This window comes from Misgurnus anguillicaudatus, chromosome 2, assembly GCF_027580225.2.
Source record: "Misgurnus anguillicaudatus chromosome 2, ASM2758022v2, whole genome shotgun sequence".
NCBI lineage: Eukaryota > Metazoa > Chordata > Actinopteri > Cypriniformes > Cobitidae > Misgurnus > Misgurnus anguillicaudatus.
In genome coordinates this window covers 52,315,442-52,459,620 of record NC_073338.2, presented here as the reverse complement: position 1 = coordinate 52,459,620, position 144,179 = coordinate 52,315,442, and the positions used below count along the sequence as shown (strand labels likewise).

General features: G+C 37.4%; 7 protein-coding genes across 13 annotated transcripts in view; 5 read left to right on the top strand and 2 right to left on the bottom strand.

Moving 5' to 3' along the window:
• Window positions 1–3,281: 3,281 nt before the first annotated feature.
• On the top strand, window positions 3,282–44,482 carry tcf3a (transcription factor 3a). Of its 3 annotated transcripts, none has more exons than XM_073857945.1 (20): window positions 3,282–3,840; window positions 7,076–7,198; window positions 9,627–9,690; window positions 21,815–21,885; window positions 25,887–25,962; window positions 27,139–27,173; window positions 27,279–27,357; window positions 28,570–28,628; window positions 29,965–30,067; window positions 33,829–33,920; window positions 34,717–34,861; window positions 34,983–35,041; window positions 35,224–35,305; window positions 35,433–35,500; window positions 35,694–35,873; window positions 35,978–36,071; window positions 37,132–37,273; window positions 41,232–41,458; window positions 41,852–41,971; window positions 42,443–44,482. In XM_073857945.1, exons 2-19 carry the CDS (start codon window positions 7,142–7,144, stop codon window positions 41,962–41,964), a joined length of 1,746 nt encoding a protein of 581 aa, XP_073714046.1. In that variant the 5' UTR covers window positions 3,282–3,840; window positions 7,076–7,141; the 3' UTR covers window positions 41,965–41,971; window positions 42,443–44,482. The 3 variants fall into 3 exon arrangements, with proteins under 3 accessions (XP_073714046.1, XP_073714045.1, XP_073714044.1); XM_073857944.1 differs by having other exon boundaries at window positions 3,283–3,840; window positions 41,229–41,458; XM_073857943.1 differs by lacking the exon at window positions 41,232–41,458 and adding an exon at window positions 37,695–37,936 and having other exon boundaries at window positions 3,286–3,840.
• Window positions 44,483–46,286: 1,804 nt separating this feature from the next.
• On the top strand, window positions 46,287–48,105 carry uqcr11 (ubiquinol-cytochrome c reductase, complex III subunit XI). 2 transcript variants are annotated; one of them, XM_073857942.1, is made up of 3 exons: window positions 46,287–46,468; window positions 47,144–47,283; window positions 47,815–48,105. In XM_073857942.1, exons 1-2 carry the CDS (start codon window positions 46,419–46,421, stop codon window positions 47,262–47,264), a joined length of 171 nt encoding a protein of 56 aa, XP_073714043.1. In that variant the 5' UTR covers window positions 46,287–46,418; the 3' UTR covers window positions 47,265–47,283; window positions 47,815–48,105. The 2 variants fall into 2 exon arrangements, with proteins under 2 accessions (XP_073714043.1, XP_055059756.1); XM_055203781.2 differs by having other exon boundaries at window positions 46,404–46,468; window positions 47,144–47,275; window positions 47,798–48,105.
• Window positions 48,106–48,458: 353 nt separating this feature from the next.
• Window positions 48,459–59,349, top strand: mbd3a (methyl-CpG binding domain protein 3a). 3 transcript variants are annotated; one of them, XM_073857922.1, is made up of 7 exons: window positions 48,459–48,602; window positions 49,785–49,948; window positions 50,737–50,867; window positions 53,679–53,769; window positions 53,931–54,108; window positions 58,268–58,432; window positions 58,527–59,349. In XM_073857922.1, the coding sequence occupies exons 1-6, from the start codon at window positions 48,541–48,543 to the stop codon at window positions 58,428–58,430; spliced, it is 789 nt and encodes a 262-aa protein (XP_073714023.1). In that variant the 5' UTR covers window positions 48,459–48,540; the 3' UTR covers window positions 58,431–58,432; window positions 58,527–59,349. The 3 variants fall into 3 exon arrangements, with proteins under 3 accessions (XP_073714023.1, XP_073714031.1, XP_073714016.1); XM_073857930.1 differs by having other exon boundaries at window positions 48,490–48,702; XM_073857915.1 differs by having other exon boundaries at window positions 48,501–48,798.
• Window positions 59,350–70,807: 11,458 nt separating this feature from the next.
• Window positions 70,808–78,810, top strand: LOC129443282 (RNA-binding protein MEX3B). Its single transcript, XM_055203777.2, has 3 exons — window positions 70,808–71,167; window positions 72,292–72,780; window positions 74,644–78,810. The coding sequence occupies exons 2-3, from the start codon at window positions 72,336–72,338 to the stop codon at window positions 75,996–75,998; spliced, it is 1,800 nt and encodes a 599-aa protein (XP_055059752.1). The 5' UTR covers window positions 70,808–71,167; window positions 72,292–72,335; the 3' UTR covers window positions 75,999–78,810.
• A 5,578-nt stretch (window positions 78,811–84,388) lies between these two features.
• On the bottom strand, window positions 84,389–128,540 carry LOC129443281 (protein unc-13 homolog A). Of its 2 annotated transcripts, XM_055203775.2 has the most exons (41): window positions 127,915–128,540; window positions 121,717–121,746; window positions 121,216–121,315; window positions 120,833–120,950; window positions 119,625–119,748; window positions 115,051–115,121; window positions 114,882–114,936; window positions 113,918–113,947; window positions 112,933–113,143; window positions 111,575–112,579; window positions 110,124–110,226; window positions 108,628–108,674; window positions 107,841–107,919; window positions 106,520–106,594; window positions 105,109–105,328; window positions 104,777–105,004; window positions 104,556–104,697; window positions 103,694–103,863; window positions 103,493–103,608; window positions 103,118–103,281; window positions 102,500–102,653; window positions 102,268–102,336; window positions 101,552–101,641; window positions 100,985–101,119; window positions 100,494–100,621; window positions 100,331–100,416; window positions 100,109–100,235; window positions 99,009–99,105; window positions 98,745–98,888; window positions 97,593–97,670; window positions 97,373–97,450; window positions 95,913–96,001; window positions 95,620–95,766; window positions 94,726–94,849; window positions 93,104–93,160; window positions 92,928–93,008; window positions 92,678–92,825; window positions 88,624–88,680; window positions 88,144–88,236; window positions 86,799–86,958; window positions 84,389–86,717 (listed from the first exon to the last, which is right to left on the bottom strand). In XM_055203775.2, exons 1-41 carry the CDS (start codon window positions 127,934–127,936, stop codon window positions 86,426–86,428), a joined length of 5,544 nt encoding a protein of 1,847 aa, XP_055059750.2. In that variant the 5' UTR covers window positions 127,937–128,540; the 3' UTR covers window positions 84,389–86,425. The 2 variants fall into 2 exon arrangements, with proteins under 2 accessions (XP_055059750.2, XP_055059751.2); XM_055203776.2 differs by lacking the exons at window positions 110,124–110,226; window positions 111,575–112,579; window positions 112,933–113,143; ... (6 more) ...; window positions 121,717–121,746; window positions 127,915–128,540 and adding an exon at window positions 109,230–109,286.
• A 1,130-nt stretch (window positions 128,541–129,670) lies between these two features.
• btbd2b (BTB (POZ) domain containing 2b) lies at window positions 129,671–136,745 on the top strand. The gene is made up of 9 exons (XM_055203773.2): window positions 129,671–130,298; window positions 132,112–132,231; window positions 132,304–132,460; window positions 132,544–132,649; window positions 133,289–133,486; window positions 135,036–135,228; window positions 135,308–135,395; window positions 135,648–135,794; window positions 135,917–136,745. Exons 1-9 carry the CDS (start codon window positions 129,712–129,714, stop codon window positions 136,076–136,078), a joined length of 1,758 nt encoding a protein of 585 aa, XP_055059748.1. The 5' UTR covers window positions 129,671–129,711; the 3' UTR covers window positions 136,079–136,745.
• A 2,186-nt stretch (window positions 136,746–138,931) lies between these two features.
• eef2b (eukaryotic translation elongation factor 2b) overlaps window positions 138,932–144,179 on the bottom strand; it is a 6,175-nt gene continuing 927 nt past the window's right edge. Inside the window, exons 2-13 of the mRNA XM_073857883.1 lie at window positions 143,133–143,347; window positions 142,680–142,857; window positions 142,356–142,571; window positions 141,902–142,080; window positions 141,646–141,751; window positions 141,302–141,554; window positions 141,013–141,208; window positions 140,568–140,934; window positions 140,080–140,433; window positions 139,646–139,828; window positions 139,416–139,548; window positions 138,932–139,325 (exon numbers count right to left, since the gene is read on the bottom strand). Of these exons, the coding sequence (XP_073713984.1) occupies window positions 139,132–139,325; window positions 139,416–139,548; window positions 139,646–139,828; window positions 140,080–140,433; window positions 140,568–140,934; window positions 141,013–141,208; window positions 141,302–141,554; window positions 141,646–141,751; window positions 141,902–142,080; window positions 142,356–142,571; window positions 142,680–142,857; window positions 143,133–143,347 (2,574 nt within the window). The 3' untranslated portion in view covers window positions 138,932–139,131. The remainder of the gene's footprint in view (window positions 139,326–139,415; window positions 139,549–139,645; window positions 139,829–140,079; window positions 140,434–140,567; window positions 140,935–141,012; window positions 141,209–141,301; window positions 141,555–141,645; window positions 141,752–141,901; window positions 142,081–142,355; window positions 142,572–142,679; window positions 142,858–143,132; window positions 143,348–144,179) is intronic.

Here is a 144,179-nt window from a genome sequence, read left to right as displayed (position 1 = left end):
TGATCCATATCACCTGTTAGACTCTAAACGTGAGAATTGATAGATAATTTTATTGTCATGACAAAGAAAGAAGCTCATGGATCCCATCTCTCTCTCTCATCAGGACCATTCTGAAGCATTTGATTGATTGAAACCTTTATTGTTGTGTGCTTATAAAGATGAATCATGCACAAACACTCAAACCTGATTTGTGAATGCAATATTATAGATGATAGACGTTCATCTCAAGGCAAGGCAAACCTTTCTCTCTGCCTATTATCTCAGGATTGTTGAATTTCATTTGACTGTAATGGGTTGTATTTTGGCAATTGTCAGCCTATTCCCATCTCAAACAGCTGTCGAGGTCCATCTCTGGTTGTAAGAAGACCGTCTCTTACTGCTCATCACTCTATATCTTGTACGTTTTGACCCTTATCTATTCTAATGTTGAGTGAATCTCTCGTGCGTGTGTGTGTGTGTGTGTATCTTGTGAGAGGTACTGGTTGCCATGGTTTCAGTGGTATTGGCGGATGCTTTCAGTTAGCTAATCCTGCTTGATGCTCTCCAAACCCTGAGATGAATGCACTTCACGCCAGACGCAGCTGCCCTGAATTCACTTCTGCACATTCACAGGCCCGTCGACTCGATATAGCAGCGACTCTTAGCTGTGTGTCTCCTGCCTTTCTCTGCTTTCTATTTATGTACCTGTAAACACAAACATCAGGACTCACCCTAAACACCTGCATATATGAAGCTGTATCAGCGCCAGGTCACGTGAGCTTTAGGATTCTTATTTGTGAAGGCACATTAAGCAGCAGGTGAACGTCTCTGGTTTGACTGTATTTCATCTGATCATCAGTGATGTTTGTTAAGGCAAGTAGCAGTACGATTGTAGGTCACAATGTCAACAAACCTGTTAAGATTTGTATTATATTTTGGTGTATAAATCACGCTGCTGCTGCACTGTCTTGTGTTAAATATTTATGTTGGGTAAGAGGTCACGCAAGTTTGATCAAATAATCGTCGTCTTTACACTCATTATTAATACAATTTTGTATCCATATATTACAAATATTGCTGAAAAAACCCACAAATGTCCATTAACAATTGATTATTCCTGAAAATCTTCATCTGATACAGATCTGTTTACACACACACAGAGCTACCGAAGGAGCTGCTCTAAGAAACAGCCAATCAGAGCAGAGCTCAACATTATTATTCATGACTTTTTCTTTTTTTAAATAAGGTAATAATAGACCATTTCATTATAAAGGCAAATCCTAGGGTTGTAAATGGACATGAAAAACTGACTCTGGATCATTTAATAAAGACACAAACCTTCTGTGTAGATATCAGAGACAATTTAACATCAATGCATTCTTTGGCACCTTTAAATATCAATCTTCTTCATTTCTAAAGCACAATATATAAGTGTATGCATTCATATATTAAACAATGAAGAGTTTTGTAATAGTTTGCATTATCAACATAGAATCCTCAACTTTAAATTAAATATATTCAAATATCATGGACTGTCTTGACATTGGTGAAGACGACATGATAAAGGCTCACATAGGTTTAAAATCTCACACAGACACAGCTCTATTTATACTGGGGTTAAACTGATTGACATGCCTCCTTTCTTCTCATCCGGAGGATTAATGCTTTACTGACACAATGCTGCCGGTCCCACCAGGCTTTCCCAGAATTCCTGCCTTAAACCTCGCTCTCTGTAATCAGAAGATCTTAACTCACTGTTTCTTAAATGTGTTTGACTTTAAAATGGGGACTTCACTTGTTAAAGTGATGCTTGATGCTGCCGTTTAAGGTCATAATCTTTACTGATTTGTAAAAGCAAACCGAATCCGAACACTTCTTCATTTTCTGTGAAGGCACAAATACTACTCGCTTATTTTTAGCTGAAGCATAATCACATCTATCTGAAATATGTAATAAACACACGTGTGAAAGGGGTTTGGAGATGAATGACAATTGTTTAAGTTGGCCGTTTTTGTGGCCCTTCAGTGGATTCTGTGCGCTTGTGTCAACATTCCGATTAGTCCTAACTAGGCCTGACATAATAAATCCTGACCCAGGTGACATCAGAGGAAATGGAAAATTGTTTAAGAGGCGGAGTGAATGATTATAGTTTGATGAAAGATTGAACATGATTGATAAAACAGAAGCGTGTCTTTATGAATCCTCTCTGATAAAGCGTGCATGCACAATAAAGAAAGTAAAGAGGACGTGTTTCAATTTCATATGGATTTTAATGTTGATGTTTATTTACTCTTGCATATTTTACGAGAAATTGCATGTTCACAGTCAACACCTGAGGACAGATATTACACAGATGAATCATCAGGTTTCTGTTTGTTCATGTTGAGCTCTTCCCCTGGTGTGGTATCTGTACCTTTAAAAACCCACAGTGACCTCAAAGAAAAAACACCACAGACAGACAGAGCTTCTGTTTTCCCATCAAACACCAAATGTTGCTGCTTCCTTCGTTTTATTGCCCTCTGAAAGTCTTTTTCACACTTCAGACCAGAAACCATTTGCTTGACTTCACTTCTGATCATGGCTCAGATTATCCAAGGTGTTGACTCTGAATTGAAGATGAAGTGTGAACGCTGGCTTGGCTTTACATCACTGAGCTGTTTTAACAAATTTAAGGTGAATAATCTCTTTGCAAGCAAACGTCTCGTCTTAATATATTAAATATACGACCTCTCTGTTATCATTTTAATCTTGGATATCTATAAGAGTCTAATGTCCCAGATTAACGACAACAACAACATTTCATCTTTTATTAAACACAAAAGAAAATTATTGATAATAAAAGGGGTTTCTTTGCATCTCTTTAATATATATTACTGTGGAAATAGATGGCAATTAAAGTACCAAACTATAATGATTACATTTTCATTATATGATTTTAAAAAGAAAACCATTGAATTGCCACGGTACGCTGTCCCAAAAACATGACACATAACCGTTTATTGTGCCTAAATGTAATAACGTTAAAATATTTTACTTTAATATGAAAACGTTTTGAACCCAAACTTTAACACTGCTGTAAGGAGTAAATTCGCAGTATACGCGGTACGTGAAACACAAAATTCACCGAGATATTCCCATCCATTAGCTTCCTGTTGCCATTCTTCTGGGTAGGGTGCGCAGGAAAGAGAGGTTCGACTTTAGTGCCGAAGAGCCGTTTGATTGGCCCTTGAAACTGTCAATCAAACCCCCCGTGACACCCCATTGGCTAACACTCTGGCTTTATCGCTTCATCTCGCACTGTTTCTCAGTCCATTTCTCTCAGTTAGTGCGTCGTGTCATTCCGCGCGGTGGTGTAGTACTGCACAGTTCTTTTAGAATCTGTCTTAATTTCACGATAAAATTCTCGACGCCGTTGATCTTCGTATCTCACAGGCTATTTGTTTTGCGATTACAGTTCATCTCGGAGCAACGGCGTGAGAAGCGCAGTCCTAGTTTTTTGGGCGTTTGAAATCGGACACCGCTGTAACGTCTCCCCTCTGCGCGGAGGGATACACTGTTGGGGCTGACAATGTGGACGGTGCTAAAATGTCTACTCGGAAGATGAGATGTAACCTTTTTAGCACTCGAAAGAATTAAAAAACAAGTTGATCTGGAGTAACATTTCAACAGAGTTATATTGTAAGAACTCGTTGAACGCGGACTGCTCGAGTTTACCGGGAGATACGGCGCGTTTTGCACCGTGATTTTGCTGGACCCGAGACACGGAGGGGGGAAATTTTTGTCCCCCAACTTTCTGTTTTTCCTCCCGGACTGAAGCGCGTCTCTCTCCCGCTGGATGCCGCGAGTTTGAAGCGAGAAACGGTAAACGTTTATCTGATTATTACCCCGTGTAAATGCAGATTTGTTTTGAATTGGCCATGGGAGCTGTAATGAATAAACTTTTGTTGAGCGGCGAGTGTGTGTAGTGTTTTGTCTATAGGCTTTAGTGATCGCGCGTGTGTGTGTGCGCGGGCGCGCGCGTGGGTTTGAGTCCAGGGGAAACGGCTTCTTTGTTTAATTCTGGCAACAACGTCAAGTTTAAAACTCACTTTGTAGCTGATTGTTGTCTGGTTGTAAACACTATTAGTAGCTGTTTACTACTTCAGATGACGTCAGGTGACTCTGTGGCTCATAGATTTCTCAGTAATTGAAGTGTTTTAAAGTGTTTTAGGTTCAGAAGTGCCGTATGAAAGTTTGTTCTCGGCTTAAATGAAATAATCCTTCAAGTTAATGTGTTGTGATGTATTTTGGTGTGTACTTTGCTAGAGGGGTGAGGGGTTTACAGTTTGTCCTGTGGAATTGTGTGTTTATTATACTTTTCCTTAAAAATAACTTTGTCTTAATGCAATTTTTGGAAATCCAATAACTTGTTACCTTGCTTTTTCTTCTATGTAATCCACGCGGTTGTTTACTCGTGATGTTATTTGCTGTTATTCCACATATATTCAATATTTGTCAATGCGCTTGTGTAGTTTTAAAACTTTGTGTCGTGTGTTTCTTTGTGTTGTAGAGTTCAGGGCCCTGTAAGTGTGCGTGCGCGCGCGTGTGTTGCATTTTTTTGCTCTCTGTAAATCCAGACTTTTCTTCTCAATACACTGCTGTTAAAGTTCTCCACATCTAAACTAACCCTGGTTTATCTGTAACGTTACACATGTATTTGTTTGGGATATTAGATGTAGATAAGAGATTTCCTGTAGAAGGATCGATCAGTGTTTCGTGGTTTGGGGGGCGGGGGGGGGGTGTTGGAGGTCTCTGTTGGTCTCTATTGCGACGAGCGCGTGTTAAAGTTTTCATGTTGTTGAGATGTATTGATTGTGGTCGAATTAGTAGAAGAAAAGCAATGATGACTTTCAAAGAGATGTAAACCATTTAATTCCAAAAAGCTATAGGATGGAGTAATAGACTAAAGATACAATGGTAACGTATGCTTGTCCCATACTATTTATATTCTACTCCGAGTTACTTGATATAGGAATATAATAAAATTACTAAGACACATGCCCACAAGAAACGTGGTTTAAATGGTTAGTTCACCCCAAAATGACTATTTTAACCTGACTCCTGTGTCGTTCTTAACCACCAAGTCCTTTGATTGTCTTCAGGACACATTTTTAGATATTTTTGATGAAAACTGTGAGGCGTGTGGTGTGACTGTCCCGTTGACTTCAGTTTATTTTAAAATTCTTTTCCCAGAAAAGAGTGAAAGGCATCGCCAAAAATATTATGAAGCGATGAAAACACTTTTGTATGCAAAGAAAAGAAAATGAACACTTTTCTTCATCAATTTGTTCTCCTCATTGGTCGTTAAGCAAACTACTGATGGAGGCACACATGGACCTTTTTGGCGATGTCTTTCATTCTTTTCTGGAAAACGAATTGTAAATCAAACTGAAGTCACAAGCCTCACGGGTTTCATCAAAAATATCTAAAAATGTGTTCTGAAAACAATCAAAGGACTTGGTGGGTAAGTGATTTATGACGAAATTGTCATTTTTGGGTGAACTATCCTTTTAAAACTTTGTGGTATGTGCAAAGAGGCTAAAAATGTCAGTATTTCCAGTGTACCATCAAAAACAACATTGGTTAGCCTTAATGAAACGCATGACAATAGTATATTTAAAGCCATGGTATGGCCATAAAGACATCTACAACAGTGTATATTACTATAGCACCTGTCCAATATGAGTACTTGAGTGCTTTCATTATAGTGTGTAGAGTTACAAGATCCAGACCGACAAGTTACCAATTATTGTTTATAGGTTAAACCGATTAAGTTAAATGAAAAGTCTTTGATGTCCTGCTGATAGATGGAGGTGTTGTACACTGATGATGGTAAATGTAAACTCTGAGGAGTTCATTAACTAAAGAAAAGTCTTTTGGGAAACCACATCACCTCCTCGGGTATTAAAGTGTTTGGTTGATTGTTTAATTGACATGTTTATTTGATGTGGTTGTTTCATGTGCAAGAGTAAGTGTATGGTTTTAGGAGTCTGTATTTCTTTTGTACCCTCTAGGACTTCAACTTAAAATCTTTTGATGGGTAATATAAAGCCACATGTCATTACCAACAGATGATGTTAAAGCATGCTATTGTTCAATGCTCAAATCAATGTTTAAACTGAAGACAGGGACTGGAAAACGATTAATTGCAACTAATCGTTTACAGAATAAAGGTTTTAGTTTACATCGTATATGTGTGTGTGTACTGTGTATAAGAATTATTTCTAAATAAAAAATACACACACATATATTTAAGGAAAAAATGTATTTATAAACTATTTATTATTATATAAATATAAAAAGGGAAATACACATGTAACTTTTTCTTGAATATATACATACTTGTGTGTACTGTGTGTAATAGATAAATACACACACACGCATGTAAACAAAAACTTTTATTCTGGGAACGATTAGTCGCGATTAGTCGTTTTCCAGCCCTACTCAAAAAACAATGTTTAACCTGCAGACGGGGATTTAAAGCTAAATTGTTGTATGCAGAAAGTTTTCTTCATTAAAATATAAGTGCACAGATTTAACTATCATCTTTGTTTTGATCAATGAAATGTTGATGTTCAAATATCTAGATTGTTTGTTGCTATAATGGTTTTAACATTCATCAGTGTTAGTTGGTTTATGATATAAAAGTTTGCATGCTAATTCCAGTAGAAGTATGTGTTTGTATAGTCATCTAGTTCCCGTAGTGTCAGTGTTTGTTTATCAGCGGGTGGGTGTTCAGGTGGGTTATTGGGGCTTGAGCCCCTGGACTGGAGGCTCATTGGTGGTCTCCCTCGCTGGTTAACCACCAGCAGATGCTTAGATGTGGTGTGTGCTTGAAAAAACAATATTAAAACAGGTCTGTAATGTTGCGTAGTATAGTAACAATGCAGTGATGTGTATTTGTTTTAGCCAGAGGTCATGTTATATTGTGAATATAGTCATGTCTGATGGGTATTGTTAGATAAAAAGCAAAGTGGCACAGCCTTTTTTTATTGTGTTTTTTGTTTTGTTTTTTAGATCATGTGACAAACTCTTTTATAATACTTCTTCCCTGCAGGAATATAAAGCGATTGACGTGTGTGTGTGAGCTGAAATAAGAGAAAGTGCTAAAGAGACACACAGTATGGCGACGGTGGGGACAGACATGGACCAACTGAATGACCTGCTGGACTTCAGTGTTGTAAGTACAAGTAGTTCTGCTATAGTTTCAGTGGTGTGTAAGATGCAGTCATATATTGTGAAAGTTGTTAAGATATAAAAGATCTCGCTTTGACATATGAGCTCAGGTTGTGCAGTGATAAATGCAATGGATGATGATTTATATCAGCAGTTGTGTTACTGTGCGTAGTTGGACACTTCAACATTTTGATGAACTTCATTTGAAATTTAGATGCGAATGCGCTCAATTTTTGTCAGCTTTAGCTAGCGTGTGTGTAGTAAAGAGCATTTTTTACAACTTACCAGACAATACATTCCGTTACTGTTTTACTTTGAATGTTATGGTTGTTTTTATCCAGTATCGGTCAATTAATTGATTATCGGCAAGTACAGACCAATCTAGTTATCACTATTGGTAAAATTTACTATCGGTCGACCTCTAATGCAGCAACGATGAGTTTGTCCTTCTGCCTCAGCTCGATACATCGTAATCACGTCACTACTAGAGCAAACACCTGATTGGTTAACACAGCATAAATATCTGCCAAAAGTCCAATTTTTCTATTTGCTTAAATCACACATTACGCACATCAAACACCCAAAACGCTCACTTCTTGTCTCAGGATGTCTATCGCATCTTTGTATTAACATGTTAATCACTTGCGCTTAACGCTTCATTCGCGTCTGGTGTGAACACGCTGTTAAGGCTCATCGCTAATAATTTTTTTCTTCTGGTGCAGTCACGCCAGTGGTTCAGATTTTTACTAGCCCTGCCAAAAAGCACAAAAATCTGTAAATATGTCTAAAATTGTATTTATTGTTTTTGACCAATGTAGCGTTTGGTTGTACGCACACACATCTTCGCACGTGCAAATTATAAACTTTTGTGGCGGTTCCGCAGTGGCCCGATCAGACCAGTGACCGTTCTGTCAGCTTGCCCGAGCATTGTTGATACTTGCCCCTCCAGATATTCGTATTGTTTAGCCCTGTTTTTAAAATGTATAAAAAGTATTTTTAAAAGGTTCTTAATTGTTAAACATGACAAAGCAGTTGTGACCCAAAATTTTTGTACTAAAAAAAACTCACACTGCTGGGCAAGTACACTGCGGAAAGGTCATAAAATGATGTAAAACAAAATTGGTGAGCACTTGTGTTAACTACAGTTTCCATTTTCCTCTTTACATGCGTAAAATGTTATCTGTTGATAAAGGGGTCATGGTCATGTTATTTGTAGGGGTGGCACGGTTCACAAAACCCTCGGTTCTGTTCGTATCACGGTTTTATGGTCTCGGTTCTGTACGGTTCTTGTTGTTATTTTTTCTTTTAATTTTTTAACGCTCCAGAAATGTATTATCTTATGTATTAATTATTCATAATTTAGAATACAGTATTAAAAAAGTTATATCATGTAATCATGCACAAACTGTATTTGACTAAGCACATTATTGGGACCATCTCTGAGGAAAGCCAGGTGAGATTTTGATACAGCAAGAGGGCAGACATTGATGATTTCAACATGCTTTTCATTTATTTGGCAACAAAAGAGAATGTGTATTGCCATCTACATGAACTTATGTGCCTTTTAGCAAACAAAGATAACTTGAATTTATCAAACTGCCAACTTCAGTATAGCTCTAAGATTTCTCACTGAGAAACTGCTTAAATACTGCAGAGAGTATATGTGGACGAGAGAGAAACATAACGTTTACACCTGTAATATTTAAATCCGTCTCTTTTGTTCACTTTTGACCACTTCTGTCCTGATTACTTTGAGGGGCATATTATGAAATTAGTAGCAAAATTAAACCATGCGGAAATCAGCCGCTTTAGTTTTATCAATGAAAGCCTAAAAATAGCGCTTTTCACCGTGTGTTTGCGGCAGAAGTCAGAAAAGACGTAAAACGTTGTGTTTAGTAGTACCTCAGATTAGATAAATGGGCGGAGAGAAGGCGGTCACGTGTGGCTGTATGAACACATTCAACTCATAGACTGCAGTTCTATCTATTGTTTGATTTCTGCTGTCATCATGGGTAACGTTAACATGAAATAAAAAATTTACACACACCAAACTTATACGACGCTGGCGCATCCTCCAACTCCGGGCAGACTTTCTTCTCACTTGCCATTTTAACACGTAACATGACCTGCAGCACTCACTCTCCACACCAGTCACCTCTTCTTTCACGCGATTCGCGAAAGGGAAACACGCTATCTGAGGTCACATACAGGGCAGGAGGCTACATACATTGCGCATGCCATGAACCCTCGAACCGTGCGACGCACACACGCTCCGAACCGAGACAAGCGAACCGAACGGTTCTGACTTTTTTCATGAACCGTGCCACCCCTAGTTATTTGTCAGCTGGCCTATAGCATGAGTTATAGAGTGAAAATATGATGTTTTCTACAACCCACAACATATTAAATGATGAAATGATTTTCTCTCATAGATGTTCCCTCATCCAGTCTCGAATGGAAAGACCAGAGGCCCAGCGTTATCTAGCTCTCAGTTTGGTAGGTTATTTTACATCACCACCACACTTTTCATTTATCATTTCTTTCTTTCTCTGATGATAGTAATAACTGCTTAATGGAAACAAATGATTTTCAGTGTAGTAAATGTATGTGAATATGCTTTCCCTCGTTGTAAAGCATGTGAATGTAAGCATGAATCATGAAGTCTGTTTGATCATTTCCTCGGTCATTCTCCTGCTCCGCTGTTTCATCTACTCAGCTGTCGCTTCTCCATCATTGGAGGGGGGGGGGTGATGGGAAACCATAGTTCTTCTCTCACCCCTGCAAACAATGTCAACAAACATCAAAACAAAACAAGCAGCCCCCTCTCGACAGTCTTTCTCTCCATCTCCTCTCTCTTCTCAAGTCTTTTAGGCTTCACAAATAGTGATAGGTCGATGTATTCAGTGGACAATATTATTATTAATTTAATTTATTATTATTTTGTGAATAAATCTTGCTGTTTCTTAAATTTGTTGTTCGTTATGAAATAGCAATTAAAGGTAAAGCTAATCAATCATTCCCTTTTTAAAGTGCTATAATTGGGTCCCCAGTGCTTCTATCAACCTAGAAAATGTGAAAAAGTTCAACCCAGCGTGTGAAAAAATAGGTCATTGAAATTTGGCTCCCCTTGTGATGTCAGAAGGGGATCTTATTATAATAATACAGCCCCTTAATCTGTACTATCCAACCACGGCACTGTCATTTAGTGCAAAGAGAGAAAATATTTGACAGCACAATTGAGTTTTAATTTCAACAAACCACCATTATGGCGATCAGTGTTTGCATTTCATCAGCTAAAGCCAAAGGTATACTAGGGATGTCGGCGTATGCGCGATGTCTGCATGACGTCATTTTCGTCATCAGGAGGGTTTGCGGTCGTTCGTGTGCAGTCCAAAATTTGAAATCGCTTGGACAGTGCGCTTACAGTCCGTGTTCAACAGCTCATGTGTGTTAAAATATTTAGACGGGACACTCCACTACAAACAATTATACAAATACAAAACTGTCATTTTTTTTACTTCTTACAAGAACAGAAAGCTGTGGAGCATGTTCATTACCATAATGTTTGATTTCTGTTCTTTGTTGTCTTGTTTGTTCTAAACTGTGTTTGCAATGATGGATCAGTTACTTTTCTTCACCTATCCTAATGTTTTGATGTACTGTAAATGTCGCCAAATCAGTGCTGCCTGGTAGAGTAATAATTTGAATAAGAAATAATTTATATTGCGTATAGTGTTGAACGCGGCTATCGGCGTGTAGTATACTTGGAAAGCTGCGCAGACGTGTGCGCGCGTGAGCAGGTATACCCCGGCCTTAAAGGGACACACCCCAAAACGACACATGGTTTCTCACACCTACAAAGTGGCAATGTTATCATTTTATATAATTTTAACAAATAATCTGTGGGGTATTTTGAGTAAAAACTTCACATAAGTACTCTGGTGACACCAAAGATTTATTTTACATCAAAAAGTTTTGTGAAGTGTCCTCTCTTCACTCTGGTGTTTAATGGTCTAATTTAGGCTGTAGCTTAAGGTGTCAGGTAAATATTTTGTAAGTACGCAAAAGGATATATTTTAAATATGCATAACAAATGTTTATTTAGTATCACTACTTTTCTGTTAATATAATAACATTTGTGTTATATTGACCACACAGCTTTCTCAATGTCAGTATCTGCAAAGGGAAAACTTCTCTCTAACTCATTGTGTAAATGTTTGTCTTACTGTGCTTACTAAACTTATTAGTAATGTTGTGTAGCAAAAAGACATTTGCCTAGCAGGACATTTAATGACAGATTTTGGTTGAGAAACTCTTTTGTCTTTTATAAATCTGTCTGTAATGCTGCTGGAAGGTTGCTTGCGTGAACATTTATCTTGATTCTCTTACCGGCGGCCACAAAGTTTCACTTACTGACTACCTGAAAGTGAGAATAAGTGGCATATTTATAACAGCAGAACTCGAGCTTAAAATATAGACTAAGACAAAGATTTTGCATGGATTGGAGCGATGAATCTACTGCAGATTACGTGTCCTTGGATATAATGATTTTCAGTTTTTTGACAGTATTTGATTATATTGAATGGCATCAACCATTTTTAAAGTGTAAATAATTATATTGTTATATTCCTACATATTGCCCACATACAATTTTTTTTTTAAGTCTTTGTGGAAAAAGTTTATAGTAATAATCAAATAGATATAAGATAGCAGGTCAGGTTATGAGTCACTTGTAGAGATAACAAGTACTTGTGTTTTTAGTCTTGTGTAGTAACATGATGTTTGTGTGTCTCGTAGCCCATGACTCAAGCGTGACTCTTTCAGTTCCAGCACTTTACTTTTACATAATTACAGCTCTGCTTTCTGTTGTAAATCTATCTGTACTGACTCACTTCATGAGCTTGTCGTCGGTTCACGATGCCCTCGAGGCTGAGAGTCTCTGTCTGTACCGCCTCTGTATTAGGATGTTTTATTAGTGCATCTGTATGGACAGGTAGAGTAAAACTGTACGTTACACCACCGGTGTGCATTATTTTCAAATGATCAATAGTCAATTATTCTGCTTATACCATGATTACTACAAACATTGCTCTAGTGCTTATTTTAAAGGTGCCATAGAATAAAAAACATATTTATGTAGGCATAGAAAAATAGTAAGAGTTCTGTACATGGTAATGTCAAACACGATTGTTTCCTCCTTATGTAAACCTCGTGCATGCAAAAGACCGCTGGAAAACAGACCAATCTCAACATAACACTAGGGCTGTCAAAATTGCTCAAAAATGACGTTTGAATATTCTCCCTAAAAAAACACAACTATTCGAATATCTGGTTTCCCATTTTTTCCAATGACGGGCATTACGTCAATAACAGGACAAATTAATACAAAGAGACATAACTACTTGTATAGGTAGTCTATTTAAGTTTAAACATATTTGGCAATGTATATATTACATCCACGACACTGATCGGTCTCATGTCCTTACCAATGAACGAAATTAATTTCTGTGTTATGACCTTTTGTCATGTTGCAGACAAAGAGCTTGTGGCGGGCGATGCAAAGTAAGTGTCAAGACGTGACTGTTTAGCTGGAGTTACACACATTGTGGTCTCGTCCACACTGCAAACTTTCAGGAGTGACAACCGCATTTAAATGTGATGATTGACACGATGCCGTCTCGCGTGCTTATCACTCACAGCTTTGACCAAAATAAATTAACAGCATTATGTTTTGCAATAAACCTCCGTCGTGTCGTTGTGTATTGTACGCATTTGTGAGGCTGTGCGCGCTCTTGCTGTGTTGCCAGGTCCTCGTCTTTTTTGTACTCCGAAACCATTTTAGTGCTTAACCGTTTATGGCTTTTGGCTCATGAAGTGATCAAGTTTTTGGTGTTGTTAAAATGTGAATGTGCCGGTCCCAAATTTTGATCTTTGAACTTATTATTGAAATTTTCTTGTTGGCTGTTTTTTTAGTGCAAGATCTTGCAACACTGAGCAGCAAATGCTCGTGCCTCTGTTTTTCTGTACTGCACATACAAAAGACTTTTTCCCCTTCTAGGAATTTATTTTTTTCAGAAGAGAGACCTGTCATGTCCATGATGCACGTTTAAACACTTTATGAACTACTAGTTGTTCAGTTCGGTTATGTAGGCTACACACTATGCAAAGTTTCTGTAAACGCAGTTGTCACTACCTGCATTTTGCGGGAGTTAATGCGGTTGTAGAATGTGATTTTCAGTCCCGTAAATTACTGAAGTGTGTGTGTACAGAACAGGATTAAGCATTAAAAGTTGAAGTGACAAACGAATTAATATGCAGTGTGTACAGGATGCTCATTTGGGTGCACATTTTCGAGATGTGACATCATGTTGCTAGTGGTCGAATTGTATGCTAACAACTTTATCTTGCGGCTCAACAATTTTACCTCCTACCTACCAAAATTCAAAGTACTTCCAGACATAGCTTTTTGGGGGTTAAAATCGCTTTCTCTGCTGCGGTCGACTTTCTGCCATCTTCCATGCAAGACGCGTCAACTTTCAACAGTGACGCTTTCAGACAGTGTGACTACTGTGACCTGTCCCTGAACCAGACGCACTAGCGTGCCCACTCACAAAGCAAACAGCCACGCCTCTATTACCGCAGGCGTTTTTTTTTTAATTCGAATATTAATTTTAACATTCAAAATTCTTTTTTAAACTATTCGAATATATATTTGAATTTAGAATATTCGTTGACAGCCCTACATAACACCAATTGTGACGTTACAGTCCAGATGTACACCCACAACATTAAGTGCAATGTTGTTACAATGCTAAAAACAAAATAGTGACTTGAGTTGGCGCTATATACTAGTTAATGTCATAGTGACTATGACACATCTATCAATGTTTTCTGACGTGGTTGGAGACTTTTGGAGAATGATGTGAATGCACGTATCGTCCTTTTATCTTAACAAGCAGCGGGTGCTGCTGCTTTTGGCCCTATCGCAAACACAAAGTCTAATAAGCACTACTTTTTCATCTTTGAGGTGAAAGGCAAAGACGTATTCTCCACGTCTGTGGCATGTACTTCTGCTCTAATGAAGCACCTCACATCGTCGCATGCTGCCACAAAATAGTGGTTTCTCTTCAGTATTTCTTTCATTCATTTAACGGATTTAAAGGTGACATAGAATGGTTGAACAGAGTATTTATCCTTGTTCTGTGATGTGACATGTAGACAAAAAATATTTTGTTTGGGTCGATAATGCCTTAGAAGCTTCCTAAAAACCTCTCTCAGATAGCTCTATTAGTGTGGGGGATTTTAAACAAGTGGTTTTGCAACTATTTGGCTCCCCCTTCTGGCTTAACTTGCAATCTCATTACTGATTGGCTGACTTTGCTGCCACTCAAAAAATGTAGCCAATTATTTTAAAGTGGATGGGCAGTTAGATGCCTGTGATGTCATAAGTATCAGTTTTTCAGATTGGGATGTTTTCTGGCTGACATTTCTAAAAGCGGAATTTCTATGAGACTGAGATGTTTAGCATGTTTAGCACTTTTTGTATGTTTGTGAATGTGTGTAGACTACCATTATTCAACAAAGACAAGGTAAATATGGTTTTTCATTTTCTGTCCCCTTTAATATTGGAAGCATCCAAGTTATTTGAAGTTTCTTTTACTTGAACTTTTTTATGCAAAAGTAACGCAATAGTTACTTTCCCTGGTAATTAGTTACTTTTACAATGATGTAACACCAGTTACTAGGGGTGTAACGGTACGTGTATTCGAACCGGACCGTTTCGGTTCAGGGCTTTCGGCACGGTGCACACGTGCACCGAAAGGCCGAATGCACTTTGTGTGCGCCTGTGCGGAACATAATACGTGCATTTCCACTAGAGATGCGCGGTTGGCGGTTACAGCCGCGGACTCCGCGGATAAACCGCGGATCGGGCGGATGATGTGACGAAAAATAATATTTTAATTAAATACGGGCGGGTGGCGGATCGACAGCTTGTTATTAGCTTTGTCCTTCAAAGCATGCGACCTTAAAGGTGAGCACTATGTCCATCAAGGTGGCAGGCTCAGAAGTTCGCGAAGAGAACTGAAATGAGACGGTCTAGCCTTCTGAGGACCCATATTTGGGTCACCTGTTGCACGCACCCCCAGTAGCGCCCATCGCGCCTGTCAGCAATAAACAGCGGAGACATTTCTGACTTATTAAAATAAATATGTAATCAGAAAAATATGAATTTATTTGAGAAAATATGACACATTGATGTAGATTAAACTATTCAACAGTATATCAAATAATCAACCTAGAAATATACGCAACATAAACCGAATAATATTAACACAAAACATAACTTATAATACTAAAACAGTGACAAGAAAAAGTTTTCTAAATACACTTTTATATAATAAAGGTTTTAATTGTTTGGGATAGCCTCGGCTGTTAAGGATCCATTCGTTCTATCATTAACAGCGCGGAGAAATGAGGACGCATTTTGACACAGCTCTTATCAACGCCGGCGAAGGAGGTACGTGGCAAACTCAAAAAAAAAATGAGATTTAAAAACAAAGGAAATAAAAGGTCAGAAAAGGGTTGCCTGGAATAAGTTTTACAAAGTGGTAAATCAGGATGACACCAGTGCAGACTATGTAATTTGTGCGTTTAATTTAGGCTATTTATTTATTTATTTTTGTCTCATGTCATGGGCGCCGATCGGAGACTGGTCTTTATGATTTAAAAAGAAAGCATTTAAGTGAACAGTAGGCCTACTAAACGAACTTGAAGCAAAAATAAATTTCAGCAAATGCAAACTTCAATCAAACATAGTAAGAGGTGAAGTATAGCTTTAGCCTACAGAAATGCTTATTGCATTAATTTTTAAATGTGTGCGAGGTCCGTGCACGCCCTCCGCTAGCAACAAGTGGCTAAACAAGCATTAAATATTAATGACGTTGAGTTTATTGTTTTATTAATTTATATTCACAAAACTTATCAACAAAACATTGATTAAAATTAAGAGACAAATTATCTGAAACGAAATTCATTTTTAAAGTAGAAAACAAAACTTAAATTAAACTCGAAAATAATGTCTGACCCATTACAATTCTCCCTTCATATTGCCCTATATGGCGTTTAAAATTACAGTCTATCTTTCGTAATAAGCTAACTAAATTTAAACAAAACATAAACACATTACAACAATATTCAAACCCAACAATACTCAAACATAAATATAAAATAGACATTATCTATGATGATCCATGTTAAAACAATCCGATATAGCGTGTATAATAGCTGGTTGGTAGATGTTTACTATTTATACCTCCATTTACCTGAATAAAATTATTTTTACTTTGAAAATGATGCGCTGTCACGTTAACATCAGCTGTTCGTTTACATAAGACTCCATCTACATTTACACACAGCGCAACGTCTGAGTTCTCAAACTAAAACAGGGTCTCCAGCGTTGACGAACGAATCCATTTATGAGGGTCGAAAACGGTGATGTAGTGTAGATGAAAGGCGTAAACGTAGCAAAAGTAACGCTTTTTAAAGGATAAACGCATTAATGTAAACATAGCCTGAGTTCACACACTGCTTATATTCTAGGGCTTTCTAGTCTCGTGGCTGTCATCAGCAGCGGCTGTCATCAGCAGCGCCTTGCATCGCCCAGTCAGCGGATGGCGGGCGGGTGCGGTTTTGAAAACTGGTCAGCAACGTTGGTGCGGATGGATGGCGGACGGATGATGAGTTTTGTGATGCGGTTGCGGATGAAATAATAGCCCATCCGCGCATCTCTAATTTCCACACGAACATATTAAGTGGCGGAAGTCTCCGCGTTCAGCGCAAGTCTTCTGTCAAACATATAACATAATTCGGCCCGCAGAAAGATTTTTATTTACTTAGTTGTATATCCGTTTGATTATTGATGTAAACGTTTACGTGTCGTATCTAAAAGCGCATGTTAAACGCGTGTCAACGCGCTGCTTTGTTCTTTCAAAAGTGCGTGAGAGGATGCACGTCTTTCGTTGCTACGCATTCATGAGACGCGCTTTCTGTGACAGCAAGAATAAGGAATGCGTGATCAGATTTTTCATCTGCATATCATGTCAATCATATCATTGTCACAATGCGATCAGCTGGTCGGGACAGAGAAGAGCTGTAACCCGGGCTTACTCAGCTGTTACTCAGCTGCGGAGGGGTTCGTTAGTAAAGTCACAGCTTACATTGATGACACAAGCAAAGATTAGGAGAAAAGTGCAAAAAATCAAAGATGGCTATGTATGCAGCTCACTAATCTCAAAATGAGTGTATAATAAGTATATCATCATGTTGCTTGCTATGCAGTTACACATAGAGCAGTAATATTATTTTTATACAGAGATGGTACATAGCCAATTCAATTCTGTGAGTTAAACAATCCAAAAATAAATCAAAACAGAAAATTTTTAGTGGCAAAAATGTAGGCTAATAGTTCATAAATGTATTCAGGAATTGAATTTGTTAGTTCAAGGTTTTAGTAGAAAAAGTTTAAGAGAAGGTTAAGAAAAGAGTTACCTTCTGTTATAAAATAATGTAAAAAATAACTTTGCAGTAGTATTTTATTTATTATTTTTTCATTTTATATATATTTTATCTGTTATATTTTAATAAAGTGTTTAAAAAAGTGTAAACAAATTGTAAAAAAAAGTTTAAAGTAATAAACAACCTGCAGTTTAATGTTTGCATTTCTCCCTTACTGTACCGAAAATGAACCGAACCGTGGCTCCAAAACCGGGGTTCGCACCGAACCGTGATTTTTGCGTACCGTTACACCCCTACCAGTTACTAACTCGGTTACTATTTGTAAGAAGTGCGTCTGCATGATTTCTTGTTTATAAGCATTTTTTATCAGACTCTTAATAGATACTGCCTAAAAGTGTATTTCTGAATGGCCTGAGGGTGGGATTAAGCAGATTTGAACATGTTGAGGGCATTAGGTTCATATCATTATCTCATTTTTAACAGAGGTGGTGTTTAGCACCTTTTATATCTGAACTCTTCATGGATATACAGTATATGAAGTGTGTTGTCATTTCTTTGTATAAGAGATCAGAACAGACACTTTAGATTGAGTCCATTGAGCAGGTTTTGTTTATTCAGGTGTGGATGGAAATGTCTCAACTTTAGCTTCTCACTTTTAATGTGAAGAGATGTGTATATATGACAGTCTGCAAAAGAATCTGGCCTTTTTCTGAACACATTTCTCACTTTTCCTAATCAGGTCTGTTAATTAGAGTGAATATTCAGTGTGCTTATGAATATGGATCACATCTATTCTTGAGGTTTTTTCATACTGTGTTGACGTATCACCCTCCTGTTGTTTCTTCATGGTATTTCACAGTTTTAGCCGTCTTTCATTTCTCTCTCTCTTCTACCTCAGATCTCTGTAAAAATACTCATCTCACTTCCCCTATAGCTCAAACGCTCTTAAATCAAAGTGACCTGATCACTGCACATTATTTCAGAAAATTCATTTCATAAAGAAAAGTTTCCACATTGGAATCTATTTTGTATCCTCCATCCATCTGGCTCCATTCTGGTACTTTTAATGCTTCAACTAGTCAAAAATGGATGTTTTCTGCATAGAGCTTTTGGAGGCGGCTGCCTCGACCAATTATCGTGCCTGCCGTCATGTGTCGTCAAAGAAAACACGAACAATCCTTGGACACAGCGTATTATCATCTGTAAGTGCAGTTGCGGCCTTATGCCTCTATGGTGGCGCTGTTTCGTTGTCAGCACAGTGACCAAAACTTTACAACAATATATGGAGTTTCCTTCTGAGCTATATCAGGTGTTATGTTAGCTATAATTCCTGGTTGTCATTACAGATATAAGCTAGGGATGCGCGATAATTTGCATGCGATAGACATTGTGCATCTCGTCAGTGAAGCCGGTTCCTTGATTAGCCGGAGCCGCATTTACTGCACAAAGTCGTAGTTTGCTTGTAATAGGGCCTGCGATAATCTATGCTCAGCTTGTCAGTGAAACTGCATAAATGCCATTATCTGTACTGTATTCCAACTGTTACAATAAAACATCAATTGAGCAATATAACATGCACTTTTATTCAGTGTATATAAGCAGTATTTAGCTTTTTATGATAAAGACACTATTGATACAGTGAGAAATTTACATTCTCAGGAAAATAGCCGCTTATCAGTTAATCGTTATTCGATCGATAAGGTCAAATCAACTAACGATTAATGAATTAATCGATCATTTTCATCCCTAGTATTGGTTCTTCCTAACCCCAAATTATATTTGTAAACATAAAAAATTGCATCTAAAATAATGACTCTTTAAAGTCTTACAATGGAAATGAATACACCAAACCAATGAGTCCTCTGAATTAAACTATACCAACATGAACCAGATATGGATTACATTTATTATATGTTATATTTTTATACATTCTCATTATAAATTTAGCATGTATGAAGATAATTAAATCATTTTTACAAGGCAATTTAAACTTTATATTAAACATAAGAGCATTGGTCTTGTAAACAGATCTGAAATGATCATGTGCTGACTGTCGCGCGTCACATAGACGACAGAGTCAAGTGAGATCTGCTTTTTAACTCGGCGGTAAGTTTGATTTCATCTCGATTATCTAATGATTCATGCTCTCTATCATTAAAAACGGCCAAAGCAAACAGCACGCGCCGGGTTAATAAACTTGCCAATGACGGCTCACAAACATGCGGGATAGGCTATGTATGTGTGCTTCAGAGGTGAAAAGTAATCAAGTATTTTACTTCAATAAAGTACTTTTTTTTTAAGTATCTGCACTTTATCAGGGTGTTTTTTTTTTACCTGAATACATTTTAAAGCATAATATCAAACTTTTTATTCCACTACATTTCACAATAAATATACTAAGTTACATAAAAAATCTAGTACCAACTTATGTATAATTTTATTTAGTAAAATACTCAAGTTGGTACTAGATTTTAATGTATTTAACTTGATAGTCGAGTAAAAAGTATAAAGTTATGCATCAGAACGTAGTGAAGTAAAAGATAAGAAAAACACACTGATAAAGTCCACATACTTGAAAAAACATTTCCTTGAGTAAAGTAAAAATACTTAAGTACTTTACACCTCCGGTGTGCTCGTGGTCAATGACGGTCACAAACACGCTCAATAGTGGGGTGTGTGCTTGTCAATGACAGACATTAAATCCGCAGTGTTTTTTGTGGAAATCTGCGGGTGCGGATTCCGTTTGGCCCTGGCTATCGCAAAAGTTTGTTTTATTTTAACTTTGCTTTTTTAACTAAATGAACTGCTGCTATGCTGATTTTAATTAATTGAATGGTTCATATTTGTTCTTTTTTTAATTATTAAACACTAAAAAAGTTACATGTGTGTATGTGCCACGGTATGTGTGCATCAGGAGAGCACCAACTTCACTTCATTTTGAGCCAGGAAAAACCTTGGTTGGTTTTATAAGCAAGCATCTCTGTTATTTGTGCTTGTTTTTAATTTTCAGAAACCCATAATAATGCTTATAAACTTTGATAGATTAAACTACTTGTGTGGATAATAAAACAGGAAGATTCTTTATCAGATAACTTGATACTTTGTGCTTGAATAACCTGAGATTGGACCGTATTAGGCATCTTCGAAATCAGCGTTGTGTTGTTGACTACTTTGTTGGATGTATTCTAGATCTGCTAGATTGTCAATCGTCTGCAGGAAGTCCTGCTATTGTTGACCGTTTGAAATAATAAACTACTTTGGTAAACTCATTGTGTAGCAGAGCGTCAATAGTGCATGAATAATTCTTTCCTGTTTTTGCAGGTTTTGCGTCGTCAGTGGTGGTGTGTGTGGGTGTGTGCGTGTCTGTCTGTGTGCGTGTGTGTGTGCGCTTTGTTGTCCCATGTCGATTTATTGAATCTGCTGACACGGCCTGTAGCCTGCCCACCCCAAACCCCCCCACCTCAATGTCCCCCCAGGCCCCGCCCGTAGATCGTGGTTGTCACGGCAATGACTCTCGGAGTCATAATTCACTCGTCCGCTCTACTTCTGTTCCACTCTATCACCAGTGCTGTCATCACACCCCATCCCCCTTTTTAATTAGACAACAAAACAAAAAATATGAATATTCATAGAAAGAGTCCTCATTAATATGCACAATTATGCAAATCAGCGTGCAATTAAGCCGCTTCTCTCCAGAGATGTTTGCGAGTGTTAAGGCGCAGAAGGAGGTTTCGGGAAATTTCTGCACCATAAATCTTTAAAATTCTTCAGTTCTGTGTGTCAGTAGATTGAGATTTAGTGCAATGTTGATGCGTTTCGACAACATTTTCTGCGTGTGGAGGGTTTTAAAGCCCCTAAGGTTTGGTTGACGGGTCACCTCATGTCAGCGGGTGATGTACTGAGACACTTTATTGCACAAAAGCCACGTCAGGTGAACTTTACCGTGCCCACAGGAAAACTGTGGTGTGTGTGTGTTTGTGAACCTGTGCTGTCAGATGATACGCATACACTCCTCATATTCTGATCATGTGGAGATCGACTGATGCACTGTTTTTGAAGTGTTGATGTGATATTCAGTTGATATGATATGTTTTTCCCTCTTCAGGATTGGATGATAGAAGTGGTCCGGGCTCTTGGGTCTCAGGAGAAACTAACAGTGCCTCCTACAACATACGGGTGAGAACACACACACACATAACGTCTACATGAAAACATCAGTTCACAACAGTCTGGATGACAGACAGATGAAATATTAAAACTTTTAGATAAGATCTCAATGTTAAGGGTATTCTTGTCATCATCAGCACATCTCCTTATGTGAATATAGATGTCTCTGGAAGGCATAGACTATAATAGATTGATGTTAATCAATATTTATTACACAGCTATCTAAAATGCTTGATTCTGATTGGCTGGTCGCGACATTCCATTGTTATTCTGAGATAACAACCACTCAAAATTAATAACACAGTAACCTGGATGCTGCCAATCATTTTGACAGGTACAGTTTAATATTACACAAATTTAAATATAAATGTCTTTTAATAACACATGACATTATTTTTACAAATGATTAAACCAAATAGTTTGTTTATGACATCTGAATGTCGTATCTTAAAACCGAAAGTAAGCGCGTTTTCCTCGCTGAAGGTCTGCATTTGATAAAAATGAGCTAATAAAATATTTCCAATCAATCGTGATCACACTGTTGGGGCTTAATAGTGTTTATGCGCAACTTACTTCCATGTTCCTTCAAACATAGTAGAGGGCTTTCGGTTCTGTATGATCTACGCTAACATGGTGCTGTTTTCATACATGAAGCCTTCAGAAGCTACCGAAGACAAGAATAACCAATGTCCAGTGGATCTGCTTGTTAACATCTTAAACCTGAGCAAAGGAAAATATACTAACTTCTTTATACTTTATAGCTTTTGACAGGCATTTTCTTCTGACATACATTCAGATATTAGAATAAAAAAGAACATAACACAAATAATAATATTATGAATAATACTACATTGTTTTTCATTGCTCTATTGGTCAAATGTGTTTTAAGTTTCCTAAAGTTTACATATGAAGAGTTGTGATCTTTAAAGGGAATATGATGATCAGACACCATTCAAACCACACACACTCAAAAGTGCAAATACAGAGAGACGCGTTTCAAAAAGCAAGCAAACATAGAGTTCCTGACAGGACACATATAAACGAAATGATCTTGAAATACCACAGTATTATTTATGTAATAAAAACATTTCTAGGTCTTAGGGTGCTTTCTCACCTGCCTTGTTTAGTTTGGTTGAATCCAGGGCTCAAAATTAACTTTTTTATTTGGTAGCACTGGTGCTCCCAACTTTAAAGAGTTAGGAGCACCAGCAAAAATTTAGGCGCATCCATCCAAAAATTAAAAAGCACCACAACTACAATGTAAATGTTAATAGATTTATTTTATTAAAAACTAAAACACCACCACCAGGCTTTACACGTCCTATGGCCAGTATTTAAAAGTTGGTCTTCTATTTTATTTTTTTTTGCTGCATAAATTCCTAAATTAATACCCAAATGTCGTTGAAATAGTATAGCAGCAATAATAATTTAACAATTACAGGTAACATGATTAAGATTTTATAGAAAATCTAGCAAACAAGTAAAACACTGATTAATTGTGACATTACAAAAGTGACCCTAATATATATTGGTATTGATAACTGCATTACCAAGATGCTTTTACTACTAAATAGGCAATGTTTTAAAAAATACAACAAAAACATACAATCAGCATTGTCGTATTCCACAGCAACATGGACCACAAGGATGTTTGTCGAATGTCCATTCACCAGCGCATGCGCGCACACACCATTAAACACACTGACAGACAGGTCGGTGTCTACATCAATAATAAACACATTTGTCATGACACGTCTTGTGTTTTTGGCACTTTCGCCATGTTTACGCAAGGTACGTCTGGCGCTTAAAATGTTTTGATTCCGCCATTAACGCCGTTTTACAGGATTTACAGTAAACACAGTAAGTTACATTTTCATAGCGGAGACACTCGAAATCTTTAAGCCACTCTCTCTGAAAGGTTTAACGTCAACTCGTATTTTCCGGTGGTGGAGTTACGTTTGAATCCGGATCGTCGTCAAAAAATACAGTAATAACCTTGGCTGTAATCGGCTCGCTCTCGTCATGCTCGCGACGCGTTCGTCTTTTCACATTTCCGCGCTTCACGGCAACAAGGAATGACTGACGCTCATATTATCCAATCTGAGGTCTTCATTAAACGCAAGAACTTAATGGTGAGATTTGATTGGTTATGTATCGTTGGAGAGAACACTGAACCTGGGACAGCGCCAGCACGCAGGATCACAATCAACTCGCGTCACAACAAAATGGGCAGTCGCACAAATGCTCCCAAATATATTTTAAGGTCGCACAGATTAAATTTCGGTCGCATATGCGACCAAAATGGTCGCAATTTCGAGCCCTGGAATCGTACCAGAGTTCACTTGGTGTGGTTTGTGAGAATCCAGCAATCGAACTCGGTGATCACCAAAAGCGGTCCAAACGAGCGGATGAGACCTCCTTGAAGGGGTGTTCTCGTGAATATACAAACTAAGTATTCTGACCACGAATACAATCAGAACCTGCAGTTGTCTCTCCATACTTTATACCACGGGTCTGTTGAATGGTGTATTTTGATTGGCTGAGAAATGTTCCGTGGGTATGCATTAATTTCTGATAACCGCACACCTAACTTGTCAAATGTCTTAAAATGGGCACCAGAGCAATATTTGTGGTAACCGTGGTATAAGAGGAATAATTGACTCTTGGCCTTTGAATTATTTGAAAATAATGCACACCCGCGGTGTACACCTTATTTTCTTATAATTCAATGGCCCATCGTCAATTATTCCTTACATATAAACAACGGAGTGATGTCTGCTGTATTTTTCTCTTCTTTTATTTACTTCAGGGGGTTCCTTTGGAATTTTCCACATGTTGGATTCCGACCAATCGAAAAGCAGTTTAGGAAATGCGTTCAAAAACACGTGACCAACGAATGACGTGGATGGGTACACATGACTGCTTTTTGGTTCGTTTCAACTGGTCCAGACCAAAGAAATCAGTGTGGTGTGAAAAGGAGCCAAAACTTCTAAAAAATCTACAATATATCATTTTTGCCTTTGGTCCGGACCAAATGAACCGAAGTACAGATGTGAAAGCACCATTAATGTATAGATTAGAAGCAGAAACCAGGTCTGTGCTTATCTTAAAGAGACAAGTATTTCATAATCACATGGGAAGGTCATGCGTAACGTGTGAAATGCACACTTGTGAACCATTTTAAACAATAAACTGACAATAGAAACATTAATTAGCATCATTCCACATACAACAACATCTGAACGCTCCTCTTTCTCCACACCTGTAAACACTGGAGCGGTACTTTCACATAAGTCATGCGTGACCTTTTGATGTGATTACACATTATGTGAGGTCACGCTAGCGCGCCACATGGCTGGTGCAAGACAAAAAGGTGTGGTTAAAAAGTACTTTTTTGGGGGTTAAAAATAGGGATGCACCGATATGGAAATTTTGGCCGATAACTCTTTAAATTTGGGGGCCGATAACCGATATATATATAGGCCGATAAATATTCGTATTATTTTCACAATGAAAAACTCACAGACCGCAGACATCTTGTCTTTGCGCTAGACTAGCATACTCTTCTTAAGCCCGCAACACGTGTCATCTTCGTGCTATGTCACAGAAAGCACCAATCAAAACTCCACATGGCCAGCAATGAACTCCTAAAACATTTTACAGACTTTCTCAACTCTGTTTTGCTACTGTACATTACAATATCCATACACATATCACCATGCTTATAATGTGTGCGTGTGTGTGTAGATGTGTGTTTATAGGTCAGTGCGTGCGTGCGTGTGAGAGAGAGATTAACTGACCGTTGTTGATCTTCCTCCTTCCATCTCTCACCTGTCACTCAGATTAAATGTGTGAGGTCATCATGTGTAGTTGTAGTTTCATCTATAAGAAGTCTGTTGTTTTACCTGATCTTATAGCACTTTAAACTTGTGCTTAATTTTGTAACATTTTGTTTTGAATGTATGTCTGTGGATCTCACATGTGTGTCATTGCTTATGTTTGTGTGTTAGGCGTATGGAGAGAGCACCCATTATCCTGAACCTGACGGTCTGGCGGCCTCTTCGTTGTATGGTTTAGGCATTGACGGTAAGTGTGTGTGTGTGCGCATCTCTACTTTTTGATCTGACATGTGGTTGGTATGACCACAATCTTACTCTCTTAACTCTTTCCCCACCGTTGAGGAGTTATCTCATAAAGAGAAACCGCTTCCCTGCCAATGGCGAGTTTTTACGGCAATCCATATTTTTTCTATTTTCCACTAGGTGTCGCTTTTACCCAACTTATAAAACATGGAAGCATCCACTGATCCAAAAACAGTAAAAACTCTGTGTATGTTTTGATCATCGTTCTGAATCTGATCTCTATCAAAAGTCAAAAAGAGAACAAATTAAGATTCTTTCATTTGATATATTTGTATGTTTATATATTTAAAGAAGAGCATTTTCTGGAAAACATTTCACTTTTGTGAAAATTATAAAATATGCTGGCGCTGGCTAGCAGCTTTCTTTTTAAATGCTGACCGGGAAAGAGTTAACAATATAGTTTTCTATAGTTCCTATATGTGTGTGTGTGTGTGTGTGTGTGTGTGTGTGTGTTATCTAACCATGTGGAGATATTTTTGATTTAATGAATTGTCTTTATTAATGAAATGTTCTTCATCTCATCTGTTTGTTTGGTAATGTGATAAGTCTGGTGTCAGTGTAAAAACAGTCATGCTTCACAGGTTTCTATCTGGTGTTGATTTCTCTTCATTATTTTTAAAGCTGGTATAAACTGAGCCGAATATGTATTTGTCACAAGTGGCCCAGTGTATTGTGTCGGACCGCCCAGCCCTAATCTGACCCCATTTCTACTGCTCATCAGCCTGTGAACTTTAAGCACACACCAGATATCCCGCTGTCCTGAGCCGGTTTAGGTCACACAGGGATTTCTGTGACAGAAGATGGAGGGTTAATCCCCTTCCAGATAGACGTTTCTAATGTGTCTCATCTTAAACCCATAAAGAGCAGAGCTGACTCGCCCGAGCGCTCGCATACACAGAGATGAAGTCCACCTGAGCACACTAACATCACTATCTACCCTTCACCTTCAGCTCCATATATTTGTTTTGTCTCTGTATACTAACACACCTCATGGTTGTTTTTTGACATCTTATCAATGCTCTGCATCATCATGCTGTGCTCATATCATATGTATTTTGGTTGATATAAGCTTTTGTTACTAACCACCACCACTTACCTGCGTGTCTGATGTGTGTTACAGGTAAATCTGACCGAGGTTACCCGTTTGGCACACAGGTAATTTTAGTGCTGCCTTTAATAAGTTGTTGACTAATTGTGAGTTTGAGCCTGTAGTCTGTCTGATCTGATGTCTGATCTGTGTCCTGTCACGTGTTGTTTTAGTCACAGCTCCTGTCGGGTGATATCGGCGTCTCTGGTTCAGATATGTATAACCGCAGGAGGTTGCCGGACTCTGCCATAGGTGAGATGAGCTGATGTTGGCTGTGGGTTTGATATGATTTATATAGGGTATATCCAATCGGTTTTATTTTTTTCTGTAAATTAATAAATTAAATGCAAGTTATCAGAACGATTAAACTTATTATACATTTTATCAACAGCTTATTATTGGTTTGCATTCAAAAGTAGATTTTGGTAGTGTTTTAGTATTTGGGTAATGCTTACAGAATTTCATAGTAAAATCCAACATTGAATCTTTTCGTCAGACTAAGTGCTGTTAAATTTAGTGAAAAGTATAAATGAAAACGGATAAAAAACAGTTTGTGAGTCATTAAAACATTCGAGCCTCTGCATTAACACTGTGTATGTGAGGAGGGTCTTAAATTTTAATTTCTCCGGTTATTTTGTGGTCCCAGACGGTCTCTTCGACATGGTTTTCAGAATCAATGATAATAGTTGAATATGTACATTCACTGATTCTGCGGGACCGTGACAGCTATTTTTGTAAATTAACTCTCACGATTTTAACCAGGTTTTGGATATTTCCTAGACAGCATGTGAATTACTGTCAAGGCTTATTGTCTAATGTAACCTATCGCTGGGCTAACTATGATTATCAATGTGGATTATTTTAAGAGATCATTCAAAGGATGGCACACACACATCTATCGTTGTACGTTTGTGTAACATTTAAGCTAAACAATAGCGCAGTTGCTGACTTTTCACCTATAAAACAAAAACTTGCTGATTTGTACTAGATAAAAACAACACACCTGTCCAGTACATATGCATCGATTATTTTACCTGATATGAAGTGTGCACTGCAAACACTAGCATTATTTATGATCGTCTCCATCGAGTCTGTACGCCGTATTGCATTCAACCCCAATTGTCTTCTTGATTTCTGTGAAGAAATGTCTGCCAGGATCCTGTAAAACTTTAGTTTTGAACCAAAAGTGCTGTTCTTTCTATTCTGACAGCCAAAAACACAAGATGACTTTTTAAAGTAAAAACCTCAAACTTTTAGCGTGCCGGCTATATGTACCTACTTTTCCTCCAGCTAGAGCAGTGACGTGTTATATAGGGGTCTATATAACGTGCCTGCTATGATGCCCATCCTCATGTGACTCTGTGTTGGTTTGCTTTGATCATCATTGGTGTTGTTCAGTGAATAAACCATTCATGGACTTTAATGTCTGATCTGGTGGCTTTAAAATAATGTTTCTCATTTCAGATCCACCTCCTAAAAAGATCCGTAAGGTTCCTCCTGGCCTGCCGTCGTCCGTGTCATCGGTGAGTGTATGAGTTGATCTGGTGTCAGTCTGTTCACACTTTAATGATAAACATAACCTTAACTATTCACTTGCACACTGCAGTACAAATTATTTACCTTTATTGGCACAAACTAATATTTTCTTGATTTCCTTTAATAAATACTTTTGCAGTTGTTTACATGTCATTAAACATGTAAATATGCTGTTCTTGCTGCATTTACAGCGTCTACAACCAAAACCTCTTTAAAGTCTAATCGTTTTGATTGACCATCAATGGTTGGAATAAAGGCGCTCCAAAAGTGATCCCTATGATATGGTTCTGGTGTGACCTCTGCTATTAAATATACATTACAACCATTTTTAAAATGATATTTTTATAGTTCACGTTGTTGCCCATAGTGTGAACGGCCCTCAACAAAAAGCATTTTCCCATACTCCATACATACTGTGTGCTAATTCAGATGTAGTTTCTATACGTGCAACGATTCTTTACTCCATTTATGGTAGCGTTTCCTGTGCATGCAGTCGTGCATTCATGCATACACATGCATGCAATTAAACAACACCCTCCCCTGACACACACACACACACTGTTGGCTTTAACTTGCCCTTGCACATCTCTGTATGTGTAAACCTCACAGGTTTCGGGTCGTTACCATTGGCAACAGTCTTCAGTCTACTTGATGTCTTTAGGTTACAGGAATCACTTCAGAGTAGAATATAGGCTGCACGTATATAGATATAGACAATATAGCTGTTTGTGTCATCTCATCTCATGTGTAATTGAATTGTGTTTCTCATGAACTGAATGCGTATGGCAGCGTTCGTGCTAGAGACCGCAGATCATGTGACCATACGTAATGAATTTAACCCCAACAATAAAGTAAAATAAAAAATCCTTTGTTTTAAAGGAGGAATGAGTCAATATATGGAGATGAGATGATTATTTATACATCCACACGAGCAATGTTTTCATCAGATCATCTACATTAGTCGCTCGTGTTGTGTTCCTGTCATCATGGAGATCTTCATCTTTTCTCTTTTCTTTTCTATTTCCTCTGTCTGTCTTCTTCGCTGTGTTTCCAGCTGTCTGTGGTGTTGGCTGATCTCCAGGAACAGGCAGATGGCTTTGTAATTGGGAATGAATCTTTCTCCTGTTTGTTTATTTTCCTCTTCTATAGCATCTTATGCACTTAGTTTCATAAATCTCACTTGATTCGTTTTTGTGAAATGTTTTGTTTGGTTATTTTTCAGTTTGTTGTGTTCAGTTTGACAGAAGCAAAACCTCTGAACGTCGAGTTGAGATTCTGCTTGTCTCACACTGATGGTCGTTCGTTCTTTGTTTTGCCTGTCAGGTCTATCAAAGTACAACGAGTGACAACTATAACCAGGACAACAGCGGATACCCTGGATCCAAACCTGGAAACCTTTACACCCCCTCCATTTACATGCAAGATGTTTATGGCGTGCATGCGTCTGTCCGTCTGTGTCTGTCCGTCCGTCCGTGTGTGTGTGTGTGTGTGCGTGCGCGTTAGGGCTCCAACAAACGGTTATTTTTAGAATTAATTAGTCGACTAATCATCTATTGTTTCGACAAATAATCAGTACATTGTGAATGATTATTCAGCTTTTTCAATTAGTTAAAACATTTATACACATTCAAACTAATAAATAAAAATAAAATCACTTCAGCATTTGTAATAGTTGTTTTAATGAACTTTGAACAGGTCATTCTCTTAAGTTTTTAGATTTCTGTCAAACTCAAATTACACACACATTCTTTCTAAGCATTGTTTAAATATTCTGTTCTCTCTCAATAGAAAAAATAAACACAAAACTAAGCAGCATTACAGATTACATTTTTTTAACACAAACATCTCTTGTCAGCAATATTAAGAGCTTCTTTTCTAAAACAGACTATAAGATCTAGAAGTGTTGCTATAATAACACTATTTATTATTACTATCCTGACTCCTTAACTCGATCAGTCTTTATTCTCCTAAAACACACTTGTAGCCAATCAGCAGTAAGGGGCGTGACATTGTTGTCTGGGTTTCGTACGTGTCTATCAAAAAAGTCCAGTTTTTATTGTGGTAGGGGTGTGTTTGTTTAGGTGATTTCAAATGTCAACATTGGCTTTCAGAGATCATGCACCCCGCCTTTAAAGGGGGGGTTTAATGGTATTTCAAGCATTCTGACTTATTAACACAGTTATAGAGTTGTTTCCTCATGCTAAACGTAGGCAAAGTGTCAAAACCGCAGTTGGGCGTGTTTCAGAGTATTTCTGTGCCGAATGCACTTCGCCAGGGTTCCTACAAGTTTCGGCTAATTTTTTTCAATTACGGTTCTAACTGACGTTTCAGGGGTTTTCGATACGTATCACTTCTTTATATGGGCTTCCGCCGGAAACCTCCCCTCTCGGAAAACCCCGCCCAGCCGTCAGTCAGCGGGAGACGCTAGAGCTTGCTAACAGCTTATCACGCCACTCAGCTTTGTTTAATTTCAAAAGTCAACAAGGCACAACAAGAAGTGTGTTTTTGGATGTAAGGAGAAGACATCCAGCCTTATGGAAACAATGGATATAGTTTATTATCCGGATTAGCAGCGGAGTTTTGCGTGTGTGTTTGATGCGGTGGATTTTCAGAACCGGGTCATGACGAGTTACACGTGGTAAGTAAGACTTCTGTCTTATGTTGGAAATAGGCGCGTGTATATTATATAAATGACACGAACATGTAGTGAATCATAAGTTAAAACAGTGTTGTATAGTGTTGCATGACTCATACTCGCTCCTCCTGCGGTAGTCACTCCTCCTTCTTCATTTTTTCGTACATTATCGGAAAGATTTGGTAAAGCTAATCTTTCTTTTATAAATCTGATTAAACTAAAGACTCTTCAGAGATATAAAGGATGTCATACTACTCTATAGGTACTCCAGATTGACATCAGAAATGCAGAAACAGCGTGTGTTACGTGAGCTTTAAGGCATGTACAAATCATAAACTAATAAAGAGTCATCATTAACTACAACAAGACTCATAATTCAGTGTTTTTAATACATTAACTAACAACTAAAAAAACATGTCATATGTTGTACTCGATGATGACTCTTCATTAGTAACTTGCATGCATTAACTCAGCATTAGTTCAGGCTGAAGTTAAAATAAGTTAATTATGATTCAGGAACTCTTATTATAAAGTGTAACCATTATATAATTATTGTTAATATTATTACTATCAGTAGTACTGCATTCTCATTGATCTAATTAGGGGTGGGCGATAAACCGGTAGACATAATTAACCGGTAGAAATTTGTCAACCGGTAGAGATTTTGGACTATCGTTTCTATCGAGGTTACGCGCTCACGTCACGCTCCTGTGCGCGTGCTCGCGACAACGTAACGTTTGTACACGTATTTAAGCACTGCAGTTTTAAAACAAGTTATTTTAAGCTATTGAAACACAGACAGCAGATCTGTATGCGTGCGTTCTTTATGTGTGTCAGGAGCGGAAAAGTCGCGCAACCGCTGCTTTTTCTGTCTGTGAGGAGCGCGCAAGTCGCGCGACCGCTGCTCATTAAGCTCGTGAGCATTTTCCGCTTTATTGGCCTTAAATACACATATGCGTCAAAATTCCCATCTTTGCAAGCATCCTCATAAACACGACCAGTTAGGTCTTAAGAGAAAGTAAACAGCTAAAAGAGAAAGCGCATGTGTAACAGTGTTTTGGAGAGGGACTTTGGTCTTAAAGGGGAAGTTACCTAATTTTGCTCCTGTCTGTCACTCGTGTTAATCAAACAGCATTGAGAGAAAATCTCTCACTGCTCCTGATTAAATCACTTTTCTACCTTAAATAAAAATATATATAGGCCTATACATACATGAATAATTTTTTATTATCATTCTCATATCATTCACTGTTTATCTTCAGAGAGCTTGAGTTTTGTTTGTATTTATCTTCTTTCTATGCTTGTATATGTTTTTTGTGAGAATTATGAACATTTCTATGGTATTAAAGATTTAAACCTTATTCAAACATAAAAAAACTCTACCGTGATACATATCGTTATCATGATATAAATTAATCCTATCGTGATAGAAGATTTTGGTCATATCGCCCACCCCTAGATCTAATAGAGATTCACCACCAAGATAGTTAATGTAGCTTCAGCTGGAGATCACTTAAGTTACCTCTCACCGGCTCCTCTTGCGTCAGGATATTTCCTCTTTAATGTTGTGCTCCAGTGAAAGACAAGTTCTGTCTTTTATGTATTAAAGGTGCAGTGTGTAATTTTGAGAAGGATCTCTTGACAGAAATGCAAAATAATATACAAAACTATATGATCAGGGGGTGCATAAAGACCTTTTTATAATGAACCGTTATGTGTTTATTACCTTAGAATGAGACCTTTTTATCTACATATACATGGAAGTTGCCATTTTGTGCCGCCGTGTTTCTACAGCAGAGATTCTCAACTCTCGGGATCCACTTTCCTGCAGAGTTTGGCTGTAGCCCTGATCAAACTCACCTGCTTGCAATTTTCTGGTATTCCTGAAGTACTTGATTACTTTGCTCAGGTGTGTTTGATCAGGGCTGGACCTAAACTCTGCAGGAAATTGGGTCTCGAGGGCCAGAGTTGAGAATCTCTGTTTTACAGAAACCCTTAATGGACAAATGTTTTTTACTAAGTTGTCTCTGATGACATGTTTGTCCGGTGATGGCTACCGTAGCTTCTCTATGTGATTTAAAAAAACGAGGGGTAAGCAGTGGACTGAGCCATTGGTTGCAATTTGAAATTGTGTTTTCATCTTTTCATCTTCTATCACAAATTTGTAAGGGCTGCATTACACTTTAGCGCTACAGCATCATAGTGGTCAAATCACAACATTGCATCACAATGACTATTTGACGTTTTCTATAATGTCGACTAATCGTTTTAGCCCTAGTGTGTGTGCGTCTGTCTGTGTGTTTGTGCGTGTCTGTGTGTGTGCATACATTTATTTATTCACGTGTGCTATTTCAGTGAAAATGTGTTTTTATTGTTCTTTCATGCATTATTCTTATAAATGAATATTTATATATGTGATGACTGTGCATTATTAAAAGGTGTAACACAACATATCTTTAGTTGTATGTTCTCGGTTTAATTTTAGATGAGCGGTGTGAGATGAGTAGTTGTATTGGTTAAAGTTTCTCACAGTGTCTTTATGTTAACAGATGGGATTCCAGAACACTGGGGACAATCTGGATATTCACCTGTGATGAATAACTCTCCTCACATGGCTCCATCCGCACCCTTTATTAACACACAGGTGAGTCTGAGATTTATCAATCACTCAGCACTTTCATCTCAGAACACTTCTGTAAAATAGTCAGAGAGGCTTCTGTGTCAACACAAACACGTCTTGTAAATGTTCTGCGATAGTCTTCACGGGTCCACTTTGATCCGAAAACCCGAGGTCCGACCCAAGACCCAATTGGGTTGGGGTCTAAAAGTTTCACGTGTGCCTCGGACACTGGTCGGTTTAATATATTAGCGGGTAATTTAGAATTAATGTGTTTTTTGTCAAACGAACCCGAAATCTCTCTCGGGTTTGTCTCGGGTCGGGTCTTTCTTTTAAAAAAATGTATATGCACATCGGGTTCGGGTATAAAGTGATTCGGGTCATTTCGGGTTGTGTACATCACTCCCGTAAAGAGGACCTACAGTAGTAACATTGCTGTAACATTCACAGAAAGTCCTCTGTGTGTATAAGATCATTCACCAGTATGAACTATAAACCATTGACAGCCAATCAAATCCTTTTGAATTTAAAGTGCTCACGTATTTAAAATGACACTGACACTTTCTGCTAAAGTCATAAAACCCTTTCACTGATCATGTTTTGTCAGGTTGGGTTGGTTAAAAACCGCTCCTGATGTCATTACTTAGACATTTATATTCTTTTTCTATTTGATGAGCCACAGACCTCAAATAGTTCATTATGCCAGACCTCTATGTGGAAAGTGATGATGAGTCGGGGGATTCCAGCCATTTGATTGGCTGATAAATGTGTTTGTGGTTAATTTGTAAATAAATTTGACCGCATGTGTTTGTGTTGATCACAGAAGAGGCAACCTTTGCCCCTGTCCCCGCAGAACTACCAGCTACACGGTAGTGACGTCAATCTATCCACAAACTTCCACGCGGCATCTGCTGGATATGGAGTTCCCAACCACACGCCGCCCATAAACGGAACGGAGAGCATCATGGGTAAGAATTTCCACCCTGACTCCACCACAGACCAGAGCGAGACGGGCGGTCGACTTTATTGCTGTGACCTGCTGTGTAGTTCATCATAAACGCACGTGTTTCTCTCTCTTCTTCATTACAGCAAACAGAGCCGGAAACGCAGGCAGCTCGGGTGCTGAGATCGGAAAAGCTTTGGCTTCGGTGAGAATGACATTCAGTGACTGATTCCTTTATAATTTACACCCAGTTTACATGAACTAATTATTTTTCAATGTAATATCTGATATTCAGAATATCTGCTGTGGTTCTTTGGACATTGAATTGTGTTCAATCATTCAGTAAATTAAATCGCATCACTGAAAGACTTGTTTTTATATGTTTAGATCTATTCCTCTGACAATAATGGAAACAGCTTTCCTTCCACTCCTTCCCCTCCTGTGGGATCTCCTTCAAATGTTGTCGCGTGGGTTTCTCTCTTTGTAAATGACTCTGTGGTGCCATCTGTTGTGTGATTGTGTCAACACAGTTTTAACCATATCTACACACACACACACTGAGAGCTTATTGAGCTTTGTGTTTGTGTCCACAGCGTCAGCATCTCAGTGGCCTAAAGGTTCTTCTCAAACAGCTCCATCACCTGGTTATGAGGCGGGACTGCAGGTATTTGTTGTATCAGCACATGAACAAAACATCTGTTTTTAAACACTATTAAAAATATCACTCATATAGATGTGGACGCTACAGCATGATTTTTCATGACTGCTGGCTGCTTTGATTTGGTCATTTTCTTTCTACGTCTTCCGTTTTGGTGTGTTATTTGAAGAGTGATGTCGATCATTTGGTTTCTGTGCAGAGTAAGCTTGACGATCGTCTGGGTGAAGCATTGAACGTGATGATGAATCATGCGGTCGGTGGACAGGGCTTGGCCGCAGATATGCAGAGTTTATTAAGCGCGGCGGTCTCTGGTCATGGCGTGACGGCTCTGGGGTCCCTCAGTCAGGCTTTTGGCCTCACCAGTCGGCTGCAGGGCATGGTGAGTTTAAACTTGTCTTACTGCACAGAGTGCATGCTATTATTGTACATTTGTTATTGTCTGTCCTTTGTGTAATTAAGCTAACTTTTCTCTTTGATGTCTAGATGTCAAATCACAGCGATGATGGCGCAGGTTTACTGCAGGGACACCACGCCTCTCATCAGGCTCCGCCCACATCCCAATCTGACGGCTTTACCAGTCAGTGACTCTCTCATTATTATTGACATTTAATTGAGATTCAATATTTTTATTGCTATTTTTAACATGCACATTTTGGGAAATGTTGTGTAAATGTGCTTTAGTTTCTGCACCAAACAGAATATCAAGTATGTGACCCATACTGACAAAATGAGTCTCAATGCACACAGTCTAATTTTGAGCTGAAGGCAAAAGAAAATATAAATGTCGACTTTGTTGAAATTGAGGTTTTTATAAAAAATAAATCTCTCGTCTAGCGAATTCAATGCTCAGCCTAAATAGTCATTAAGCATCTAAATTGATATTTATTTGTGAGAGATGTACCATCCTAAATGTTTAATCTAATTCAAAGATGCGGTTTCACTCACTTGAGCGTCTGACATTGTGCTTTTGTTTTTTAAAACAGGCAGGAATTAGAAAATAAAGTGCAGGACTTGATTCATGTTTAAAGTTATTAAGAGAGATAAAGAAACAATAAAACAATAGAGACATAAAAACAATCTTCCTCATGCTGACTGACACATCTGATGCGCAAGTGTGTGACACCTTATATATTTATATATATACACACACATGCACAGGATTACAAAAATATCTGTTTTGACAAGAATTCACGCAGATATAATCTGTTATGTCTTAAGTGAATGTTTGGTTAACTGTTGTGATGTGTAAGATTATATTAGATCATTACAGTAGATCTTAAAGCTGTCAATCAAACAATAAAAAAGGAAAAAGTTGAACATATATACTTTTCCTAAAGATATTGTTTTTGACTTTATGTGTGTTAAATCTATTAGTTTTACTGTGATTTTTTTAAGGTTAGGATGCACTGATTTTGCTTTTGAACCTTCAAAAATCTATAACTCAAGTTTTCCCAAAATTGACTTTGTTGACTCGATCAACTTTATCAAACACATGTAGCTCTCTCATTTATTGTCATATTTTCAACAATTCATACGTCATTTTAAAGTAATTTTTAGCACGGGTCACAAATAACTTCTATCCTTTTATAGTGCTGCTGAGAATGAAAAGTCTTGACGGTGTTTTCTGTGTCTGTCAGGTCTTTCTGGCGGTCTTTCTCGCTCCTCTCACGCCTCCAGCTCAGATATAAAGCGAGAAGATAAAGAAGATGATGAGAACATGTCTAATGCAGACAAATCAGAGGATGAGAAGAAAGATGGAAAGAGCCGCACGAGAACAAGGTACCGGCCGATCCGAACACTTGACATTTACTCTCAGGGTCCCACAGTAACATGCCATTTGTTTATAAAGAGATAATCCACCTTCCTTACATTAAAGATTTTGATCGTAAAACAGTGAAAGTGTTTAGCTGAGAAACGGTGCAGGTCACTCAGTGATTGAGTTGGTTTCTGAGGAAATGGATAAAGTTATATTTCTATTTAATTTCTAACATTTGAATAAATAATGCAGACACGCGGATGTACAACTACACATCTTAACCTGCACACACACACACACAACACAATAAACGTTAGTTCCCCTCACATCACACACGTGTATATATCTTCTCGCTCGCCCCAAACATGTCATGATGGGGAAACACACGTTCATCCCTGTACCGGTTGTTTTGCTGTAATCCCTGTGTTCCTCTGATCCGTCAAGTCAAGACGAGGATGACGAAGACGACGAGGATTTGCCGGTGGAGGTGAAGGCGGAGCGGGAGAAAGAGCGCCGCGTGGCCAATAACGCTCGCGAGCGTTTGCGCGTGCGCGACATCAACGAGGCCTTCAAAGAGTTGGGCCGCATGTGTCAGCTGCACCTGACCAATGAGAAACCGCAGACCAAACTGCTCATCCTGCACCAGGCCGTAAACGTTATACTCAACCTGGAACAGCAAGTGCGAGGTCAGTGTGTGGGGCTGACCTGAGATCAGTGAGCGGACACTGTGGAGATCTGTCTGTGGGTCTGATTGGGTCGAGGGGTGAGAGGAGGCGGTTAGGTTTGCAACATTTTGGGAATTTTCAAGGCTGGAAACTTTCCATGGGAATAAACTGGGAATTTGCAATAACAGGGAACTTAAATGTAGTTTAACAAACAAGATTTAATGCAATTTAAGTTGAATTTCTTCTCTGCACATTTTTAAGTCACATGCACACAGCGCAGTGAAGTGAGGCCACACCCCCTGCATCTACTTACATTCATTCATTCATAACATACACGGATCATTTAAAGACAGTAAATCAGATATCTAAATGTAAGCGAGCACTGTTTCATTGAACGTTTATGAGTCTAGTTATCATGTAGCTGTGATGATCTTTCTTCTACATTCTGCTAGTTAGTTTTCTGTTATCATACACATTTACTGTACCACCCAAAAGTTTGGACACATTACTATTTTTAATGTTTTTGAGAGGAAATCTTTGAGGTTTTCATCAAGCCTGCATTCATTTAATCAAAAATCCTTCAGAAATCATTTTAATATTATGAATAAATCTGTGTCTTGATTAGAGGTCGACCGATTTATCGGCCGGGCCGATTAATTGGGCAATTTTTGGCATATTTTAAAAAGGCTTTGGCCGATTTTACTGCAAAATTGGGCCGATTAATATGCAGGCGCATCTGCGGGCACCTAAGCGGTGTTGTAGAACTCGTGACGCTGTCTCTTGTTGCAAGCAGATCGCTCCCGTCTCGTGTGTGTGAAGCCGTGACTTATTCACAAACAGCTTTAGGAAACGATGGCGGGATCGCGCGAATTAAGCAGCCAGTACAACAGCGCGACGGGATATGTCTCGCGGTGCACTGTCCGTGCAAAGATTAGGCTCATTTCATGTGATTAATGAGTGATGATGAGTTTTGTTTGCGTGACAGAGAGAGAAGAGCCGCGCGTGCACGCTTTCTGTCTTTAAACTGTCTCCCTGCTTTTATTACTCAAAACAAAACTGACTCGATGGCAAAAGGTCGGAAGACCAAATCATATCCACCGAGGAAATGTTTTTCGTGTTGTTACAGTAACACTTTGTTTACAGTTTTGCGCTGCTTAGCCTGGATTACAACACAACGCGTCTGATTCGCGAACTGATTCCTTTGAACGGATTCGTTTGAATGAATGAACGGTTGAAACAACAGATCTGTCCCAACACTAAACTCACAAGACGTCACTGTCAGCACAATCAGTCACTTATAGCGCCTCAGAAATGAGAATATAAATGTGTTTAGAAAGATTTGCCCTAAATAACAGTCTCAACTAAAAAACACAGACATTTACTATGTTAACTTTATGATGAATAAATAATTTATCAGGTCTACCAAATAAGGATTTTATCCTACAAAGCAATAAAAGCTATGGTAAAAACTGAGTGTCAGGTAATATCTGTGTCTGATAAATGCATGGTGCAGAGGAGGTTGTAAAACTCTTCAGAAAGACCAGTCATCATTTTTTAAATACTTTGACTTAAATAGTGACATTTTTACATTTAAAATATCTGCTAATGATGAGAACATTTTGATTATTATGTACATATAGAAAATCGGCCAAACATATCGGCCATCAGCTGCCCTGATTTCTAAATATCGGCCAGAGAAAAAGCCATATCGGTCGACCTCTAATCTTGATGAGCTCAAGTATCAGGATTCTTTAAAATTTAAATGACCTTGCGTGCGTGCCTGCTTATAACCAAATGTTTATTAATATTTCTATATGATAGTTTATATAAATGTCCAAATAATTCCCATAAATTCCTGTTAAGTATCCTGTTTGGAATATTTCCCAGATTAAGTTCCCATGAAAATGGTGTGGAAACTTTCAGCCCTTTGCAACCCTAGAGGCGTTAAATTGTATCAGATTATTGTTCATCATGTTTAGATGACCTCCAACCTCCCCACGGTCCAAACAGGTGCCTGTTTAGGGTGATTGTGGGACTGTCTGCACATTTTGTCATGGTTTGCGTGTGTTTCTGTCTGACATTTCCTGCAGCTTCATGTTCATCTCGCTACCTAAACGTTTAAGTTTGGGTAAATCTCACGAATGGAAATGTTTTGAACTTTCAGAAGTGAGATTCACTCATACGGTAACCGTGTGTCTGAGATTGTAATGCTCTTCATCATCTCTATCTGCTTCATCTGTGAACGTGTCTTTATACTCATCATCATCATCATCTCTTTAACATCTCTGTTTGTCTGTGAACGTGCATCTCTCTCTCTCTCTCTCTCTCTCTCTCTCTCTCTCTCGCTCTCTCTCTCTCTCTCTCTCTCTCTCTCTCTCTCTCTCTCTCTACAGGCTTTTCACACAGAGATGGATTCGTGTTCTTGCTCGTTTCCTGCTAACACTCGCTTTATATCTGATAATAATCTGTGCGCTGCTTGCATGTCCCGAGCCGCCGGCCGTGTTTTTAACCCTCGTGCTCCAGGTTGTTTTCTTTCCCCATCTCCACCTGTTCTTCAGCACTTTTCTTTGCAGATGGTCGCAGTGGTTTTAGTCTCATGTGGTATAAATGCATCTCTGGAGCGGGGGATGCGTTTACGATGAGACGGTCGCATTCACCTCATCCTGTCTTCTGTCCTCCGGCTGTCTCAGTGGCAGTGTGTGTGTGTCTGTACGGTTCTTGGCAGATGGCGCGTCTCATCTCGCTGTCCTCTCGTCTTATATCTCTCGCTCTCTCTCTCTCTCTCGCTCGCTCTGTGGCAGTTCCCACGGGTCTCCCCAAAATCCACTGACCCTCTGAGAGATTATAAACGCTCCACGACGTGTAGTTAGAATGTAAAGAGCCTTGTTTGTTTTGGTGCTCAGGATCTGATGATGATGATGATGATGAAGATGGCGCTCTCCTCTCCACATCTCTGCCGAATCCTCTTCATCAGTCCTCGTCGTTATTCGTTCACAGTCTGGACTTTGGTTTGAAATGAGTCGTTCACATACGCAGCATTTATTTCTGACAGAACCACATTTAGAGATTATTAAGTGACAGGAGGGTTTAGTTGTAGTTTAACATGACTAGGATCAGGGTTTCCACTGTCAATAAAACACATGCGTGTAGAAATGTCCATAGTGAATAACCAAATTGGCTGAATGTAGTACTGAATGTTTTTCTTTGTGATGTGTAAATGTATTGGAAAGGTGTGGGACCCTGTAATAAACTGCAGTTCAGAGGTCTTTTTTTAAGTTAACGTTATTAACGAGCGCCTGGTCGCCTCTGGCAGCAGTGTTTCGGACGAGTGCCTCACGGTGGAAGAGAAGGAACAGCGTGAGCGGGAACGCCGCATGGCCAATAACGCGCGGGAGAGGGTACGGGTGCGGGACATTAACGAGGCGTTCAGGGAGCTCGGCCGTATGTGTCAGCTGCACCTGAAGAGCGACAAAGCTCAGACCAAACTCATAATCCTCCAGCAGGCCGTGCAGGTCATCCTGGGCCTGGAGAGACAGGTGCGAGGTATGATAAACTCCGCCCCTCGACACACACAAACACCTTCCTGCCAAAAATCACCAGACACACGTGACGCTGCTGCTGCTTCTGATGTTGATGTCTCATCTGATCGTCTTGTCTGCTTCTCTCTGCGTTCTTGCTTTGCTTCATTCATCTTCTTCTTCTGTCATCTTGCTTTATGTCATTTAAAGTAGGTTGTGTTCCTGGATCAACATCCTTATTGCCAACCACCAAACTACTTTTGGGTATTGAAGGATATTGATTGAAGAACATCTCTCTCTTACGTGTTGTAATGTTTGTGTGATTGTCTTTTTACGCTTTCATAAGTCCTGCTGTAGTCTAAAACAGACACGAGTAGGACATTGTTTCACGTCTGATTTTCATCTTTGTTGTGTTCAGAGCGTAATCTGAACCCAAAGGCTGCGTGTCTGAAGAGGAGAGAGGAGGAGAAGGTCACAGGAGATCCTCAGATGTTGTCTGGTCTGGGTGGAGATGGACACAGCCATATGTAACATTCAGGTGAGCACGAGATGTCCAGGATGTTTGAGCTTTCAGAAGATCTCACTTGGCTACCTTTCAATTGGACTTTTCTCTTTATAGACATTGTAGGGGTATGACTCTTTGGGTAGATTGATTTAATTTGGTAGGTTTATGATTCAAACAGTTTAACAGTTTAATGTAAAGTTTAGGGACATTATGGCGTGGTTTAGATTAAGCCAGAACTAGAACTAGAATGTTTTTACAAACATACCTTACAAAAAAACATTACTGGTATGCATTAGAGGTCTTCTCGGTTTCAAAGAAATGTACCCAACCTGAATCACTTTTTACCCAAATTTGAGGTGCTCGAGTCGGATCTCAGGTTTTCAGATCTAAGTGGACCTGTGAAGACTTCACTGATATATTTTAAGATGGGTTAAAAACTGCTTTACAGGTTAAACGTCTGTACTTTAACGTCTGTACTTTAATTTATTCTTCTCTTCTTTACAGATCTTGATGATGAGCTCTCCGTCGATGTGGCCTTAATCTTCTTGTTATACATCCAGTATCTACACACAGACACACATTCTTGATTTATATATTATAAACAGATGTGTTGAAGACTCTCACATACACACACACACACACACACACACTTTTAGTACACTTCATGAGCGCCTCGTGTTGCTCTAAAGTAAGTATGTACTCTCAAACACGCAGTCGATGTCATGGACCATTGTTGGATATCAGACAGAAGAAACGGCGTTGGATTGAACGAATGACCTGCTGTTGAGTCAAACTATTACAGTGTGCTGTTATATAGCACATAACTCATCAACCTTTTGTATTAAACACAAGGTCAAGCTCCGCTGAGGGAACACAAATCATTTTTTGTAAAACATGTATTCAAGTCCACTTTCTTTTCTATGGCTTTGTGTTGAAGATGTAGAAATCGAACGGATGGTCACTCTGAATAAATGAAACCTGTCGGGAACGTCTGGTGCTCACATTTCACCCCAAAATCTAAAGAGAGAAATGAAATGCTTTCACATTTGTGTAGGACTATTGAGACTTTTTTCCACCAATGAAGACGTTTCCTCTTTGGTTCTCATTCATTCAATTGAAAAACAGGTAGTATTTTATTTCAGACGTTTAATAGTAAAAGTCTTCTGTAAGTAATACAGTAAAAGAAACTCACTACAGCATTAGAAGCTCTGTTGATTTTTTTTAGAGGAGGAAATGATGAAAAAAATCTCACTGGTCTTAATAAATTCACACACACATATATCTATAATGTGTATACTTTTGATTTCAGGGGTGAAATGTTGCATTGTGTGTGTGACTTCCATCCTATTATCTGCCACGACCCCTGACCTTCTGCTTTTTCTTCTTTAGTATTGAGAAGCGTTGCATGACACTTAGCTATTCTTTCTCTTTCTTTACAAGTTTATTACTTTTCTCTCATCTCATAACAAACTGAAGCAGAGAACCACACGAGCTCTCCGTGCAGACGCTATGACTGAACTTTAAACATTTCACAAATGTATTATTACTTGTGTTTCTCAGTAGATGTATGAATCGAACCTGAACTGAACTGAACTGTGCTTTGATTTCTCTGGAGCAGAGATCTCTGCTCGCACACAAACTGATTTTTAACAGATTTATGATCCGTTTGTTGCTAAAACTGTCAGCGTTGTTTGTGTGTTTTCTCATCTTTACACTATAGGAATATTTTCTCTATAGCTGAATTGGCTGCCATTTCTTGTTTCTACGCAAAGTAGAGAAATGTAGATTGTGGGATTTACAAATCGACCCTTGGGTTGTAAAACCTTATTTTTTTTATATAAAGTTCTGTTTAATGTTTGTGTGTTTTTGTTATTATCTGTGTTGATTGAAATGTTAGATAAATGGCAAAATCTAGGCCTAAATTTTGCCAGGAACAAATTGTTTCAAATTTCTGTTTTTTTTTTTATGTAACGGGAGAGCATTGAATAATGATTAGTCTTTTTCCTTGTATAAGAAAATAGTGATGCCAATTTTGTGTTCTTATACAAAGATATTCCTTATTGTTTATAAGGTAAATAATCACTGTGCACAATACTGCCCAAATTTCCAAAACAGCCAACGGTGGGAGGATTTCATTGGTCGTCATGTTTTCGTTCTACGATGAAAAGAAGCACAGGACTTAAGTTTATCTCTAGAGATCGTTTTGTTTTCCTCATTGTACTAACGTGGTCTTTTACAAGTAAAAGATGATCATACTTAAATAATCTTGTTTTATTGCAAAAATGTAAAAGTCTTTAAGGAGCGAGAGTGGCCTTCAACATTCTCCAGACTTCAGGTTGTGTGGAGTCTGATGGAGAGTGATTATGTACTCGTGCCTGCATCTCTTCTGTTCAGTTTTATCCTGGAGTCAGTCGGGTTTTTATTCAAACGCTTCACTTGAGAATATTTTATAAATTCACATTAAGAGGGACATCAGAATTTCAGATGTATGTTAAGTGAATTCTTGCTCCTCTGAGCAAATAAAGTACTTTCTTTGTAAGCTTTGATCTGTTTGTCTGTATTTATTGAGCGAAATCTTTGGTTGTCTTAATCCTGCTCCACCTGACACATTTCATTCAGTTCATGAAGCTAGCTTTATCTGATGTGTTAAATAAAGGAGATGTGTACAGATCAGTGGATCACCAGGAGCAGGATCTACTAGATCAGTGCTTCTCAATGACACTCTTTGATGTGCTGAATAATGCAGTTTATTCTTATTGGGGCGGTTTCCCGGACCAGGATTAGCTTAATCCAGGACTAGGCCTTAGTTTAATTAGGAAATATAACTAGTTTTAACAAACATGTCTTACTAAAACATTACCTGTGTGCATTTTGAGGTAAAACAAAGGGCACTGATGTATTTATAGATATGTAAGTGCAAGTTGTTTTCAGTTTGGAAAGCTCTTAAAAGTGTTTAAGTCTAGGACTAGTCTAATCCCTGTCCGGGAAACCGCCCCATTGTCTGGTTTTGCTTAAGCCAGGACTAGGCCCTAGTTAAATTAAGATTTTTAAGATGCTTTTATAAAAATCCCTTAGAAAATAAATTACTGGTGTGCATCTTGAGGCATATTTTAGAACTTTTTAAAGATGTCAAATCTTTGGTGTTAGCAGAGTACATATGTGAAGTTTTAGCTCCAAATACCCCACAGATGATTTATTAAAACATCTTAAAATCGCCACTTTCCACATGAGCAAAAATGTGCCGTTTTGGGTGTGTCCTTTAAAATGCAAATGAGCTGATGAAATGCAAACACTGATCGATCTCTCTCTCTCTGCAATAAATGTCAGTACCATGGTTGGATAGTGCAGATTAAGGGGCGGTATTATTATAATAAGATCCCCTTCTGACATCACAAGGGGAGCCCAATTTCAATGAGGTATTATTTCACATGCTTACAGAGAATGGTTTACCAAAACTAAGTTACTGGCTTGATCTTTTTCACAATTTATAGGTTAATAGAAGCACTGGGGACCCAATTATAGCACTTAAACATGGAACAAGTCAGATTTTCATAAATCTTTAAGATCTGTCAGAACAGGTTATTTTCATAAGGTCGCAAATGCAGGCTGCATACGTCATCAAGTCTGGTTTATTTAAGTTAACTTAGCATTTCATGAGCATATAACAAACACTGACGATTAACTTAGAAAAATAGTCACCTTATAATTGTTAATATTCTGAAATAAGATGAATTGATGACGTATGCAGCTAAAAATGCGACCTCCATAAGCGGCTCCATATGATTGACTTTGATGTATATATTGAGTCTCTCCAATGTATTGATAACAAAAAATTTAGAGATACTCTGTTATACGCCAAAGAATTGAAGTTAATTGAAAATTGAGCTATGCTGTCTCACTTTTATTTATTTAATATTATTATTTACTTATTTTATTTATTTATTTATTTTATTTTATTTGTTAAATTCTCTGTGTCTTGTTAACCCAAATTCCTTAACATGTTACCTCTTTGGATGTCTTGTCATGTTGTATGTTTGTTCAATATATAATAAAAAAAAAAAAAAAAAAAATAAGCTGCTCCATAAGAGAAACGGCCATGGTAAGTTATCTGTTCGAAATTAGTACGGAAGTTTTATTATTGTATTGTGTTTTCTCCGTATGCTACTTGAGAAACGGCCCAAATTCATAAAAAAAAACTAAAAATGATTTGTTTTACCAGGTAATCCTGTGACCAGAATGATATAAGTTGTTTTAAAATGTTATTTTACTGTGTTACTGTTGTTTTTTTATCTTGGTTTATACAGCACTGTGCTTGCTCATCAACTGTTGTATTAATATCATGATTAATATAATGTGCTGTAGAAATAAAGTGAACATCTAACTTCCGCTGATGTCATCTGTGGAATGACGTAACATCCGCCGTTTCCACTGCTTTTCGTATCGCGAGTGCTGCTGCAGCTGGTCACATACACGACTGATAATGTTGGGCAAATTAATCGGACCGAAATACGTGTCTGTCGCTAAATCATGGTAAGAGTTTGGTAAACCTCAGTACTGCACATGAACTCTCTTTTATTGATGATAATGTCGCGCTCAGATGAGTTTTATGAGCAGTTTTGTCCTTGTCACGACCTGTAGCCTGCTAAGCTAACGAGCAGGACGGATTCAGGTCACTCATAAAACACACACACACTTTGAGTATTTATTTACATTTAAAGTGCGATCTTTATTTGTACAGGTATTGTATTGTATTGTAACATATGATCTATTTGTCTAAATATCTTTTAAGAATTTGTCCGCCCCCCTTGTTCACACATTGCGTCCTTCAACGCTTAGTGTTGTGTGTTTTTGTTTTTTCTTTTGATAACTGGTCATGAATGTTATGTGTAGTTTTGTGATGTATAAAAAATGCATGTTTATGGCATGAAGGTTTGTTTTCACTCACATTGATCTCAATCTTTGACATGATCTTAATAAATATGATCAAGGTTTTATTACGATTATGTAGGATGTTTTGATGTAGAAACACAAATAAATGACTCCTACACACATACACAACACCTCATCATCTGTTTTAGTCTGCTGTGTGTTGAACTTGATTGAAATATCATTGAATAATGTGACCGTGTGTCTTTAAGTTTACAGTAATGTTTGTGTTTGTCCATCATCATCATCATCATGATGTTAATTTTTCTTCTTGTTCAGGGTTCCCACTCTTGCAGTCTGGGGTGGAGTTGGAGGTGTCGCTCTTGTTCACTTTACAGATTGGCGGCTCATCTTGGACTATGTTCCCTACATTAATGGAAAGTTCAAGAAGAACGAGTAGAGCTTCAGAAGGTCAGTCTTCTTCTTGAATATGTTCATGAATGTAAAAGCAGATGATGATGTGTGGTGGTCTTATCTCAGTTTATACTGCCTGTAACTGACTCAAGAGAACTCACATTATTCTCAGAGGGTCGGTTCTGTTAAACCAAGTCTCCTATACTCATGAGAGATGAAGGACTGCTTTGACTCTTTAATATTAATGTGTAGTTGAATACAGCTATTTTCCAGATATACTCAAAAGACATTAGTGCTCGAAACAAGCTTTGTCTTTTTGATTTTATCGTGCATGTAGGACAAATGCATTACAAGTTGTGATCGGAGCATTTGAAGAAGATAAATCTGAACTTAAAGGGGTGGTTTCCTGGACCGGGTTTAGATTAATCCAGGACTAGGCCTTAGTTATATTAGGACATTTAGGTCGTTTTTACAAGCAAACCTTACAAAAACATTACAGGTGTGCATTTTCAGAAAAAACAAACTTCACTTTGTCTTTACTTTCAACTTTTCATGTTGTTTGCTTTTGTTTTTCTTTAGGTCAGTCTGATGCTTTGGATGAATTGGAGATGGACAGTCACAGCGGAAGAAACCTGCAAATGAACACTGTTATTTATTTTGTTGGGACATTTAATAAATATTTTGTCTTGATTTTCATTGTGTGTGGGTTTTATACAGAAAAAAAGGGACATGTCTCACAATCCAAATAAAGCTGTCACGTTAAACAGTGTAATGTCTGAAGAAATCTCCATCGTGTGTTGAATTGAAGGAGTCGAGTCAGTGGATCTGCGCTCTTCACATCTTCTGCTCCATCACACATTGAGTTGTTAATAAATCATTGAAAATGATCTTTGATCGTTTGTATTTTATGATCACTTGTTATATATCAGTTTACTCATTTACAGCAGCTTACTTGTGATCTGTTCAAAATTTGCTAATTTAATTTTTATAATTTTGAGTTTTGATTCAATTTTATTCAAATGGTCCTCCCATTAAAATATTCAAAATTATTTATTTAATTAGACATTTACTGGACTATTAATGAAATTAAATTGCATTAGGATTATTCAAAAGGTTTTATCACCTTGTACAAGATGATAACCCACCGAAGCGACTCGAGTCGATTCACAATAAGATCCGATTCCGCGTCATCATCAACGTCATCTCAGTCGATTCTGAAACAAATACCTCAACAGCACGACTGTTTCTTCGTCGTTATTTTTTAACCAAACAATTTTCTTCGTTTTTTTAAATTCTTTAAAGAGTAAGTTGCGACTCATCAGATGAATGAATCGCGAATCGACTCCCAGTTCACCGGAGTCATGATGAGTCAGAAGGTCGTGAGGTGAGCGGATAGAGAGCAGCGGACAGCAGCCGTGTTTAACCCTAAACATTCAACGCTTTTCCTTCCAGACAGACACCGGGAGAAACATGGAAAGGAAAAGGTGGGGGTGCTCGGCCCTCCCAAATGGTTGGAAAAGGGAAGAAGTGACCAGAAAGTCGGGCTTGTCCGCGGGGAAAAGTGATGTCTATTACTTTAGGTACTGCAGTCAGTTAGCCGGACAGCATCGAGACGACAAAGCCAAACAACTTGCATTTTTTATGTTCGTTGACCGGCATTAAGTTGATTTTTATCGATCAATAAAACACTTTAACACGTCACTATAAGCGATAAATTGATGTTTGTCGTGTATAAGTGAAAAAGATGCTGTTTTGTGTCCTATAATAATGAGTTAGCGGCGAGCGCTAAACAGTGTTAGCAGGCGTGCTAACTCTTGTTTTTGTTTTGATTGATAATTTCTCCCTCAATATTATTATTTGATAAAGTTTAAATTGAATTTCTAATTAAAGATCTTGTTTTGTATGGGTTTATAATGCGTTGCTCGTATAATGTGATGATAACTGTAGTAAGTCAGAAGTGTGCAGAGGACTGCATGTGTTTGATCTGTATATGAATCTCATGACGTAAGCAGTTGGATATACATGCAGTGTTGGATAGACATGTTTAAACGCTGTTTTATTCGCAAAATATGTTTGTAGGTGTAACTAACTATTATGGTACATAAATCCCTCCTGAAAAATCCAGCATAAACTGGTAGTTGGTTTAAGGTGGCACTAGCTGGTTGTTCCCAGACTGGCAAAGCTGGCAAGTCCAGCTCAAAAAGTGACCAAAACACAGCTAGACCAGCTTGCAAAACCAGCTAATACCAAGCCAGGAGAGCAGCTTATGCTGGTTTTAGCTGTTTTTTTTTTTCAATAGGGATGATCAAATCTCCGCCGCTGGTATATCGGTGTACCATGATATTATAATCTTACCCATTCTTGCCATTTAGTGATGCCATTTTAGGTCCACTTTTAGATTTGTTTTTATTTGGACAGATGTGTTTGTGTTATATTATAAGATTCTGAAAAAGAACATTTTAGTTTTATATTGTGGTGATAAATATGTAGAGAGATTTATGTCTTAACTGAATGTTGTTTAAAATGTGTTTTCTTAATACTTTCTGAACTTTCTCTTCATTCGTAGTCCAACGGGGAAGAAGTTTCGGAGTAAACCTCAGCTGGTCCGTTATCTGGGAAACTCCATGGACTTGAGCTCTTTTGATTTCCGCACAGGGAAAATGTTGATGAGTAAACTGAATAAGAACAGACAGCGGATCCGCAACGATCAAAATCAAAGCAAGGGTAAACACCACAAATAAACGCTTGGAAAGATCTGGGCCCGTATTCATAAAGAATCTTAATGCAAAAAGTAGCTCCTAGTGACGCAATTCTAAGAAAATTCTAAGAAATGTGGGCGTTTACTAATAAAATTAAAGAAAAAATCCTAGTAAAGAAAAAAGTAATTCAGAAAGCATCTTAACCCTTAAAAGAGGTCTTAAGGTCAAAATTGTTAGGAGCACGGAGGAGGACATTTAAAAGACCTAAGAGTTATTTTAGCAACCGGGAAAGTGGACAAAACATGAAGAGGGAGACAAAAAATGTTGCACACAATGCATGACAGTAAGTTAATAACATGCAACAGATTAGATCGTGCAGGAAGCATGTTTGTGACCGATCTCATTAGAGACATAATAATATAATATAGCGCCAGAAATAAAAGTAATCACTACATTAACTACACTAACAGATTCGATAACTAGAAAAAATGCAACTTATGCAGCAGAGATGATTTAGGTCTGTTACAGACGTCTATATGCAAAGTAATCACACAAACTTACAGAACCTTGTGTCACACGTAGCAATGGGGTCAACCCCGCCCCCTCACTAAGATAAAAGTTTTTGTCTTTTCCTTACTCAGAGTTACTCTCAGATCAGTCCCGAATCGCTCTTAAGCTAAGACTCCTACGTAAAAGTTTTTATGCTAAATTAAGATCTTAGTATCTGTATGAATACGGGCCCAGACTTTTATTCTTTAAGTACAATTATAACCAATAGCAATATCATGCATGAGTGGTTGTTTTCTCTCTAGGGTAAACCCGATCTAAACACATCCCTGCCAGTCCGACAGACGGCGTCCATCTTTAAACAGCCTGTCACCAAAGTCACAAATCACCCCAGTAATAAAGTTAAGGCAGATCCTCAGAAAGCAGTTGATCAGCCCAGACAGGTACATCATCATCATCGTCATCATCATCATCATCATCATTACATGTCAATCTACAGAATAAAACAACACTGATAGATACACTAATAGTCCCACACACACCAAAGTTGTGTCATTATTAGTCACCCATTGGTTTCAAACATATATCTGGATTTGTTTTCTGTGGAACACACACACAATATTTTGTAAACTTGGCAATCATTGGCAATTTATAGTGACAACATCAGTTTGGCTTTTAAAACGATTGAACTAAACAAGACTTGCAGTAGTGCTGCACAATTAATCGCAATCGCAATGTCAGCCTGTGCAATTATATGACAGCAAAATGTTGCAATTATATTAAATAAATAAATGTGAGGACTTGTTAACACAAACTTTCTGATAACAGTTTGATGATTTTCCTTGCTGTTTAAAAAAAGAAAGAAAAACGAACAAAAAAGGCAGTGCACGTGTGTGGTGTGCGTCGTCACTTATACCAGAGCGAAGATGGATGCAGAGGAGGTTGACAGTGATCTGGTAGCAAAAAAAAAAAACTATGTCTGTTGTATGGCGGTATTTTGGATTTAGGATTACTGACACTGAGCAGTTGCTACATATCGTGGCAATACGAAAACATTTCGAGTTTTACAAATACACATTTTAGCTAAACTGTGTGTGGATTTTCCTTAAAACCCATCAAGTTGACTCATGATACCATTAGGCTTGCCGCGATAGTCGGTGAAACGGTGATAACCGCTGCTTCAGCCTCTCACCGGTTAGATCACTTGCCCACCGTGACACCGTCTTTCACCGTCGTTTTGATATTTTCGTGTAATTAAATCATTAAGGTTGTTTTCACATATGTTGGTGCGCACCGTGGTGCGGCCTCGGAGCGCACCAAAATACATTGTATCATTTTTCAGTTAGTGCGGTCCGTGTTCACATATATATATTTTTTACTTTACTTGAAATGCCGCACCGTACGCCATGTGACAACGGTCAGCGCTGTCATTGGTCTCTGACAGCTCTTACCGTCTCATGACCACCCCCACGTTTCCACGACAACCAGCCTGACAGGGAAAGCGCAGCTATCAAGATGTGGAGATAAACGATGCACGTTTTTACGAAGTTTCTTTGCTTTAACGCGAAATTGCGTAGCTGTTCTATTAAAGCCTTTCTCACGGAGCCGTTTGCTACTATTTGTGTGTGGAGGACAGCTATGCATTTATAAAATCATCAGCTCAAACGTAAAGGAGACAGCGGATCTCTCTGCAACGGACCAGATTGGCTTGTTTGTTGTTAACCCACAATATAACACCCGGCTCACGTCACAACGGAAGCCCAGTGGCTCAAACATGTGGAGAACTTCCTGTATTTGGTTCGGTCCGAGGTCCGGCAGTGTTCACACCACAGGTGGGTCGCCCCAGAGTTCGGCAACAGCCGCTCCGAGACCACCTGTTTAGAGCGGTCTCGGAGCGGCCGTTTAGTGCGCACCCGAGTGCGGCTGTTGTGTTCACACTGACCCAAACGCACCGTACTCGGAGCGACACGTCATTTGGGCCGACCTAAACAGTGTATATGTGAAAACACCCTAAGTTTCGTTAGAGAGAGCAAACACTAAGAACTGAATGTGTCTGCATTCAGCGGAGCCAACCCAGTCTCACCCCATGGCGTCAATATTTGACGACACTTGACCATGCGTCAATATGTTGACGCGGAGGGTATACCTTTCGCGTCATTTTTTGACGAACTGGGGACTTCAATACTATTAAGTCCGTTGCATTCTCTTTCCTATTTTCTTACCATTTTCTACCATTTTCGCGTCGGTTTAGGGTTAGATTTACATAATGACATCCCTACCCAAACCTTACCCTAACCCCAATGCCAGGCGACAACTGTTTAATTTCGCGTACCTAATAGTATTGAAGTCCCCAGTTCGTCAAAAAATGACGCGAAAGGTATACCCTCCGCGTCAGCATGTTGACGCATGGTCAGGTGTCGTCGAGTATTGACGCCATGGGGTGAGACTGGGTTGTGTTAGCGGAGCTGAACACGCATCACGTCACAGAGCAGCAGGTGTCAGGTTTCATTTATTTCTGTCAGTGTGCAGGCGAGCTGACAGACCAGACGATGGCAGAAGCCGCGTGCTTACTCGTATTTGTTATAATATACATATATGATGTTTAATATAAGCGAGATCGTTTTGTTGTTGTGTTTTTCATCAAGAAAAATAAAAAACCCATCATTCAAGCAGCGCTTTATAGAGAAGTAGCCGGTTGCTCTGCTTGGGACTGGCGGGTTCTGTGAGAATTACCTGCGCACATTGACTCAAGCACTTAATTAAATCAGCTGTTGCACTCGCATTGCACGCAAATTCATACGCGATTTAACGCAGCTAACGCAAGCACTGCATTTAAACAGTTGCGTGATTCAAAAGTGAAAGTAAAATGTGCACGTCTGCATGCGCATTTATAAGCCCCTCCCACACGGTGACACCGGTATCACCGGGTTTGTGACGCGCCGATTAACCGGTGGGAAAATTCTGTCACCGCGGCAACCCTAGATACAATTTAGTATAATCGTAATCGCACATCGCAATATTAGCAGCAATAACCGCAATGGGAAAAATTGCCCAAATCGTGCAGCCTCAACTTGCAGTGTAGTTGTGATAATGTTTTATAATATTTAAAAGGTTTTGCTTATTACAGAAATGATGAGCTTTAGAGGATGACTACTCATGACAAACGTGTGTCAAACTCATTGTATCAAAAGATCATCTGTGTAAAGATTATTTTCATTCAATAAATAAGAATTCATTTCTGTTTCAATCCCAAGCTCTTCTGGGAGAAGAAGCTGAGTGGACTTCATGCGTCTGATATAGCAGAGGAGCTGGTGAAAACTATGGATCTTCCCAAAGGTTTGCAAGGTGAGGACCTCACAAAATTATTACATTTAATAACTTTGCAACAAAACCTTCACATTATTGCTTTATTCTTATATTGTCTTATATATATCATCTGAATGTTAATGTAGCGTGTTATGTGAATATTTGCTCCGGTCTTTGTTATATGTCCTGGTGTTGTGCAGGTGTTGGTCCAGGTTACACAGATAAGACTTTGCTCTCAGCTCTCGCCAGCGCTTTACACACCAGCTCAGCTCCCATCACAGGTCAACTGTCTGCTGCGGTGGAGAAAAACCCTGGAGTCTGGCTCAATACCACACAGCCGCTCTGCAAAGCCTTCCTGGTTACCGATGATGACATCAGGTACACAAACATTTCAAGGATTAACTTATCCAGGCAGGATGATGTGATACTGTTTGGCTAAATGAAGGTATCTTACACCCATCACGAGCTCATCTATAATGTCTGAAGTGCCTGCTGTCTGAATTTTAGATCAGAGCTCTGAATGTTTTGTTATTTTAAAGAATACAAGGTCTATTTTGATGCTTTCATTTCTATTTAATTTGAGGGTATAATTTAAGATAGTGTTCAAGTGCTCCAGTACACAAATAAACAAAGTATGTACATTTCAGACCTTTTTGAGAATTTGCCATGTTATGTGATTTTTCTGTGTGTAAAGACCAAAGTATAGTCCAGTTTTTATGCATACGCGAGGGTCCGGAGACAGTGCACGTGACGCAAGTTTGTCATCAGAAAAGTGCACGTGTACTGTACACGCACTGTTGGATTTTTCAAACCAAACATTATACGCATAGGTCGCGTGTGTGCCTACTGCAGAATGTATTATGTAGCCCACAAGATGTGTGCTGTGCATGTACGAGTCAAATAAACTATACTTGCAAGGCTGTGCGTTCAACTGTGGGCATACGTTCACGTACACATAAAAAACAGCAGTAACAACATAAACAAACATCTTTTGTGGAACAAACATACTTCCAGTAAACTTCCACAAAGAATCAATAACAACAAAGTCTTTTTAGAGTAGTTTATTTCTGATAACAAGCTAAATAAACAACAAGTAAATGACCTCAGTTCAAATCATAACTTAAGCGTATCAAAAACTACACTGAGCTAACGTTACTGTGTAAAATGTGTACTATATAATCTTTACAATCTTAACTACAGATCAGCTGCCAATCCTCCCTTCACATAATAATAATAATAATAATACTAATAATAAACTTTAAAGTAGCAGCTCAAAGCACTTCACATAAATATATGAAATTAAAAGATACACAAAACAATAAATCATTCCTAATTCCTGCATTCCTAATCTCAGAGGGAAGGGAATTCCACAATTTAGGAGCCAAATAAGAAACAGCCCGATCACCCATAGTCTTTATCTGTGTTGTTTAGACGGTTAAAAGACCAGCTTTAGAAAAGCGTACAGCACGTGTAGGGGTTAAAAGCTCACACAAATATTGAGGGGCCAATTTATTCAAGGCTTTATAAGTGAGCATGAGAACTTTAAAATCAATATGAAAACTAACAGGAAGCCGGCATTTTTTTAGGAAAGGTGTGATGTGCTCCTTTGCACTGGTCCCAGTCAGAATTCTAGCAGCTGAATTTTGTACCAACTGTAATTCACTTACGGTAGCTTTAGAAACTCCAGCAACCAAAGCATTACAATAATCAATAGGTGAAAAAACAAAAGTGTTGAATAATTTTTCAGCCACAGAGAAAGTCAACATGAGATGTAATTTGGCAATGTTTCTAAGATGAAAAAAGGATTATTTGACTGTGTTACGAACATGATGGTCAAATGTAAAAAGCCCCAGATTTTTTAGTTTAGTTTGAAATTGTAAAGCAGAGCCATCCACACTTAAGGTTATGGACTATGCTTTAAGCAACTGATGAGGTGAAGAAATAAGCATCACTTCAGTCTTGTTACTGTTTAGACAGAGAACATTTTGAGACATCCATTTTTTAATCTCAGTAAAACATAGAGGAAGAAGAGACACAGGCATATTCACATCAGGTTTTGAATGTATATAGGTCTGAGTGTCATCGGCATAAAAGTGAAAGTTAAGACCAAGTGATCTTAAAAGTTGGCCAAATGGGAAAATGTTAATACTAAAAAGTAAAGGGCCTAAGACGGATCCCTGGGGAACACCAAAGTGCACCACACCGACCGCAGACTTGCAGTCACTCATCACAACAAAATGCTTACGATAAGAGAGGTATGACTTAGGGCTGTGCCGGTTTCAGAATTGTTGATGACGGTTATGACCTGAGTCAAATGTGACGGTTCGTCACATAACCGACTGGGGGGGGGTTTGCTTGTTTATATGCTTGTGGATTGACGCGAAAGTGTCATTTTACCATAAAATCATGAATGTGATGCCAAGTGTGTTTTAAACAGTAATGACTTTGAGAAATTTAACAGAAAGCAATTAAATATTTAAAAAACACACTGTTGCCAGAAGACTGCGCTGTCACTCTCTGACCAGCATAAATGAATCCTCTATCTATCATTATCTTAATAATCTTCAAAGAAACAGATTTGTGCCATGGGCTTTTAATGTCTATAATTGTGTCTATATCTGTCATTTCATCAATACATGCATTTTAACGTGTTTATTCCCTTAGTAAAAAGTTTACAAGCGAATGTTTACTTTTACCAGCCGCCTTACTGAAAATGTAAAATATGAACCTTTTACCTCAGATAAAACAATCTTAACAAATAACAGACTTGATATGAATAATAGACACACACCATACATTCATGAGACTAAAGATCGCCCGTTAGATAAACCCGAAATGAGTTTTATCTTACATTTGACCATCAGACACGATACATCAGAGTCAGTTGCAAATTTCTGAAGGATTTGTCGAGATGAGGCTGCTCTCAGCAGGTACAAGAACGCTGATCACCTTGAACTTGATTTCTTTAGAAACTGACCTCAGATTTGAGGTTTATATATACACTCACCGGCCACTTTATTAGGTACACCTATCCAACTGCGTGTTAATGCAAATTTCTAATCAGCCAATCACATGGCAGCAACTCAATCCATTTAGGCATGTAGACATGGTCAAGACGATCTGCTGCAGTTCAAACCGAGCGTCAGAATTTAAGTGACTTTGAAAGTGGCATGGTTGTTGGTGCCAGACGGGCTGGTCTGAGTATTTCAGAAACTGCTGATCTAGTGGGATTTTCACACACAACCATCTCAAGAGTTTACAGAGAATGGTCAGAAAAGAGAAAATAGAAAATATCCAGTGAGCGGCAGTTCTGTGGGCGCAAATGCCTGGTTGATGCCAAAGGTCAGAGAAGAATGGCCAGACTGCCTCGAGCTGATAGAAAGGCAACAGTAACTCAAATAACCACTCGTTACAACCGAGATATACAGAAGAGCATCTCTGAACACACAACACGTCGAACCTTGAGGCGGATGGGCTGCAGCAGCAGAAGACCACACTGGGTGTCACTCCTGACAGCTAAGAACATGAAACTAAGGCTAAAACTCACACAAGCTCACCAAAATTGGACAATTGAAGATTGGAAAAACGTTGCCTGGTCTGATGAGTCTCGATTTCTGCTGCGACATTCGGATGGTAGGGTCAGAATTTGGTGTCAACAACATGAAAGCATGGATCCATCCTGCCTTGTATCAACAGTTCAGGCTTCTGGTGGTGGTGTAATGCTGTGGGGGATATTTTCTTGGCACACTTTGGGCCCGTTAGTACCAATTGAGCATCGTGTATTGTTTCTGACCATGTTCATCCCTTTATAACCACAGTGTACCCATCCTCTGATGGCTACTTCCAGCAGGATAACGCGTCATGTCATAAAGCGCAAATCATCTCAGACTGGTTTCTTAAACATGACAATGAGTTCACTGTACTAAAATGGCCTCCACAGTCACCAGATCTCAACCCAATAGAGTACCTTTGGGATGTGGTGGAACGGGAGCTTCGTGCCTTGGATGTGCAGCCAACAAATCTGCAGCAACTGCGTGATGTTATCATGTCAATATGCACCAAAATCTCTGAAGAATGTTTCCAGTACCTTGTTAAATCTGTGCCACGAAGGATTAAGGCAGTTCGGAAGGCAAAAGGGGTCCAACCCGGTACTAGTAAGGTGTACCTAATAAAGTGGCCGGTGAGTGTATATATTCTCACCTAAACAACTCCTAAAACTATTCTATGTGACACATAAACAGTAATATATTTGCAGTTTTCTTGACATATCTTTATAAAGTGGTAATAAAACAGCACAGCGGTCGAATCGATCCACAGCCCTGAAGGACGTCTCATCCTTGAACAGCAAATCCTCGCACACATATTAAATCAAATAAAAACCTAAACTCCGCTACATACTGACTGTCTATTAGCACAAACACATGACTTTACCTCAGCATTACATGTGCCATTGTTTCATATATAGCAGACTAAAGTGTATGAGAAGAACATCTGGTGTGATATTGAAGTAGTTTTTGAGATTGTGCTGCTCCTGCAGGAAACAAGAAGATCTGGTGTTTAGTGTGAGGAAGAGGCTGGAGGAGGCGCTCATGGCTGATATGTTAGCACATATAGAAGAAGCCTCTATCGATGCGACGTCTCTACATGAGGAATCCAATGAAGATGATGATGATGAGGAGGAGGAGGAGGAGTCTGGATAGCTGTAAGAAACACTTTCCTTCAACAAAGTTTAAAGTTTTAATAAACTGGGGAAAGGTTTTATGGTCTCCTAACTGATGCATGTGTTTGTGTTTTAGGATGATGAATGACTCCAACAGTCTGAATCACAGTGTTTCTCCTTCACTATGCAGAAGCTCTTTCAGCAACGCCAATTCAACTGTGAACCCAGAAACAGCAGATTTTATAAAACTAAGATCAGTTTTTATATAATCTTGTTTTAAGTGACCTCTCTGTTTTTTTTATTTGTTGGGATGAGAAGAATTTGGTGGATGAAGCTTGCGTTTCTAAATTCTTCCACTGAATTTAAGATTTGTGTTTAAAGGATTTACTACTTTTGAGAGAGAGAGAGAGAGAGCTGTCAATACTGTAAATGAGTTTCTTAAGCTAAGTATTTTTTTAAGAAAAATCATGGAAACCTGTAAGACCATTTTAACAAAATACATTTTTACACAAAAGAAATGCCCTGTTTTTATGATTCTTTTCTTGGAGACGTTGTACTCATATGGTCGGTTCATAATAACTGGTACAAATATGGTGCTCAATTTTTTGTATTAGTTCCTTTATATTTTATGTTTTGTGTAGATATATAAGCTTTTTACATTGGTGCTTGAAAGTTTTTACAAAGACATGTAGTCCTGATGTCTTTGTATCTCTGACATCACTAAAAATAAACACAACTGACTAGTTTTCAGTTTTTTGTGACATTATCACTTAGTCCCTTTGTTGAGTGAATATCAATCTGTGAAGGTTAAAGTGTGGATGTGTGCGCAGTATACATTTATCACTAAACTTTGACTTCATTATTGAGACTGTAGATGACAGCCACTTGTATTTTTCACTTTGCTTTTTTTCGCTCTTCTCACAATCATGGTTAAATTAAAGTCATTTACACGAACCATATGATTGACTCACGTCATTTGTATGTATTCAAAATGTGTGTGTGGGGGAGCATAAATATACATGATTTTTACAGCATGTTTATGTAAAAAAAATTTTTTTGTGTGTCCATGTTTCTACCAAGGAGGATTAGGGCCAAGCTAAAATAAAAACATTTCAAAATTAAAGTCACTATAATGCATAGCTGTCAACCCTCCCGTTTTTCCCAGGATTTCCTGCATTTTACCATGCTATCCCGCCATCATCCAGTTTAAATAATTTCCTGTATTTCTCCCGTATTTTTTATCTTTCTATAAAAAATTCCCACTGTCCGTATTTGATGTTTGCTGCATTCACCTCCGGGAAAGCAGGCAGCAGTATATCTGTAACATATCACTCAAACGACTCCCGCCAATTGGAAGTGCGCGCTGAATGCGTGTGGCGTGTTTTTTTAATAATTATGTGTGTTGGGTGCTGCTGTTTGTGCTTTACTGCTTAACTCGGAAAATGTTAAGGAATGCAACATATTGTGTAATGTAACAAGTCTCTTGCAAATGCAAGAGCTATATTCCCTTGCGTATAGGAAAAATGGGGGGTATTTTAGGGTTCAGGAAATTTCTCTTATTTTCAAATCCCAGATATGGGATATGTATAATGCGAGATTTAATTTGTAGTTTTTCGAAAATAATGAGAATAAAGTTGTAATATTGTGAGAATAAAGTCAGTAAAACAAGAACAAAGTCGTAATATTGCGAGAATAAAGTCAGTCTAACATGAATAAAGTCATCGTAATATTGCGATAATAAAGTCAGTATAACAAGAATAAAGTCGCCCTAACACTGCGAGAATAAAGTCAGTAAAACAAGAATAAAGTCATCGTAATATGGTGAGAATAAAGTCAGTCTAAGATTAATAAAGTTGTCGTAATATTGCGAGAATAAAGTCAGTATAACAAGAATAAAGTCAGTATAACAAGAATAAAGTTGTAATATTGCGAGAATAAAGTCAGTATAACAAGAATAAAGTTGTAACATTGCGAGAATAAAGTCAGTATAACAAGAATAAAGTTGTAATATTGCGAGAATAAAGTCAGTATAACAAGAATAAAGTTGTAATATTGCGAGAATAAAGTCAGTATAACAAGAATAAAGTTGTAATATTGCGAGAATAAAGTCTGTATAACAAGAATAAAGTTGTAATATTGCGAGAATAAAGTCAGTATAACAAGAATAAAGTGGTAATATTGCGAGAATAAAGTCAGTATAACAAGAATAAAGTGGTAATATTGCGAGAATAAAGTCAGTATAACAAGAATAAAGTTGTAATATTGCGAGAATAAAGTCAGTATAACAAGAATAAAGTTGTAATATTGTGAGAATAAAGTCAGTAAAACAAGAACAAAGTCGTAATATTGCGAGAATAAAGTCAGTCTAACATGAATAAAGTCATCGTAATATTGCGAGAATAAAGTCAGTATAACAAGAATAAAGTTGTAATATTGCGAGAATAAAGTCAGTATAACAAGAATAAAGTTGTAATATTGCGAGAATAAAGTCAGTATAACAAGAATAAAGTTGTAATATTGCGAGAATAAAGCCAGTAAAACAAGAATAATGTCATAATATTGTGAGAATAAAGTCAGTATAACAAGAATAAAGTCATAACATTGTGAGAATAAAGTCAGTAAAACAAGAATTAAGTCATCGTAATATTACGAGAATAAAGGCAGTATAACAAGAATAAAGTCGTAATATTGTGAGAATAAGTCAGTATAACAAGAATAAAGTCGTCGTAACATTGCGAGAATAAAGTCAGTATAACAAGAATAAAGTTGTAATATTGCGAGAATAAAGTCAGTATAACAAGAATAAAGTTGTAACATTGCATGAATAAACTCGTAATATTTCATAATATTGCAAGAATAAATAAAATCGTAATGTTGCGATTATAACGACACTAAAGTTGTAATTTTCAAGACTAAAGTCAGTATAACGCGAATAAATTTGTAATATTTCGAGAATAAAGTCAACTGTGAGAATAAAGCTGTGAGGTTTCTTTAAAAAGTTATTCTTGTTACATTGCTGTCTTGTTATATTAACTTTATTCTCATTATATTGACTTTATTCTTGAAATATTACAACTTTATTCTCGAAATATTACAACTTTATTCTTGTTATATTGACATTATTCTCGTTATATTGACGTTATTCTTGTTATCTTGACTTTATTCTCGAAATATTACAACTTTATTCTTGTTATATTGACTTTATTCTCTAAATAATACGACTTTATTCTCTAAATATTACAACTTTATTTTCTAAATATTACAACTTTATTCTCGTTATATTACAACTTTATTCTTGTTACATTGACGTCTTGTTATATTAACTTTATTCTCATTATATTGACTTTATTCTCGAAATATTACAACTTTATTTTCTAAATATTACAACTTTATTCTCGTTATTCTCATTATATTACGACTTTATTCTCGAAATATTACAACTCTATTCTTGTTATATTGACGTTATTCTTGTTATATTACGACTTTATTCTCGAAATATTACAACTTTATTCTTGTTATATTGACTTTATTCTCTAAATAATACGACTTTATTCTCTAAATATTACAACTTTATTTTCTAAATATTACAACTTTATTCTCGTTATTCTCATTATATTACGACTTTATTCTCGAAATATTACAACTTTATTCTTGTTATATTGACGTTATTCTTGTTATATTGACTCTATTCTCGAAATATTACAACTTTATTCTTGTTATATTGACTTTATTCTCTAAATAATACGACTTTATTCTCTAAATATTACAACTTTATTTTCTAAATATTACAACTTTATTCTCGTTATATTACAACTTTATTCTTGTTACATTGACGTCTTGTTATATTAACTTTATTCTCATTATATTGACTTTATTCTCGAAATATTACAACTTTATTTTCTAAATATTACAACTTTATTCTCGTTATTCTCATTATATTACGACTTTATTCTCGAAATATTACAACTCTATTCTTGTTATATTGACTTTATTCTCTAAATATTACAACTTTATTCTCTAAATATTACAACTTTATTTTCTAAATATTACAACTTTATTCTCGTTATTCTCATTATATTACGACTTTATTCTCGAAATATTACAACTTTATTCTTGTTATATTGACTTTATTCTCTAAATAATACGACTTTATTCTCTAAATATTACAACTTTATTTTCTAAATATTACAACTTTATTCTCGTTATTCTCATTATATTACGACTTTATTCTCGAAATATTACAACTTTATTCTTGTTATATTGACGTTATTCTCTAAATATTACAACTTTATTTTCTAAATATTACAACTTTATTCTCGTTATTCTCATTATATTACGACTTTATTCTCGAAATATTACAACTCTATTCTTGTTATATTGACTTTATTCTCTAAATATTACAACTTTATTCTCTAAATATTACAACTTTATTTTCTAAATATTACAACTTTATTCTCGTTATTCTCATTATATTACGACTTTATTCTCGAAATATTACAACTCTATTCTTGTTATATTGACTTTATTCTCTAAATATTACAACTTTATTCTCTAAATATTACAACTTTATTTTCTAAATATTACAACTTTATTCTCGTTATTCTCATTATATTACGACTTTATTCTCGAAATATTACAACTCTATTCTTGTTATATTGACGTTATTCTTGTTATATTGACTCTATTCTCGAAATATTACAACTTTATTCTTGTTATATTGACTTTATTCTCTAAATAATACGACTTTATTCTCTAAATATTACAACTTTATTTTCTAAATATTACAACTTTATTCTCGTTATTCTCATTATATTACGACTTTATTCTCGAAATATTACAACTTTATTCTTGTTATATTGACGTTATTCTTGTTATATTGACTCTATTCTCGAAATATTACAACTTTATTCTTGTTATATTGACTTTATTCTCTAAATAATACGACTTTATTCTCTAAATATTACAACTTTATTTTCTAAATATTACAACTTTATTCTCGTTATATTACAACTTTATTCTTGTTACATTGACGTCTTGTTATATTAACTTTATTCTCATTATATTGACGTTATTCTCTAAATATTACAACTTTATTTTCTAAATATTACAACTTTATTCTCGTTATTCTCATTATATTACGACTTTATTCTCGAAATATTACAACTCTATTCTTGTTATATTGACTTTATTCTCTAAATATTACAACTTTATTCTCTAAATATTACAACTTTATTTTCTAAATATTACAACTTTATTCTCGTTATTCTCATTATATTACGACTTTATTCTCGAAATATTACAACTTTATTCTTGTTATATTGACGTTATTCTCTAAATAATACGACTTTATTCTCTAAATATTACAACTTTATTCTCTAAATATTACAACTTTATTTTCTAAATATTACAACTTTATTCTCGTTATTCTCATTATATTACGACTTTATTCTCGAAATATTACAACTTTATTCTTGTTATATTGACGTTATTCTCTAAATATTACAACTTTATTTTCTAAATATTACAACTTTATTCTCGTTATTCTCATTATATTACGACTTTATTCTCGAAATATTACAACTCTATTCTTGTTATATTGACTTTATTCTCTAAATATTACAACTTTATTCTCTAAATATTACAACTTTATTTTCTAAATATTACAACTTTATTCTCGTTATTCTCATTATATTACGACTTTATTCTCGAAATATTACAACTCTATTCTTGTTATATTGACTTTATTCTCTAAATATTACAACTTTATTCTCTAAATATTACAACTTTATTTTCTAAATATTACAACTTTATTCTCGTTATTCTCATTATATTACGACTTTATTCTCGAAATATTACAACTCTATTCTTGTTATATTGACGTTATTCTTGTTATATTGACTCTATTCTCGAAATATTACAACTTTATTCTTGTTATATTGACTTTATTCTCTAAATAATACGACTTTATTCTCTAAATATTACAACTTTATTTTCTAAATATTACAACTTTATTCTCGTTATTCTCATTATATTACGACTTTATTCTCGAAATATTACAACTTTATTCTTGTTATATTGACGTTATTCTTGTTATATTGACTCTATTCTCGAAATATTACAACTTTATTCTTGTTATATTGACTTTATTCTCTAAATAATACGACTTTATTCTCTAAATATTACAACTTTATTTTCTAAATATTACAACTTTATTCTCGTTATATTACAACTTTATTCTTGTTACATTGACGTCTTGTTATATTAACTTTATTCTCATTATATTGACTTTATTCTCGAAATATTACAACTTTATTTTCTAAATATTACAACTTTATTCTCGTTATTCTCATTATATTACGACTTTATTCTCGAAATATTACAACTCTATTCTTGTTATATTGACTTTATTCTCTAAATATTACAACTTTATTCTCTAAATATTACAACTTTATTTTCTAAATATTACAACTTTATTCTCGTTATTCTCATTATATTACGACTTTATTCTCGAAATATTACAACTTTATTCTTGTTATATTGACTTTATTCTCTAAATAATACGACTTTATTCTCTAAATATTACAACTTTATTTTCTAAATATTACAACTTTATTCTCGTTATTCTCATTATATTACGACTTTATTCTCGAAATATTACAACTTTATTCTTGTTATATTGACGTTATTCTTGTTATATTGACTCTATTCTCGAAATATTACAACTTTATTCTTGTTATATTGACTTTATTCTCTAAATAATACGACTTTATTCTCTAAATATTACAACTTTATTTTCTAAATATTACAACTTTATTCTCGTTATATTACAACTTTATTCTTGTTACATTGACGTCTTGTTATATTAACTTTATTCTCTAAATATTACAACTTTATTCTCTAAATATTACAACTTTATTTTCTAAATATTACAACTTTATTCTCGTTATTCTCATTATATTACGACTTTATTCTCGAAATATTACAACTCTATTCTTGTTATATTGACTTTATTCTCTAAATATTACAACTTTATTCTCTAAATATTACAACTTTATTTTCTAAATATTACAACTTTATTCTCGTTATTCTCATTATATTACGACTTTATTCTCGAAATATTACAACTTTATTCTTGTTATATTGACTTTATTCTCTAAATAATACGACTTTATTCTCTAAATATTACAACTTTATTTTCTAAATATTACAACTTTATTCTCGTTATTCTCATTATATTACGACTTTATTCTCGAAATATTACAACTTTATTCTTGTTATATTGACGTTATTCTTGTTATATTGACTCTATTCTCGAAATATTACAACTTTATTCTTGTTATATTGACTTTATTCTCTAAATAATACGACTTTATTCTCTAAATATTACAACTTTATTTTCTAAATATTACAACTTTATTCTCGTTATATTACAACTTTATTCTTGTTACATTGACGTCTTGTTATATTAACTTTATTCTCATTATATTGACTTTATTCTCTAAATATTACAACTTTATTTTCTAAATATTACAACTTTATTCTCGTTATTCTCATTATATTACGACTTTATTCTCGAAATATTACAACTCTATTCTTGTTATATTGACTTTATTCTCTAAATATTACAACTTTATTCTCTAAATATTACAACTTTATTTTCTAAATATTACAACTTTATTCTCGTTATTCTCATTATATTACGACTTTATTCTCGAAATATTACAACTCTATTCTTGTTATATTGACGTTATTCTTGTTATATTGACTCTATTCTCGAAATATTACAACTTTATTCTTGTTATATTGACTTTATTCTCTAAATAATACGACTTTATTCTCTAAATATTACAACTTTATTTTCTAAATATTACAACTTTATTCTCGTTATTCTCATTATATTACGACTTTATTCTCGAAATATTACAACTTTATTCTTGTTATATTGACGTTATTCTTGTTATATTGACTCTATTCTCGAAATATTACAACTTTATTCTTGTTATATTGACTTTATTCTCTAAATAATACGACTTTATTCTCTAAATATTACAACTTTATTTTCTAAATATTACAACTTTATTCTCGTTATATTACAACTTTATTCTTGTTACATTGACGTCTTGTTATATTAACTTTATTCTCATTATATTGACGTTATTCTCTAAATATTACAACTTTATTTTCTAAATATTACAACTTTATTCTCGTTATTCTCATTATATTACGACTTTATTCTCGAAATATTACAACTCTATTCTTGTTATATTGACTTTATTCTCTAAATATTACAACTTTATTCTCTAAATATTACAACTTTATTTTCTAAATATTACAACTTTATTCTCGTTATTCTCATTATATTACGACTTTATTCTCGAAATATTACAACTCTATTCTTGTTATATTGACTTTATTCTCTAAATAATACGACTTTATTCTCTAAATATTACAACTTTATTTTCTAAATATTACAACTTTATTCTCGTTATTCTCATTATATTACGACTTTATTCTCGAAATATTACAACTCTATTCTTGTTATATTGACGTTATTCTTGTTATATTGACTCTATTCTCGAAATATTACAACTTTATTCTTGTTATATTGACTTTATTCTCTAAATAATACGACTTTATTCTCTAAATATTACAACTTTATTTTCTAAATATTACAACTTTATTCTCGTTATTCTCATTATATTACGACTTTATTCTCGAAATATTACAACTTTATTCTTGTTATATTGACGTTATTCTTGTTATATTGACTCTATTCTCGAAATATTACAACTTTATTCTTGTTATATTGACTTTATTCTCTAAATAATACGACTTTATTCTCTAAATATTACAACTTTATTTTCTAAATATTACAACTTTATTCTCGTTATATTACAACTTTATTCTTGTTACATTGACGTCTTGTTATATTAACTTTATTCTCATTATATTGACTTTATTCTCGAAATATTACAACTTTATTTTCTAAATATTACAACTTTATTCTCGTTATTCTCATTATATTACGACTTTATTCTCGAAATATTACAACTCTATTCTTGTTATATTGACTTTATTCTCTAAATATTACAACTTTATTCTCTAAATATTACAACTTTATTTTCTAAATATTACAACTTTATTCTCGTTATTCTCATTATATTACGACTTTATTCTCGAAATATTACAACTTTATTCTTGTTATATTGACGTTATTCTCTAAATAATACGACTTTATTCTCTAAATATTACAACTTTATTCTCTAAATATTACAACTTTATTTTCTAAATATTACAACTTTATTCTCGTTATTCTCATTATATTACGACTTTATTCTCGAAATATTACAACTTTATTCTTGTTATATTGACGTTATTCTCTAAATATTACAACTTTATTTTCTAAATATTACAACTTTATTCTCGTTATTCTCATTATATTACGACTTTATTCTCGAAATATTACAACTCTATTCTTGTTATATTGACTTTATTCTCTAAATATTACAACTTTATTCTCTAAATATTACAACTTTATTTTCTAAATATTACAACTTTATTCTCGTTATTCTCATTATATTACGACTTTATTCTCGAAATATTACAACTCTATTCTTGTTATATTGACTTTATTCTCTAAATATTACAACTTTATTCTCTAAATATTACAACTTTATTTTCTAAATATTACAACTTTATTCTCGTTATTCTCATTATATTACGACTTTATTCTCGAAATATTACAACTCTATTCTTGTTATATTGACGTTATTCTTGTTATATTGACTCTATTCTCGAAATATTACAACTTTATTCTTGTTATATTGACTTTATTCTCTAAATAATACGACTTTATTCTCTAAATATTACAACTTTATTTTCTAAATATTACAACTTTATTCTCGTTATTCTCATTATATTACGACTTTATTCTCGAAATATTACAACTTTATTCTTGTTATATTGACGTTATTCTTGTTATATTGACTCTATTCTCGAAATATTACAACTTTATTCTTGTTATATTGACTTTATTCTCTAAATAATACGACTTTATTCTCTAAATATTACAACTTTATTTTCTAAATATTACAACTTTATTCTCGTTATATTACAACTTTATTCTTGTTACATTGACGTCTTGTTATATTAACTTTATTCTCATTATATTGACGTTATTCTCTAAATATTACAACTTTATTTTCTAAATATTACAACTTTATTCTCGTTATTCTCATTATATTACGACTTTATTCTCGAAATATTACAACTCTATTCTTGTTATATTGACTTTATTCTCTAAATATTACAACTTTATTCTCTAAATATTACAACTTTATTTTCTAAATATTACAACTTTATTCTCGTTATTCTCATTATATTACGACTTTATTCTCGAAATATTACAACTTTATTCTTGTTATATTGACTTTATTCTCTAAATAATACGACTTTATTCTCTAAATATTACAACTTTATTTTCTAAATATTACAACTTTATTCTCGTTATTCTCATTATATTACGACTTTATTCTCGAAATATTACAACTTTATTCTTGTTATATTGACGTTATTCTTGTTATATTGACTCTATTCTCGAAATATTACAACTTTATTCTTGTTATATTGACTTTATTCTCTAAATAATACGACTTTATTCTCTAAATATTACAACTTTATTTTCTAAATATTACAACTTTATTCTCGTTATATTACAACTTTATTCTTGTTACATTGACGTCTTGTTATATTAACTTTATTCTCATTATATTGACGTTATTCTCTAAATATTACAACTTTATTTTCTAAATATTACAACTTTATTCTCGTTATTCTCATTATATTACGACTTTATTCTCGAAATATTACAACTCTATTCTTGTTATATTGACTTTATTCTCTAAATATTACAACTTTATTCTCTAAATATTACAACTTTATTTTCTAAATATTACAACTTTATTCTCATTATTCTCATTATATTACGACTTTATTCTCGAAATATTACAACTTTATTCTTGTTATATTGACTTTATTCTCTAAATAATACGACTTTATTCTCTAAATATTACAACTTTATTTTCTAAATATTACAACTTTATTCTCGTTATTCTCATTATATTACGACTTTATTCTCGAAATATTACAACTTTATTCTTGTTATATTGACGTTATTCTTGTTATATTGACTCTATTCTCGAAATATTACAACTTTATTCTTGTTATATTGACTTTATTCTCTAAATAATACGACTTTATTCTCTAAATATTACAACTTTATTTTCTAAATATTACAACTTTATTCTCGTTATATTACAACTTTATTCTTGTTACATTGACGTCTTGTTATATTAACTTTATTCTCATTATATTGACTTTATTCTCGAAATATTACAACTTTATTTTCTAAATATTACAACTTTATTCTCGTTATTCTCATTATATTACGACTTTATTCTCTAAATATTACAACTCTATTCTTGTTATATTGACTTTATTCTCTAAATATTACAACTTTATTCTCTAAATATTACAACTTTATTTTCTAAATATTACAACTTTATTCTCGTTATTCTCATTATATTACGACTTTATTCTCGAAATATTACAACTTTATTCTTGTTATATTGACTTTATTCTCTAAATAATACGACTTTATTCTCTAAATATTACAACTTTATTTTCTAAATATTACAACTTTATTCTCGTTATTCTCATTATATTACGACTTTATTCTCGAAATATTACAACTTTATTCTTGTTATATTGACGTTATTCTTGTTATATTGACTCTATTCTCGAAATATTACAACTTTATTCTTGTTATATTGACTTTATTCTCTAAATAATACGACTTTATTCTCTAAATATTACAACTTTATTTTCTAAATATTACAACTTTATTCTCGTTATATTACAACTTTATTCTTGTTACATTGACGTCTTGTTATATTAACTTTATTCTCATTATATTGACTTTATTCTCGAAATATTACAACTTTATTTTCTAAATATTACAACTTTATTCTCGTTATTCTCATTATATTACGACTTTATTCTCGAAATATTACAACTCTATTCTCGTTATATTTACTTTATTCCTAAAATATTACAACTTTATTCCCGTAATTTTACTTATTTTGAGTAGTTAAATCTCGCATTCTAATGACTTTAATCTCGAAAAAAAAAAATTATTTTAGGTCAGACATAATCCTTCATGTAGTAATGTTCCAGTTTATAAGTGTAATCGGCAATCTTCGTGTTGTAGTCTTTAGCATTGAGCATTTGTCTGAGGTAAATTAAACAAAATATTCAGTCGCCTTTTGTGTTATGAAATGAACTATTTTCATATTTTTTTTTTAACAAATTATAATCGTAATAAAAATGATCGGAGCGCGCCTGTGACGCGTGGCCTTTGAACCCATTGTTGTGGGCCGGTGTGACGTCAGCGCCGCGTGCTGTGGACGGACGGGTTGGAGCGAGCGTGGCGTGCGTCTGCACACAGACAGACAAAGACGGCGAACCGGAGGAGCAGAACAGGAGCGAGCTCGTCGCGTTTTTTCTGCTCCAGTGCTGCACGGCCCGAGAACATGAACCGAGAGCCCGAGCGAGAGACGCCGACACGGGAAGCGTGATTTCAGCGAGTTTGATTTTTAGCGCTTTTATAGCGAACAGTTTATCTTTATAACTAGCAGCTCCGCTAGCAGTTAGCCATCATCATCATCATCCTTACAATCATCCAGAAAACTCGAGAAAAGAGCGGCGGGAGAATTTAAGGTGAGGCTTTCGTCCTTGTGTTTAATCGCGACTTAAATCTCGCCCGGGCTTTTGAACACCCGGGATCGCCCGCGTGGTGCGTGGCTGAGATCCACAAACAAAGGCGACAATGTGACTGATCGTCTCCGGCTAGCGACGCGGCTAACAACACAAACCCTCTTAACTGAAAGATTTCTCACTAAAGTCAACGTGAAACATGTTTAACGCGACAGAGACGCGCGCTGTTAAATTTCTGTCGTGATGTTTTATTGTCCTTAAATCAAACGCGCGCTGTTATTATAGTCGCGGCTAAACAACACACAGCAACAATAAAGACAAAGAGAAGAGGAGCGCGAGAAAACAACAAGCACACTAGTTAGGGGTCCGGGCCGCACACTCGGGCTCTTTTATGTGTTGTTATGCATCACTTCATCTGAAAATACATTATGATGCGTTGGTCTATAAAAACAAACAGAAACGAAGACAAAAGAGAGCTCAATGTGACTCTAGTTAGTTAGTGCACACTCTCTTTAAAGTGATAGTTTACATAAAAATGAAAATTCTCTCATCATTTACTCACTACAAACCCGTATAAATGTCTTTGTTCTGATGAACACAAAGGAAGATATTTTGAGAAATGTAGCCAAACCGATCAGAGGCCCCATTCACTTCCATTGTAGGAATAAAGAATACTGTGAAAGTGAATGGGGCTCAGGAACGGTTTGATTACAAACTTAACTCAAAATATCTTCTTTTGTGGGATATAAGAACAAAGAGATTCATACATACAAGAGATATTATATCACAGTAACTCATTGAAAACATGCATTTATTTAACCTTTTCATTAAGTAAGTGTTGCTATAGGCTACATGTGTCAAAGCAGTGGTGCCTTACAAACACATCGCTCCCACGACGTGCAATTTATATTTTAATTGAACAATAATTATTTTACCTTCATTATCTTGTTTTTGTAATTGTTTGAATAAAAAAATGAATTGCACAGCCCTAGGTTTGTAACAACATGAAAGTAATTAAATGATGACAGAATTTTCATTTTTGGGTGAACTGTTCCTTTAAGGTGTTTTATGTATGCTTTGACCAAATACTCGTGCATGTTTTCACCTCTCTTTTATTTTTCTTCTAGAAAGCACGGTTTGTTTGTTGTCTGATGCACGCGCGGGCTCTACTATGCCTAGCCCCCTGTTTCACCCTGACATCATGGATCACGATATGGTAGTGAGCAGCACGAGCCAGTCCACTCTGCCACCCCCACGGGACACGGATCAAGAGTCCCGGGACGAAGAGCATCAAGAGGCGCTGCGCTTCGCCCTGGATCAGCTGTCACTCATGCCAATCGAGAAGGTCGATTGTCTGGACGGGACGCCGCCGGGCACAGAGAACGGCGGATACGTCGACTTACTGATGCTCGAGCACGCCAACGGGTCACGGGAGTCGCCCGGTTCCTGCTCCCCGTCTCCGGAGTACTACGGCTCGGGAGGCAGCGGTGGGTACCACATGGCCGGGTCCATCCTTGGGGAACAAAGCTCCGCGCTGCGAAAGAGGAGCGTCAACATGACCGAGTGCGTGCCCGTGCCCACATCAGAGCATGTGGCAGAAATTGTCGGACGACAAGGTGACTTGAACTTTCTTTGTGTTATTGTCCTGAGATCACTCATTGTGCACTCTTAAACATAAAGGCTGTAGGGTTCCTTTAATATACACACAACCTTTGTAGATTCACAAAAGCTTCTTTGTAATGGAAACTATATATTTTTAGTTTTTTTACTTTAAAAACATAACAAATAAATGCATGGCTGTGAAGAACCCTTAATAGAAGAAGCTTTATTTTTAAGGGTGTACAGTAAAAGTTATTATTATTATTATTATTCATATCAGAGCATCGGCTAACTAGTACTGATGTTGTGCATTGGTAAGTTTGAAGTTGTGATGCATAAAATTGCATAACGTTTGAGGAAATCATAAGAACAGAGCATCACTTTAGTGCAGGAGTGGTTTAGTTGTGGTGTTGTGTTTATGTTATTGTGTTGTTGTTGTGATTCAGCATGTGCTGTGCGTTGATAATGTCGCTCATTCAGTGATTTTTCTTTTTTGGCGAATTTGATCTTTCCAAACACCATTGGCTCTCAACTCTAGCTTGATTTGGGTGTTATTGCTCGTGGGGGTGTAGACAAAGCGGCAGATTGTCGGAGTGTGCACGCGCTGGCCCAGACAAAAGAGACGCGACGCGTATCGACCGATGCGGTTTTACTGCCCCCTCCTCACACAGAGATTGAACTTGTCTGTTGAGTATTGATCGATAATCGCGACTACTTCGCGATATAAACGTTATATGCGCGTGTGCCGGGAGGGGTCATCTGAGGATAAACGAGTTATGCAAGTACAAAGGCCGCGCGCGTGTTCGCTGTGTTTTGTTTGACGCGGGCACTTGTTTGATGTATTTGGTTGATAATATTTCTTCATTATATATAAATGTGCCTCATATAAGCGGCGCGGGGTTTGGCGCGACGCGGCTTCTCTTGTTACATTGTTCTCTTTGTTTGAAATGCCATGCGTTGAGCCTCGCGCGATGACATCACAGAGCGCGCACGCCATTGGCTGCGTGCAGTAAGCAGTCCAGATTTAAAGAAACAGCGCCCCTGTTTCCTCCTGCAGTCCAGCAGAACAATAAAAACAGCTGCTCGTTGAAATAACATGACTAACATGTAGGTCAGCTTTGAACTGCTCGTGTGCACTTTTAACATTCCTCTCAGCCCATACGGCAAAAATACATTTCTGTCTCCAAAAATATATTTTAAATATATTTTGTAGAAAGTGATGCTCAATTAAATATTTTTTTGAATTTGGAAATATGTTTAGTTGTATCCTTCATACATCGACATATATTTCAAAATGTATTTCAGTGGCAACAAATACATTTTTAATTTTAGAATCCATAATGGCAAAAAAATGTATTCTTGACCAAAATAATTATAAAAAATAAAAAGTATATTTTTGAAGTTGAAAATATATTTAATATTAACCTTTTACAGGTCCGTAACATAAACATAAAGTTTTTCTTCCAATGCGATGTGAATATTTTTGAAGGGCTAAATATATTTTTTAATGCTTTAAAGTTTATACAAAATATACAAAAATATATCTGTGAATAACATATTTTCATATTCAAATTTTTTAAAAATGTATTTAAAAATATATTTTTTGCCGTATATTGGAGTTTTATGAATATAAGTGATACACATTAATGATATTATGAAATCGTGGACGAATCGTCTGCGCTTATGAATGCAATATTGCTTAGCTTGTCAGTGAATTACGGCTCTGTGTAGTAAATGCGGCTCCATCTGAAAGCAGGTGATGGCGATGTACTACAAATCAAGGAACCGGCTTTACTGACGATTGATGTGTTATTACATCCCTAGTTGTTTAATGATGTACAATAACTATATTAACCATTTGTCTCTCTTTATGTGTCCAGGTTGCAAGATCAAAGCATTACGAGCAAAAACAAACACTTACATCAAGACCCCTGTGAGAGGAGAAGAGCCCGTGTTTATTGTGACCGGCAGACGTGAAGATGTGGAAATGGCCAAGAGAGAGATCGTTTCTGCGGCCGAGCACTTCTCGATGATACGGGCCTCGCGCTGTAAAGCGGGCGGGAGCGGTCCCGGTTCGGGCGGCTCCCTCCCTGGACCTCCTAACCTGCCGGGCCAGACCACCATCCAGGTGCGAGTTCCCTACAGAGTTGTCGGGCTGGTGGTGGGTCCCAAAGGAGCCACTATCAAGCGCATCCAGCAGCAAACCCACACTTACATCGTCACACCCAGTCGCGAAAAAGACCCGGTGTTCGAGGTGACCGGGATGCCGGAGAACGTGGACAGAGCTCGCGAGGAAATCGAAACGCACATCACGCTCCGTACGGGCGCCTTCGTGGACCTGCAAGGCGACAACGACTTTCACAGCAACGGCACAGACGTCAGTCTGGAGGGTCTCGGGGCACTGGGACTGGGCGCAACGCTGTGGTCTCGTGCTAGCCATTCGGCACCTCCTCCTGCCTCCCACCACCATTCGACCCGCAAGGTGTCGTCTGCGTCTTACTCCAATGGTGTGCTGAGCTCCGAGTCTTTCTCGGCGCCGCGGAGAGCGACAGATGGCAGCAGCCCCACAAGTCCCTTCAGTACTAGCAGCGCTGGCGGCAGCTTCTCGTTTGGTGGCGATTCCGCCCCGAGCCTCCCCAGCGCCTCCGAAGACCTGGGTTTCGAGTTAAGCGGCGGTAACATCTGGGCACCCTTTGTCAACGGCGGAAAGCAGCAGCAGCCATCACAGCTTCGTCGCAACAGTAGCGGCCTCAGCGGGGGCGCCGTGACCCCGCGTGTGTCGCCCACCCTGCCCTCCGACACCTCGTGCGTCGACCACCCGCTGGCACGCCGCGCACAAAGCGACCCCCTCAGCGCCCTCTCCTGGCTGCAATCCGGCGGTGGGTCATTCTCAGGCGGCAGCAGCAGCAGCGGCGGGAGCTCGACGGGTTACTCTTCCTGCTCGGCCTCCTCGTTGCCCGGCGGTTCACCCACTGACTCCGAGGGAGGAAGCAGCGGCATGGGCATCGCATCCTCCATGCTTGGGCGACTGAAAGCGGGTGCCCTGGCCGTTGTGGTGCCCGGCAGTAGCAGGGACTGTTACGTGTGCTGCGAGAGCGAGGTGACCGCCGCGTTGGTTCCTTGCGGGCACAACCTCTTTTGCATGGATTGCGCCGGGCAGATATGCCAGTCGCAAGAGCCCGAGTGTCCCGTTTGCCGCACCCCTGCCACGCAGTGCATCCGAATCTTCTCCTAATGCCCGGAACAGATGAAACTCCGCGTCTTTCAAAAACTGCCTTCGTCAGATTGACAGCGATTATTAGATGACACTATTGTGAAGTTATTGACAATAATAATAATAATAATAATAACTCTGATGCCATGTTATTAGCGACTCGAGTACTTTTCTTGGACTTTTTTCTTGGAACTGAAGATCAAACAGTGTCTTATCTTTAGCCCTTCATCTTCGTTTGGTCGTATTTAACGGTTCTTTTTTCATTACGCCTTCATGCGACTGCAACCGGTTGCTTTTTTGCTTGCAACTTTTTCTACTTGCAGATATTTTTCGACTTTTACGCTGGCATAAGACTGCACTTTTTTCCTAACGTCTTGAATCGTTAGAAGGTTGGCAATGCAGTTGTTTTTTAAATTATTTTTTAATTCTCTTTTGTTGCTTTTTTATTTTTTATTTTAATTTCGGGCGACGCCCGCAACAACAACAACAACATGCTTGGAAATGCGAGACTGCATAAACCTGCACACTGGTTTAGACCAAAACATTTGAGAGATTCCTGTTTTATTACAAATGAAGAATGAAACACTTAATATTTATACGTGTCAAGAGTTGATATCCAACTGAATAGTTATTGTTGAATCTAAACTAGATGGACTAGTACAATGTTATAAATCTCATGTTTTCTCTCGGTCATCACACTACCTTATAAACCTTTATACTCCACTAGATGACGTGAGAGTTTGTTTTAAGGGAACAATGATTTCGTCGGATGTTTGTTCATTCCCAGAGTCTTCACTCCTGATACAGGGTTGTTAGTATTTCAGATGACGACATCTTTATCTGTTACAATTTTACTGTTAGAGACTTTTTTTTGTGGTAAGACTGGATGTGGGCAGCACAGGTGTTGACTCCGCCCCTCGTCAAACCACATGACTTATTATTGAATTATAAGATAGATGTTTGTAACTTGACATGAATGTTTTCTTTGTTGTGGATGTGTGTGTGTGTGTGTGCGTTTTTAAACCGACTGTTGTAGAGCCATCCTAATAGTGCACTGCGACACATTGAAATGTTCTTTTGTATTTTCCGGGGGTCTGTCGCGTTCCCCTCGGGTCAGGCTGGAGTAAAAGTCTGTCTTCCGGCTCTGTGGCAAGAGCTTTCGGTCTCATCCTGAGGTTAAACTTTTGACATTTGCATCCTGCAGCGCGCGCACTTACTCTCTAATCCCTCAGCCGCCTGTGAACGTAGCCGTGTTTGTTTTTATGAAGCGAATCAAATCTGTAGCCCTTGACAGGCGTACGTGACGAGCCGTTGGTCCGCTGTACTCTAAAGGGCTTCTGGTTATACACTACACACTTCAGGTCATATCTCTAATAATAAACAGGATGAATCGTCCCGACACGATCCGTATGGCAGCTATATCATCCAGGGCTTCCATACGTTTAGTGATGATGTCCAAACGCTGAAGGGACTTTTCCCATCTTAACTTTTTGGTATAAATTATGCTTTGCATGTTTGTTTGTTTTTTGTAAGGGGATCACACGAGTTTGGTTTCCTGATATATTTTTGCATTAATGGATCGTGCCGGTCAGAACGGAGAGAGTAGATGGTGCCTTTCGAGGTCATGAGACTGACTCATCTGTTAAATGAAGATTGTTTTTGATATATATATATCCGGCTGTGACGCACCACCTTCCCCATTCATACTCTTCCGATTCTTAAATCCAGAGATTACACTTTAAATGTGGAAAGAGGTCAGAGTATTTTGTATAGAGAGCCATCTGAGCCGTTTTCTCCCCGTGTTTGTGTTTTAGAGGGCCATCAGGAAGATGATGATGATGATGTTTGTTCTTAGTTAGGATTGATGATGATGATCTGGTTCAGAAGAGGTGAGGTGTTGTAGTGTAAATGGTGAAAAGATCCAGAAAGTAGCTGTAGTTTTCTGTTCTCGTGTCTGTGGCATGTTTTGGCATCTCGATCGGTGATGAAGGTCATGTGACTCGTGCAGAATCCATCACTGCGGAGCAGAATTTTGGGATTGACCCACAGACCTGAAGCTGGATTATTTGCCTTTTCCCCAAGGTTTAAAAACAGGGTTTAATGTGGATTTGTTTTCAGAGGAGATCTCAGGCAGATTAGCATAGGAAAGACGTCAAACGCTGTTTTCTTATCGGTTTTGCCCTCTACTCTGTTTTTGCTTTAACTTCTTTCTTATTGTTTTTTATGCCAAACCAAAAGTTGTTTCAATAAGAAAATTCAAGGCCTAATTGTAAATATTCTGAATACAATCATTAGGATTTGTTTTCAAAAAGTACAAAACTGAAAAGGTTAATGTAGTTTTTAAAACATGTATCATTATTTGTAACTTAACGCTCTCTCTCTTTCTCTCTATCTCTCTATCTTTCTCTCTGCATGTCTTGAAGCCATCAGGCGTTCGCTAATACTTTTCTAAAAATGAAAAGACAAAAAACTTTTTTTACACATTTTATTTTTACAATTTATTTGCTTACCTTGACATGAATATCCCAGATTATAATGTGACCCTTTTATTACAACAAATTTATCTTTATTTTCCATATTTCTGTTTCCTGTGTACAACATATAGGCAATTTATAACAAAATGAGAAAAAATTATTGAAGAAATTTAAAATTGAAATATATTTTATTTGAAAGTTTATGGACCTTTTAACCGTGAGCTGGAACAATTGTATACACGCATATCATTTGAGCTGACTTTACGGTTATAAGAAATGTATCGAGAGTTTTATTTTTTATGCTTCTTTAATAAAATCTTGTTTTTCGTTTTTTTTGTTTTTGTACTGTAAAACAATAATCCTGTATCTGCGTGTCTTTATTTACTGTTGAACAGAAGACTTCAGTCCTAAAGTTTAAAGACTCAGTGTTTCATGTGTTTTACTCTCAGAGGTTTTAGTCTCTGCTACGTTAAGGGGTTGTTTCCCAGACAGGGATTAGTTTAAGCCAGGACTAGGCCTTAGTTTAATTAGAAAATATAACTAGTTTTAACAAACATGCCTTACTAAAACATTACTTGTGTGCATTTTGAGTCAACACAAAGGGCAATGATGTATTTTTAAGATATGTTAGTGCAAGTTGTTTTCAGTTTGGACAGCTCTAACATTTATTTTAGTCTAGGACTAGTCTAATCCCTGTCTGGGAAACCACCCCTATATGTTGTGAAAATAACAGAGGATAATAAAACTTCTGTTTAATAGATTTAAAAAAAAAATCCGAGTTCATTACAAGACAAGAGTCGTCATCAATAATTTTTAAGTTGTAAATGCGAGAAACAAATTGTGGTTTAATGATATTGAAGGGAAAAAAAGTGCTAAAGCTTTCTCATGTCACATACTGCATAGCTAAGGTAAGTTTGTAAATGTCATTTTAATGGTTAAATATTTTTATAAAACTAAAAATCTCATGTGTTTTTTGGGAAAGAAAGCATCACACTCACACTAGTTTCTCTGCTATTAACATTGACTTAAATCTTAGCTTTTTGAAATATGTACATACTATCAGATATGAATATTTGTGATTTTTATTGATATGTCTTGCATCTTACAGTAATGTTTTCTGGTGTGCTAGAATCAACTGCTGACTGTCAGCAAAAATACACTTAGCCCAGTTAACCCTAGACTAAAACACAGCTGTTTTGAATGAAAATAACTTTCACTGACAGATCTTAAAATGTGCCAGTGGCATGGATTTGTCTCAAGATACACCCCAGTAACATCTTAAAGATGCTTAAACATCTTAATTTAAATAAGGCCTAGTCCTGGCTTTAGTGACGTCTGTAAAACCAGGCCATAGTGAAGGTGCTAAAATGATGCATTTATACATGTTTCTTTTCTACTAAAAATGTACTCGCTGGTATTTATGTTTAGGTATATATTTTACCTGCTACTGTATATAAAGAGTTAACTGAAAGGACATTTTAAAGATCAAATGAATGTTTTTACTGAAGAATGAATGTGCTTTAATTAAACTTTCATCTTCTTTTTAAACTGAGGAGGAACAAGTAAAATAACTTTGTCATGTACGCCATAAACACTGTCTGATTTAACCTTAACATAAGCAATGAGTAGATATGGAGATTGATTTCATGTACTTCACATAATCTTCAATACTTGACACAAAAGACAGAGCTGGACTAAACTGAAAAGCATTCTTACATAGTTTTTCTCAGTAGATGGCAGTAAAGATTCACTTATATTTCTCATGTCAGGTGTCTTTATAAGTCAGAAACACACACAGTTATATCTGAAATCATTGCAGTGTTTTTAGATAATTGTATTGATAAAGAATGTTTTTGTATATTTATCTTTAAAGTGATAATTCACCCAAAAATGAAAATTCTGTCATCATTTACTCACTCTCATGTAGTTACAAACCTCTATAAATGTCTTTGTTCTGATGAACAAAAAGGAAGATATTTTGAGAAATGTTTGTGGACCCCATTTACTTCCATAATTTTTTTTTCTATATGGAAGTAAATGGGGTACACAGACAGTTTGGTCACAAACATTTCTCAAAATATCTCCCTTCATGTTGATCAGAACAAAGAAATGTATGTGGGTTTGTAACTACATGAGAGTGAGTAAATGATGACAGGGTTTTCATTTTTCATCCAAAGCGCTTTACAAGCTGCCTCACATTCACTCACTCATTCATACATAGACGTTATATACGTAGACACCTCATGACATTTTGGAACGCATCAAGCGTCGGCGCCATATTGGATGGGTCTCCTCACTGTACGCTAGCATCAGAGTCAATCGGAGTTAACGGAAAGAAAGCAACTATGCACGTATTTTGTGCAGCTTACGGTCGCAATCACCGGCGCAGTATTGATTCCATATGACATGGGATTACATTTCACAAGTAAGATTGAACAATCATTTTGGTTATTTTACGTTATTATTTATAATATTATGTCAATGTTCAGCAGGAACTGGTACTCTCTCTCATGATCTCTCGCTGTTTTTTCTTCACATTTGAAGGTTTTCCAGTGATACAGGCATGAGGAGGCAATGGGAAGTTGTTATAAAACGGGAGGGTTTTGCTCTGATTCGTTTTTGGCAACAGCCACTAGATGGCGCTTCAGTAGCGCGGCCGCCATTTTGGAATGAAAATTCTCACGGACAATTCATTCATATTAAAATTAATTTAATACCTAATTACATAAAATACCTAATTTCGTAAAAATTACATAAAAATTGTGTACTTTTACTTTTCTTGAGTAAAAGTACTAAAGTACGTTTTAAGTAAAAGTAAAAAAGTAGATGTTTAAAACTTAACTATTAAATATAAACCAATAACTTGATATTATGAAATGTAGTGGAGTAAAAATTATGATAATATGCTTTGGAATATAAGTTTTCCCAAGAAAAACACTGATAAAATACAGATACTTTACTTTTATGTAAAAAGTAAAATACTTAAGTAGTGTCTGCCTCTATGCCACATACTTAAAGACCATAATGCAAAGTATTTTAGCATGAAAGCAGTATTTTTCAATGTGTGATAGCGTCCTGTATCATAACTAAATCTCTGCCGCTTATAACAACGGAAACCGTGTGAAAATCCGGTAAAAAATTAGGGGAGTAATGATTATTCATGCAAGGGAGCGCACTGGAGACCCATCCAAGATGGCGGCCGCGCGATACGTCAGCTCCAATAGTCAGCTCAGTCTACGAGGTGTCTACGTATATTTTGTCTATGCATTCATACACCAACGGCAGTCTCAGCCATGCAAGGCGCCATCCAGCTCGTCGGGAGCAGCTGGGGTTAGATGTCTTCCTCAAGGACACCTCGACACTTGGTCAGGGAGAGCTGGGGATTGAACCACCAACCTTCTGATTTGTAGACAACCTACATGAACCACTGCCGCCCCTAAAAACTCCACTTCCTATAGTCATTTTTATATTTTTTCAATTTGTTCTTTATGACATTTATATTTTAAATTATTTTAAACTTTTGTATTTTGTATCATTGAATTTCCTTATAAACATCTTCATGTTATGCGTTTATTGGTTTTACAGTTGCATCTCTTTCATTTGTACGGAAGCCCTGATATATTTCAGGGAAAAAATTGCTCAAGTTCACTCCTTCCTGAGACTAAGTCCTAGGATTTTTTCTCATCCCAGCTAATCTTCTCAAATCATACACTACAAACTGCTGCTGCTTTTTCTTTGGAGGGTTTAAGCACCTTCTTCTTCTTCTTTGGCTATTTTACTGCTACGGAGGGTTTCACGTTTGGATACTGCCTACTGTAGGTCTGCATGTGTAATTGCACGTCGACGCAGACAACAACGCAGAAGTATATATGAACACCGACGTGTAAGCCTATGCCAGTGAGGTTACATCGTAGGACTTATGCACAACTATGATGAGCCCTTAAGTTCTAAGATTTTTTCGCTTTCAAATTTTTTCCTCTTTTAAAACATTTTTTTCTCTTTCAATTTTTTCTTCTTTTAAAATTTTTTTTCTCTTTCAAATTTTTTTTCTCTTTCTAAGTTTTTTTTCCATACTACGAATGCCTTGAAGCGCAAAGTAACAAAATTATGAAGAAAAAGATGCTCAAGTTCCTTCCTAAGACTAACTGTGGGTTCACATCAAACGCGAAGCGTGCAATCGCATCGCGTTGCTAACTCTAGATTACTCGCGGGATTTATTTTCAACTTGGGCAAAGAGGCGTTTGAGGCAAATAGCTAATGTTTTCACGGCAAACGCCTGGGATTTTATTCTTTCACAATTTTCTCTTGAATTTTTTCCCCACTTTTTTCAATTTTTTTTCTCTTTCAATTTTTTTCCGTACTCTGAAAGTTCTGAAGCGCAACATAAAAAAATGAGGAAGAATTTTTTTCCCTCTTTAAATTTTTTTTCTCTTTCAATTTTGTTCCCTCTTTTAAATTTTTTTTCTCTTTTAAATTTTTTATACTTGAATCAGAGATGGCGATAGAGAGGCCAAAGTTACAGACTGCAGCTTTAAACTGATGAATCAAGAGGCTCAAACTGGCAACCCCAATTTAATGCATCGAATTTCCTCATCACAAACCGTCACAGACACAAATGAATAAAGTTCATTTTTGTTTTAATAGGAAGCAAATGTTGCAGTAATCCACGATCATCCTTATTAATAACAATCAATCAAAATGCCTAGAAATGAAAATTAGAAACACTCCAGTATAAAAACACTCGCTCATGCGAAGACATGATACACACTACAATCAATATCAGATAGATTATTGACAAGCGCTTCTTTTCAAAAAATAAAGACATTGTGAAATATAATAAACCGAGTCAAAATTCATTTCTGTGTGTCCAAAACTGGCAGGTTAACATTAGGACACGTGCTGGCACCATTCACTTTTAATTTGACTTCATGCACTTGATTTTCTTCACAGAATGACACCACTGCAGTGTTTCTCTGTGATCATGCATGCATGCATACGACTTTAATTCATGCCTGCTTGTGCTTCAGCGTGTGTGTGTGTGTGTGTGTGTTATGTGTTAAAGTGAGTGAGTGAAGGCAGGCAGGTTACTTTAACTGACAGCATGTTAGACTCTCGGTCATCTTTAATGTCAAGGCCTGTGTGAAGTAACATTCAATGGCTGTGTTAGATTTGGTTTAAAAAAAACTAAGTCTGTTGAGTTAAATAAAATCTGATTTCTATGATTTTAACATTAGGGCTAAAGAGCCATTGAGACATGAAGATTCTTATTGTTTTCTCATATGGTTCAATAGTCCATGTGCTCATATATCTTGCACAGAAACATAAGAAATGCATCACACAACCATTTTCAATACAACAAATTGATCCTTGTTGGAGCGACTTAAAGGGGACATTTCACGACTATTTTCTAAAGATGTAAAATAAATCTTTGGTTTTCCCCGAGTACGTATGTAAAGTTTTAGCTCAAATTACCCCACAGATCATTTATTATAACATGTTAAAATTCAAATGAGCTGATGAAATACAAACACCGATCGCCATAATGGTTGTTTGTTGAAATTGAAACTTAATTGTTCAGACTTTTTAAAAGAGACAAATTTCAATGAGCTATTTTTTTCCACACGCTTGCAGAGAATGGTTTACCAAAACTAAGTTACTGGGTTGATCACATTTTCTAGGTTGATAGAAGCACTGGGGACCCAATTATAGCACTTAAACATGGAAAAAGAGTCAGATTATCATGGTATGTCCCCTTTAAGGGTTAGAAATGGGAATAATGACTTGTGTTGAGTAATACTTTTGAATAAATAAAGCATTACAGAATAACACAGCATCTCTGAAAAGCAGAAATGTGCAACGCTAACAGAAATGCAAGTATTGCGTGCTGATACAAATACTGTGCATCGTAAACATTTCAAACGGGCCGACATCAAACACTTCATTTCAATGCACTGTTTAATCCTGAAACACAAGTTTGACACGATCGTCTGTCCGGACAACCAAACTCGTGTTGTATTCTTCTGTTGTATTGCTGTAGAATCCACACAGATCAAAGCACAACATGTAAATAACAAACAAAAACCTCAAGTCCTGAATGTAAAGCATTTTGCTTTTTGGCATTTCATGCTTGCATCTATGACCAAACCCGTGACAATAAACTCTTTTCAGATCATTTATATGTTCACATTAAACAGAAACCCCTCTTCTATAAAGAAGTATTTTTGGATGTCCAGCAAACAAACAAATAAAAGCCCATAATCCACAGTGACTGAAGTGACACGTGTGTTTGAGTCACAGTGTTTGTTAAGGTTTATCTTCATCGTGCTAAAGAGACGGCACACAGACCAGAGCGACGCCGAGAGACTGAACTTCAGACCAGGACTGAACACGTCAACATGTCTGGAGAAATAAATCCAGCAATAGTCAAGCTGTAAAACACAGACAGAGGAGGGGTACTGAAGTACCTCAAGGCCGCAAAGCATTGTGGGTGTGCGTGTTTGTGTACAGAGGGTTTTCTGTGACTCAATCTGACAACAGTTAGTATTGTACAACAATCATCAACAATCATTACATCAAGACCTTGTAAGTTTGAGTTTTGGCTTATAAAAACCCTTCATGTCTTCCTTAAATAAGTCAATTTATAAAAACACAAACATCACTTCTAAAACCACCTCAGAGTTTCTAAATCGAGCCCCTTTTAAATGACATGATGATGTCATCACACAGACCCTGAAAGCCACATTCAGTAACATCATCAATGATTGGCTGGAGGATCTCTTACACACCAATCAGAGACGATATCTCAATTATATCTCAAGGCTGATTTATACTTCTGTGTTGTTCTCGCCGACATGCCGACCGCTAGTATGCCGCGTCCACAAGCATGTTAGTGGTGTAAGTTAACCTACAGTATATCAAGAAGCAGCAGCTTGTATGTTGTTGGAGAAACATCAGCGGTGATGGAGGTCAATAGACAGCGACTTTGAGTGCAGCTCGAGTTGTTAAATATCACTTTTTAATCTGGTCCATCTTTATTTTTACAATCACAAGCAGAAATGCATACGAGGAAATGCGATGCCGGTTTTTTTACCTGAGGGAGGGATCTAGCGGTCCAATCACTGCGCTTGCAGTCCTCGTAGCATTGAAACGTTTCGTTTTTTGAGAGGTTGGCGTTAGGCTATACGGTGCACAGACACAGAAGTATAAACCAGGCTTTACTGCAACATACAGTAAAATCTTACAATCCCTGAACCCTGATCCTGTGTGTGTGTGTTTGAGACAGAATAAATGTGAAAACCTAGAAATGTTTCCTATCAGGAAATGATTGGAGGCTTAAGGTTGACTGTGTGTTTGCAGTGGATTGACTCTTTTCCAGAAACATCATCAATACAAACCATCTCAAAGACATGAAGTTCATCCTACAAATCCTCCCCTTATATCTCAATATTAACATTTGTTGTCATTATTGCCCGTGTATCTGTAGCTCAATTCTTAGAGCTTTGTGTTAGCAATGTAAAGGTCATGGGTTTCATCCCCACTTACTGATCAAAATAAATATACTCTAAGTGTTTTTGCCAAATGCATAAATGTATTACCTAAACATCAGCCGGCATTAAATGCATGAATGAACGTTAGCCGTGATTTTAGATGTTTAACCATGAACCAATAACACTGCAGTCTTCATGTTATCAAAAATCATTTCAGAGAAACATGAATTAAACAAAATAAACACATTTTAAATGAATGTTGACTTTGCTAAAGAGTGTTTATATAACTCAGTGGATTATGTTGACATCATTATTTGCTCGAAATAAATGCCATTGTTTAAGTCTGTATAGATGAGTGTGTCTTATTAGTTATTCATGGAAACATGTTTATATGAGTGCGTGTTGTGGTTAAAGCGCTTGATTGTTTGCCACCTTCAGGTTATGGTTTAACATCCAGAACAAATGAATGAACGATGACCCGACGGCTTTAACTCCCTCTACCCTCCTCTGCCGAGCGCTGGTCGGATTTCAGTTTGACAAACTCTTTGGCGACCTCGTCGTTGTTCCGCTGAGAGAGGATTCGGAGAACGGTGAGACCCGTCTCATCCATGTGAACGCGTTTGCCGAGCGGGAGCCAACAGGCCGCGCTGCTCCGGGACGCCAAATCCTTCAGCTGCAGTACAGCCATCCCGACGGTCCGGTCCTCACGAGCAAAACAATAATCCTTTACACACACCTGCAACTCATAACCTTCAGGACCCAACTCACTGCCCAGAACACTGCAGAGAGAGAGAAAGAATGTGTTTGCTTTATTGAAACATCATGATGTGTGAAGGGTCTCTGATTTATAAGACACTTACAACTGAAATGACTCGCTGAATTTAGGTGACCAGCTGTTGTTCTTAGATTTGGTCGCAAACTTCCTCTTCTTGTCACTGAGGTGAGGACCGATGATGTAAACCTCTACAAAGGGTCGGAAAATACCCTGCGTCTGCCAACGAAGGTCATTGGCTGCCACCACTGTCAATCAAACACAAACAAGACTAAATGTGTGTGTATGTGAACCTGGAAATGATCATGTTGTGGGGACAAATGTTGTCTGTGATGGTTGGGTTTTGGGTTAGGCCGGGCAATCATTAAAATATAGCAAAAGCTCCACGACCCCAACCCCATTTGTATATTACAATACATATATCAGATTGTCTCTTTGAACAAAATTATCAATATTTATTAATCAAAGTTTTACCAATCTCATGTGAATGATGAGATCTACCATAAAATGTAATATTTTTATTTTCGGGTGAAAGATGACGTAAACATTCTTACAAATATATTTAAAACCCATAACACTACATACTTTCTGCATACTATTTACAATTATAATGCATCAAAGTGTGTAACAGAAGCTACATAGTTCACAAATCTGTTGCAATGAATGTTTAAAAAATAATCAAATCTACAACCATTTACAAGCAATGTATCTTACCTCACTATAGTGGAATTTTTTATGTATTCTTAATGTTTATGTAATAAGAAGGGAAAAAAATCACATTTCAGAACAATTAGAATATTTTAATTATTTTAATATATGGATTTAGCCTAGCCAAGGCCCGCCTGCAGTACCACTAAAGCCCACTGGGGCGGCTGTAGACTAGTTTGGGAAGCACTGACTGGGTTATAGACGGGTTGCTGGTTTACAAACATTACAGGGTGCGCGTGCATCCAGGAGGCAGAAAGCCCGATTGGTGAGCTGATCCGCTACTGCAACAACCTAAATTATTGAAGCGTTCTTTATTTTTTGTATATAAATAAAACTTGATTTTAGTTGGATCTGTTTTTCTGCCTTTATTTTTGCAGTTTTACTGTGATACATGTATGAATTATAATGTTAGGCTAGTAGTCGCATCTACTGGTATGGTAACATCAGGCACCCAGCACTGACTCTGTTGGTACTATTTTCCACGCAACAACTCCTTGGCATTTTGACTTACAGACACCACTACTAGCCTACAACACAAGGCACGTCTCTTTTTTCTGCCTCTTGGTTGCGCGCACAACCAGTTAATGACGTCACCGTGCAACCCATCTATGGGAAGGGAATATACAGTTGTGTACAGTATAAAATGCATTGCGTCTGTCCCCATAAACCACATATTCCAACATGTGTGTGTGTGTGTGTGTGTGTGTGTGTGTAAGCAGAAGCACCTTTAACAGTGATCTTGTGTCCTCCTGTGTTTGGGTCACTGAAGATCTCTACAGTCATACAGACTTCACCGACTGCATCTTCTACTGCTGATGCTGAAGAGTCAACAAAGTCAAAGATAATCTCAGGTTTGAGGATAAATAACATGTATGTGTTATGTGTGTATATATATATGAAACACTCATGTTAATTTAATATCTGTTTAGACATTAACATTAATTCAACAGTGAGTCAGATGGCTGTCTGTCACAGTTTGATGATATCAGATTCAGAAACTCATCAGCTGTAATTCAGCTCTCAATCACACACTAACTGCTGTTCACTTCAATCACATCAAATAATCTTAATATACACAAACTATAGCAGAAACCATTTCAGAGAATATATCAATCATGATCAACTTCATTAACATATTCACAAGAATATGTAAATAAACAATTTAAACACATGTAAATAAATAAGCATCTAAGTCAGACACAAACCTTTCTCTGGATAAACATCTTCACTATTAGTGTAGCGCACACCTTTACCTCCATGAACTACACAAGAGGAGACAGAATATCTGCGTTAGAAAGATGATAATAAACTCACACATAAAGTCAATTAAAAGACAAAGAGCGACTCATTACAACAGACACCTGTGTGTTTGTGTCCCAATTCAAAGGCTCCCAGCAACCACGTTTATGTTAAAGTGGTACTAAGTGGGCATGGGCTCAAAATGGGCTAATTTACCCAGATAGCAAGCAACCATTGAAACAATGTTAAGAAGTGTTGATTTGTTAATGTTAATCACACTGAATAAATATCACTTTTGCACCCTCCATTAATGTTAAAAAATGTTGACATTTCAACAAACCCCCATTATGGTGATCCGTCTTTGCTTTAGTTAAGCCATTGACTCTTGTGTTTTATTGTTGTTTTCTTTGGCTGTTGAAGCATGTTTTAAAATTCACCTGTTATTGCAAAGAAAACTAAGATCTAACCAGATCAGATAATGTAATTCTTTTAGGTTCTCCTAAATCATTGGTTCTCCATCTGGGGTCCGGGGCCCCAGTTTTATGACATTTTATAAAATACATTTATCATGAATTCTGTGTAATTAAACCTAAAAAAATAAGGCTACTAACCAAGAGCACTACTTTGTATAACTTAATATGTTTTGTTTAATTAAAATGTTTTAGAACTGTTTTTCTGTCAAAATATCTATGACAAAAAACAGTTCTAAAATTTCATATTTTAATTAAACAAAACATATTAAGTTATACAAAGTAGTGCTCTTGGTTAGTAGCCTTATTTTTTTAGGTTTAATTACACAGAATTTATGATAAATTAATGTATTTTATAAAATGTCATAAAACTGGGGCCCCCTGGGGGCTCCGGACCCCAGTTTGAGAACCACTGGTGTAGAGTTTTGTTTTCTCCTGCAAAAATCTGCAGGTCCAATCAGCGAACAGATGGGGGTGGCTAAGAACGATGACGTTGAAGGTCGTGCGTCAGTTTGAGTTGTAGTTCAGTAATGGCAGCGGAGAAAGACGCGAGAAAAGCTATTCTGTCTGTTGTTGCAAAACTGCCGAATAAACAGAAGTTAAAGCCGGAGCAAGAACCAGGTTTGATAAGTTTTGTTGCCTGATTATTCGGACTTTTGTTTCTGGCAAGTTTCGACGCATGATATACGTCATGACCACACGTTAGCGATCGCCTATGGCAGATCCTGAGTGACTCTGGGCAGATCCGATAGTTTTAAACTTCAACAGAGAACCCTTCTTAATGGAAGTAACGCTTTGCAATGGAGTTTGGACCAGGCTATTATATTACACCGCTAGATGGAAGCAGTGTCACGTCTGTTATTTTCAGAATTATAAAAACACACAGAGAGTTAAACTACTGAATCAATCTCTGACATCATGAATCATTATATAAGAATCATCAATGGTGACAATCAAGAAAGAAAGCTTCATGCTGCAATGCATACTGGGTATCAACATAAGACTAAACTAATCCATGACTCTCAACATTCATTGCAGCTGATCGTTTTATCTGAATTAGTTTGATGATTGTCTCCATTGTATGGGTTTGTAGAATGAGTGATGACGTCTGAATGTGTCAGTATTATTTTCTGTTTACCTTGTCACACTCAGTGTTGGGCAAGTTACTGAAAATTAGTAATTAGTAACAGTTACTAGTTACTTCTTTTAAAAGTAATTGAATTACTCGACCAGTTACTGTATATCAAAAGTAATTAGTTACTAGGGAAAGTAACTTTTAAGTTATTTTTATGTCAGCTTTTTAAATGTAAATAATATGAACAGTACTGAACACTTAAACAAATCACAGAGCGAGTGGATTGTTTTGTCGGATACGGAGCAAGTGAAACCAAAACTAAAGACGTGTTTCGATCGCGGATCGTTCTCTTCCATGAAAGCCGATGTAAACATCTAAGATATATATTAACATTTCTCAGATTTATTACTTTTGTGGACTACAAATGCAAGTTGATGTCATACTGGGATTGCATGGCAAAGATAATTTACAAACACAAGACCCGATGGATTATGACTCGCGCACAATTTTTAAACAAAGGTATGTTGTCCTGTCTAGATTCATGTTCATTCTATATGCACTGTTGGCCATGATGAAGTTTAATGATTCATTGCACCGCCCACCGTCCACCACGGTCCTGTGTCAGAAATGTCTTGTCTGCAAGTGTTACTTTTTTACAAAATATAATGTTAAACATACCAAGAGACACCATAGGAAGCATCATTCGCAAATTCAAGGCAAAGGGCACTGTTGAAACGCTTCCTGGTCGTGGCAGAAAAAAGATGCTAACTGCGACTGCTGTGCGCTATCTGAAGCGTAGAGTGGAAAAAAGTCCCCGTGTGACTGCTGAGGAACTGAAAAAAGATTTGTCAGATGTGGGTACTGAAGTTTCTGCTGAGACAATACGGCGCACCCTGCGTACTGAAGGCCTCCATGCCAGAACTCCCAGGCGCACCCCCTTGCTGTCTCCAAAGAATAAGAAGAGTCGACTGCAGTATGCCAAACGTCATGTGGACAAACCACAGAAGTTTTGGGATAGTGTTCTGTGGAAAATTAGAACTGTTTGGGCCCATGGATCAACGCTATGTTTGGAGGAGGAAAAACAAGGCCTATGAAGAAAAGAACACCTTGCCTACTGTGAAGCATGGTGGGGGGTCAATCATGCTTTGGGGCTGTTTTGCTTCTGCAGGTACAGGAAAACTTCAGCGTGTGCAAGGTACCATGAATTCTCTTCAGTACCAGGAGATATTGGATGACAATGTGTTGCAGTCCGTCACAAACCTGAGGCCTGGGAGACGTTGGACCTTTCAACAGGACAATGATCCCAAGCATACCTCCAAATCCACTAGAGCATGGTTGCAGAAAAAAGGCTGGAACATTTTGAAGTGGCCATCGCAGTCACCAGACTTAAATCCGATTGAGAACCTCTGGTGGGACTTAAAGAAAGCAGTTGCAGTGCGCAAGCCTAAGAATGTGACTGAACTGGAGGCTTTTGCCCATGATGAATGGGCGAAGATACCCGTAGATCGCTGCAAGACACTTGTGTCAAACTATGCTTCACGTTTAAAAGCTGTTTTAACTGTAAAAGGATGTTGTACTAAGTACTAAGATTGAATGTCACTTGGGGGTTGAATAAAACTGATAATGATGTGAGCACAGAAAAGACATTTGTGGTTATTTCATTATAAATGTTATGTTATATTTGTCTGACCTACACATGCCTCTTTGATGTAATTGTAAGCAGGATGACTGAATGATCAATGTCAAACCGGCCAAAACAATCAATTTCAGTTGGGGTTGAATAATTTTGAACACAACTGTAAATGTATAAGTTATAATAGTCATGTTCAAATGATTCCAAAAAACTTTGCCTAAAGGCATGAACCACCCTACCAATATGGAGTCCAGCATCAGCTCATCTGGGCTAACACACATGTGGGGCCACCATGGAAACTGAGGACGAAATTAGCTGGGTTACAGTTGGAGAGCCCATGTGGGCCCCAAATCTCAGCCCAGGTGCAACTCCTTAGGGCCTCAAATGGCTGTGTTGGGTGGCCTGCGACCTCTGAAGGCTGCATTTTAAGAGCGACTACTTTACAGCAGTGCGACTGAAGGTCAGTAAGGCCGTCCCAAGGATGCTTATAATGTGACCTCAGAATGCATCCTTAAAACCAATGGATCCTTCACAGCCTCGACTATCTCCAGATTCCCTGTGCGTCTGTAATGGCTGAATATTTTAACATAAATATTTAAACCTCAGTTAAATGAAAGTGTGTATTTGGCAGACAAAAGGTCCTTCACACTGTTTTGCATTAATGTTAACACAGGCGTGCTCGGGGGGAACAACGAGTGATCCATAAGATCCATAAGGCTGTATACTTTAAAGACAAAGTCCTAGCCTTTGAGAGTCGTCTCCTTTGAAAGATACAGCCTTTGAATCGGGACACAGTTTGTGTGTGTGTGTTTGTGTGTGTGTGTGTGTGTGTGTGTGTGTACCCTGAGTGTGCTGGGACAGAACAAATTTCCTGATGAGTTTGTCGGTGGCTTGTGTGTAGAGAGAGAGGGCGTAACGCAGAGACTGCAGGTCCGGACTCTTCTCGAGAAATGTCTTTTTTAAACCCACACCGCCTGCGTGGAAGTATTGCTATAAAACACACGGAGTTAAAACACATTTTCAGTTTCTATTAGACAACTATTAACTACCACAAACATGAATATAACCGCTCTGATTCAGGATATGTGTCACCTTTATAGTGTCCAGTGCCAGCTCAATGACTGCACACTGTTTAGGGGTCAGTGCCTTAGCCTCCTCTCGCACCATGTGTTCCTATTGGACAGAAAAACATCATCAATTACACAACAACTTTATTTGATCAGAAATATTGAGAGAGACACAGAACAGGTCAGGTGTTATAAACACACCTTTAGTTTGGAGAGCTGACCCAACTCTTTAGCAGCATTAAAGATGAGCTGTGTTCCCTACAGACCAGAAAGACAAAGAGAGAATTACAAAAAGTTAAACGTGATTGTTTGTGTTTAGCTGCAACATTAAACGTATATATATCATGTAATATTTTGCATGTAATGTTGAAATAATTATTTTTTTGTTGTTGCCTCTAAGCTGTGTTTTTGCACGGCCACGCAGACTTATTGAAGGTCATGAGCAGTGCAATTTTAGCCACAAAAACGAGTAAGACTGCTTCAGTTTTTAAGTTTGCTTTCAGAGAAATATTGTTTTGCTCAGTGCTGTTACAATTGGAGGAAACATTCTTTATTTTTAAGTTATGTTTTGGGCCATTTTTGCCTTTATTAGATAGACAGTAACGATATGATAGAACAGGAAAATAGGGTGGAGAGAGGGGTGTGGGATCGTCAAAGGACCTCAAGCCGGAATTTGATTTCGGATCGCCAAAAGTGCGTCTGCACCATACGTCAAAGCACTGCTCACTACATCATCGGCTCCGACTCTCGTATAAACGAGATGACAACGCACGTTTGCTTATCACACACATGGATGCGCAGCAGCAAACAAATGTTTTTAAATATGAAAAATTAAAGAATTCAAATGTAAAAGATTATAATTGAGTCTCTTGGACATAAATAAGGACCGATTACGAGTCTTCAGAAGCTGCTTCACCTGCTGTATCCTGGTAAGTTATTGCATGTTTTTAAACAAATGCAAATATTGCATCTGTTTGCTACCCTACGGATTGACTTTGTACCTGATGAGAACCTTTTTAATGCTTTTCAAAACACTCTGCTGTCTGAATGCTAAATCAGTTTGCCTCTCTAAATGTTTGTAAATGATTTATCTTCTGTTTATTACAAATAAAGTATTTTAAGAGTACAAACCTTTTCGGCATATGTAAATAATTCTTGGAGAGTACACTGAAGCTATTAATTCATTTACAGCAATTCAAAGCCTGCTAATTTTACCTTCATGACTGAAAGAAACGACTTTTAAAGGTTTTAATAAAAAAACAATTTCAATTCAAATGAAAACAACAAAATTCCTCCGCTTAGTTTTTCAGTTTACACCATCTATATAGGCAATTGGCATGGCGCAAGCGCAACTGGATTTTAAAGGGGATGGCAGCTGAGACTCTCATTGGTTTATTGCACGTTACGCCCAGAACACACCCATTACTCAACAAACCATTTTTCCCGTCGTTAAATTAGCAAAATTGGATTCGGACACACCCGTTTAGACTGTGCGCTTTAGACCACGCATTTAGAATGTTAAAATAGGGCCCAGAGCGTGATTGGATAAACAAACAGGAAGTAAAGGAAAGAAACAGGAAGAACAGGCTGACAAGAGACAATCTGACGTGCATCATGCTAGAGTTACAGAGACAGGTAGACAGAAAGAGAAAGAAAGAGAGATGGTAATGAAATCCATTCACACATGTTAATACTTACAATCATCTGATGAAGATGATGAAGTGGACAATGATGGTGAAAAACAGCACATCAGTGATGAATGAAAATCACAAAACAACAACACATACACACACACACTGTTTATATATGACACACACACACACCGTCTGGTCGGTCAGGGGTGGTAAGACGATAGTTTTCTCCATAGTGTTCATGACCAACTTCCACAGTTCCTTCAGAACCCGTTTCAGAACCGTCTTCTCACAGATTTTGGCAAACAGAGTTAAACTGTAAGAAAGAAAATACAAATGAGACACATCAACATGTAATCAACATGAACAGGATTTTTACAGTTTTGGAATCCATTCAGCTTTTAGCATAGCTTAGCATAATCCATTGAATCTGATTAGACCATTAGCATCACGCTAAAAAATAACCAAAGAGTTTTGATATTTTTCCTATATAAAACTTGACTCTTCTGTAGTTACATCATGTACTAAAATTGATGAAAATGTAAAAGTTGCGAAATTATGTTAAACAATGCCCAAAAATAGTCCCCTTGGTAACTTTCAATAGCTGGGGACTATTTTTCGGCACTGCAAAATATAATTTTGCAACTTTGAATTTTCCATCGACTGAATTCAAAAACGGTAAAACTCAATTGTTTAACTCTAGAGGAGCTGAAAAATTAGCATATTTTCAAAAAAAGTCTGAGTGTTCCTTCAAATATTATTTAAAAATTAATTGAAAAATGTATTTCATTTATTATTTCACTCTTATGCAACTACATTTTTAAAATATTCAATGTGTCAAAGTCTTTGAAATGTATGTCAATTTAAAAAAAAAAATTATTTAAAATTTTTTTTATTATTCATATTTATCACACTTAATAAAAGCGACTGCTAAATAAATAAATAAACAAATGTAAATATAAAGGAGTTTATGACATCCAATGATGTTGTGCAAATATCAATCAAGCTGTATGAAAGCTTAATAGATTGAGAGTATCAGATGGTGATAGAGAGCAGATCTGATGTGTTTTCATCTGTCAATCTCACTTGCTATCCAGGAAGTCCATGATGGGCTGAAGAACGTTGTCAGCATCTTGTGCCAGGCTGCCGTTTCCATTAGCAGGTACAGCTCCTTTCACCTGACTTAAAATATCACCCATCTGTCTCACGCTGTCCTCGATGTGCGGCTGAAAGCTGGGTGCGACACAACACAAACAAATTCATAAAATGTATCCTTCATGAAGAAGGCAATCCCAGAATGCATTGCACTGAACCTCAGTGAAGAAAGGAAAATGTAGATTATATTGAAAAGTAAAAATAATTCAACATCTTCAACCAACCTGACAGAAAAGATCCTGCTGAGATCATCCATCACATTGTTTAGTTTGACCTGTAGATCCTTCAGAAAGTCACTGGCCTCCACATTCAACTGCAGATAAACACACAGATGATTCATATGATGCTCATGTGCTTATAGAAATATAACTCCAGAACATCTCTTCAATCTGAAAGCCCCACGCCCTATGTTATTATCTCACTAATATTCACTAATGTGTTTGCTGTAAACTGAATGAATTATGCATTAGACCTGAATATTCATGAATCAAATTGTCAGTCAGGGCACATTTATGAAGTCATCATGAATGATTTACAGTCAATCTGGTAATGTGATGTTGGTTATGAGTGTATGAGATCGGGGAAAGAAGAGAAATGGACAGATTGAAGAATGAGATGAAGCTAAATGAGAGTTTACGGACGACCGGAGATTCTCCAAAGCAAACAACTTCTCAAGCCGGGCTCGCACTACAGGATTGTAAAACTACTTGAATCACTGGTATGTTGCTCACCCTACACAACAACGTGTCTTATCATCTGTCGCCTATTTGTCATAGCTGCGCAAATATAACACAATTCTGACGAGGTGCACACACTAGACAAGTCCAAAAATTTGTACCTGAACCCAAAGAGACCCCTAAATGTGCTACCCAGATCTGACCCGGAACCATCTAATATTTGTAAGTTGGACCCCAAACCCGTGCAGAACCTAAGAATGACAAATATTTTATACCTGAACCCGATGTGGACCGTCTATTATTTAATAGCTTAAAACGAATGATTTCTTCATGAATGGACGATCTATCCATCTGCACTGTGATTGGCTGGATTAGTTACAACTTACAATACAAGATCACGTGGCAATAAATTCAAACAGGTTTGAAAATATTGTAGCATCTGTGATAGCTCGAGACAGGCTGACCGGCTCATACTTAACAAGCTTTAGTGACCACAACAAGCAGAGGGGTTTTGTCACAGACCTTGGATATCTGACATTCAGCCAAAATCCTGTAGTGTGAGCTTGCCATTAGATGTTTTCAATAAGATTTCTTAGTAAATAAATATGGTCATAAATAAGGGAATTGTCGGCATATACACAGTAAGCGTACAGATGTGGATCAAAACTTTGAGTTGACATTGAGACTCCAAGCTAAGCACAGTTTAAAGTTATAGCGAAAATATTGTTGCACTTAAATGTTTAAGTTTAATCAACTTAGATTTTCAAGTCATTTGAACTGTATTGACTACTGATGAGTAAATTTAACTTGATTTGATAAGTTACAGCAAGTCATCACTTGTCAAGATAGTTGAAATGACCTAGCTGATTAAACTTAAAAATGTATAAGTGCAAAACGATTTATTTTTTACAGTGCACGTTGGTTTGGTCTCAGGAGAAACACAAGCCTTTAGTACTGATTACTATATTTACTTTAACCATCTGTGTTCATTGTCAGCAAATACTTACATCTTTTCCTCCCATCGCTTCAAACATCTTCTCCAACTGAACCCTCAGCTGTTGGATGTTATTGATGATGATACAAGGCTAAAATACAGAAGAAAAGTGGTTCAGATCTCATTAATAATCACAAACACGCTCGCGCACACGCACACACGCACGCACGCACACACATACATCATCATCAATCATATAAATTTAATCTTATGTTACAGATGTTAGTTCATACCACTTTCTCCTTCTGACAGTGATTGGGAAAATCCTTAGAAATGATGTCAGCATAAGATAGAAGAACATTCCCTATAGTCTGAGAGAGAGAGAGAGAGAGAGACAGACTTTATTTAACCATATTAAACACCCAAACAACCACATTTATGATCAGGTAAAGTAAAAAGGAAAGAAAAATCAGTAACACTTTACTTAAAGGGGTGTTCATAAGGCTGACATGATACATTACGTGCTATGAACATGAAGGAGGTTTTTTATGCACGTTTATGACAACTCTTATTAAGTGTCATTTGTTCAATTATGTCATTTTTAATGCAAAGACGACACTGTTTCAGATGTCTTTGTTATGACAACTTGACATGAACCAATACATCATAACTTGTCATAAATCTGTCATAAATATGACATAGCAGATTCATTATCAAACTTAAGAAACTACCTAGATTTATAGGTTAACATTACATTAAACTGTTATGTAGTTGGTTTTGACATTGACTGTCCTGAGGCCATTTTTATAATTGTGTCATGAATATTTTTCTGATACAAATTAAACTACAGTGCACTCTAAAAATGTTCTTCCTGCAAAACGGTTAATTACTGTTTTTAGTAGTTTAATTACATTGTTCAATTGCTCCAAAGTAGAAAACAGAAAAATCAGATTACAACAAAGTAGCAAAGTACAGCTGCTAAAATTAATCTGTACTAGTGAGCAGAGTAATAATGTAACGTTAAGCGGTCACACTTTATTTTACAGGATCAATGTTACAGTGTAATTATAATTTAAGTACTAAGTAATAATCATTAACAAAATGTACTTACTATAGGGTTGATGTTAGGATTAGGGTTTGGTTTAGGGTTAGTTGCATGTAACTATGCATAATTAACTGTTATTACTATAATAATTACATGTAACATGTGTAACAAAGACAGCGTAAAATAAAGTGTTACCCGTCAAGCTAATATCAGCTGACTCCCAATGGGCTTGATAAAAACTTCTAGGAGAAAAACCCTGTTAGGAAAAAAGTCCTTGGGATAAAAAACCCTTAACAGAGAGCCAGACGTGGCCAATCCTATTTGATCTGCTTTGAGATCTCTGCTGTGTTTTATAATGAAGTGTTGTTGTCTGATGTGTGTGAATCTCGGCTGTGTTCACCTTAGCAAATCTCTTCATGTAATTGCCAACAATCTGAGGATCAGGACACTCCAACTTCCTGATGATCTCAAAGCTCTGGTTGAGTTGAGAGAAGACGTCCACTACGGAGCAGGAGAAGAGCGCGTGCTCGGACGTCTGCTGAAACTATAGACGGAGAAATCATCTACAGACATCTCATTATTTATATATCCACATTACAGTTTACATCTCACTTCCTACTCGCTTTAATCGATTCATTTCCATCAACTTCTTCATGATATTTACCCCATCTTTTGTGTCTCTGACCAAAGCGCCGTGGAGAAAATCTCTGGACACTTCTTCATTCTCATCCAACCAGAGGATCACAAACGCCTCAAACCATCTGTCAATTAAGATCAATTGATTTCTCTGTAGGTGTCACATTACTTCTGCACTATACATTTTACATTTAATACACACACAACCAGAGCACATCCAATATCCCACAATGCATTGTGCTTAACTTCCACAGTAATAAGACACATTAGCTACGTTTACATGCAACCAAATAATCCGTTTGTAATAATATTGATGGCTCAATCAGTCATCAATCACTTTCATCAATACAATTGAGGTCAATCAAATGCAAATTTTGACCGTATTGAAGGTGTGGTGTAGTCTGATCCGATCATCAGGAGAAAAGTATGAATGTAAACAAGTGAATCGTAGTATTTACTCAATCGGATTCAAAAATATCTTGCGCAGAAGAATTGTGTTTAAGTTGACCTCTTATAGCTCTTATTTACGTCTGAAATGATTATACCCATTATTCATGTAATGGGGTCACCCGATGTACATTCTGCCGAGTTCACGTCTTTCATAACATTACATAAAGAAATAAAACAGCATTGTGCCTTTTGAAAAGTCTTTTCTTTGTCTATATCTGAAAACTTCTTAAGAGCAACTTTCTCCAACTCAACTTTGTACATTTATCCAGAGATAAAGTGTGAACTCAACAAGTGATGTGTTCCCAAGATCTCTGCTTATTTCCAGTTTAGATTTGGGAAACTTTTTCTGCGGTTAAAGATGAAAGGATTTAGTTGATTAGTTATTGGTATTTGGGCTGTAAAAAGTCATTGGGATGATTTTGGGCTAGTTTTGAAGGTCCATTGGAATGGTTTTGATACGCGAATCTAGCAACCCTGGCTATGCGCATGTGCAGACGTTTGGTTCGGATTATATAAAATGTACATGTAAACTAATATTTTAATCAGATTGCAATGTTCAGGCTACATGTAAAATGTATTGTCGTAACCTGCAATCAGATTAAATTTAGTCGGATTGACAAAAATTTGTGCATGTAAACGTAGCTATTGATTTGACGAAGTTTATGAAGAAGATCTTACGCTGGGTACTCGGGTACACGGCCCTGAAAGTACGGCAGATCTTTACAATATTCATTGTAAAGCCACTTGACCTTAAAGTGTAGGTTCATGTAGTCGGCACTCTTGCACAGCTTGTGTTTCTCGTGTTCTGATTGACAGAAGAGATAAGAGACAGAAATACATGATGTTAACCTGTTTAATGGACAGCAGGGAGTTGAAATATACAGAAGAAATCTTGCACACCTTCCATAGCGTACTTCATATCCTGAGCAAACATGTTCCACATCACTTCTGCACTGATCTTCCCAACATTTAACTCCTGAGGAAACCTGAACGAAACAGAGACATTTAGTTTCAACCAACATTTGAAGATTTCCCATGAATCCAGGCGTTAATATAAACTCACTGGATTAGACAAAGTGTGTAAGAGTTTTTATCCTCCTCTATAATGGACACACTGAGAGTGATGAGTTTAGACCAGAAGTCCAGGTTCTTGATGCTGGGACCCTGTTCTTCAGGTGGGACTGTCTTGGACTGGATATTAATCACAGAAATAAAGAGAATTAAGTTTAGGCCAGATATAAGATTTCATACTTCAGACAATATACAAATGTAGAATTATACATATATAGAATTGCATCATTTCTTGAATCATTACTGCCAAACAATTCTCATTTTTACTCAAACAGTATTTTGACTTTGAAAAACTAAACAGCATAAAATCAGCAGATAAAACTTTAAAGAAACAAACCCACTCAACCCAAAGCCTGCTGTGACCCTTTGTAATAATAATGTTCTACAATTATCGCATTATTTATGTTTTTGTCCTCAAATTGCCTAAACAAAACCTCACATACACATACATATAAATGCACAAAGACACACACACATACTCACTGGGTCGTTCTGATACTCTCGGCCATACAGTTCATGGCAGTTGTTAAATATGTACTCATAAGTTGAGTTCAGACAGGCTTTGACACAATCTTTAACAACTTGACTAGCTCTGGGTGGACTCTGGAGTTCCTGAACCTGTAAACACAAACACACACACGCACACACATACATGTATAAAACATACATTTATATTATATTTATATTATAAGAGTTTTTAAGTAAGGAATAATTTACAACTGGATGTTGAATTATTCAAAAATAACGGTGCATTATTTTCAAATAATTCAAAGGACCAGACTCAGCTATTCCTCAGTTATTTTGGACATTTAAAAAGGTATGGTGTGCGTTTTACAAAAAATAAAATCCCATGAAACATTTCTCAACCAATCAGAATAAAGCATTTAACAACCCGTGGCATAAAAGTTAATAAATGTTAAAACTTTAAAATACCCAAGAATGTTCGTTATAGTAATGACCATAATTTGAAGTGGACATAAAGATCATTAAACATCATTAAGTCTAATATGAAATCTGTCCTAAACAGTTACAGTAAAGATGAAGAAGGACCTTCATCCTGAAGAATGTGATGCTGGTCAGAAGATCTACAGTGGACTTCAAATCCTGCAACCGCTCTGGACTACTGGCTGGAAAATTATTCTGAAAAACACACAAAGGTTTGTAGTGTAAACCACTAAGGTTGGTAATGTAAACACGGAGGTTGTTAGTTTAAACCACAGAGGTCGGTAGTGTAAACACAGAGGTCGGTAGTGTAAACCACTAAGGTCGGTAATGTAAACACGGAGGTTGTTCGTTTAAACCACAGAGGTCGGTAGTGTAAATACGGAGGTCATAGAGTAAATACGGAGGTCAGTAGTGTAAATACGGAGGTCGGTAGTGTAAATACGGAGGTCGGTAATGTAATTACGGAGGTCAGTAGTGTAAATACGGAGGTCAGTAGTGTAAATACGGAGGTCAGTAGTGTAAACTCAGAGGTCAGTAGTGCAAATACGGAGGTCAGTAGTGTAAACACGTAGGTCAGTAGTGTAAATATGGAGGTCAGTAGTGTAAAAACAGAAGTCAGTAGTTTTAATACGGAGGTCAGTAGTGTAAGCACGTAGATCAGTAGTGAAAATATGGAGGTCAGTAGTGTAAACACAGAGGTCAGTAGTGTAAATATGGAGGTCAGTAGTGTAAACTCAGAGGTCAGTAGTGTAAAAACAGAGGTCAGTAGTGTAAATATAGATAGCAGAGGTACAATATATTGTTAAATGATAATAATATACCCTGTACATGGAGAGATCAATCCTCAGGGAGTTATGGAGCTGGTCCAAAAGTTTTACAAATCTCTCTTTCTGCAAAGATAAAATATAATTTAACAATGTTACAGAAGAGAAACTCAGTAGCCATGAGCAGCAACATGACGACACAACCTTAGGGCCTTATTTCAATTAAATCTGTATCATAGCAATGTTCCTACACAATTGAATTCTGTATGTGGTTGAAATGTGAACTGACCCCAAAGTTTGAGGCCGCAAAGCGGTCCGAGGCAGAGACGTTGTTGGAGGACTGTGTCGTATGAGCGTAGTAAGCGTTGATGTTTGCCAGTAGTGTGCTCATGACCGCGGGGACACCAGGACACATGTACTTTGATGACAGACAAGCAAAATGCCTGCACACAGACAGAAGTGACATAAGGTTATCCTGTGCTGATGTATAAGTTTGTAGTCTGATGTTTATTTAAATAGTACACATTAAGAACCGATCAGTGTGTTTTCCCCAAACATGAATGTAAAACATCTTTGCTTTCATTCATGTACAACAGAGGCCTTGTAGACAAAAGCTTGCAGGACTGAAAACACATATAAACATACAGCCGTGTTGAGTCTGTGTAAAATCATAAGCACTATCTCAATTTAATGGACTCACAAAGAGCTGATCCATTATTCAGTGCTGCTTATTGTGGATGTCCTGATCTTTGATGTTGGGTTTTCTACAGTGTTCTGTTCATTTCAGGTAAATCTTTATGAGCAAATCAAGTCCACTTAATCCACTTTACTCTACTGAAACATCTTCACAGGTTTGTGTAATATCAGTCATTCAGTAGTGTTAAAACAGATTCATGTGTCAGCTTACGTCATGGCCTGGTAGATTGATTCCACTCCATATCTCATGGCGAACTCATCTACGATTTCCTGTGCCGTTTCTTCATAGTAAACTTTCCAGGCGTCATCGCCTTTGGCATCAGGAATCTTCACGACGCCACCATTCTGCTTTTCAGTGGTGTAATGAAAGATGTGCTGCAAAGCATCATGGGTAAAAAGTCATTTGTTATTAAAGTTTATCATTTTGATATATCATCATCCTCCCTGTCTTCCTCAACACAAGTAACGTGACAGTGTACAGCTGAGCTTTGTTTAAGTTAGTTTTTGAACAGACGTAGGGTATCTACACATTAAGTAAATGAGCTATTTTTAAGCATGAATGTATAGTGGTTTGGTGTTTGTGTACCTCATGCAGGCAGGTGTACTGTACGTGGTACGGCGCCACAGTTTCTTCTCCTTTAATCTCCACACTGATGTGCATACGGATCGCTCCGGACACAGCAGATTTATCAGTTCGCTTGTCTGTTCAGAGAGAGAGAGAAATCTCATCATTGCAAGCCTGTACTTAAACTTACAGACCTTCATAAACTTCTTCACGCTCTCTCACCGAGGTTATACCAGACATCCATTTCTCCACTGAGTGTTCTCACTTCAATGATGGTCTGTCCCAGAAAATCATCAGATTCTCTTTTAAATCGCTGCTTCACGCGAGACTTGATGTCATCGTCTTCGTCCCAAACGCGCACCTTGATTCGATCTGAGGAATTGTGACACTCGCTGCACACACAAAACACAAATTTAGCTAAACAATACGGACGGGTCAAAGTGCCAAAGTACATGCCAAACAGGGGTTGGCTAACCCCTCGTGGTCCACAGGGACATTTCAGGGGATTCATAATTAGAGGGAAAATTATCAAATTAATTAATTACAATTAAATTATAAAATGTAAAACAATTATTTTAAAATCAAAAAAAAACCCCACACAAAATATATATTTTATTTGTTTAGTCTGAATGTCATGTGCCCAATACACAACACTAATATTTAAAAAACTGAGAACTTATGCTAAATGGACAGATGACAGTCCAACAACAGGTAATCATAACAATAATAATGAAAAATACCACTGATAAAAACTTTACAACTGATCAAAATAAATCTTCTTGAAAAAAACATGTTAAATTATCAATTAAAATATTATTAAAATATATTCTGCATATAAAATTGAAAACATGACAAGCTATATCATTGAAAGCTCTAAGAATGTAGTTTTCATATTTTAAAACCTTTTTAGCAGTAATAATAATGCAGTGACAGTCATTTATTAATTTGTGACAAGAGTATGCAGCAAACCAATGACACCTAGTGGCCAATGTTGGTAAAACCACTAAAAGTGTGACACAAACACAATGACATGAAACATAGACTGCACCTAGATCAGAACTATAGACATAAAAACTGCACTTACAAGTGAAAGCTCTCGTCCCAGATGGGGTTAAGATTGCCGTAGATGGTTTTTGTTCTCTTCTTGGTTTTGCCCACCTGTACGGTGACGTAAGGATCACTGGAGCCAGTCTTATCCTTCGCCTGGAGACCCTGAGCGCACACCACTGACAGACAGAGAACATCTCGTCTTCAGTTATAAACATCATCTCACTTTAGCACAGTAACTGCTCACCGTGAGCTCACCTGTGATGCTGATCTTGGCCGACCATTTCGACGTCCCATCCAGAACGCTCTGTTTGATCTGTTTCATATGCGTTCCATGAGTCGCTTTGGGAATGTCGAATACTTCCTGGATCAACTCGAAGATCTCCGGTTTGTTCCGTTCACGGATCTTCATGCGATCCTTCAGAACCATGATGATGTTCTGCGTGCGGTCCTCAGCGCCGTGTTTTGAACTCTTCTCTGCGGCTCCTTTTAAATCAAGATACCATTAATTAATCACCGTTCAGAGCAGCTCTTAAAAGGTAAGCAAAGCCTAAATTATGAAATGAACTGAGTAAAGTATAAGATCTCACTCTGAAGGCAGTCCGCATTGAGCAGATCCTGACATTTGTCATGACATTTGACCCCACATTCAGAACAGCGCATGCCCTGTCGAGCGATTCCCCACAGCAGTCCTTCACATTCATAGCAGTAGGTGGGCGTGGTGGCCGTCCACACCTCAAAGTTGTGTGGTGTTGTACAGGAGATGGGGTAGATCAGAGCCTGAAGGGTCTTCTTATACACGTGGCTTTTCTACAGGTGAACAAACATACTGGAATCATTGATGTTCTCTGAAGAAATATACGGACCACAGTTTTGCCATCGCCAACAAAAATTTAACCAAAAAAGTATTACGGTATAGTACTTTACACTAAAGGTCTTCTTGGGTCCAAAGAAAGACCCCACCCGAGACAAACAAGAGAAAATAAGACCAGAGTCTGACCCGACGCAATGGTAATTCTTTTGAACCCGAAATGGACCGAAATGTAAATGGCACCGATGAGTGTGCAGTCTGCATCCCGCAACGCACCAATCAGACAGAAAGAAACACCGGTGGCCACATAACAAATCTGGTGCTGCTCCATTTATTTTCATTTGCTCTCCGATGACGCTACAATGTGTATTCAAAACATTCATTTTAAAATATCTGATACCCCTAATATCATACCCGACCCGTGTCCGAGGCACACGTGAAACTTTAGGCCCTAACCCACTCTGGTCTCGGGTCAGACCTCAGGTTTTGGTTCTAAATGCACCCGTGAAGACCTCTACCTTGCGCTATGAAGTTAATATAATGATGCATGGAAATTCTTAAAGGGACAATAAGTAGGATTTACCCCCATCTAGTGGTGAAATTGTATTTTGCATTCAAAGGAACAGTGCTCTCTAGCGCCTCGCTTTTCCTAATGCGTGTTGCAACTACGGTAGCCGTTATGATCACTGATCTCCTTGTCCGTTTCAGCTAATTCACGTGTTCTGAATGAAAATGCGTTGTGGAAACGCGTTGGTAGGCTAGTGCTTTTTGTCCCTCTCTGCTATTATAGTTTATCAATATGGCGGAATGACATGGAAGCCTCCTTGGACTTACCCGTTCAATGTAAATAAAGAGAAGAAATTCTAAGATTACAAAGAAAAGTCAGATCTTTGGCAGAGGTCATTTGACATAACTATGAATAAAGACATTGATTTTGATTAATAAAACATTTAAAACCCTACTTACTGTCCCTTTAAGCATCTTACTCAGTTTTGTAAGAAATAAAAATAATAGAAAAAACATGATACATATACATTATGATGGTACTAATTTAATGTTTTTATACCTAAGATGCTTGCTTTAATAAATAGCACAATGTAGAAATAATAAAATACTGAAAATATAGATCTATGATATTATTGACATTAAGCAGAGCTTATATAAATGAGTTTCATATCATTGATATTTACCAGTTCTTCATTATTGAGTGTACTTGATGCCATAGCAGATGTGATACCGGCCTTACGAGAGTTCTGCACCAGAGACTGAAAACACAAACATCACAAACATCTCAATTAGTTTTTACTAAACATCACTTACATCACTTACGAAGAACAACATGAGAGGTTCATACTCAGATTTAGATTTTTCTCAATATAAGCTCAAATATTTCTCATCAGATTCTTCAGGAGAACATGATACGCCAAGTCAAAAGTTTAGGATCACTTATAAGTATAATGTTTTGCTTTAGATCTGATGCTGTGTTTAAATGCTTCAAATTACTTTTGTAGACAAAAACAGCATTGTGCCAAACATGTTCATTTCTTTCATTAGAAAACTAACATTTATATAAAAAATATGGATGACGTTGAAGAAAAACAGCTAATATAGACCTGAACTCCTTCAATATACTTCACAATTCATCTCCTGAAGAAACATCTTGATAAAATCACATTTGAGCCAATTCCAGATGATGATAAATTAGATGATAAAATATAACACAGTTTGGATTTGTATCACATTTAATCAAAACAAAATTCACATTTATGTTATTTTATTGATCTGATGGGTTTACTATCATTAAAAATTTTGAAAAATAAATATAAACAGACAATGAGCAATTGATTTTAAACCAGTAGTGTATGTATGTACAAAGCTATTAAATATTATTTGTATAACTTTATACTCTTAAGGGGGTCGCACACTGTGTAGCGTCATGTGTAGCGTCACAGGTATCACACAACAGACGTACACATGACGCGGCAGGGATTCGACCAGCGTCCATAAACGTGTACATTTATAGAAAATAATGTGTTTGACTTTTAGATACATGGCGCAGTGCTTCTCATTTGTTGAGCGACTCCCTTTTAATGTCTACTTTTTAAGAAATGTATGGTGCAACATCTGAGCTTAGGTTGATGAATAAAACAAGAGAAAGAGAAACCTCAGACTAACAATAAAGTTATGAATATTTGAACAGACAAACTACTAGATTAAAGAAATCTGTAAGTATTTATAATAATGATTAGAGATCCCCAAACATAGAATAAAGTCTTACCATAGCCTGAGTCCAGACAGAAAAGACAAAAACAGAAGAAATATTGAGTTAAAAACAATGAAACCATATGAGACTCTTCTGTGCACACGTACAGTATATACAGTACATGACAATCATTATTACTAAAGCACACACGCTGATGTAAAGACGGGAAATCAAACTGAACATACAGATGATCTTTAAACAGCTTTATTCTGATGACTTATAAAGACGCGTGACAGTCATTTTCTTACCAGATCTCTGACCAGAGGAATGGTCTTTCTTTTACGAAGATCAGGCATGCTGTCGATACTGTACAGCGCTCCACCCATCCTTTAAAGAAACACAAACCATCATCAGAAACATCATGTTGTGTGTCAAATCATTTGTTTAATGAAATCTTTTGCCTGAATGACTGTAAACGTTTCCTCTCTAACTGAACAGCACATTTCCATTATCACTGTCATTACAAATGATGCAAAATATGAAAATATACATCTGACAAAATCAATCAGTGATCAGTCAAGAGACGTTTTTCAACATTTATTGAATGATTCACAGCAGATCAGATCTTTTGATGATCACAGATGGCTCAGTTGACCTGATGGGTTCAGATCCAGTTATAAATCTGAACTTTTTTGTCTTAACTTGAAATCTGAGCATGTTGTCAAAATCATTGTGTTTGGTTGAGTAATAAATGCATTAATCTTAAAGTTTTTTTCTTTCATAGATACTGATGTTTCAAATGATTATATGTCATGAAATCCCAGAAGTGCAGAACGTAAACTATTGCATTTTTAATTGTCAGGATATAATCTTCACTGATCATTAGTTGTTTTTAAACGATCTGCCAATGTCTGATAGTGGGCTTTTATCTTCTGATACTGATAGGCTGATATATCTGTGCTTTCCTAATGTTATGTCATAACTTATCATGCAATCAATCAAGTCAAATCAAATAATACACTTTGTCAAGATCCTTGTGATGATTGTGTGAAAAATTGCTTGTGGAGCTGTTAAAATAAGCGTGAGTTAACTTACCCTCCTTTACCAAACCATAAAGATTGAGAGCCTGTCTCTCCTCGAGCCTGAGAAACACATATACACACAGAGAAATCTTTCAATGAAATATTGTGTTAGATTCACCACAGCAACACAACACAACACAACACAACACATGATCAGCTTCAGAAGAATGACAAAGTGATTACAGTCATAATCAATGATGTGTGCTGAGAGGTTTATAAACCAACATCTTCAAGTGTAAATCAACATACATCACTCAATAAATACAAATAAACATTCACGGCATAAACACAACAGCTGTTGATCTCGGTGGAAATTTATTAATTGAAGATAAATGCTGAATAAAATCTCTTGTGTTGTTTTGTATCCAGACACTTATTTGTGTTTTGTTTGTTTCTTCCTGTTTTGTTTCCATCAGGTGTAAATTAGTTAGGAAAGTAACAGCACACCTCTCATCTAGAAGAAGACGGAGTAACACGCATAGGAAACTTCATTTACAGTGTTTTCCAATCTAGTGACCACATCAGCATTTATCTTAAATCATCTCTAGGTTCACACTCCTTAACAACGTACACAAAACCACCGCACAACGTTTACATCGCCATCAACAGACCCACCTGACGCTCTCGTCCAATCACGGCTCATCTGAGTGAACATGCAAAGTGCTATAGCAATGAAAAGACGCTGGAGAGACGACCAAACGAAGAGATACAAATAGACAACAAATGACAAGAAGTATAAGGAGAAAATAATGCATACAAATAAAAGAAGCAAAGAAGAAACTGCAAAATAAACATGAGAGCGTTATAGTGGTGTTAGCATTAGCATGCTAATTAGAAAATGTGTGTGAAATGTGTGATGTATGTGATAAGATAATTTATATATCTAAACGTAACAGATCCCAGGAGATGACCTGTAGTCCATGTCTGATCTATATAAACCATCTTCATGCTAATGTACAAGTGTTTAGAAAGTATAATGATTGAACTAATTCTTCTAATAACTTACCCCCCCGCTTCATTGTTTTTATTATTAACTCTTTCCCTGCCAATGACAAGTTTTTACGGTAATCCATATTTCTGCTATCATCCACTAGGTGTCGCTCTTACACAACTTATAAAACACTGAAGCATCCACTGATCCAAAAACAGTAAAAACTCTGTATGTTTTGATCTAACAACAGTCCTTTACAAAAATGCAGTTTTCTCAGTCGTTTTTGAAGAAACCTACCCATATTTGAGAGGCAGGATAAAACACAGAGGGTCTGTTCTCTCATCTGATATATTGTATGTTCATATATTTAAAGAAGAAAATTTTCTGAAAAGCATTAAACTTGCTGGCGCTGGCTGGCAATGAAAAAAAATGCTGGTGGGGAAAGAGTTAACATTTGTTTTTTATATGTGCTTTTTCCAAACATTGCTAACAGCTCAATGCTCAAATACGAAAAATACAGATTGGTTTGGTAGCAGCCTGATAAATAATATTGCTTTGCTTTCTGCATCGGGTCTCACCTCCTGAAGCTGGTGTCGAACTTTCTCAAAGAGTCTCAGCCAGTTCTCTTTCGCCCTTACAGCCGGATCCACCTGCTCTTTTGGCTCCTCCTTCACCGGTTCACTGCGTAGACACATAGAGACGACATTTGTTTGTATCCAAAAAACCCAGATTGAAAGGTGCCAAAGAATGGATTGATGTTAAATTTATCTCTGATATCTGATATCTATACATCTACTATTGGTGTTTTTATTATGTCCAAAAATGATCCAGAGTCAGTTTTTCATGTCCATTTACAACCCTAGGATTTGTCTTTATAATGAAATGGTCTATTATTATCTTATTTAAAGGGTCATAAATAATAATGTTGAGCTCTGCTCTGATTGGCTGTTTCTCCTTCAGTAGCTCTGTGTGTGTGTAAACCGATCTTATGTTTGAGTCTGTATCAGATTTTGAGGAATAATCAATTGTTTGGAGATTGTTAACTCTTTCACCGCCATTGACGAGATATCTCGTCAATTAAGAGAAACCGCTTCCCCGCCAATGACGAGTATTTCCGTCTTTCCGCAATACCGCTATTATGCACTAGGTGGTGCCCTTCCGCAACTTTTTAAACCGGAAGTATTGCCCTAAGGCAAGCTGCTGCATGTCCATGTTTGTTTTAAAGATCGCTCTGAATGGGATCTCTATGAAAAGTCTGTCACAAAAATTGAATTATCTTTGCTTTTTGCTCAAAATGTGGTGTTTTTGCAGAAACCTACCCATATTCAAAAGCTGATTACAAAAGAACTACTCAAGGTAGGATGAAACGTTTTTTTTTTGTTTGAAAGCAGAAGGTATGTTCTTTCATTTGGTTTATTGTATGTTTATATATTTGAAGAAGAACATTTTCTGGAAGGCATTACACTTTTGTGAAAATCATGAAAAACGCTGGCAACTTTTTTTTAAAAACGCTGGCGGTGAAAGAGTTAATGAATGTTTCTGAGTGGTAAGTTTGTGTTTTTTTCAGTATGGATCTGCAAAACATAACTGTAATGTCAATAACTTTAGCCTAAACGCTATCATATAGCATTAACTAGCATATAGCATTAACTAGCATATAGCATTAATTAACATAAAGCATTGACTAGATATAATGCTAACTCAGCAGTCACAACTTTGTTTTTATCATAGTAACAACATTGTAATTAATTTAATGTTGGGCTGTACATCTTGACTGTAACGTCACAGTTTGTGTTATGTTGTGATTGGTCCGTTTTCCAGCTGTTTTCTTTTGCATGCATGAGGTTTACATAAGGAGGAGGAAACAATCGTGTTTGAGGCTCACGATATATCATTATCATGTACAAAACTCTTATTATTTATCTATTCTTACATAAATACAGTTTTACATTTAACGGCACCTTTAAATCAATGCATCCATGCGCTGTGTTTGTAGATGGATTTGATTTGACTGTGATGTTTGTGATACCTCTCAGGTTCTGCTAAAGGTTCTTCCTCTTCTAAAGGAGGACTCTCGATCTTTATGTCCTCTTCAATTGGCTCTTCAGCGGGGAGTTCTTCATCTTCAAGTGGAGGTTCCTCCTCATATGGAGGCTCCGGCGTGGGCAGTTTCTCCTCTGTAGGAGTCAGAGGTTTAGGTTCTGTTGGAGGAGCTTTGGAGTTGGGGACAGAACTGAGAGGAGACTCGGGGTATTTTACTGCAGTAGGAGGCATCTGTTGGGTTACAGGGGCGGGAGGCTGTGCCGTCGGGGTCTGTATATTTGAGGTTGGAGGTTGAGGTGTTGGCGCAGGAGGTTGTGGAGAACTAGATCCACCCAGTCCAAACACGGCAGTTAGCGGCTTGGCCATGGCGAAGAAGGATTGGACGGACGGCATCGGGCCCGAGGATTGCTGCTGGGGTGGAGGTTGTTGTTTCGGCGCTTGGGGAGTTTGCTGTTTGTTTAGGGGTTTGAGTTGCGGAGCCTGGGCTTGCGTCTGATTGGGCGGTTGAACCGTAGCTGGCAGATTCTGTGGCAGATTATTTGTGCCGTTCTGTTGATGCACAGAGGGCTGTTTCTCCAGAGGAGGCCTGATGGATGAAGTGTTCGGTGCGCAGGGGGCAGTACTGGTTGGAGTGGGGGTGAACGGAGGCTCTTGATCTTCGCTGAGGGTCCCGTCCAACGGGTACAGATCTTCATCCTCATAGTTGAAGTCTTCTTCTCCCTCGTACATGTCCACCTCCTCTGCGTACAGGTCACCGTCCTCTTCTTCATACAGAGCACCTTCCTCGCCACCGTCTTTGCTGTAAGCGCAGTCGTCGCTGTAAACGCCTTGCGTTTCATCCCAGTCGGGCGAGCCCTTGCTGTAAGACACGGACGAATGGCAGGAGTGATAAGAGTCGTTCTCGTCGTACAGTTCTCGTTCTCCATACTCTTCGCTTAGTTGAGAGCTGCAGCGACTGAGCTCCGCTGAAGATGCATAACTTCCAGTCGGACTGATGAGAGAGAAGAAAGGATTGTTATGTATGTACATTAAACATTGATTTACTGACACTGGGTTCTGGTGACACACGTGAGATTCTCAGAGATGCAAATTTACAAGATTAATACAGCACTTCATAATGGCTTATAGTTTGAAGTGCAGATTTCAACAATCCGAATTTAGGCATGGATGCAATGTCAACATCTCTTAACATGATGAGTAAAAGCATGTAATGCAGTAAGTGTCAAGTTGTCAATTAAATATTTTTGATCAAATAGAAAAAAACTGTGTGTGTTTACTGTTGCTGCTATAAACGGTGATGTCCTGAATGTTAAGTAAATGAATGTCTTTCTTCTCATCTCTCACCTGATTCCTCTGGTACGGTCATAGTCGAGATCACAGTTATTGATGGAGCGAGAGTAAGGGCTGCAGGGGTTTCGATGCTGGTGACTCATGGGATACTGATGAACCGAAGCATTAGGTTGAGATGTGGAGTAATATGGTGGAGGGATGCTGTTACTCGTTTCACTGCGGTAATCACTGTCTCTGTCGTCCATTGCACTGTCTGGATCATTGTCTAGACACGGTGACATCAGACACAGCTGTATTTACTGTAGTATTTAATCTGATATAATCTCACATTCAAACAAACATACTGAACGTTTATTCCCACAGATCTTTAATATCTCTCACATCATGTTATGATAAACCGTAGCTCAATAGTTTAAGACTGTCTGTATTGGAGATATTGTAAATAACACAATCTTAGTATTCTTACAACTCTATATACACACAGTGGTGTGAAAAAGTGTCGGCCCGTCTCCAAACACAATTTATCACACATTCCCATGTAGTTTTTGATTTAGTTTTCCCTTAATAATAAAAAAATAATTTACAAACTGCATGTTGTGTTCACTTGTGTTATCTTTGACTAATATTTACATTTGTTTGGTGATTTGAAACATTTTCCATATTTAAAACTTGACAACTTGGTAACTTCCAATAGCTAGGGACTATTTTTGGGCGCTGTGTAATATCATTGCACCTCCTGCACCCAAGTTATGACAGCAAAGTCCTTACACCAGAATGAGAGTATAGTCTTAGCCATATCAGACTAGAAAATCATAACTTTTAATTTTCCATCGGCCTTAATACACAATGTAACTTCCCCCTACTTTTAATTGTTTTATCTCATTGAAAGCTAAGATTTTTGGACCTGATCAACAAAATCACTTAGTAAAAAAATCACTAATGTGGACAGAGAGAATGAAGTGTTTAGATTTCTGTAAATCTCAATAAAACATGGATTTGTATAGTTTTTAGGTTTATAATGACAGATATGAACACCTACTTTGCTGGTCGCTCCACAAATTCCAGTTACCTGTGACACAGAAGACAGAAAATGCAGTGTTAGGATTGAACCTTTTTACATTTGCATTAGAACTGAATATAAACATTTGTCTATATATGCATCTCTAATGTTAGCAAAAGTTAAAAATAGCACCATAGTCAACATTTAAAAAGAATGAAATCTGAAGGTGTCTCAAGTTAAACTCTAAACTATTTTAATGTCAATCTTTAAGTAGAAGAGCTTTAATCTGTCTGCGTCTCTTCCTGTAACAGTGACATTTAATCACTTTGATAATGATGATTATGATGACTCAGTGTTCTGTGAGGAAGGTGAGGGGCTGTTGGCCGCTATCCAGGGATGATCCCCAACTGAGTGTCTCAGCCAATGAGAAGATCCCATGGATTAGTCCCCGCCCCCTGAGAGCTGTGTAAGCAGCACAGTGTGTGTGTGTGTGTGTGTGTGTGTGTGTGTGTGTGTGTGTGTGTGTGTGTGTGTGTGTGTGTCTGATTCATTCTTCATTAATCTTCATTCATAAGTGTGTCACGTGTATAGGAAACAGTGAGTGTGGTTTAGATGCGGAGATCTGTGTGAATGAAATCTGATCTCGCCTCAATGCAAGAGCATCAGACGCTATGATTTTACTTTTATTCAGCCTGAGCAGATAAGATCCATTAATCTTAAAATGTGCCAGTTATTATAGATTGATCTGACCGTTATACTGACCTTTCATCAGTTTATTCTTCAAATATTTTTGCTTATATTGATAACAGTGCCAGTATAAGTGCTAGACTTTAACACATGTTAGTATGTTTACATCCTTTAGCAGATCTTCTGAATATATGATACGATCATATAAAGCTTGTAAAATCTTAACTTTGTGTAAGTGTTGTCTTTAGAGTTTATAAATATTGAGTTGATAAAGGTGGGGTTTATAATGATGTCAGGTGTTAAACATTACACTTACAACATTGTGGTCCAGGTACTGATAACGGCCGCTCCTGAACCTCCTCATATGAATACTGAAACACAAATACACACACATTAATCAGAAAGAGAGAGAGAAAGAGAGAGAGAGAGAGAGAGAGAGAGAGAGAGAGAGAGAGAGAGAGAGAGAGAGAGAGAGAGAGACTCACATCTTGGTCTCGCATAGCATTAAGCTGCTCCAGTTTTTTAGCCCAATATCGAGCCTCTTCTTCTGGGATATCTGTGATGGGAACAGACAACAAAACACACAAAGACAGATTCATCTTAGATGACAAAATCCTCCATCAGCTATTCACAGTCGGTCCAGTGTCTACTTTACAAACATCACAAGGAGCCATCTGATGGATGAGTTTAAAGTGTTTAGGGCTGCAGTCATATATTTAAAGCATGTTTACAGGCAGTGGCGGAGCCAGAGGGGTGTCCAGGGTGGCACTGGACACCCTTGACATGTCACTGGCCACCCCGTGTGCCACCCCAAATTTAATGCGCTACTTTCACTTAATCTATGCTATGTTTATTTTCGACGTGCGGCAGCGCAGCACATTGTTAAAAACAAACATTATGAATATTAACCGTCCCTGCGGTCGCGGCGCAAAGAAATTGGATTACTCTGCTGATTTTGGACATACGGATATGATTTATACATCATTTAAAACGTTCAAGTGTCATTTTTTGTGTGTCTATAAAACTGAATGTTGTGCTTTTCACAAAATTAAGAAAATATACATAATGCGCGTTCTGTTATCTCTCCATCAGTGACGTCTTTTCAAAAACGCGTCAGAAAAATTACTGTAACTTAACGAATACTTTTCATACCATCAGAAGATAAATGTCATGTCTACATAATGCTTGGAATCTTTAAAATGATGTAAGTGAAGTATTACATTTTGCTAATACTACATGATTTATTTTCACCGTATATGCTGGAAGTGTGGTAATTGTCTTGTGGACTGAATAAAGTCTAAGATTGCCAATTCTTTTTACAACAAAACCCAGCACCATGTTTTCATTCTTGATGTGATCTTTATAGGCTACTGTATGATTTTTAATTCGACTGGATTGCCACATTGAACTTGAAAGCGCGACGCGCATATCCGATAGTGCGCGTGCACAGCCAGAGCTTAAACAACTTCATGTTCGCGTCTTTTTGGCTTAAACGGACAAATGCTCATATGTCAAAATAGCTGTCTTGGTGATTTTCATACTAAACATTTGGTTACTGTACGTCTTAAACGAATAAACCTTTTATTGCATTCGGTCTTAGCCTAACCTGTTAAAGTCTCTCTGTCATTAAAGTTAATTAAATATCAAAAGAAAAAAGAAAACTTTTGAATCTTCTGTATCTTCGTAAATAAAGATTAATCGAAACATCCTTTGTGTTGAGCTCTGCAATTTGAAGAAAGTTTAAGGTTTATCGTGGAGTTTAGATTTCCTGATCTTTTGCTTCATTAAAGGGATAGTTCACAAAATGAAAATTCTGTCATCATTTTTACATCCTTATGTTTTTCTAAACCTGTACGCATTTCTTTTTTCTTATGAACACAAAAGAAGATATTTTGATAAATGATGGTATGCACACAGCTGTTAACCATTGACTTCCATAGTAGGAATAAAAACAACATAATGGGATTTAATGGATCTACCATTGTGTGCTTATCATCATTTATCAAAATATCTTCTTTTGTGTTTATTAAAATAAAAAACAGGTTTAGAACAACATAAGGGTGAGTAAATGATGACAGAATTTTCATTTTTGGGTGAATCCCTTTAACAGACAGTAAATCAGATGTAAGAAATACAGTAGAAAGATTTAAAATTCACCTTTATTATGTTTACATCTAATGCGATCAAAAGATTCATTTATGCTTTCTTGATACATGGTTACATGTAATTTTCTTTTATGGACTATGGACCCCCTAAAGTAGCTTTGGCCACCCCCTGGCCACCCCATTAAAAGAATTCCAGTTCCGCCACTGTTTACAGGGTACAAGACTGAAAGACTGACATCATTAAAGGAGTTATGCAATATCACGCGCATCTCGTCAGTAATGCCGGTTCTTTGATTAGTATTAAATCGCCATCAGCTGCTTTCAGATGGAGCTGCATTAACTGCACAGAGCTGTAGTTTACTGACAAGCTGGGCCATATCGCATACATATCGCAGGCGATACATCAGCGATAATTAATGCAAAATTGCCCTGATTGTCCGTGTACTTACGGCTCTGTGCAGTTAATTGGGCTCTATCTGAAAGCATAATGGCTGAAATGGCGATTTAATACTAATCAAGGAACCGGCATTATTGACGAGATGCGCCTGACAAACACATGCTATTTATCATGCAGCCCTAGTTGGAAAGGTCAAAGAATGTAGTTTTCATATTTCAAAATCTTTACGAAGTAATAATAATGCAGTGACAGTCATTTATTCATTTGTGACAAGAGTATGCAGAAAACCGTTGACACTTAGTGGCCGTTGTTGGTAAAACCACTAAAAGTGTAATGCTGTGTTCAGACTAGCCGCGGTACAGGCGTCAAGCACGAGTGATTTTAATGTTAAGTCAATGTGAAGACGCCCTGACATGCGTCTGGAGGTCTCGTGGCGCGAATGATGTGTTAAGTGCGGCGCGGTAGACGCGATTCCGCCTCATTCGCTGGTCTAGTTCGCGCGAATGGCGCAAATTGAGCGTTGCCGCGGCAAACGCACGAGTTGAACGTTTTCAACTTTGGCGGAAGCACGCACGCCTTAACCAATCAGGAGCTTGCTCTAGTAGTGATATGATTACAGAAAGCGGAGTCACAGATGACTATAATTTCACGCATGAATGAAGCGATTAAACTTAAAATGTTCAAGTGGCAAACTAGACACGGTAGATGCTTTTTTACGCCTCAAACGTGGCTGGTGTGAACCCACGGTAACACAAACCTCATTTTTTGTGATAATTTTATGTATAAACATATACTTCATTGTATTATTTGTATTTATTACAATAAATGTAAACTGCAGGGGCGTCATGCACCAATTTTTTTTAAGGGGGCACAGTGTCAACAGCTCACAGAAATTTGTGCATACACCAAACGAAATATTATAGAGCTTTCAGTCTTTTCCATGGCACTTATATTTCTAACAATTTGAAAACCCCTGCTTTCATGCAAAAACCTCTAAAATAAGAGTGATGACTAACTTTAATATCAAATACTATTCAATCGGAATGACGACACATTTGCATCATATTTACATCTGAAACGGCATGTTTTATTTAAGTCTTAATGGCTTGTTCAATTGTGTCATTAATGCATTTTGCACAACAACTACATTATCATATAAAATTAATGTAATTTTAAATCCATAAAGTATATAAACAACGGAAATGACATAAGCTATAGCCACGTGATTGATTTTAATGTTCAATAATGATTTAAAAAAAATATGTTTAGAAAAAAATTATTAGAGGAGCGGATTAAATTTTTGCATTAAATTTTACCTCATGTAAGCATGTGAGATTCCGAGCCCGCGTGAACTCTGGCAAACTTTGGCGTTGTGCCAAGAAGATGAATCTCTACTAATATAACGTTGAGACGGTCACATTTAAAACCATAAATTTTCTACACAGAGGAGGTTAACTGCACATTACCATACTGGGGTTTGGAAATGTTGTGAGCGTTTCTAACACGTTTTAATTCCTCGGATAGCCAAATGCAGCAGCAAGCCACCAACAGCAGAGAGCTCGTGAGCACGCCCAGATGCTGATGACGTCTGCGACTGCGCTGACTGCAGCGCCAGCTGCCGCCAGAATAAAAGTAATGTAACATGATCAGAACACTATCAAAACTGCAAAAATCTCCGAAAAGTGACAAGGATGCAGCACAGAATGTATAATATTGTGCATATTAAACAGATTCAAAGTCAAATAACAGATTAATGGACGCTTATTTGATTTTGAGGTTGGATGCATCCATTGGCTCAAAAAACCAAGGGGGCAGGTGCCCCCTCAGTTTGAATGGGCATGACGCCTCTGGTAAACTGTTATAACATTTTTTATTTTATTTTATATTTTCACCTCCAGACACTTCTGTGAAAACTTTAAAGTGTCCCCAGAATGCGTATGTGAAGTTTTAGCTCAAAATACCTCACAGATCATTTATTATAACATGTTAAAATTGAGCAAAAATGTGCAGCTTTTGTGCGTGTCCTTCAAAATGCAATGAGTGGATGAAATGCAAACACTGATCACCATAATGGCGCTTTGTTGAAATTGAAACTTTACTCTTTCCCCGCCAGTGTGTGTCCTCCTGAAGAGTCAAACCCACAATATAACCCATACTCATCTACATCATTTAAACTACATGGACACATTTTTTGTCCTGTTTCCTGGAGAGGAAAGACTATTTTAAAATCTGGAATATGAGGGTACAAAAAATCTAAATATTAAGAAAATCTCCTTTAATGTTGTCCAGATGAAGTCCTTAGCAACACATATTACTGATAATAAATACATTTTTTATATTTTTACTGTAGGAAATGTACAAAATATCTTAATGGAACATGACTTTTACTTAATACCCTAATGAATTTTGGCATAAAAGAAAAATGACTAATTTTGACCCATACACTGTATTGTTGTCTATTATGTGATTTATGACTAGTTCTGTGGTCCAAGGTCACATGTGGTGTATAGTAAGTAAAGAGACACATTGGTAGTGATCAGTGTTATAATGGTCTTACCCAGTGGCAGTTCAAAGCGAGTGTCTAAAAGCACACGGTGAAATGTTGGATCTTTAGTGCCACAGATTTCATTATCTGCCATTATGGCCTGTGAATCTAAAGTCAGCCATTCTCCAGGTCCATCCTGAAACACACACACACACACACACACACACACACACACACACACACACACACATTAGTGTTTAATCATAAGCCTTACTGGACGACCTGCCTTAAACTCTACCGGTTAAGCAAAACATGGAACTCCATTAGATTTTAGCATTAGATTTAGGTCAGTGCATTATTTTTTATAAATGTTGTTTCAGGAACAACACAAGATTAATAATACAAAGACAAACCTCACCAGGTGCTCTAAACTTACTCTGTTAAACTGCTCCAATGCAACGTTTGAAAAACACTATAGAAATACATTTGAATAGACTTAACCACTGGTTTGACCAGTACCACTCAGATAATCTCTCTGAACATACTGACTGTCTACAATACATACAGCCATCTGCCATCATCACCATTTAATATCATCATCATCATCGTCTGTCATCTGAGGTCAGTGTGTACATGAGGTCAAGACAAAAACAAATCTATCTATACCATCAATTGGTTTTCTAGTTAAGCTAACACAGTAATGATCACACATTACAGAAGTGCTAGAGAAAACCTTACAGAAAAACAACACGTAACATCAAAAACACATGTGATCACATATGAAATGTGTGTTGTTGGAACATCTTTGCATAATGTGGTGACAATTTTTTTTACATATGATCACATGAGATTCACACCAAAATGTTCTAAAGACACACATTGCACATGTGAAATTGATGTGACTTTTCTGTAAAGGTTCATGTTCAGTTTATGCACGCTCCATACTGATCATTACACTCATTATTGACTGACAGGCAACCAGTGGTATATTATTTATCTTATGTTAAAGCATCAGGAAAACTCAGGGTCACTTATAAACACATCATCTTATGTAGCAGAACAGGACCGATACTGTGAGATGACATCAGATCTGTTCTAGTTCTTTTTGTTTATAAATCACATTTAAAACAAAGTGCTGTACAGTATAAAAACTCCTATAAATCACCACATTTACTCATACTGAGATCTCCACACTTTCACTATAGACTTTGGTATCATCTGAGTACTCTTGAACAGAAGGTGAATGTGTGCTGGTTTGATTTGATGATTTCAGTACTGACCTCGTTGGATTGACGGATACTCTGCAGAGGAATCCAGACGGTGCCGACCATAGTGTCCCATATAAGACCTTTATTCCACACCTCCACAGAAAGACCCAGATCCAAACGATTGATCTCACTATATAAACACACACAATCATTAAATGAAGAAAAACATGCATGTGTTTACATAAGACAAGAGATCTCGGCAATGTCTCAAGAGATATCTCAATAAACCAGTAGATCTGAACACTTGTGTCTTGTAAAGAGAAACATAATGATATTGAATTAAATCATGAAGCAGCAATAAAGTTTTCTTTCAGTCTGAACCTTGCAGAAATATGTGCTGGGTTTGTGTTTGTGTGTGTGAGGAAACCCTAAACCATCAGATGAAAATAACTCACAACATGAAGTCTTGTTCCCAGCTGGGTTGACTGCCCCGCACCGCGATGGTCGTACTCTTAACATTCTGCACCTTCAGAGTCACATACGTGTTAAATTTCTCTGCACGACAAACATCAACAAATAAACGAGTCAGTCATGTTTCTGTTAAATGTCATCACATTACAAAGAAATATTATCAAGTTTGTCAGATGTAAGTGGATCATGATATATCTATACTGTATGTGCTGATCTACATCTGTGACATCTGACTTCATACATCCACTAAAATCATATAGAGACATCAACTGATTCAAAGTCTTTTAAAAGTTGATTCAGAGTTTCTTTTAAGGCAGGTCTGTGAACTGAACAGTCAGCTCATATTTACTTGACTGAGAAAAACACAACAAGTAATAAATATATCAAATATACAATTATACAAAATATTACTGCAAATATACAATGAAACCAAGCATCCTGAATAAAAGAAATGAAAGTGTAATGTTGTGTTTTAGTGCACTCACCCTGAGGTCCATCATACTTGGCTTTCTTCACTGCAAAACACAAACACAATAGCAGAAGTTAGTGTAGACAAATAATCAACAAATACAACACAACAAACAAACAAAGTCATCAACACACACATATGAGTGAACATTGGTTATCACTGATAGGAATACCAGTATTTTTGTGACCTTGTGGGGACATTTTGATGAGGAAACAAGCTTATAAATCAAACAGAATGATGTTTATTGAGAATGTGAAGTAGTAGAAGTGTTTCTGTGATGGTTGGGGTTAGGGAATGGGGTAGGTTAGGTGAATAGAATATACAGTTTGTATGGTATAAAATGCATTACGTCTATGGAATGTCCCCACAAAACATGGAAACCAGAATGTGTGTGTGTGTGTGTGTGTGTGTGTTCAGAGAAAGATGAGGCTGTGCATCACAGATCAGCAATACTCTCATCATATTGAAGTGCTCTCTCTCTCTCTCTCTCTCTCTCTCTCTCTCTCTCTCTCTCTCTCTCTCTCTCTCTCTCTCTCTCTCTCTCTCTCTCTCTCTCTCTCTTTCTCTCTCTCTCTCTCTCCCTCTCTCTCTCTCTCTCTCTCTCTCTCTCTCTCTCTCTCTCTCCCTCTCTCTCTCTCTTTCTCTCTCTCTCACTCGCTCTCTCTCTCTCTCTCTCTCTCTGCAGTGTACTGTAAAAGCTGTGACCTGTATAGCAATGCATTATTGATACCCACACGGCATGCAGTGCAGAGGGGCTTTAATATTCACACCCACTCATTCAACCCCACCCCAACTTCACACTATAGATCATTTCTAAATGTTTAGTTGTACAGTCTACACAATACCAGATCTACATTTCACTACAGGTTGTGTATATAACCGTGTATGTGACAAATAAAAAGATGCCCATGTCTACTTTTGCTATTTGTAAAACAACTTCAGCTGATCTCAGCACAACACACACTGATCTGACAGCATTTAAAGTCGCTGTAAAATCATTTCAGAGATTTGATTGTAAACACATTATAAATGTTAAGAGAGTATTATAAATGTTATAAATGTATTGCTGAAACACATCACAAAGTCTGTATACTATGTAGTAGTGAATTGTGGAGTTATACTGTAGCATTAAACAGTTTTCCACATTTCTGTGTGCTCGATGATGCGCCAAAGCCACCGAGCATATAGCCCCGCCCCTTATCACGATCACGAGCATTCATTCAGGTTCTAGCACTATTTGAAAGTTAAGAGAGAAGACAACGGCTTTCCTGTAAGTGGGTGTGGTTTCAGCGCTGACAGCACTTGAGAGCAGAGAATACTGCCTGCACCGCAAAAATATGACTTTTACTTAGTATCTTAGTCTTGTTTTCAGTACAAATATCTAAAAATTCTTATATTAAGATGTATTTTCTTAATGAGCAAAATGACCTAAAAAAATAAGTCTAGTTTTTAGACAAAAAAATATAAAATTTAAGTGAATTTGTGCTTAAAACTGCCAACAGGGTAAGACATTTTCTTGAATTAAGTGTTTTTTTGCTTTTTTAAGCACAAATTCACTTAAAAACTAGACTTCTTAAGTCATTTTGCTCTTCAAGAACATGCATCTTGATTTTAAAAAATTGTAGATATTTGTATTGAAAACAATACAAAAATATGAAGTACAAAAGTCATTTTTTTGAATTGTGGTATTAAACCCCATTAAACAGTTTTTCCACATTTCTGTGTTCAGGATTATTTGGGCGGGGCTAAAATGGTGTTTGATGATGCATTGGACTGGAGTCACTGATCATGGCTCCGCCCCTAACACAATCACGAGCATCCATTCAGGTTGTAGCAGCTGAGAGAGAAGACAGCAGCTTTCCAAAGAGTGGGTGTGGTTTCCCAAGATTTTGTAAACTTATTTTATTATTTGACCGGTTTTTATGATTCAAATTCGTCTGCGTGGTTAATATCAAATTTGTCTATGGTGTGACAAACTAAGAACACATTTAACATCAGACCTTGAACTTCTGGTCTGTTAGGATCTGATGAATGCTGGACACACACAGATCTTATCTGGTAATGTTCATATCTTCAGTCTTTGTGTCTCTTATTCATTACAACAGAACTTGATCGTGTCATTTATCAGACTCATCTAACGCTGGACATTAATAGTTCCCTGAATTCCCGACTCTCATTCTCAACCTCTTCCAGGTTTTCAGTAAAGACGGACACACCTTTACTGAGATGCATTAAGACAGTGTGTTTGTTAGTGTACAGTAAATCAAATCATCTATGGCTTGAAAATTAACAAGCTTATACAACACATACTTGAAATATGACCCCTGCATTTAACCCATCCCAGTAAGTAACGATGAACACACACACACACACACACACGCACACACCTGGAGCAGTGGGCAACTATCCCAGCGCCTGGGGAGCAATCGGGGTTAGGTGCCTTGCTCAAGGACATCACAGTCACAACACGCCAGCCATGAGACTCAAATCGGCAACTCTCAGGTTACAAGCCTGACTCTCTAAGCACTAGTCTACACTTGCTCCACTAGTCTTATAATTACATATAAGTTATAATTTGATGAAGAGAATGGAGCAGATACAGCAATGTCTGACCTCCATATGAATAACTTCATGCATTCATTTATCTTCCAGCAGATTAAACACACCTCACATGATGCTTGTGATCTATAGTGGGACACGATCAAGGTTTTCAAATAAAGTCAACAGGATAATCTGTCATCACACCTGTGTCTGTTAGCAGGTGAGGCGTCCCCAGGTGCATTTAAAAATAGATTGGCTAGTCTGATACAGCATCTGTAAACCTGCACACAGAGTGAGTGAATGCGTCTGTAGAGGTCGAAAGATCTTTTCACTTCATAGCTAAAGCATAAGGAGACCATCTGCGAAAACAAACCGAGCTCCATCTGATACTGAATGAGGAGGAGACTTCTATGGTATGGTGTTTCACAGACCACTGTAAGATATCAATACACAGAGAAAATCAATGAAGAACCCAGGAAACCAGTGCTTAATAATAGCACAAAATCATAAATCACTGCCAATATGAATAATTCACAGCAGGAAGTGCTGCCCGCAACAACACATAATAATCAATGAATCCCAGACTCCATTTATTCACCAGCACTGACTGTGAGTCTGAGATAACACAGCTGACCCTTCAAAGAAACTCAGTAAATGAGTTCAAACTAAACCTCTTCATAGAGTCTCAGGAGGGCTGAAATATCCCAACAGCTTGGACCGACACAATACACCCGGAGAGATCCGGCATTTATAGAGTAAAAATGTGTTGTGACTTTATTTCCAGAGGAAGGTTTTATTGCCCATACACAGCACAGGACACACTACGCTTAACCCAGGGTTATCTTCGTTCCAACCCCAGCTTTTAACCCTGGGTTAAGGAGGGTTTTCACACTTGTAATTATCCCTGAAATGAAACCAGGGTTGTGAAACCTTGCTCGGAAGCGTCATATTATACCCAGTGTTATCTCTTAACCTCTGGTTATGCCTGAACAGCACAAAAGACGAAACAGATTACCCAGGATTCCATTAACCTGGGGTTTAAAATAACTCTTTAAGTGTGAAAAGAGATTTAATTTACATTTTTTTAGCTCAAATCAAAATTTCTGACTTTCTATAACAAATCTCAATACAGTTGTCCAGAGGCGATGTTTGATGTATTTGCTGTTGCTTTAAGGAAAAGCCATGTAGGAAAAAAAATTAAAAGTTAACTTCTGAGGTGCTTCATTCTTTGGGAAACCCCAACTTTTCATAATGCACATGTACACGTTTTATATGCACAATAAAATTCCTATGCGGTTTGGATAAAAACTGGAGGTGGGATGTTTTCCGCCCATCCTGACTGCTGATGCAGAAGTATACAACAATACTCCTACATTGTGTGTCGACGAACAGCGGTTACATCACAGGCCTTATGTAACACTTTCACATGAAACATCTATGAAATTAAATATTCATTGTGGTTTCTAGGCATTTCACATGTGTTTTAAATCAACCTGTCTGAACTTAACTTATTTAAGTTGGGACTACATAATTTGTGTGTGTAATGTTGCTGTTAGAACATATACCTGTAAAATGATAAAGGTCAATGTTCACTGCCAGGCGATATATTTTCTCTAACAGTATTCCCCTTTCAAAGCCTATACGGCCGGTTTGGACTACAGCTTTCTATTTCCTGCTTTAATGACGTCACTAGAACAGTTTTTTGACTAAACTCCGCCCACAGGAATACATCAGTCACCAGCTAAGCTAACGGCAAGCTAAGCTGCTATCGAACAAGCTACACAATCAGAACTCGTTACGAATTAACGAAGTACGTTTCTGAAGGAGGGACTTCATAGAACAAGGAAGATATCAGCCTGTTTTTAGGACAGTGAAAACAGCACTATACAAATAAGTCAATTATGTGAAAAATACCACGTTTTTTACACGTTAAACATGAACACGTGTTATATTGCACACTATAAACACAATCAAAGCTTCAAAAACACAGAAAAAATGGGACCTTTAAATCAATATCGCTAAAAGTGGGTGGGGCTTTCCAGTTCATGCTTTGCATGAGACTGAATAATGAGAGTAAATATCAAAATAAATGGTTATTTTATGCAAGATGAGAAAATATGGTAAATTATTAATGTTTAGTATTTTGTCATATTAATATTTGAAAGATAAGAACAGTCTCATTGACATATCAGCTATTTAGTGTTGTTTTGATCAGAAAGCATTACATTTAAAAGCATTTACATTGGAAATGTTTATGCCATAATCAGCTTCTGTTTTAGTTAAGTGTTAGTTATGGTTAGCTTGAGTAGAACTAACATGATTAGATAATAGTAGCATTGGTGAACTCAATTTAAGGTAAGGTAAGGTAATTAAAAACAATTCATACATCTACATTTAGATCATTTCATTGTGTGCAACCACTTACCTTAAAAAAATGAGCAAACTCAATGAACATGAACATTTCTTTTTAGTGAGCTTACGTGGGCAGCATTTTTAGGCATCATAGGCATGTTCTCAAGGCTACAGCTGTTCAAACATAAGCTGCCTTAAAATATGCCTCATTCAGCAGTTCAACAAACAAATAACACCAAGATAAATAAACACCTGACAGATGTTTTTTTTTACATCACATTAGCAGCTCGTGTGTACAGCAGAGAATATGAATGAGCTGGCCACGTGTCACTGCATCAGAGCCAGACTGTATAAAAATGATCCAATACTGCATCTTTAAATGTGAATCAGATGCAAAGACATTATTATTATTATGCAGTATGCAGAACAGATGCAGTGCATTCATATATGATGCGACAGAGAATGCGCGCGCAGTGCCGTGACATCACAGGCGGTGATCCCGACCCGCTCCCACACTAAATGACCATTCAGCGTTATCTATTATACCCGATCTGTCAATCAACAGTTTATCATCGGGTAGGAAAATCTGCAGTCAAGATCCCGTCGGTGTGGACCGTGCAGGCTGACCGGAACGGTGCGTCATATTTTTACGCCCTCGCACCCACGCGCAAAGGATTCCCTCACGAGCCCATTTCCCACGCGCCTCTACACTCACTGGCAACAATCCTTTATAATGTAGCAACTAATATCAACACATTGTTTAATGAAGCACACTCTCTAATCTTAAGAAAACTGTGCGCATTATATTTAATAGTCGCACGTGCAAAGAATATGCAAATATCTATCATCAGGTGATTTCACGTTTATATTTTTGCGCCCTTCTCAAAATAGATGTACATAACATAGCATAACGATTAACACAATACAATATAGTAAAGATTAGAGACAATAAACACACAATATGTGTGCCAAACTTTACAACACACAAAACAATACTAGGTTTTTGTATAAACGAAACCAATACCATAAAAGTACAACAATGCCTTTCTGGATGTGGTATTATGGAAATGCCACTTTAAAAGAGCACAAATACCAACCCTTATACTACTGCTGTATGCTGTGGTTCTGAATGAATGATACGAACATCGATTTTTAAAAGCTTTAAACGAGTAGACTGTAAATCACACCGTGCACGAGTATCATTCACTTTCATTCGGTATGATCATGACTTTTCTTGTAAGAAATCATGGCGACAGGGTTTTACATGCCATATAATAAAAGAAAACCCAACGCAGTAATAAAACGTAAGACAGTTACTTACCCCCGACGCACAGCAGAGACATCGCGCAGAGCCGCGTCGCGTCGAGAAGCTGCGCTCCGCCGAGAACGGGACAGTGTACGTGCCGTGATTTAAATCCGTTCTCACACTCAACATACAGACATAACTTCACGCTTTTCAAAACGAAGACGCGAATAAACAGGTAAACGAGCGGAAATGGGTCGTATAAATCACTTTCTGTCAGTTTATCGCGCGTTTCTCCCTTCTATCGCACTGCCATCTTGCTTCAGCACCACCGCGGCGCGGACAGCTCGAGGCGTGACGTCACAGTGATGAGGTACATCACACCACGCGCTCGCGCTGGAGTTTCTCTCTCCCACGCACACGCAGGGCATTACCGCATATATAACAGCAGAAGCATAAAAAATGTGCTTTTAGATCTGGCCCACCTGATTTTATCAGATATACTTTTAATTCAATGATAAATGTTTAAAGAATTTAAGATGGGCGTCCTTGACACTAAATCATAAAGAAATTTTCTAATTAAGGTATTATTTATTAAATCATAACCTTACTATTAACATAGCTATTTTTCTTTAAAATTCCCTCGTGCTTCCAGGCTTGACATGACAGCAGGAAATCTGATAGCATCACATCTGCTAAATTTTCCAATAAAATTGTACTATAGCCTAATAAAGTACAATGTAAAAAATAAGTAAATACCTTGCTCCTTTTAAAACAGATAATGTTGAAATAACCAACTACTATCATAATCTATCATATTTAGAAGCAATCCAAATGAGTTTAAAGGGACAGTTCACCCAAAAAAGAAAATTCATAATTTTCTCGCTATCATGTTGTTACAAACCTGTATAAATGTCTTTATTCTGATGAACACAAAGGAAGATATTTTAAGAAATACATAAACCAAATCGATCATGAGCCCCATTCACTTTCATAGTAGGAAAAAAGAATTCTGGAAGTGAATGGGGCTCATGAACGGTTTGGTTACAGAAATATATTCCATCAACAAAAACATTTATACATGTTTGTAACAACATGAGAGAGAGTAAATGATGACAGCATTTTCATTTTTGGGTGAACTATCCTTTTAAACTGGGATTTACATGCATGTGCAAAAAAAATTCTGGGGTGAAAAGAAATTAGTTTTAAGGTATTCATTTAGATCTTATTTGATTATTGCTAGACCTCATTACGACTGCTTCTAAATTATAAAAAAAAATCCCAAAAGCATTACATTTTTTAGGCAAGGTAAACATTTCAGGGTTTCAATACACATTCAATATAACACAATAGCTCAGAACAAGTCAGTCATGTGAAAACCCATTTGGGTTGAACCTTCCTGTAAATGTATATTTAATTTCTTATCATAAAGACCGAATAAGAAACAATTGCATGACGTTGCTATTTTCCGCAGATCATTTTGCACTTACTGCAGCTTTTTCAACGAGTGACGTCATCGGAGAACCTCCGTTATTGTCCAACAGGGGTCGACAAAACCCTAATAAGACACAAGAGTTTGGACCTGAAGGCATCTTCTCCGTTTCATTGTTGTATTATTTAAATGCCAACTACCATCGTAATTATTTAGTATAGTACTATTGTGTAAGATTATTTGCATTTTAACAGTTAAACACCAGTTAAAATGCAAATAATATTTAAGAGATTTTTTTTTAAAACACCCGTTTAATTTTATAATTTAATTTCTGCGCACATTAACACGCGTTTGCATCTTTTAACTTCTTTTTTAAAGATGATTTAAACCAGAAGAGTTGGACTGCACGCATGCGCTACCGCGATCGGATGTTGTGCGCGTGAATGAGCAGACACAATTCTGACAGTGTGCGCGCAGCGAGGTTTGTTTACCGATTCATCGGGAACGCGCCTCAGTGCAGAATGGCTACGGGAGACAATAGCGGTCGCGTTCCGTGTTTAAATTTCACCGGACCCGGGCCCCTGGGCAACAGCCAGCCGAGCAACAGTCCTTACTCCTTAGCCGCGGGTCACAGAGAGTCCACCGGAGGTGGCGGGAGCTCTCAGGGCCCGACGAGACGCTCAAACCCCCAGCCGGGGCCTGCGGGCCTGGAAATCCCCGGAGTTGCGTCGGGGCCTCCGCCTAATCTGATGAACTCTCTCCCGGCGGCGGTAGGGCCGGTGTGCGGGGCGATGGCTCCGACCGCCTCTAACATGACAGGAAACCCGAGTAACGCAGCGCTGACACCGGCGGCCGTCACGCACTCCGCCGCAGCCGCTGTGCTCGTGTACCGGGAGCCCGTTTATAATTGGCAAGCAACGAAAAGCACCGTGAAAGAGAGATTCGCGTTTCTCTTCAATAATGAAGTCTTGAGTGACGTGCACTTTCTGGTGGGGAAAGGAATGGGAGTCCAGCGGATACCTGCGCACAGGTGAGCGCGATAAACACACGCGCTGCCTCAGACAACAAACATCACTTCAGCGTTTATTCTCCTCATCGTGTCGTTGCAAACTTGTTTTTGCTTTAACCTGTCTTGAACTTGGGGTTTATTGTCAGGGTAAATGCTGGCTGCTGATTGGTCACAAAACAATGACCTTTGACATGATTTCGATCATACCAAATCAAGGAAAAAATAAGAGTAATTAAGACTTTTGTTTTGAAATATTTTAAATAATTTAAATATTTACCTAAATGTGCTTATGCGGTGCTAACTGGGGTTGCAAAGGGGAGGGCAATTTCTGGAAACTTTTCATGGGAACTTAATCTGGGGAATTTTGGAAAATTCCAAATTAGAAACTTAACAGGAATTTATGGAAATATTTGGAAATTTCCATAAATTATTTCATACAAATACAAATAAACATTTTGTTTGGTCATGGTTGTGCTAAAACAACACATTTTGTGTCTAGTTAAGGAAAAAACATTTAATGTGTTGTCCTTAACTAGACACATGTCTGTGTTATTTTTGGAACAACACAAAATCAACACATAATTTGTTATATGGCACATCATTTTTTAAATAGCATAACACAAAACGCTGTGTAAAATGAACACATCCTTTCTTAGAGTGCATGCATGCAAGTTAATACAAGTTTTGAAGCATCCTCATACTTCCTAAACGTTTATGAGTCTAGCTATCATGTAGCTGTGATGCTTTTTCTTCCACATTTTGCTAGTTACTATTTTTAATGTTTTTTTAAAGAAGTCTTTTATGCTCATTAAGCCAGCTTTTATTTGATCAAAAATCCTACAGAAATCATAATGATTTGTTGTCAGTGTACTGTGTCCTGAGGAATGTGCATGGTAGAAATTCAACTAAAATTGCAATAAATCTTCTTGTGTTAAACTACATTCAAGTTCCCTGTTATAGGCAACTCTGCCGTTTTTTTTAATCCCAGTTTATTTAAATTTTTCATTTATTCCCATTACTTCCTATTTATTCTTGTTAATTCCCATCTTTCCCATTAATTCCCATATATTCCCATTAATTCCCATTGAAAGTCTCCAGCCTGGAAATTCCTAAAAAATAACTACATTTAAGTTCCCTGTTATTGGACAACTCTGCATTTTCCCCCCTGTTTATTTCAAATTTTCAATTCACGTTAATTCCTATTTATTCTCGTTAATTCCCATTTTTTCCGGTTAATTCCCATTTTTTCCCGTTAATTCCCATATATTCCCATGAATTCCCATTGAAAGTCTCCAGCCTGGAAATTCCTAAAAATAATTACATTTAAGTTCCCTGTTATTGGACAACTCTGCATTTTCTTTAAATTCCCAGTTTATTAAAATGTTTCATTCATTCCCATTTATTCCCATTAATTACTATTTATTCTCGTTAATTCCCTTTTTCCCCCTGTTAATTCCCATTTTTTCTGGTTAATTCCCATTTTTTTCCCGTTAATTCCCATATATTCCCATTGAAAGTCTCCAGCCTGGAAATTCCTAAAAATAATTACATTTAAGTTCCCTGTTATAGGCAACACTGCTTTTTTAAAATTCCCAGTTTATTTTAAAAAAATTCTGTTAATTCCCATTTATTCCCCATTAATTCCAGTGGAAAGTTTCTAGCCTTGATAATTCCCAGAATTTTGCAACCCTAGTGCTAACTAGATATATTTTGTCACGATAAACCTTGCCCCTAGTGTATGACGCAAATCTACTACGATAAATAACGACCTGATTTCTATGTAATCATATTTATCCCATTGTATTGTTTTTGATGGATTGTGAATGTTTTTTAGGTTTGTTCTGGCAGTCGGCAGCGCTGTATTTGATGCCATGTTTAATGGCGGTATGGCCACCACATCCACAGAGATTGAGCTTCCTGATGTGGAGCCTGCCGCCTTCCTCGCTTTACTCAAGTATGATGATTGAGAATTTGTGCATCTGTATGGTTGGAGATATGTAGACAATGACCCAGACCTCTTCTTCAGGTTCCTCTACTCTGATGAAGTTCACATCGGGCCAGAGACGGTGATGACGACGCTGTATACCGCTAAGAAATACGCTGTTCCAGCACTAGAAGCCCACTGTGTGGAGTTTCTCAAGAAGAACCTTCGAGCAGATAACGCCTTCATGCTCCTCACACAGGTACAGACATCACCAGGGGTTAAAACAGAGACATTGTCATTCTCAGTATTTGTGATGAAAGGATTTGTATGGTTCGTCTTAAGGCTCGTCTCTTCGATGAACCTCATCTGGCCAGTCTGTGTCTGGAAAACATCGACAAGAATACAGGAGATGCACTGGCGGCAGAAGGATTCACAGATATAGATCTGGGTACTGAAACCATCATCAGCACGTCCACAGATCACATAACAGATACACTAATCTATACACACACACACACCAGTCTATACAAACACACATTATTCACTGTATGATGAAGAGTAATATAACCCATTTATTGACTCATATCTGTTAAAGGGACAGTGAGTAGGATTTTAAGTATTTTATTAATCAAAATCAATGTCTTTATTCATAAATATGTCCTTGTTGGTGTCAAATGACTTCTGGTAGTGATCTGACTTTTCTTTGTAATCTTAGAATTTCTTCTCTTTACTTCCATTGAACGGGTAAGTCCAAGGAGGCTTCCATGTCATTCCGCCGTATTGATAAACTATAATAGCAGAGAGGGACAAAAAGCACTAACCTACCAACACGTTTACACAACGCGTTTTCATTCAGAACATGTGAACTAGCTGAAACGGACAAGGAGATCAGTGATTACATAACGCTACCGTAGTTACAACACGCATTTGGAAAAGTGAGGCGCTAGAGAGCACTATTCGTTTGAATGCAAAATACAATTTCACCACTAGATGGGGGTAAATCCTACTTATTGTCCCTTTAATGAATTTACTCAAATGAATCTCTATAAATGTCTGTATTGTATAAACTGATTTGTGTTTGTCACAGACACACTATATGCGGTGTTGGAGAGGGACACATTGGGTGTTCGGGAGGTTCGTTTGTTTGGGGCGGCGGTCCGTTGGGCGGAGGCAGAGGCGCACCGTCAGCAGCTACAGCCCACACCTGAGAACAAGAGACGCGTGCTGGCCAAAACTCTCAATCTCATCCGCTTTCCTCTCATGACCATTGAAGAGTTCGCTGCAGGTCTGTGTTTAATGAGATTATAATGCATCTCTCTGTGTGTGTGTATAGAAATAAACAAGCACTTTAATACAACCCTAATCACACGAAATGACATCACATCCCTGTGTTTTATTTGCATTTGTTGTTTTAGTTTATACAGTAATAGTTTCTTTATGGGTGATTATATAAGTGTGCACACTCATTATTGTTTCTGCTCATTTCAATGCTTATATTTTAATTTGGTCCTCAATGTCATGGATCACAAGGCCATTATAATATGTGACCCTGGACTACAAAACCAGTTATAAGGGTCAGTTTATTTAAATTAAGATTTATTAAACGTCTGAAAACGGAATAAATGAGCTTTCCATTGATCTGTGGTTTGTTAGCAGGGTTCCCACGGGTCCTTGAAAGTTTGTGAATCTGGGGAAAAATTCAAGGCCCTGGGAAGTTTTTGAAAATATACATACATAGATACAGGTCATTGAAAGTGCTTGAATCTATTTTATGCAAGAAGTTTTCTGGGGAAAAATCCATATTATTCCCTGTGTAGTGTAGGAGAATATCATAAATATTCTAGACTTTTAAGCACACGTGCTAAACTGTTCACTTTAAATGCTGTATGTGAATGTTGATTCTTACCAAAATGCTTTTTTTGCATAGTTGTGTTTGACACATGAAAACGTCTCGGGTTACGTATGTAACTGTTGTTCCTTGTGAAGGGAACAAGACGCTGCGTCTCTCTTGCCATACTTAATGCGTCCCTTTAACGCCGTCTTTGGCAATATTTCAGATAGCGATATACTATCTGTGTCCCCACATTTAGTCCTTGAATTTGAGGGTATTGCACCTAGAAAGTCCTTAAAGGTCCTTGAATTTGAAGTTAAGTAAGGTGTGGAAACCCTGTGTTAGGATAGAAGAATATTTGTCTGAGATACGACTATTTGAACACCTGGAATCTAAGGGTGCAAAAAAAACTAAATAATGAAAAAATCATTTTGAAATTTGTCCTTAGCATCACATCTTACCAATGATAAATACATTTTATATTTACAGTAGGAAATGTATAAAATATCTTCATGAAACATGATCTTTACTTAATATCCTAATGATTTTTGCCATAAAATAACTTTGAGCCATACAATCTATTGTTGGCTATTACTATATACGTGTGTGACTTATACAGGGTCACATAATGTTTTCTATAAAAAGTGTCTTATATTTGGAACAATTTAACAATTGTGAAAAGCGCTCTATAAATGATATTAAATTAAAGCTGAAGATCATGAATCCTGTTGTCTGAATTAGTCAGTGTCAGTGTTTTTCAGCTATTTAAGACACTTTTTATATTATTATGGCCTGTAACATCTTGTGCTTTATGACAGTAAGTACAAAATAATAAAAAAGCTGGGTTACCAAATGTACCTGCAATATAAAATCCAACATATACTTTTATATGATTTTATAATAAAGAGTGCAACTATTTGACTGTACTGAATGTATAACAAAAGTGCTGGAATGATTTCACATGATTCAGTGTCTCATAATAAAAGTCTGTTGTTTGTCTCAGGTCCGGCTCAGTCGGGTATTTTGACAGACAGAGAGGTCGTGAGTCTCTTCCTACACTTCACCGTGAACCCAAAGCCTCGTGTGGAGTTCATCGACCGCCCGCGCTGTTGTCTGCGTGGTAAAGAGTGCAGCATCACACGCTTCAGTCAGGTGGAGAGCCGCTGGGGTTACAGCGGGACCAGCGATCGTATCCGGTGAGACTCTTCCGTAATGATGTCACCATGCTTGTGGGCGGGTCAGTGTTCAGACTTATATTCTTGTCTGTATCGGCAGGTTTACTGTAAATCGCAGGATTTTTATTGTGGGTTTCGGTCTTTACGGATCCATACACGGACCTACAGATTATCAAGTCAACATACAGGTATGTGCACGAGAGAAGTAAAGATTAGTAATTGCACTAGTAGTGTCTCACAGTTGACTTTATACTGACACCTGTTGGTGTAGATGAAGCATCACACAAAATGATTACTTTATTATTAGAAAAGAGGATTTACTGTAATAAAGTAAATGTATCATTTAATGTGTATTTCACTGCTTCAATGTGAGTATTTTTACAGCATGCAGAGTGAAAGATGTTCAGTAAAAAGTAGATTGATTTCTCTTTATCTTTTAGATTATTCACACAGACAGCAACACAGTTCTGGGTCAGAATGACACTGGGTTCAGTTGTGACGGGTCAGCTAACACATTCAGGGTGATGTTTAAAGAGCCTGTGGAAGTTCTGCCTAATGTCAATTACACAGCCTGTGCTACATTAAAGGTTCATTCACACACACACATCTCACATTCAGTAAGCCTTTTAACAAATTCATCTTGTAGAGTTTGGTTTCTTCCAGTAGTGGATTAAGAAGATTTTATGTGTATTTTCCTCTCTTCTCACAGGGACCAGATTCACATTACGGCACTAAAGGGATGCGTAAGGTCACGCACGAGTTGTCCGGTTCTGGAACCAAAACCTGCTTCACGTTCTGCTACGCCGCAGGCAATAATAACGGCACGTCTGTGGAGGACGGTCAAATACCAGAAATCATCTTTTACACATAAAAGACTTCTCTCAGGGGTGTTTCCATTGGCACATAGCGACTCTATAGTGCACTTGACCGTGATGCTGTTGCAAATCTCATGGTGGTCACGGGACGGACGGTTTATCTTCAGGGCATCTTGTGTGCTTCTTAACTGATAGAATAAATAAGACCTTTCAACCTCAAATTTACCCAACTGACTGTTAACAGGCCAAAACGTACTCATCAGTGACGTGTAAAATACAGATGTAACTTTATTTTTATGGATCTTAGGTCGCAATTACAAATCTTGCCAAATTTTCATCTCTATATCAGAGAGGTTTGAGTCTAGAAGAGAAATAGGCTTTGATGTATATGCAAGTTTAAAGAGCAGATTGTGTGAATGTAAAGAGAAAGTCATTTGGGATGTCATGGATGGTCCGTCATATTCTGTTGGTGCCAAGCTTTCCTGATAATATGAAATGACTCTTCCTAATGAATTCAGCACTTAATGTAAATATAGACGGTCAGAAATCCTTCCAGGAAACCTACAGTATTTATTTAGACAAAATGAAGTAAACCTGATCGTATGCATGCTGTTATTACTTACACCTGCAGATTTTTTTTATTCTGGATTGTAGATGCTCGGTTAAATTGCACCTGTTACTTACTGACTTCTCATGTCAAATAAAAAGAAATCACATTCTTAACATCTGAATGTTTTTCAATGGGTTTAATGATGAACAGAAAGATTAGTGAATATATGGTCATGTTGTGATAATTGTTCATTTTAATTGTTGAAACCAAAGGTTGTGGACTTAGCAGTTTAAATGACCATATAATATTTCAGGCTAAAAGTTCAAACAATTGTTTTATACACACTTGCACTAGGTCTGGTTTCACAGACAAGGGTTAGGTAAAGCCAGGACTATGCCTTAGTTAAATAAAGCTGTTTAAGCATCTTTTATAAACATGACTTTGAAATAGACATGACTGGTGTGTATCTTTAGACAAATCAATGACACTGGTTTATTTTAAGATCTGTACTAGCAAGTTATTTTCAGTTGAGACGGATCAAACGTGTGTTTTAGTCTAGGACTAACCTGTCTGTGAAATCAGGGGTGTGTTCTTAGAAGATCGAATCAATAAAGATCTCTTAAAACAATAGCCTGCAGTTACTGTTTTAGCAATATTTCTTCTAGCTGACTAAAACAACACATATTTCATTGGCCTTAAAGAGATTGTTCACCCAAAAATGAAATTTCTTCCATAATTGTCTGAACCTGTATGAATTTCTTTATCTGATGAACACAAAAGAAGATATTTTGATAAATGATGGTAAGCACACGGCTGATTGTAAATGTATTAATACTTAATAGCACATATTAATGCCTGATTCTGCAAAACCTTATTCTACGCCCTTAACCCTCCCCGTTTCTACCAATACTTAAAATTAACATCTTTAGTATTAATAAGCAGTAGTTGGAGTATATTTAGGAAAAAGTAGTTAATAGAGAGAATAGGACCCTAAAGTGGGACCAGAATAATTGATGTAATTTTATATATTATTTCTTTGAGCCATTTCAAGCCTATCCGTGTATCATGTACTAAATAAGATTTAGAAAGTAATTAGTACTTAAATCCTTTTTGAAGAGTAATTTGTAAAGTAATCTAATTACATGATTGAAGATGTAACTAGTAATTAATGATATAATGAAAAGCTGATGTGAACTCGCACACAAATAAGCTCCTGGCATATGCTTTAGGACAGTGGTTCTCAAACTGGGGGCCACGAGATGGTGCCAGGGGTGCCCCAGTTTTATGACATTTCATAAAATACATTAATTTATCATGAATTCTGCGTCATTAAACCTAAAAAAAAAATAAGGCTACTAACCAACAGCACTACTTTGTATACTTTAATATGTTTTGTCTTATTAAAGTGTTACGTTTTAGAACAAATTTTTTATAAAAAAAAATTTGGGGGGCCGTGAAGGAATGCACCATATACAAGGGGGGCCGCACGCTGAAAAAGTTTGAGAACCACTGCTTTAGGATGCATTAAATGTTTTGGTGACCGCATTAAGTTGAGTCAGCACAGCATCATCTGTTCCTCTATGATCTCACACAGAAACACGCTGAAGATCAGTGCAACCTTTCTCTTAAATGACAACTTTCAGGTGCGGTTTCCCGGACAAGGATTAGACTAGTCCTAGACTTAAATGTTAGAGCTGTCCAAACTAAAAACTGACACTTTAAAATACATCACTGCCCTTTGTTTTGCCTGAAAATGCACACAAGTAATGTTTTAGGTAATGCTTGTTTGTTAAAACTAGTTATATTTCATAATTAAACTAAGATCTAATCCTGGCTTAAGCCAATCCCTGTCCAGGAAACCACCCCTCATTGTATCAACACTGTGCATGTCTAAAAACAACTTAACAAAAACACACTTTGATGTTGAAATTAAATTGTGAAATTTGAAAGTATGTGGTACTTTATTTTCTTTCTACATGACCAAGTAAAGCATTTTTGACCTTTGAGTTTAGTTAGCATTTGCACCTAGAGCTCGGCCAACCACAATTAAACCATTTAGTTTTATGCATTTAAACCATTTCCTTCATGCATTTCTAACACAAGGAAAACTAGTGCTTACATTGAGTTGAGTCGCTGTACACTTACAGCAAATTATTAGATGGTGAATATATGAAGTGTGTATATGCATGGATAGAAGATAACTTAAAACTCTGAGAATTCACCCATCAATCTTGCACCAGGAACATGTAGTCAGGTAAAACATTTCACTACACTCAACTTAGTTCAAATTCTTGTCATTTAAATTGCAAAAACTTTAACCAACGAGTCATTCTTAAACATTAAAGTGCCACACACAATGTTATTTTCCATTTTTATTTTCTTTATTTAGATTTACATTATCCACTTGTTTTTATGGTCTGCGTGTGTGATGCCTGTAGAGTTCAGTCCTCTCTTGCTCTCAGTGTGGAAGAAATAATCAGGTGCAAGAGAAAGGGAATGACAAACAGGAATGAGAGATGTGAGACGGCTACATGGTGAGAGAGCGTGGTGTTCTGACATTTATAACTTGTCGAGGAAGTTGTCGAGTGCCGGTATGCCCTCTTTCAAGCCCTTGCGTTTACGTGTGTCGGCGACGATCTGGAAGGGTTTGGTGGCGGGGTCTTTAGGATCTCCCTGGAGGATCTGCCAGTGGTCAAACACACACTGTGGGAAGGCCTGACCGCCGGTGTTTGAGCGCAAATCAGCTGTGAAACCTGCAAACAGCAAGACGACACAGGAATCAGATTACGTTTACATTTGGGGAAAAAAGATGCTCTAAAACGCTTTAGCGCACATCGACTTACCGAAAGACTCATTGACGGGCAGGTAGGCCTTGACAATAAACATAGGTGTGCCCATAACCTGAGACTCCTCAAACACATGACCTCTCTTTCTGTTCAACACACCGTAGATGCCACCAACCACCTGCTCTGGGCACTGCATTAAAAAACAAGACATAAGTGTTTCAATTCACACACAATGAAGTGTTTTAAAGGGTCAAGAGTCAGAGCTTAATTTTTGCATTAGAACTCACCTGGATCTCCACCAGGTAAACGGGCTCCATGAGTCTGGGTTCAGCTGTGAGCTGACAGGCGTACAGGACTCTACGGGCTGTGGGAATGATCTGACCACCACCACGATGGATGGCGTCTGTGTGAAGTGTCACATCGTGAACGTCAAAGCGCACGCCACGCATGTTCTCCTCACATAGTACACCCTGAGAGTGAAATACAAAATGTATTAAAAACGTTACTGTCCCGTTTACTTTTATAGAAAGCACTATAAAAACATCAAAATATACGATCCCAGTTTCATGCTAAATATGTTTAGGATAAACTGTGTCTGTAGAGGTCTCAGATATTTGTGGTAGGTGTTATCAATCACAACATCAGAGTGGTGCATGATTTCTCTTCATAGACCAGACAGCACATCAGATCAACATTCACGTTACAGAAGTCATGTAGTCACCTCTTTAGAAGCCCACTGGAATCCTGCCACAACACTGTCCTTGATTTCATTCAGGTACTGAACTCCCTTCGTCACGTCCACCACAACATTGGGTCCGGTTCCGTCGGGTCCGAAGCACCAGATCTTACGGGCCTCGGTGACCTCCCACTCGTATTTGTCAGCCAAGTAACGGGCACGAGCCTTGAGCTCCTGACGGTTTGTAACCTCGCCCTTGTCGATGTCTTCTGCGAGCCCGTCTGGGAACGGCCTGGCCTTCATGTACAGACGGTTGTGCTTGTTGGGAGACTTGGACAGACACATCTGGTCGGATTCTGCACTGACCGTCTCTCTGTATGACACAACTGGGTCGGATTTCTTGAGAGAGAAAAAAAGGATTAGCTACACAAATTACCCTTTTATTAATGATACAACTTTGACAAAAAGGTGAATTTTGGTGAAATGCAGCAGCTTTTAAAGTGGATTATTAAAGATGAGCATGATTGTCTCACCTTGAGTGGAATACAGGCGTGGTCCTCTTCCAGATCCTTAAGGCAGATTTCCAGATGAAGCTCTCCAGCACCGGCGATGATGTGCTCTCCGGACTCCTCGATGATGCACTGCACCATAGGGTCGGATTTGGCCAGACGCTTGAGACCCTCCACTAGTTTGGGCAGATCAGCGGGGTTCTTAGCCTCCACCGCCACTCGGACCACAGGGCTCACGCTGAACTTCATCACACGCATGTTATGAGCGTGCTCGAATGTTGTAATGGTTCCCGTCTTCACCAAAAACTGGTCCACACCGACTAAACCCACGATGTTACCACATGGCACATCTTCAATGGGCTCTACGTAACGACCCATCATCAAAATGGTCCTTAAAGAGACAAAACGCAACACGTCACTATGCTGAAAAACACGAGATAATTCAACATGCACCGGATCTGATACGAACCTCTGAATGGGTTTGAGGTAGAGATCCTCCTTCTTGCCAGGGGAGAAATTTGGTCCCATAATTCGCACCTTCAGCCCAGTTGACACAACACCAGAGAACACACGGCCGAAAGCATAGAAACGACCCTTATCTGTGGTGGGCACCATTTTTGAGATGTACATCATGAGGGGAGCCTTCGGGTCGCAGTTCTTAATACCTGTCGAGAAATAAAAACCACTTCAATTCATTTTTCATTTACATTTAAAAACCAAGTCACAGAAAGTACCCCAGAGTGAGAAATGTTTCGTACCCATGGCAGCCTCATCATCACCAGGTCCCTCATAGAGCAGCTCACAACGGTATTTCTGAGCGGTGACGGGTGAAGGCAGGTGGATGGTGATCATCTGAAGAAGAGCCTCTCCGGCGGGCAGCCAGCGACGCATGACGGCCTTCAGCAGAGGCTTGCCTTCCTTCTCTTTGTCCTCAGTATCCAGCTTGATGTCCAACTTTTCAATCAGCTTGGCGGTTTCATCCTTCTTGAAGTTCATGATGGCATCAAACACCTAGAGACAGGAAGTGACATCACACGGTTATCCGAAGCGCACACACTTCATGACTGGAGGAGAGCATGTGCTGTCGGGTTTGAGCGTTCACCTTGAAGATGGGGTCCAGGATGAGCTGGGCGAAGGTGCGGGGCAGTTTTTTGCCGTCGGGGCCGTTGGCTGTCTTGCTGAATTTACCAGTGGCTGGATCGAAATACCTGAAGAGAAAAATAACATTGAGGATTGACATGACTGGCTCAAGCATTTAGTGTTAAGTGATTTACTTAAGGTGTAGCACTACAAAAGATCAAACCTGCAGTGTTTTTATTATTCATAAAAAATAAACACACCATTGATGTTTAACTCACCTGTCACCCCAGAGTTTCTTCATCATGTCCTCGACTTTCTTACAGCGCTCGGTCGGGCTCAGCTGACCTTCACCTTTAGCAGCAAACTTGGCCACGTACATCTCAGCGAACTGTTTGAGAGTGAAGGCCCATCCGTGCAGACCAGAACCGAAACCCACGGTACCGATCACTGGATCAATCTAAAACAGCAACATAAGCAGAGGAAACACGGCTAAATTAAAACAGGAACATGGAATAATGTATTAAAACAATCCCAGAAGGCATTGTGACAAATCTGGTCTGTCATTTGAGACAGCAACCATCTATGTAGGGAGTAAGAAGCTGTGCAGGTCTCAGATCATGTGGTTTGTTGTTGTCCATCAGTACATCAGAGTGGTGCATGATTTCTCCTCATTGACCACACACAACAGCACTCCATCACACACATTAACACTGCACACGTGTAAACCCTCACCATGATGTTTCCCATGGGTCCGCCTTCATCCTCTCCATAGGTGGAGATGATCACGTTGACGTTCTCCACGATACGCTGGAAGGTTTGGAACAGCTCTTCGGGTTCCAACTGCAGCTCCAGAAGGGCCCGGTCCATCTTATTCATCATCAAAACCGGCTTAATGCGCTCGGCGATGGCCTGTCTCAGCACCGTCTCTGTCTGCACGCACACACCAGACAGACAGAATGTGTTAAACGTTTACAAACCGACAGCATGCATGTGTACCATCGGTCAGAGCTACAGCAATCACAATTAAAAAGATGTAAAACATTATAACACACCAGAGACGCAGTCCACAACCACCAGAGCTCCATCAGTGACACGCAGAGCAGCCGTGACCTCGGAGGAGAAATCCACGTGCCCAGGAGAGTCAATCAGGTTAATAAGGAAACCAGATCCATCCTTGCACTGTTTAATGAAGGCCATATCGTTCTCGGTCAGCTCGTAGAACATGGAGATGGCGCTGTAAGAGACAAGAAAGAGCCATCATATACAAGCATATTCACATCTGCACTATCGATCACTCTAGAGAGCAATTTATTTTTAGTGGTTGCATTCTGATGCTAGACTACACCATAATCTCATCCTCTGATCACAGTATAACCTTTGTACTCAGATACAACAGAAAACTGACGTGTTGACATTACTTGAGGTAACATGATGGGGACAGATTACATGAATTATGCAGTGACTGATAATTGCAGGTTTGCCTGCATAACGTCCATCAAGTGATCTTACGTTGATTTGATGGTGATACAGCGCTCCTGCTCATCTTTACGTGTGTCAGTGAAGCGGGTCTCTCCGGCACGGGCGGAAGCGATGATTCCAGCCTTGGACACCAGAGAGTCGGTCAAAGTAGATTTCCCGTGATCCACGTGCGCAATCACAGACATGTTACGGATGTTGGACTTCTTGTCCATGATGGCACGGATCTGGTCGACTGTGAAGTTCACCTGCACAAAGAGAAAAACCCACAATAGTTATACAGTGACTCAATAAAACGCACCAAACAACAAAAAATACCACCAATACACATTTACACGTCACGTTATTCAATCAAACAAAGCAAGGCTATTCAACTGATGGCCTGCGAGCCAAATGCTGCCCACCAGTCATCTTTTGCCGATTTAAGGGTGGGGTGTATAAACATATTGGTAGATTAAAGGCTCTTGCGCTGGAATGAGCTTCTATCCCATGTTGACAGATTTACAATTAAACCAAATTCATAACGACTACCACTAGGGGGCGAACTCTGACAGTCGTGTCTGAATGTAGTGTACAGTGGAAAGGCGGTATAGCCTATATTATAAAATAAAAATAAAAAAATAAACATGAAGTGCAGTTTTAGTCATTAGAAGACTGACTATATACTATGAATACTTAAGCTCACAATTTATGTGTTACATAAAGTTTAAGAACTCTACATGTTTGATTACTTGCACTTTTTTGTTCAACGTTTAACTATTAACATTTGACTCTAACAATGTTGAACAGCAATGGTTTTTAAAATGTTAAAAAAATATGAGTGTTCAGTAATTAAAGGCAAAATGTGTGTATCTTTTTGAAAATTCATTTAATATATGACCTACAACAAAAAGTAACAAACGATGCAAGTTTAAATATGCATAATAATACACTTAACATGTAAAAGTAAAAAAAAAGTAAAAATAGGGGTTTAATATTTGCCCCGCATAATTTACAATTTTAAAATCTGTCCCTTGATAAGTAGTTAAAGTACACGGATATAAACTATATGAATGGCCTAAATTTAACAAAATATGTAAA

Coding starts and splice junctions, on each gene's coding strand:
- tcf3a (XM_073857943.1), top strand. CDS start 7,142: ATGGCGACGGTGGGGACAGACATGGACCAACTGAATGACCTGCTGGAC. Junction 21,886..25,886: donor GTGCCTCCTACAACATACGG/GTGAGAACACAC, acceptor TTTGTGTGTTAG/GCGTATGGAGAGAGCACCCA. Junction 37,937..41,851: donor CCTGGAACAGCAAGTGCGAG/GTCAGTGTGTGG, acceptor TGTTGTGTTCAG/AGCGTAATCTGAACCCAAAG.
- uqcr11 (XM_073857942.1), top strand. CDS start 46,419: ATGTTGGGCAAATTAATCGGACCGAAATACGTGTCTGTCGCTAAATCA. Junction 46,469..47,143: donor GTGTCTGTCGCTAAATCATG/GTAAGAGTTTGG, acceptor CTTCTTGTTCAG/GGTTCCCACTCTTGCAGTCT.
- mbd3a (XM_073857915.1), top strand. CDS start 48,689: ATGGAAAGGAAAAGGTGGGGGTGCTCGGCCCTCCCAAATGGTTGGAAA. Junction 49,949..50,736: donor AAATCAAAGCAAGGGTAAAC/ACCACAAATAAA, acceptor TCTAGGGTAAAC/CCGATCTAAACACATCCCTG. Junction 54,109..58,267: donor GTTACCGATGATGACATCAG/GTACACAAACAT, acceptor CTGCTCCTGCAG/GAAACAAGAAGATCTGGTGT.
- LOC129443282 (XM_055203777.2), top strand. CDS start 72,336: ATGCCTAGCCCCCTGTTTCACCCTGACATCATGGATCACGATATGGTA. Junction 72,781..74,643: donor AGAAATTGTCGGACGACAAG/GTGACTTGAACT, acceptor TTATGTGTCCAG/GTTGCAAGATCAAAGCATTA.
- LOC129443281 (XM_055203775.2), bottom strand. CDS start 127,936: ATGTCTCTGCTGTGCGTCGGGG. Junction 106,595..107,840: donor TTCCTCTGGTCAGAGATCTG/GTAAGAAAATGA, acceptor TTGTGTTTTCAG/TCTCTGGTGCAGAACTCTCG. Junction 100,236..100,330: donor TATGAAGTACGCTATGGAAG/GTGTGCAAGATT, acceptor TCTGTCAATCAG/AACACGAGAAACACAAGCTG.
- btbd2b (XM_055203773.2), top strand. CDS start 129,712: ATGAGCAGACACAATTCTGACAGTGTGCGCGCAGCGAGGTTTGTTTAC. Junction 132,650..133,288: donor ATTCACAGATATAGATCTGG/GTACTGAAACCA, acceptor TGTTTGTCACAG/ACACACTATATGCGGTGTTG. Junction 135,795..135,916: donor CAGCCTGTGCTACATTAAAG/GTTCATTCACAC, acceptor CTCTTCTCACAG/GGACCAGATTCACATTACGG.